This window comes from Passer domesticus, chromosome 12 (assembly GCF_036417665.1).
Source record: "Passer domesticus isolate bPasDom1 chromosome 12, bPasDom1.hap1, whole genome shotgun sequence".
Taxonomy (NCBI): Eukaryota; Metazoa; Chordata; class Aves; order Passeriformes; family Passeridae; genus Passer; species Passer domesticus.
Window position 1 is genome coordinate 20,562,525 of NC_087485.1, and position 144,179 is coordinate 20,706,703.

The following is a 144,179-nucleotide window of genomic DNA, read 5'->3' on the forward strand; positions in this document are numbered from 1 at the left end:
TTGTACTGTTAAAACACTAATTTCTCTTACTGTATTAAACACAATCTTTTAATTAGACCAAGACCTTCAAGTATAAGAAACACTGCTGGTTATTTTATAATAACCAAGATGCTTGAATAGTTCTAATGATTTCCCAAGCATAATATCTGTGATGTCCTTATTGTAATTTGGGATAATTCTTTAAAAGAGTAAAATTATATCTTTTAAGAGACTGATATACGCTTGCTAGTCTGTATTGAACAATGCTTGTCACTTTGGGTTTTGAAATGCTTAAAGGTAATTATATGTATCTTGAGCTGTACTGAAAAAACACATAATTACAAGTTTGCTTCAGGGCCATACAACATTTGCGTTTTGTTTTTAAACTCTTCATGCTCCAAGATTTGTAATTGTCCGGCACCTCATGGGATTTGCCTGCCTTTGTTAGCTGAGTAATCCTTGGTGCTACATGAGCTTGGAAAAACATTCCCAGGTCTGTGACCAGAGCAAATCCAGACTGCTGGAGTTCAGGGCAGTGCCCCTCGTGTCAGTGATTTTAGAACATCTGATTCTATACTAGAACTGACTTTTCCTTATTCATATTTGATTCCGTAATTACTTGATATTTAACCTTCTTATACTATTTGGGAGAGGTTGAAAAATTACTATTTTCTGTGGGACAAAACCTGGAAATTCCAACCAGTTTGATGTTAACTTTCTGCACTTTCAGATGTGAAATAATGTGGTTTAATTATTCTGTCATTTAAAGTGGCCTTTCACTTCAGTCCAATGTAATTTCCATTCCCTATTGAATTCCTGGGGTACTTTTAATGTTCTGCTCCACATTCTTAAGGGAAGTCATATCAGGAAAAAAGAACCTGTGTGTTTCTAACCAGCAAGTTGCATGTGTAATTTGCATTCTTAATTCAATTTAAATACGAGCATGAAGGATTTGTAAGCAAACATAAAAACCTGGCCAGAGGAGATGGTGAAAAACATGTAAAAGTAATGGGCTTATATAACATTTCCAATTCAAGATTTGGTGTGAGACATGTGCCTGCTCTGACCAGGACTGGGGGGTGAGGTGGTGCCAGGTGCTCTTGTGTCTGCCCTGTGCCCATGATATTCTGTCTCCCTAAAAGAATATAAATTGGTCACTGTGTTCTTTTGCTCGTGGAGGATTTTTACAGGATTTGATATCTGAGGGTAGTTCTGATAAACACTGTAAGACAAAGATTTATGCTCTGAAAAATAGTGAAGGGAAATTTCTGCTCTGATTTTCATCTTCACTTTGAAGGGAGAGGGGATGTTGTCTGAGCACAGACAGCTTGGAGAGCTGCATCTTTCCTCCTCAAGCTGTGCATTTAAAGGGCCTTAGGAGATTATATAAAATATGTTGACAGTTTGTGAAACACAGCAATGCTGCAGATTCATCTGCCATGTAGACAAATCTTTATTTCCAACAATTATGAAGTCATTTTAGTCAGGCAAGCTTAAAAATCTGTGGAGTTCTCACTTATTGTGCCTGTTCAGCTGAAATTATTAATTGCAAATTGAAGTTTCTAGAATTCCCATCTCAGAGGACTGGAAGCAGCCCTTCAGACTCCTTGGTGAACCATGTTGGTCTAAATTCAGAGTGATAATATGTTGCAACTGTAATGTTATTGATTCTTTATTGCAGGTATTAATCTTTTCCTTTAGCAGTAAGTAGCAAACATAGAGGCAGGCAGAATAGGATATGCTTCCCAATGGAAAACTGAGTAATTAAATTTTGAACTGTAACTACTGGATGTGTATACTTCATATGACTGCCCTGCTTTTATCATGACTTTTTTTGTTTTGTTTTTTCAAATATCCAAGCTGTATTTTAGGTAGAAAAGAGTGAACTCCTCTAGTGTAGTTACAGATTTTTACTCAACTTATGACTTTGGGAGGCTGACTAATATTGGTGTTCAGTTTCCACTTGAAAAATAATTGGTAAAAAGCGGATGGAGGCAGGAAACAGAAGACTTTTTTCTGTGTATGGGTGTAAAACCAGATGAGAAGTGAAAAACAAATATAGGGCAGTAGGATTTTCAGAGAACTGCAGCCTCTGCTTAGATTTTTCTCACATTTAGGCTGAAAAAATGTTTGTCTTCATTTTCAAAATTGCTCAGCACTTTCCAAATTCACTCTGAGTGATCTGAGCTCTGTGCTTCTGGAAATCCAGGCACTTATTTTACCTTAAATATGGACAAGAGACCAATTATAGCTCTTTTATTTTAGTCTGGGCCTAAGTGCACTATATACCATGATAGCATATTCAGTGAATCTCTAGTTCATGGAATATATTTTTCTGTCCCTTAAGCCTTTTAGAGAAGCGCTACGGGGCCTCAGCCTGGCGGAATGGTTTGGATTTCCAAGCTGTCTGCGGCAGGTGTGTTCTGGGAGCCTCAGGAGGGATGGCGGGTGCCCCATGGCCTGCCCGGCACAGGGTGCAGCAGCCTGGGCTCCTGCATTTCCATGGCACTGAGGGTGTCGTGTCCTGGCTGCTCTAGCTGGGGCTGTAAATGGGCTCTGTATGTGTGGCGGCACCGAACGGCACCTAAAGTCTGTGTGGGGCAGCAGAGGAGGGTGCAACATTCTGAGGAAGTGCACCTGGGGAGGTTTTTTCTGTTCTGATTGACAGATTAAGGACATCTTTACCTTTCTGATAGTGCTGAACCAAGGCTTTGCACTGGGGATGTGACGCAAAGGTGATGACTGACAGCTGGATTTACCTGCCCGTTTAATGAGGCCTCATTGCCAAAGCCTTCTGTACATCAATCCCTGTGTCACTGCTGCTCCTTGTGCCCGGGAACAGGTGGTGTCTTTAAGGAAATTCCAAACTATTTACTTTTTTTAAATTTTATTCTCATTTCTGTTAGAAATGTGGAGGTTCAGGACAGATATTTGTCTGAAAACTTGGGTCAGGCTCTTCTGGAGCCATTTGTAGTTTCTTCTCTGTGCTGCTTCCTTGCCATGGCCTGAGGTTTTCCACTCTCTCAGCTGGGCAAGATGGAATCCCATGACACATCTCGCTAAAGAAATGTGCAAGACACTATCTACAAAGGCCTGGAGTGACAGACAAAGGGGAACGGCTTCCCCTGCCAGAGGGCAGGGCTGGATGGGATCTTGGGAATGAGGAATTGTTCCCTGGCAGGGTGGGCAGGCCCTGGCACAGGGTGCCCAGAGCAGCTGTGGCTGCCCCTGGATCCCTGGCAGTGCCCAAGGCCAGGTTGGACACTGGGGCTGGGAGTAGCCTGGGACAGTAGAATGTGTCCCTGCCATGGCAGGGGTGGAACTGGATGATCTTTAAGGTCCCTTCCCACCCAAACAATTCCATGATTCTATGATTATGATTCTGTAAAATCTAGAACTACCACTCTGGAAGTACCCTGAAATAAATTTTTTTCTTAGTTTTCCATCCTAAGAAATTTACATCTTGCAGTGGAAGAAAAATAAATAGTGATCTTCACCTGGTTGCATTTCAATACAGACTCGTGGTTTCAGTGTGAATAGTTGGGTTTATTTGATGAATACAGTGTGACATGGGAGTTTCCTGCTCATAAATTTGTTCTGAGATCAGAATAGACATTTGAGACAGAAGGGGATGCAATCTGCAAATCATATCTTTAATGATTAAGACAAATCCCAGGTTGCCCAGAGGACAGCCATAGGGAAAGGGAAAAGGTGAGTTTATGACAAAACCCCAAGCCATGCCCACAAAACACTCATCTGTATCTTTCTGGTATGAAATTTGCTGAGTTTCTGCTTTCAGATACATGCCAGTGTTTTGCACCCATTCCTGTGCTTTCTCTCTGAAGGAAATAAAGGCATGTTAAGGTATTTAGAAACCCAGAATTCTCTGCAGAAGAAATTTCTGCATTCCTCTACAGCTCACTTTTAATCCCTAAGTCAAGAAATCTTTAACACAATGCCCTGCCTGCACGCAATACAAATGAGGGAAGGCTGTGTTTGAAGCTCTTTGTACAGACAAAGCATAATAGCACTAACTGTGATGGTAGAACACATAATTTATTTTGCAGGTTATGCAGCATGTTAATGTTCACTGGAGCTGGGATTGACTCCTCAGTTTGAGCAAATGCACAATTTTCTGGCTCACAGTCAGTGACTGTCCAGCCCACACCTGAGGGATTAGTTAATGTTAATTGTGGGGGCAAAATACAAGGGTTGCTCCTGGACTGGGTTTTCTTCTCATCTGCTCTAAACAGTGCTGTGCATGAGGATTTCTGGCTCCCATGGCATAGGGAAAGAGGGTAGGGTGAGATGGGATATTGGAAGGAATTGTCCCCTGGCAGGGTGGGCAGGCCCTGGCACAGGGTGCCCAGAGCAGCTGGGGCTGCCCTGGATCCCTGGCAGTGCCCAAGGCCAGGCTGGACACTGGGGCTGGGAGCAGCCTGGGATGGTGGAAGGTGTCCCTGCCATGGCAGGGGTGGAATGAGAAGATCTTTAAGGTCCCTCCCAAACAAAATCATTCTGTGATTTTCAATAATTCCGTGTTTGCAAACATTATTTTGAAGCTTGACATAAATCAAAGTACAATATGAGTGAATTTAGCAGAAACTTTGCTGATTTATATATTGTTTTCATTCTAGCTTGGCACCTTTTCTTCCTCTCCATACTTTCCATTTTTAGGCTGAAATTCTGTCACATGTCAATATGTGGGAGTTCCCTTAAAGCCTCCTCCTCACGGGAGTCTTGGTTATTCATGTGGAGGTGGGGAGCCGGTGCAGGGAACTGGTACCAGGAATGAGGGCAGGCTGTGCCTCTGCTGCCCTGCATCTGCACAGGACGGCAGCTCACACCTGGGTTTTCCTCCAGTGCCAGGAAATGTTCCCAAAGCTTCCCTGACCTGTGATGGATGAGCAGAATGGGGGTTCCACCCTTGGCTCTACCAGCCTGCAGAGCTATAAATCAAACTGTGAGCCTAAAAAAAGCCCAGGAGTTTTAGATTTACTCTACAGCACCCAAAGTAGAGCTTGATTATTTGCAAACAGCTATGTAGAAATAATGAGCAGCTTTCAGAGTTAGACAAAGTGCATCTGAGATATTTTTAAAATATATTTTAAAAATATATTAGCCACAGGGGAAACTGGCTAATACCTACAGTGCTGTATTTCGTCATCAAAGCAAATGGGCTTGAAGTCAAATTAGTCAACGTATTTTGTTGTCATCTCTGCTCATTCATGGGAAAAAACATAGAAATGAAGAAAAATTATGCTAAAAGGTAATGCTTATTTGAATAAATGTGTGCTGGTGTATACTTTAGGCTATGCCAATAAGAACTTTGCCATGTTTGTGCAAAAATATAATCAAGATGTTTCCTTCAAATTAATTTCTCTTCATTGAACAGAATATAATGTGTGAGGTATTGGAGGCCTCATGTTCCTGCTTCTGGTGTCACCAGACCTTGTGTACCTCTTGTGGCTTGGCATGGCTTTGTTTGACCTGGAACTCACTGACCCTTTGAGAAAACATTGGGTTCTTATTTTTCCAGCATGGGATGAGCTTAGTGTAATTGTACTAAATTTTATCTTCAGTTTCAAAATGAGCTGTTATTACTGTGGTGGAGGAAGAAAAGGAGCAGGATCAGGAAATGACTATGGTTTCAGTGGCCTTCAGGAGTGATATAAGCATCATGAGTTACATCTGTCCCATGTGTTTTCTGTCCCTGAGGGAGGGGTGTGCAGTGGAGTGTTTTGCTTTGGTGGGGGTTGCTTTCTACCCAAACAGTCTCTGTTTCTGTGGGAGGAGCATGCCTGGAGTTTGGAGCACCAGGACTGGAATTCCTGCTGCCTCTCCAGGCCTGGCAGAGCCACTAAAGGGAATGGCTCGGTGCCAGCATAGTGACACCACTTTGGAGAGAGTCCTAACAGGGCAATTCTTGTTCAACATTCTGAAACTCATTCACAGCATTCTGTGGGGACTTCTCTTGGGTTTGATTTGTGTGTTTCATTTTTCTAGGCTGCAATTCCTACATCTACGTGGAAGAATTCTGTATCCAGAGAGGACACTGAGTTGGGTGATCACCTGAAACATGATTTCAGTTGAGGGAGGGAGGGAGGGAGGGAGGGAGGGAGGGAGGGAAGGAAGGAAGGAAGGAAGGAAGGAAGGAAGGAAGGAAGGAAGGAAGGAAGGAAGGAAGGAAGGAAGGAAGGAAGGAAGGAAGGAAGGAAGGAAGGAAGGAAGGAAGGAAGGAAGGAAGGAAGGAAGGAAGGAACTTTACCAGCCAAAATTTTTTTTTCTTTTCTTGGTGAAGGGCACAAGAAATAAACAGTAGGAGTAAAGGCTGATGAGAATAAGTATGGTTTGCCATTATTGCTATTCTTTATTGAGTCAGGTGGTGTCCAAAGAGACCAGTTAGAATTAGACCTCTCCTGTTTTAGACCCTATAAAAACCAGGATGAATTTCCCAGCTTTTTTCTCAGCTGTGCATGCTTTGTCAGTGCACTGCAGCAGAGGGGCTGTGTACAAACAGAGACAAAGCAGGAAATGTGTTTGTGGTTCTGCTCTGGAATCTGTGTGGCTGTGTTACTCTCTGCTGCTGGGTTCACCTCTGCCCAGCACAGAGGCACAGAGGCAGAGCTGCTCTGGCACTTCTCTGTGTTGGGCATTATCTGCTCAACAGCAACAGTAATTAGACTAAATTTAGAATGTACAGAGTGGTGAATTTAAGTTTTCAAAACAGACTTGTGCTCGAGTTATGCACACAAGAATGCCTTAAATTGAGTATTGAAAGAAAAGAGAAATGGACTAAATCACTTCTAATTTTCTGGTGGGAAAAGACTGTAAAATATGCTAAAGAATACAAATAGGCAGAAAAATCCTATTGTAAGATGGGATTCAGACTTGATCTCATTTCTGGTCCAGCTGTAAGACAGGGAAGAATAGAATTTTTATCAGATTTGATACAGTCTTGACTATATCACTGTGATGCTCCTGCTGTAATAAGTAAACAGTTCCCTTTAGTCATCCAGCAGATGCAGAAAAGTTGTGTATTCTTCTCAAAAGAGTCTAAAATATTTTTCTGGGAAGTGAATAGAGAATCCCAGTCTCATTCAAAGACACTCATCATATGGGACACCACTTTTTTGGCTGTTTGTAGTGTTTATTGCACTCATATTTTTAAAATATTATCATTATTATATTGCTAATTTAATTTTCTGTAAGGGCTTACAATAGATAAAGATGTAGATCAGGCATTGTCATCTCAGTACCATTTTTATTTTGTTCATAATTTTTCCACCTTTTCATGCAATAAATTCAGACAGTCACTTGAACGGAACAGAAAGTATGGATTGCTCCACTGCTCTCTAATACAGAAAAAGTTAAGAAGAATAAGGAAAACTCACCCTTAAATGCCTCTTTGAAGCATTTAAGATGCTTCAAATTATAACTGAATTGGTGGGAAAGGCCCATCTTCTGGGAGAATCTGTGACTGCAGAATTCCTCAGGGGCAGTGTTTCCACATACAGAGGTCTGTGTGCATTTTTCTACCCTTCCAAAATAACCTCTATAAATCATGTCATTAAGAAACTCTCTCAGACTAATAAAAATAGCTTCCATTCTTAAATCACTGTTAGTTTGGAAATCAGAAGAAGTAATGGTCTCGTGTTTCCTGCAGTAGGTAAAGCTGCAAAGCAAACACTGAACAAATGAGGCTCGTGGCTCCTGTTGGCAAAGCCGTGCCAGAGGCTTGGAGCTGGGCAGTGGCAGATCCATCTTCCCTGAAAGGCAATTCCTCGCTGCTTTTTAGGGTGGCAGATATTAAATATTCTTTGTTTTGCCACTCACATGTTTTAGAAGTCATAAATTGCTTTATCCTGAGTAATTAGGGTAGCTTCAGATAATAAGGATCTAAATTATGGATCCTTTTATTCTGCTTTTATTTTTGGAGGCAGAGGAGAAGGATGATTTTATTTTACCTTTTCAGAGAAGTAAGGCTTGCCTTACTTGGGGAAGCTGGGGCTGTGAGAAAAACATGCACTATGTCAAAATTTGCAATAACATAATGAGCTCTCATTAACACTGCATTCCACCCAAAAGTTTCCTCCTCTTCCTAATAGCTTTTCATACCAGCACAGTTTCCCCCAATACCATTAGGGACTATGAATAGTACCTAACTTTAAAATGACAGATCCATTCAAAGACGTGATCCTGAGAGTTTTACTTACCCATTAGCTAAAATAAATACACATTTCCTTCTCATTTCCATGGCCAGCAAAGTAAAGACCCACAATTGCATCTTGCTAAAAAGCTACGGGTTTTTTTTTATTGGAGGGGAAACTTTTTCTAATATACAGATTCCTCAGAATGTGTGTGATATTTAAAGAGAAAATGTTAACTAGATTCCTGTAAGAGCTTTCAACAGGATTTCTGTGAGAAAAAAAGAAGCCAAAGCCCCAATAATTTAAAAGGGTATTTCAATAAAGATGGGGGTTATCAATTTTTTTTAAAGTAGCGTCATTCTAGTTATTTTCTCCCAAACCATCACCAAAACCCCACCAAAGCAGAGGAGTTAAAAGTGTATTAATCTCCATGAAGACACAGGGACTGCATGCACATTTGGGTGGCTGTTGTCTGTTTATTCAGGTCTTAAGAACCACAGAAAATTGAGTTTGCAATGGGGCAGGCAGCGTGTGTGGGTGGAGAGTGGATGGGAGTGAAAGGCGAAGTGGGAGAGCACTGGTTGCATTATAAATGTTTCAGCAGGAGGTATTTGGAATGGCTCCCTCACTCCCATGTTGTGAAGTCAGGAGGGAGTTCTGCTGCATCCCAAATGAGTGCTAATGAAACCTTTATTCCCAGCACCATCGTGGATTCTGCATATGCTATATAGGAGGTGGGAAAAACTCAAATTAAAATTGAGGGAGAGGAGGAACATGCAGGAGAGAGGCAGAAAGCGTTTATCGACATGGGGTTGGGAGGGGGTGCCTTACTCTCAAAAGCAAAGCTGAATTTATTAGTTCACATTTTTTTCTCTCCTTCTGAGCCCTCAGTCTTGGCAGTCACTGGAGAACAGGGGCTTGTGGGCACAGGCTGCAAAAATAGTCTCAAAAATCTATTTTAAAACTCCTTTTCATATTTCAATAATTTTTTTTTTTTTTTACAATATATGAGATGGTTCAGGGTACAAAAGTCTTGCCAGCACTTGTTTGGAATTTTCTACATTTCTCACCCTTAATTTTACAGTCTTTCGAGCATTTTTGAACTCTCGTATCTGAGCCTTGGCCTTTAATCAAGCCAATGGAAATAAAACCCTCCTTCTAAGAAGGAATTCTTCTTTCTCCACCTTCCCTTCTTCACCACTAAACACTTCTTCCCTTTCCCTGGATGTACCATTTGCTCCTCCTTCCCCAAAGCCCAGCACCTGGACACTGTGCAGTTCTGGGATGGTGAGTTTGGGGTTGTATTCCGGGGGTGATCCAAGGCTGCAGGGGCTCTCCCAGGTTCATGGAATGCTCCTGGAGCTATTGCAGCTCATTTGGTAAAAACACAAAGATTTCTGCCTTTCCAAGGTCGGCACAATTTCCAGTCATGCTGCCTTACAAATCAATAAGTATTTAAATACTTTCAAAAGCAGGCTAAAATCCATAGTTATGAATCATTTGCCTGGTTTAATGATAGAGCCACATGCACTGTGAGGTACCCGTGCCATGCTGATGTACCTGCCTGTCTTCACCTCTGCTTTGGGAGATATTAGTGCACCCCTCTCCCTCTGTCTGTGTCATTCTGTTTGACCTGTCTGTGGCTGTAGGAGCAGAACAAACAGCAGCAGTGGGAGCTTTTAATGCAGTGGCTGAATTCTGATTTTCCAACTAGAAATAGGCAGAAACAGTCTTTAATAAAGGTGACCTTAGTTACTCTTCAAGATAGGCAGTTCCAGAGGGAGGGAGAGGACACCAAAGCATGAAGGGTTTGTGGTATTAGTGACAGCAAAAACAGTGCAAGTGTTCTATTGCTCATTAAGGTCATGTGGTCATTTTGTTCTTGCATGTATTGACTTGGAGCCTTGGAAGAAGAAAATCTTTCCGATTCCACAAGGAGGGGTCAGGTGGCATGGAGGAGGATTTTTCCTCCCATGCCTTTTCCTGTTCCTGACCTGCTGCTTTCTCTCAGCAGGAGAAATTCCTCACCTCGCTTACTCCTGTGTGCCCAAAATGAGTGCTCTAATTACACACCCGCCCCCCCCCACACCATTCTTTATCTACAAAGGAAAAATAAAAAGCAGATAGGAGGTCCAGATGATTTGTGCCTATACCCAAAAACGCTTCACCTTCTTTTTTTCTATTATGGTTGTTTTTCTTGAATATATTTTCTCTGATACATGGATAACAGGGAGGAAAAAAATTTCAAATAATGGAAAAAGAAATGGAAACTATTCTTGCCATAAATCTTCCCTTTTTCTCTGTTTACTGGAACAGAAAATTGGCTGGGACTTGAAATGTAGTGTGTATGTGTGTATTTGTGTGCCTCTGAACCTCCCTTTCCAATGTAAGATGTGACATTTTCCTAATTTCAGTTTATATAAAAAAGGCTTTGCATGACTTTGATTTTCATAACATGAAGGTCAAACAATTCAGAATAGAAACAATAATATTCTTTAGAAATTGACCCATGAAAATGTATTTAAGTTGGGTCTGGAAAACTGCCCTTCAAAGCTCCTTCCCAAGTAAACTTGCAATGACATTTCAAAAACAGAACATGGATGTTGGTAGCTGTGGGGAATTTTTGGATTGTTTCTGCTAATTTGGACACCACACACAAAATACCTGTTACACAAATCAAAGTCCAGTAATTTACTATCCAGGTACCTAATCTTTTAACAGTCAACATGCTGAGAAACGTTTGAGGATATTCAGCTCAGCTTTATATACATTCTGTATTGCTTTTTTTCTATTACTTTGATTGCTGATCTTACTTCCCAAGGCCTTTAACAATGAGAGAGATAAAGCTGCTGCCCTGTTAAGGCCCATGACATTGAAATATCAGAGTAATTTGATGTCAAAAGGGTCATTCCATTAAGAATTAAGGTTTCATGATGGTTTTATATCATTTTTTATTATTATTTGTCATAAAGAAGCAAAGTGTGGTGTTGCCTAGCTGGACTCAAGTGTTTGGGAAGATAAATGTCCTGCCTGTGTGGATAGACCCGAGTCTGCAGCAATGGCATGGACAGGAAGGATGGTGGCACTGGAAAGTCACGGGGCTGCAGTGTGGGGGGCTCAGCTTCTTCTCTATCTCTGCCAGGCCCCAGAAATGAGGGTGAGCACAGCTCATTCTCATGCTGCAGAGCAGCTCAGGGTGCTCAGGAGCCACAGCACAGCTGGGAAGCTGCCCCCAGAGCCCTCCTGAGGTCTGGCAAGGGCCTCAGGACAAGTAGGGCAAGTTCATCCTCAGTTTGAATGTTTAAAATCATTGGTTATATGTTATAGGCATAGGTGAGGGCAGAATGGGGATGGATAGAAAATGGGAAATCAATAAGTCTTTAATTAATCTTCTTTGGATGTTCTTTGGCCTTTGTCTTGAGCTCTCTTCTCTTTTGTAGAGTATTACCTGAGTATATAAATATAAAGAATACTTTCTGAATACGTTAAGTAATGTGTAGGGAACATGCAAATCCCCACAGTGATGGAGATCTGGTGAGGGATAATGATCCCTATTTCTGACGGGCTGTGCAGGGATGAGGATGGGCTCACATGCAGAGAAAGCTCTGTGCTGACAGCACAGGGAACCCAGAACACCCATTCCTGGGGGAATTTTGCTTCATGGCAAAGTGATTTTGCCTAGTACTGGCCTAGTGATTCTGTGTGTGCAGTGCCTGAATCCTGGGGAGGAATTACCTGGCATCAGCTCTCATTAGTGATTACCTTTCTGATGGTAGATAAAAATTGAAGAAGCTCTGTCAAATTGAAGAATCTCTGTGGATTGTTATTTAATATCTATGTATATATATTTAAAGGCACAGTGTAGCTGTGGGTGAAGCCGTGAGCCCACTGGCCCTACAAAGACATCCATGTCCATACCACCCCACAGCTGTCCATGTTTAATTTTTAGTGTTTTGGGAGTGATTTCACCATTAATCTATTCTACTTTTTGCCCTCTGGATTGGGTTCTTTAGATACAGTTCTTACTAAATTTCCTTTTTATTTTTCCCCCTCTGCATTTCTAAATGTTTTCAGGCTGAAACCATTTTGCCATGATTTCTAGAGGAAATACCATGTATTGATCCGGAGTCATGTGGTCTGTTGTAGCTGACATTGTTTTATTGCCTGGGTTTAATGGTATTTATTGGTTAAAGCTTTTAGTCTCAAGGCCCAGCAGTTACAAGGGAGCCATGAGTGTCTTGTGGCTGTAGGAAGGGTATTAACCTGTCTGCTTTAACTGCCAGCTCATTCCTCTGGAGGCATCATGTTTGTCAGATCATTTTTCAGCTGTGCCACACAGGCCTGGGTGTGATTTTCATTCTCCCTTTAACAAGTTCTTTAATTAATGTATAGATGGGACACTGAGGTGTTCCATGTTGCTGCTTACTTAATTGTTATTACTTTTAAAATAATTTTGGTTAGATCTTCATTTTGCCAATGTTTGTTTTTTTTATGGGAGGATTTGTTCTGCACTGGGTAAAATCTTGTTATGATGGAGCTCTGAGGGTTACAGGGCTCTGGCCTGGTTTAGGTGTGAGCACAGCAGGACTGGAGGGATGGTAGGAGCCAGTGGAATTTCTGTCATTGTTACTGACTACCAGCTCAGCTTCCAGTTGCTTTCAAGACTTCTTGGAGCCAAGGCAATCCCAGAGTTATCCCGTGGTTTGTGTGAAGGTGGCTTGTGAGGAGACCTCTAACTTTCCAAGGTTCCAGTTCCCCCCAGTTTGGGGCTGTTCAGCCTGGAGAAGAGAAGGTTGCATGGAGACCTCTCGGCACCTTCCAGAAGGAAGTTGGAGAGGGACTTCTCACCAGGAAGTGGAGTGACAGCACAAGGGGGAATGGGTTCACACTGAGGGCAAGGCTGGATGGGATATTGGGAATGAGGAATTGTTCCCTGGCAGGGTGGGCAGGCCCTGGCACAGGGTGCCCAGAGCAGCTGTGGCTGCCCCTGGATCCCTGGCAGTGCCCAAGGCCAGGTTGGACACTGGGGCTGGGAGCAGCCTGGGACAGTGGAAGGTGTCCCTGCCATGGCAGGGGATGGGATGATGTTTAAGGTCCCTTCCAACCCAAACCACTCTGTGATCCTGTCCTCAGGTAATTTTTCCTCTCCTCCAGAGCTGAAGTTCCTCGTTGCTGGCTCTGCCCCTCAGAGTTGGGTCCCCATTGCACAGAAGGAAACCCCTGGAGCCCCAGCTGTGATGAAACCACATGAAGATCCAGCCCTGGCAGGAGATAAGGGCAGCTCCTGTGCCTGGAAAACATTGCTGAAGTGGAGAGTAGGGAAAGATGTTTTCATCTTTAGTTTTCTGCCTCCTTGTAGCTCCTGTCAGTCACCTTTATCAGCCCAGGGTGTTTATAAGGTGGCTATCACCTCAGGATCTAAACCACACAGGCCTCCTATGGAAGACAGGCTAGATAAAATAACTTTGTGGAATAATGAACTGACAACTGCAGGGTGTCCTCCAATGGGAATTCACTTGGGACAACGAATACATCCCACAGCATTTAACTGCTAATATATAAACCCAATTGTAAATATTTATACTCTATAGCACAGAGTTTTGTCACATTGTCTATAAAATCTTGATATTTTGAGACAAGTAGAATTTAATTTTCAGATATTTCATGCAACTATATTTTTAATCAGCTTTCTACTGAATTGTTTGCTGAACTGCAGCAGGAGTAAATATTAATGAAAATACACTTGAAATAGTATTTTAATTATTAAGATGTGCTCAAATATTATATATATAGAAATATTCATGGCTAAATCCTAAACTAATACTGCAAGATAAATTTCTCAGTTAGCAGATGACCAGTGGAAGAATGATAGGTTTAGGAGAGTAAATGTTTTCCTGTAGGTATGAGGTGTGATGGGTAGAAGCATTTTTGAGAATGTTGCTGGGGTATCACTGAAATGTTACTTTCTGCAGCACTAAAATTCATCACCAGGATTCTATTGCTCTTTTACACTTAACTTGAATTACAGGGAGAAGTATTTCAATTTATCTCTAATAAAATACCTGGCAATAATTTTAGTGGAAACCGGAATTATTCAGGAGATGGAGGTTGCTTTAAGAGCAATATGGTATGGGTAAATTAAAGAATTTTTATCACATTCTAGTGAAAATGCTTTAAAACCCCTTACATGCTTTAACCAGAGGTTGTGGCTGATAGGCCTTAATTGTGCTCAAAGCTGTTCCCAGAAGTGCTGAACTCTGGATTGATATATCTGTAGTGAATATACAAATAAGAAATTAGTGCAATTTATTCAGTTAGAATCTAGAAATTAAGAGAAGTGAAAACAAGTTAGAGATTTCCTGGGGTTGCTCTTATTAGAAAAGCAAAAAACTGTGGGGCTTGGAGGAGGTTTTTAGTTGCTTACATTGAGTCCATTTCATATATTTGGGTGTTCTGCAGGTAAAAATACTGCCAGTCTCTGAGAGAGCTTCAATTTATCCCATCTCATGAGCTCTAAATCTGAAAAGGTGACAAAATGGCTCTTTCAATGAGTTCTTTCACAGTGTCATGCCAGCCCGAAAGCATCGATTACACATGCACAATACTCTGAGCAAATAGGAAACGTGTTGTGATTCCAAAGAAAAGTTCAATATTTTTCATCTGGAGTTGGTTTACTGTCAGCAAAAAAAAACCAAAACAAACCAAAAACCCAACCATGGATGCAGTTGTGTATTTATGAGCAAGTTTATCTCTAAACAGATTTGTAACTAAAAACAGAAATATCTTTTTATGGGAGACAGCTGGTTGGGAGATTAAAGAAACCCAGCAAGGGAGGGGAGTTCAAATTAACAAGCATTCCTAGACAAGGAATGCCTGTAAGCATTAGCAAGCTTTTAGCTTGCGACCTAAAAACATATCTAATCTCATCCACGGGGCTGTACTGATGGCTTCCACTTGGTCATGTGCTGATAAAGAAACCTTTGAAAAGCCTAGGGTGGAGCCATAACTCTTGGACATCTTTAAGTATCATCCAGACCTCAAAAATCTGTGTCAGCCTAAAAATTTCCAATTATGCCATGGGTGTCAAGGGGTTAAACTTCAGAGAGCTTTGCTGGTAGTTTTTGTTGGGACACACTGCTCTGAGTCTTTAGCAGCTTCCCTGAAAACTTCCAGATCCTGGAGCAGAGGATTGTCACCAGAGATGGTTTTTTTCCTAGGGAAAGCAAAATTGTCTCCCTGAAGAGCCAAATATCTGAAGATAGGCTGGCAGGAAGCAGCTTGTCCACAGTGTGTAAATCAGAAGGTCACATCAGTAACTGAACCCCCTTTTTGTCACAGGAAACTAGGCAGGACAATGTGTGTGATGTTCCTGTTGGTACCCAGGTGCCACCTGGGACTGGAGCTCCTCAGCACATTTTAGAAGGGATGCAGAAAGGCAGCTCTGCAAAATGAGGCCATTGTTCTGTGCAGAGAGGTTTGAATAGCCAGACCTTGAGTGATTTGACAAATCTTGTTGAACTTTTCTCAGAAAGTATACAGCAATGTGTCAGTTAAAAATAGTTAGAGTATGCCTGTGCATATTGTATTCTGTCTTTGCTTGTTTAAATATTATTATTGGGAATGCTGCCAGTTTCTAACAGAACTATTGCTTGTTTTTAAATCAGTATCGTTACATTTGGAATTGTGTTCTTCCTTCAGTCTGGGTTGGTTTTTATATGATTTTTCAAGTTTGTCTTATAAGGTCACGTCTTCTGCTGGAGGAATCCAGCTCAGATTTACTGTCTTGCAATGGCACCAGAGCAGTCTTATCTATGCTAAGAAAATTCCCAGAAATATTTGGGCCAAGGAGAGAACCAAAGTACCAGCTTACTTAATGCCAACTGCTTTGAAGCCTTTTTTTTTTAATTCTTTTTTAAGCTTTACCCAATGCATGACTGTGTTTTTGTGCTGTATCTCATAAATATCCCCTAAAAATTGAAGGGTGGAAAATCCTGTTCTCAGTGCAGTTAATTAAATCCAAGTTTCCCAGTATCCGTATTTTCATCTCTTCTGCTTGACTTGTTACAAACCCCGAGTTTGTTGAAAAAGAATGAAGAGAATAAGGAAGATTATAATTAACTATGATCATTAATATGTGTATAAAAGGAGAAAAATGGCCCAGATGGGGCTTTTTATGTCACAGGGAAGAACTTGGAGAAAAATTTTAAGGAAATTTGTATTTGTGCTTGGCCCCAGCTCCCTCAAAGAGCTTCTGAGTACTGATATTTGGCCACAAAATGTGGCTCAATGCAGGGGGTGCAGGTAGAGATGAACAGAAATGAGTTGAGCTACTCAGTTCCGTGATTTCCTGTCTGTGTTTTACTTCTGTGATGTCATTTCACCTGCTCCACTCAGATTCCAGGTGCTACATGGGGGATAATTTATGTCTGACATCCATATTTCTCAGCAGAGATCTCTTTGAATACTTGCAAAATCAAATTTTCCTAAAAAATATTCGAACTAATTTGGGTGTTGTCCTCACCACAAGTAGGCTCTGGGCCATTTCTGGTTATTGCCTTTTAGATAGAACAATAAACTGTGTGAATGATGAAAAACACACAAATTAAATTTTAAAGGGGAAGAGTTGTAAAATCCTTAAACTGTGTTTTAGAGAATCAGAGATCCAGTGGAGATTTTTTTTTTGTTTTGTTTCCATTGGGGTTTTTTAAGTGAGTTATTATGGAATATTTAGCTACTTAGATATATTTTAGAGATATTTTGTTCCCTGAAGGATTGGGACTCAAACATTTTAGGGGTTAAATATGGAATTTTAGAGCTCTTTTATTTGCTTTTCAAAGTGGATTGAGTGCAGGTGCCTGTAGCAATTTATGCTTTCACCTTCCTAGTTGCAATTATGTACATATATTACCAAATCAGAATCCTGCCTCTGAAAATGTGTTTCTTTCAGTGCTTTGTGAGAGTATCATCAGTTTAGATCTTTCTCACACATGTTCCTGATTATATCCTAAAGAGGAAACACTTTTCAAATTCATAAGTTTAAAAAAAAGGGAAACTGTATCTGATTCTTGAACCCAAGAAAGTAACATGAGAATCTTTCTATTTTGACTGGAATTCTTCCTTCATTATGTGCAATTCTAATCTAGAACACATTTTTATTGCCCTCATAGTGACATTCTTTCAGCATGTGCTTGGGTGGAGAGCTACAAAAAGACTCAAATACATTCTGATGGGACAAACTTTTTATACATAAAAATAGTATTGGTGATTATCTATTCCATATATTTATGCTGGGAATATAGCCCTTTCCCTACTCCTTTTTGTCAATTTTCCAGCCATAAAAATTGGGGTGGAAGGGATCCATGCATTGTTTGATGCATTTTTCTTCTGTACAAAAATATTCACTGGATGTTTAGAAATTTGGTTTGTTGGTATAGTCGTTTTTTTTCTGGGTTTTATTTTGTTGATTTGATTTTTCATTTGTATTTATGCCACATTAGGTAATCTTGGCAAGTCACATCTTAGAGATTCCTGTAGCCAACACATAAATCCTGGTTTTATTAATTCTAAGAACTCACCTTGAATGCATTCTGGTGCATTCTTTTGTCCAGAAATAAAGTGATTTTGGGTTGAAAAGAAGTCAAAATGGGTTATTTTTCATAAAAGTACATAAACTAAACCTTTCCTCTGAGCAGCATTCACTTCTGCAGTGTGAATGGCCTCTGACTGACTACTCCAGACCACTCACCCCTCCCTTTGCTGGAATATTCATATTGAAAATATCAGCCATAAAGCCATAAGGGACCCTAGGTAATATGTTTGGTTTTTTTTAATATATAGATCTCTTTTGCAATCCATTTTTTTCTCCATTAAAAAAAAAGAAAAAAAATCAATTGGAGACCGATAAGAAAGGTGACCACATGAAGGAAATTCCTCCTGCAGCACAGCCATTTATGAAGATGTGCATGTGTATAATGCTCAGAAAGCAAGTAAATAAAAGTGTTTTTAATTTCAGGATTGGCTGGAACCATTATATTATCTGTTTGACCTTTTATGTGCAATAATTCTTGCTCTTTTCCTTTTCTGCACTGGGCCCATGATGTGAGAGAGGCAACAGCACTTGAACAAGAGCAGCACCTTGATGGGAGAAGATGAAGGTTCCTTTCCTTAATTACTGCTGTGTTCAATTAGCCAGCACAAACCCATGCCTGGTTGGGATTTGTCTGATTTCAACATGGTTTGTGCCAGGTATGTTTAGGATTTTCCCAGGAAAGTTTTATGTCTGTGAGTTCACCATGTTTGCCAGGGAATTTACACTGTAAAAAAAAGCATTTGTCCTGTCACATCCTCCAGTTGTCACTGGAAGTCCCCGTTGTCACTGTGACATGAAGAACAGTTGGTTGGTGCAGTTCTAGTTACAAACCAACCCCTAAATTCCAGTGTTTCCCTGTCTTTGTGCAGGGGCTGCTCAGGATAAAGCTTCCCAAGTCACCTCTTTGTGCTGTCTCATCTTCTGGGGCTCACACCATTTTCAGCAAGCACAATCAGTTTAATTTAATTTCTTAATAGTATTCCTGTGAGTGAATTTCATGGATTTCGTTAAAATGAAGAGCCAGCAGAAAGATTCTTATTTAATTTCATCTTGATTTCTACACAACTTGTTTTAAATGGGAATGTTAATATCTTTAATGCTTTCTGGCATTTTTGCTGGTACTTTCTTAGTGGCCATAATACTTAGAGTTATTAATTCTGTTAAGGTGATGTTTATGCTCCGCAGAACTGAAATCATAAAAGTCCCTGGTAATAGGTAATATAATAGGATAGCCAGAATTACAACAAAACTGAACAGTAGGTGTGTTATTTTTTAATTTAAGCTTGTGCTTTTTTCCCCTCTTTGGCAGGGCTACATCAGCACCAGTTTTCAGGTATATTTGTGTCACCCATCAGTGAGAAGCCCAAGGACTTTTATGAAATTCTTATTTATTTGTTGAAGGATACAGTGGACTGAAGGGTTGCTGTCATGCAACCAGGTCTAGAGTTCTGCAGAAATCCAAAATAAGTCTTTGTCAGGAAGATGTAATTAAGTTGGAGGTCTCACTTCCTGGCACTGAAATGTTTTTCAAATTCTGGGAAATAATTAGCACCAATATAAAGCAACCCAAATAGCAGAGAATATATCCTTATCATGTATCATGCTGGAAATATTAAGAGGTGATGTTAAAAAGAAGAAAATCTCCTGAGATTAATACCAAAAGCAAGAAGATTATAGAGTACACTATAAAATTATTGCTGCTGCTCAATGGTTACTTTAATGATGAGCTGAAGGTTAAATAAGAGTAGTAGTAAAGTGGAAAGAAGAAAGAAGGAAAAGAAGCTGAGACAAAGATGAAAAGATACAGTGGAATTATTTTATTGATAGCCTGGATCAATTTTATTCCCCAGGAGACTTTCTGAGATATCCTGTCATTGTCCATAATTATCTCCTGCTACTGAAACAGCTTTTTCTCTCCTCTCACAGCCAGCTCTGCATCTACAACATACAATACAACTTATTTCTCTGCCATAGTCTTCATTCAAGGCATAACAACATGGAAATATTTCATTTTTCCACAGCATTTCCATTGGTGTTATTCCCAGTGAATTTTCCCTGATAGAAGCAGTGTCCTGTCCAGCAGAAGTCCTGGGTGTGTAACGTGTGGATGGTTTGGGGTTGGGTTGGTCCATGCTGCTGCATTGAGGTGAGCAAGCCAACACCAACGCGTCACAGATGGAGTCAGACTGACAGGAGATTTTAATCAGAATGTCTAAACCAAACATTCCTTCACTGGATGTTTGAGTGTGTTCTGGTGGATATTTTAGTCCTTATAAATCCCGTAGTGCTGTTAAAGTTTGGGAGGTTTTTGGCTTCCTCTGGGGAATCTGTGCTAAGACTTTAACAAGTACAAACCCTCAAGATGCTGTAGAAGGCTTGAATTGTGACTTGTGGGACTGTTTATTTGCATAAACGAGTTCTTTTATACAAGAGAATTCAGAGGAGGAAAGTGGACATGGCACAGCTTTTCCAGCTCCATAGGCTATGTGTGTAATTCAGGTCCCAGCACGGCCTGGCGAAAAGGATGGAGGAAAAATGGAATTCTGTAACCCTGGATAAGTGACTTCAACTTATCTGGTTTGGAATAAGTAATTCAGCTGAAATGGGATTGACATTTTAAGGTGAAGATCGTTTCCTTCAGTATTCTTAAAGCAGGAAGATCAGGTGGAAAAGCCAAAACAGAGCCCAGTATCCCCACCTTTTGTGCTATGGAGAGCTCAGTAAAGGTTAAAACAAAAGGAGTAATGGCTGTGTAAGAATTTATCCCAAAATCCTGTGAAACATTGACAGAAAAAAAAATGCTAGAAGGATCTGGTGTTTATTTCTGCATTCTACACCCCATTACCTTTATTGTCCACATAGAGAAAACCAGTACAGATATGATTGTGTGATTTACTAATGTAGATCATTAATTCTGCTGGCCTTAACCTATTGGATTGTTTGACTTCAAACATTATCCAAATGTACTCTTGCCATGTTCAAAGAATCTCTTTCTGCTGCCACAAGAGGTTGGTGTGTGTGACCACTGGGAAGAGCCTGGTGGGATGGAGTTACTCCTGCTCCAGAGGCCCCCAAAACCTTCTCCAATGAGCTACCAAGAGTGAACTCTATCCAGTGTTTTGTGAGACAAAGGAGCAATTTCAGCCACTCAATTAGGGCTCTAAAGGTAGAAGAAGAGCTCCAAATCTTCCACATGCTCCGTATTTCCATGGCTGCAATGTGTACAGCTGGGAATAGATATTCCTGACAAATTTCTGTTGGCTAAGTGAGGATGATACCTAGTAATCAAGCAGAAAGTGCATTCTGATGTGTTTACTTTAACAGTAAATAAAACCCCTAGTTTAAAAGCAAACTTTTCTGTTTCAAAGTGATAGTGTCAGGTGAACCAGAACAGGACAGGCCCTGGGAGTCCTTAAACAATATTCTCTGTATCTCCAGAGAGTTGTGCTAAATGGTACAAATAATCACGTTAACCTGCTCACTAAGTCATTAGTGACAGGATGCTGCAATGATTAAACACTGAATTGGGCTCTCATGTTTTGCTTTTACAAATCCAGTGAGTTTTGGTGCAATTTATGCAGAATATTCTGGGGGAATTTTTTTCTTACTTGGAGTTTGAGTTGGGTGATTTTGCTTTGTATTTGAAGTGTTCTACCTGAAATATTATTCTTTCATCTAACAGGAAGATGAGGGCTAGTTACAGTGCCTTGGAAAATTGCCTACTTTTAAGATGAATGGCAATTAGCACCTATTTGTTTCAGGATTTTTGTAATATCTCTCTTCTTTCACCTTTGTGCAGTGCCTTGTAGCTATTATTCTCTGCTGTTTTTTACGGTATTTGATGTCTTACCTAGGTTTCTTCTCTTTTGTGAATCAAACATCAAGTGTTTATGGTTTCTGTAGGTCACTTCAATGTTATATGCACACTGGATTCTTGCAGGCAGTCTGGGCTTTGAACAGAAGCAGCAGTATGCAGCTTCCCCCTCTACCTTTCCTTTCACTTCATATTGTTTTCTTGGTCTTCCTTTCTTGGGACATTGTTTCAGATGAAGTTTTATTGGAGGATCAACACTTATTTACACTGATGTTTTATAATCACGTTGTGAACTGGAGACAGAAAAGGATCAACATAGAAAAAAAACAGAACATTTCTCTTTGCCAGGGGCAAAAATGCAAATGAATTAAGTGGTGACTTGAACAACAGCACAGGAAGAGAAATTGTTTTCTGAACCAGGGGAATGATCCAAATGAGTAGTCAGGGAGAGCAAATGGTGCTCTAAATCACATTATTTTCCCTGTGAACCCTGTGGCCCTTCCATAGAGAGCTGGCTGTCTGCAAGCCAAGAAGCCACTGCTGGTCCTTACTCCCAGGTACAAGGATGGGAATTACAAGCAGTTGGCACCTCTGGCAGAGCTTCCCAACGGTGGAGGTGTGGTGTCCTCTGATCCTGAGCCACTGAATGTGTCTCAGGGGTTGTGCCCTGGTCTCGTGGGAGGGGAGCAGAGTTTGCGCTGCAGGGCTGGAGATGGATCTGTTCCCTGATTTGCCCTCATTTGAGGTAGGCAGGGCACAGATAGATTTGAGGCATGTTTAAGTTTTGCATTGTCTTTGGGAATAATGTTTAGAAAGCTTCTAGCCTCTGCTTTCCTGTCAGCAGACCCTTCAGCAGACCAGCAGACCGTGGCAGACAGATGCACATCGGCGGTGTGGAAGTGTGGAACTGAATGACCCCAGGAGCACAATCCTTGATTTCCTCCATCTGAGGGGTTTAGCACTGTGATCACCACTTAGCAGACAGGATTAGCAGCATGCTGATCATCCCTCAGGATGACGAGAAGCTCTGGCCACTTGGCTCTGCTGGCCAGGCAGGGTCAGGAGGAAGAGCAGCCCCCCACCCTTTGTTCGTGGCTCATATGTCCTTTGATTTCCCCAAACCATCCTCTGCTAAGACATGAGAATGCTGATCTTTATTTACCAAGCCATCAGAAAAAAAAGAAAAAAGGAAAGAAACTGCTCCCAAACTACTCTGCTAGTCTATTAAAAGTAATAAACGTTTGTTTCCAGTGTACTCTTATGGAAAGCTTCTCTGTATATCTGATATGAGATTTCCACAAAGAATTACTGACACCTTGAATGTTATCAAGGCAAAATGAACCCATCATTCCTTAGAGGAATTTACATCAAAATTAAGCTCTTCCACCCTCCTATTGTAAATAATACAGTGATCTACTCTTTCTACTCCCTTGGCTTTTTAAGCCTTTTATAAAGAGTTGTATAATAAATACACTTGATTTAAATAAACTGTTTCTTGATAAAAACAAGGAGCCTGGCAGAGCTGCTCTGTAATTGTGTGGTGTCAGAAATAATGGGCAGAATATTCTGCACATGAAAACTGGCACAGTTCCATTAACTTCAAAACTGTTCTGTGAGTTAACAGCAGAATGAACAGCCAGAATTTGGGCCAGACCCAATATGTGACTGGTCAGCTGCAGAAGTTTGCAGACTGGTTTGGGTTTAACTGGAGAAAACAAGGACAGCTTGATCCTTTCCAAGCAGGAACAAATTCCTTCAGCAGCAATCAATAAAAGTTACTTTTTTTTCCAGGAGACTTCCAAAATCTTTAATAGACATATTTTCTCTCTGCCCCAAAACTGTAACAAACAAATGCAAAGCAATTCAAGAGAGAAACAAAACAGAAAGGAGAGGTTAATTATGATTATAAATGTATTCACTTGTTGAATATTCTAATGAACCAAAGCAGAAATTTAATTTCAGGGCAATTCTGATAAGGCGTCCTGCCAAAAACAGCACCTATGGAAAGAAAGTAACATCTGTCAGATTGTGGCTTAAGATCAGTAAAAAATGTAACCTTTCAACCATTGATGTCATTTGCTTACTTACAGATAAGTGGGTAAAAGTGACAGATTACCAGCATGGCATAGCTGAACCTTGCAAAGAATCATTAATATTTCATCAGCAGAAACAGCAGTGGCAAAAGGCAGAGCTTGGGCTTGTGGGGACGCCTGCAAAGCTTCCCTCAAATTCCTCTGCCTGGGCAGATGCTGGCTGTGGAAATCCTGCTGCTGTGTCACAGGGGATGAGTTGGTGTTGATGTAGGGAGCCACAATCTCTCCTTCAATAGCAGCACAGCCCTGTTATTTTAATGACACAGATGTCAAAGTAAGCCTGTGTTGCTGCCTGGAATGGCAAAAAAAATCCCCAATCCTCAGCTCATACTGAAGAAATTTTGAAGGTATTCAGTGCAACTGTGAAGTTAAACTATTGCTGTATTCAGGGGGATGTTAAAATAAAAATGATAATATAATAATAACAAATTTAAAATAAATTAACTTTCCCTTTTGCGTATTATGCATTTGCACATATTTTTATTTTGGCAGTCTTTGTGCAGTATTCTTTAGAACAGCATTTGCATGAACTCAAAAGAGGCAGACGATTTGCCCAGTGTCCTGCAGGAGAGGAGCTCTGGAATGTCTGCCCAGGGTCCTGCAGGAGAGGAGCTCTGGAATGTCTGCCCAGGGTCCTGCAGGAGAGGAGCTCTGGAATGTCTGCCCAGGGTCCTGCAGGAGAGGAGCTCTGGAATTGTCTGCCCAGGGTCTTGCAGGAGAGGAGCTCCAGAGCTGGAGCTGCTGCCCATGGAGGTGCTGAATTGATGCTGCGCCCTGCTAAGCTCTAATTCAGATCCAATGCTCTGTTTAGCAGTCTTGGGGCTGGGAGTGAAGGGTTTCCCTCCCTGGAGGCGGGTTTGGATCTGATGGCAGCAGCAGCTTCCCACAGGACTAAGTGAGGATTAAAATCCCGAATGAATTGCTGTGGAAGGTGCCCTTTCCTGAGGCACCGTGTCCCATGGCAATGATGACACCCCTCTGGATCATCATGGTGGAGCTTTGGCACCTTTCATCTCAGGGTGTCAAAGTTTCCTTTGAAACAGGGATTCCTGTTTTACAAATGTGATGAATCACACCTCGTGTGAAGGGGATGAATGACAAGTCTCATTAGAACTGCCTTGGTTTTGAGGCCAATTTTTAGCATTTTTGTTTAATGGAGTTATGGCATTTTGTTTGTTGACGTGGCACTGCATAAGTTTTTAATACATTGGCAAGCCTGTAGATTCATTAGATGAAATTTAATTTAAATTAGTCATTCTTCCCTTTCCTTGGTGTCCATCATCATTCTGCAAATTAAAATGGCTGGGAATCTGATTAGACTTGCAAGGTTTCTTTCCACTGGCTGCTGCTAGTATTCCAAAATATTTCAAAAAATACTTTGGAAACATTTCTTTCTCTGGACAAAAAGTCTTCATCTTTAGAAAAAAGATGTCTGACTCTTAGAGTCATAGAACCACAGAGTGGTTTGGGTTGGAAGGGACCTTAAAGCCCATCCAGTGCCACCCCTGCCATGGCAGGGACACCTTGCACTGTCCCAGGCTGCTCCCAGCCCCAGTGTCCAGCCTGGCCTTGGGCACTGCCAGGGATCCAGGGGCAGCCACAGCTGCTCTGGGCACCCTGTGCCAGGGCCTGCCCACCCTGCCGGGGAGCAATTCCTTCCCAATATCCCATCTAAACTTTCTCTCTTTCAGCCTGTCTTCCATGCACTGAGATATTGTCTCTTCCCAGATCTCAGCCATCATCAGCACACTCAGGTCAGCCCTGTCTTTCATGGCTGTCCAGGGTTTTGCCAGGAAATTTCTAATTCTATCATTGGGGAAAGCTCTATTTTTAACAAATGAATCAGTTCTTTTTTTTTTTTCTGAGTGCAGCTCATGGATATTACAAACCAATGCAGTGGTTTTGCTTTCTGTGGAAGAACCATTCTGTGTAGCTGGGAACAACACTTAATACTCAAATTTTCCTCTTATTTTTATGCATTTTTCTACTTTGCTTGTTATATAGCATTTTATAAACATGGATTATCTAACCCCCCTCTTTGCCATTTGGATGCACAGGTTCTCAAAGAGCTGCTTTCAAGGACTTGAGTGGCAATACAGCATTTTGACCCTCAGTGAGTTTTTCTGTTAATTCCATCCCAAAAATGCACAATGAAGTGATGACCTCATTGTCTTGAACATGGAACTGCTATTGATAGAACTTCACTTTGCAATCTTCATCAGTCCTCAGATGCCTTGGAATCTGCACCATGAATAGGGTGACATTGGTGCTCAGTCTTGATATGTCCTTATAAATGTTTGGTTTTACACATTTTAGCTGCTGCCTTTTCACATTTCATTGCCTTTTAGTTGTTTAATATGTATAGAGATAGGTAAAAATAGGCTGTTCTTTTTTATTTCTGGGAGTATGCAAATTATAAAAATATATTTATACTGGGTACATTAACATGAGAACCTATCCATAAGATCCTGGGGAACAAAGGTCATGGTAATACTTTTTTATCAGACCAGTGAGTTTCATAATTTACAAGTTCAGTGGAATATTTCTGTGCATGTCATTATCATATTACTTGTTACCAACATTTATAGGTGTTCCCATAAACCTTATTTAAACTGAGAACTTTTTTTTTCCACTTTGGTCACTCAATGAAACAATTTAAACATTTTTTTTTTCTGTTTGAAATGAAACTCTCAAAAATGAATTTACAGTTGAACTAAATGTTCTAATGTGCTCAAAAACAATTTTAAACATTTAGGTTTGAAAAATTTAGTTACATTTCGTTTTGGCTTACCTTTATAAATAACATTTTCACACATTTTGTTTAAAATATATTAAAACAATGCTTTGACTTGTCTAAAACGTTTCCTTTCTCTGTTTGTCTCAATCCCATTTGCACACTGGATTTAATGTCAATTTATCAATAATTTGTTGCTAAAATTTCAGTTTAATATTTTGACTAGCAACAAAGAAAACAAGTAAATCCATTATGAAAATGAACAATTTAAACAGAGGCTGAGAAAAGCACATGCGAATTCAGGCCCAAATTGCACAAGGCACTGAATATTTTGTGCTGAAAAGAAACACCCCTGTTGTTAATTGGGGTTTTAATTGGAAAAGCTGAAGTGCAGAATGCTTTGAGAGGTGAAACATTGGGTGCCACAAGGGCTGTTTGATTTGGGACAGGGAGCTGAAATGCATGGAGGTCATGGACATAACTGGAAGTAATGCAGAAATAATGACATTTAATGGATTACTCAGGAATATCATGTGGGACATGCTCCAGTACCTGCCATACTCTTGTTGGGATTTTTATTATAACAAATGAAAATTTCCTTTTTCTATTTCCTAGTGGCAGATTTGTTTCTAGAGAATTAAGTTATATTGGCATCTGAATACTTTCTTTGACCTTTTACAGCAGGGTCTGCCCCCTTTTTGTCTGATTTCATGCTCTGGGCAATAAAATTAAGCTATTTTACTTGTATGTGTATTTCAGTTCCATTTTATTCCCAAAAAAGCCCTACATAATTGTATAAAATTTGAACTAGGTCACTGTTGCATCATAAAACACAAACAGTAAAAAAATAACTTGTAAATTAGAGAAAATACTTTCTTTAAGGATTTTCCTCCACCAAATTTAAGGCCAGTAGGATTCAGGGACTTCTTCAAATTAGCCCATTATATAATGTTTCATGTTTAATGTATCCACGTTTAATGTCTGTAATGTAGTTTAGATTATTTTGAATTATTCTCATGGTATCTTAAAAATCTGCATAGTTTAGTTACTACAGCACATCTCTGAAGAGGATGATTTACAGTGCTTGATTTTCAGGGTTAAAGGTACAAAAAATTTTGTATGCCTGCTTTGTTTGTGTTTTATTCAATTCTTTGGTGTACAGAACCATTACAGTTGGACTCAAAAAGCATCTGTAGATGTGTTCAACTTGATTTCCAGGCAGTTTGTACATGGGTGTATAAGGAAATTTAAAGGACACATGATGCTCAGAACTGCACACATATTTTGAGAGTGGATCATTAATTTCTTCTTATATCTCTTACCGAAAGACCAGCACCAAACCAGGCTTCATTCTTTGTTTTTCAGTTCTTTGAGGTTCTCATTTATTCAGGAAAATTTATCAACCGAGCCTATGACTTTCAAAGTATGAGAAGATGGATATGGTGTCCTCATGGCAGATGAGAAATTAATTTGAGTGAAATGAAACTCATCCTCTGTTTCAAGAATTACAGATTGGATTGTTGCACTCCTCTCGCTGATGCTCTGAGAGCTCCATGCAAATTGCACCTGGAGAGACCCAAGAGCACAGGTTCCAGACAAAAATTAGTTTTTCCATTAAATTTTGTAGAAATCCTGTTTAATGAATGAAGGAAAAGCTAGATGAGGCATCAAGGTTGAAATCAACACTGCTGAATATTAGTCTTGTGCCTGGGAAAAAGCAAAACAACCCAGACCAAAGTATTTAAAAGTTTTCTGAGTTCTTTCAGCATGAGTCTGTCTTAAACAGAAGACAGGCAGCTGAATGATATCAAAATCTGATATCTGTGCTTTAAACCTAGAGTCAAAGTTTTACTGAATAAGTGACCAGAGCATAAACTCATCCAATACCTGAGTAGAATTAATGCAGGAATGCCCCTGTGCACCCAGAAATGCTCTCGAATCTCCCTTTCCTCACAGCCTCCCTTGTTCTGTTATACTCTCCCAGGATGTTCAGCTCCCCTGCCAACTTCCAGATCCTTAAAGCAGGTTCCTTTGGCAGCTGCAAATGCTCTTATCAACAACTGCATTTGAAATTTATCCAACTCTCAGGCAGTTGTAAAATCTTGCAAATTGAAAATCCTTGGATCTCCTGGGAAATCACTGTTTAAGATCATGTTTAATCTCCTTTTAATATCCTCTCAGCAGTTTGATCCTGATCCTACAGTGATGTAAATTCAAAGTAACTCTCCTGAAGTCAATGTAAAATCTAAGTAAGCCAATAGTGTTAGTTTGGATTTATGGCATGTGAACAGAATCTGGTATGGCTTCCTTATGTTTTAGCTCCTTGAGGAAGCAAGTGGGAAAGTTTCTGAATCCTGTTCTCTTGTTTCTTCATCTTTATCTGCCAAAAGGTTTGTTTTCTTTTTTTTTAGCTTGACCTGAAGATTTGTGACATCAATAAGTAATGAATCATATTCTCTAATGTGGTGGTTTCAGTTCAAAACTGGGCAGAAGCACCAATTTCATGTAGTTGGCTTTGGACCCTCTGTAACTTCAGCTGCAAAATCCCAGTGGTCGGCCTCGAGTCTCCCTAGGCATCTTCTGCCAAAGGCTCCAGGACAGACCATGGTTCTCAGCCACAGAGTAGAGCACCTTCTTCACCTCTGGTCCCATCCTGACTGGGCCAAGGGCTACCGCATGAGCAATCTCCTGCTTGAACTTGAAGGCTTGTTGCTGTTCAGGGTCCCACTGGAAATGGTTCTTCTTATGGGTGACCAGGTAGAGAGGGCTCACAATCTGCTGTACTCGGGAATGTGCATTCTCCAAAAACCTATGGCACCTAGGAAAGCTTGTGTTTCCTTCTTGCTGGTTGGTGGGGACATAGCGGTGATCTTGTTGATTACCTCTGTCAGGATCTGACGCCATCCGTCTTGCCACTTTACTCCCAGGAACTGGATCTCTCGGGCAGGTCCCTTGACTTTGCTCTTCTTGATGGCAAAGACGGCTTCCAGCGGCATTTGGATGATTTTCTCTCCTTTCTCAAACACTTCTGCTGCCATGTTCCCCCACACAAGGATGTCATTGATGTACTGCAGGTGTTCTGGAGCCTCACCCTTTTCTAGTGCAGTCTGGATCAGTCCATGGCAGATAGTGGGACTGTGTTTCCACCCCTGGGGCAGTCGGTTCCAGGGGTACTGCATATCCCTCCAGGTGAAAGCAAACTGAGGCCTGCATTCTGCTTCCAGAGGAATGGAGGAAATGCATTGGCAATATCAATAGTGGCATATCACTTTGCTGCCTTGGACTCAAGCTCATACTGGAGCTATAATATGTCTGGCACAGCAGCGCTCAGTGGTGGAGTCACTTCATTCAAGGCACGATAGTCCACAGTCAGTCACCATTCTCCTCCAGATTTATGCACAGGCCAGATGGGGCTGTTGAAAGGTGAGTGGGTTTTGCTGACCACCCCTTGGCTCTCCAGCTCACAGGTCATTTTGTGGATGGGGATCACAGCATCTCGATTTGTTTGGTGTTGTCAGTGGTGCACCATTGATGTGCAAATCAGTGCTCATTGCTCTTCCACCTTCAGGAGTTCTACTGCAGATCAGGGTTTTCTGACAGTCCAGACAAGGTGTTCAATTGCTCGACACCCTCTGTCTCCACAGCAGCTATCCCAAACACCCACCTGAATTTCTTTGGGTCTTTGAAATATCTGCTTTGGAGGAAGGCTATGCCTAGTCCGCATGGGGCCTCTGGGCCAGTCACAATAGGGTGTTTTTTCCACTCTTTTCCAGTCAGGCTCACCTCAGCTTCTAACAGGGTCAATTGCTGAGATCCCACTGTCACCCCAGCAATAGAAACAGGTTCTGCCCGCACATGTCTCCATGGGATTAGTGTGCACGGCACACCAGTGTCGACCAAGGCCTTGTGTTTTTGTGGATGTGCCAGGCCAACGAATCCACACAGTCTAGAAAACACGATTTCCCCTAGCCTCTACCTGGCTAGAAGCAGGGCCCCTCTAAGCCTGGTTATCCTTTCCTTGGACATGTCTTGGAGGTTCCTTCAAAGGAATCGGACATGATATCATCATCATCATCATACCTGGCAGATCAGCTATGAGCAACTGGAGCTGCTTCCCTTTTGGTGTAACTTCCTCTCTGAGCCCTGTCTTCCTTCAATTCATGCACCCGTTGGGCCAGAGCAGCAGTAGATTTTCCATCCCATCTCCTCATGTTTTCTCCACAATCACCCAGGAAGAACCAGGGCTCAGCTCATGGGGTGTGCCTTCTTGTCCCCCCTTTGCTCTCAGAACCAGTCTTAAAGGAGCAAAACTTATTTCTGGGCTAAACAGACGAATGGGGATACAAGCATCACAAAGTCATCCTAGGACATCTCACTTCTTTGCCTCATTTCTTTTGCCTCTTTATTTAGCAATTCTTCTATAGAGTCTTTTTCAGTTACCTTTTCAACAGAACAGATGTTGAAATGGTATGGGGACAGTATTAATTTAATTGCATTAATCACTGCAATGAAAGAAAACTAATCTCTCTTTACACTGCATGATCAGGAGCTTCAAACACTCAGGTATATTTTTCTAACCTTGGTTTGTTGGACAATTGTAACGATCATTATTACTAATTTCAATATTACAATTAAAAGTCAAAAAGATCCCTAGATCCAGGCTTTAAATGTATAAACATGTGTAACTCCTGGGGACACAGGGGTGCTATTTATCAATATTGTATTTAAATTCTCTGCTTCTGATATTCTTGAGTCCAACTTTCAAATACTATGTTCTATCACAAATAGTGCAGTCCAATTAGATCTTAAAAAAATTGCCAAGCTGTATTATCAAATCAAAAAGGAAAACTATAATATAGTTCTGTGTACTTTATCATGACACCATAAAAACATAGAGTGGTAAAATGGTTTGGGCTGGAATGGATCTTAAAGCCCATCCAGTGCCACCCCTGTCATGGCAGGGACACCTCCCACTGTCCCAGGCTGCTCCCAGCCCCAGTGTCCAACCTGGCCTTGGGCACTGCCAGGGATCCAGGGGCAGCCACAGCTGCTCTGGGCACCCTGTGCCAGGGCCTGCCCACCCTGCCAGGGAACAATTCCTCATTCCCAAGATCCCATCCAGCCCTGCCCTCTGGCACTGGGAGCCATTCCCCTTTGTCCTGTCCCTCCAGCCCCTGGCAATTGTCTCTCTCCATCTTTCCTGCAGCTCCTTCAGGCCCTGCAAGGCCACCCTGAGCTCAGCCCAAAGCTTCTCCTGTGCAGGTGAACAATCCCAGCTGTGCCAGCCTTTGCTCCCAGCAGAGCTGCTCCATCCTCTGCTCATCCTGGTGCCTCCTCTGGGCTCTCTGCAGCAGCTCCAGGTCCTGGCTGTGCTGGTCCCAGGGCTGGGGCAGCTCTGCAGGTGGGGTCTCACCTGAGGGGCAGAGGGGCAGAATCCCCTCCCCTGCTGCCCACGCTGGGCTCAGCCCAGGGCATGCTGCCAGGTCCATGACTTCATTGCACAAGTCCAGACAGGACTACATTGAAATAACCGACTTTTAAAAGCTTAGGAAAGTAGGCACTGGCTCATTTTAACATCTTGTGGGTATGATCTTAAAATTGGGTCAGTATCTGGGTCCCTTCAGGGGAGGTCTCAGTGTCTGCTGTGGAACATTGAGCAGGCAGCAATGGCAGAGAATATCCACTTGATCCTGAAAAGCTGCAGGAGGCCACCTCTCTCCAAGATGCTTGGGAAAGCTAGGGAGAGTCACAGTAATCAATACATCCCTAAAGCTGAAGCAACTGCAGAGAACCTCTTAGAGGTTTCTGCATGGGAGAGCATTGCAGGTGCTGCTTTCCATGGAAATGAGTTCATCTAGATGCTAAACAGTTTAGTGAGGGCTCCTTGCACATTCCTACACGGCAGCGGTGGAAAATGGAGAAAGATGAGGCTTTCTCTGAGTAGGTCTTATGGAAATGAAAGCATTTTCCATGGATTAAGGGCTCTGCAGATCCAGAACATATGTAATTTTCTCCAATACTCCTAGGAAAGAGCCATTCAGCTGTGTTAAATCATATGAAATGCTTCTGTGAAGCATTGCTTTGTGTTGTATAACCTGAATAGAGGCCGAAGAGGCCTAGTCCAGGTGGAAATTCCCATTTGTTTTTTAAATAGGTTTGCTTCCTTTGTTGATTAAATTAGTAGGCAGGGCGCATTGGATTCTCAGATGGAATGTGTTTGTCTCCTGGTTACATTTGACAGTGTGGCAGAACAGTTTGGGCATGTTTTCCATGATTTCTTAGCACCCGCAATATTTCACTAGGAAAAAACCCTGACATTGTTTGATGCATTAAGCATCTGCGTTAATCTACCTCCTGATTTTGAAAAATGGAAGGCAAACAGCAACACATCTCCTCTGTGGAATCGACAGAAGATTTGTAGGTTGTTTTTTTGGGTTTTCTTTTCTTAAAAACTAAAAAACATCACCACATATAGGGAAAAGATAACCAAAATGAGCAAATGACCAAGCAACAGAAAGGCATTCTCACAATTTCTTATACATGCCCAAAAGACACCATATTTTGCCACAGTAGCTTGTTGGATGATCTATCTAGGTGAGAATTAAAGGCAAATAGATGGTGAACTTCCTGCCTGTCATTTTCAGGCAGCTCTTCTCTGAGTGGGATTTATGACCCCTGACTTGCTTGTACATGGAACTAAAAATGCTCTTCAATATTTCATTTATATTATTGGAAAATATTAAAAAAAAAACCCAGCAGACTCTTCAAATAATTATCTGGGCTCAAGCAAAATGATACCATATTATACACAGGATTTTTTAAAGATTGCACTGTGTGATCAATGAGATTTTAAACCCTGTGGCAGATTTATAGTAAAGAGGTGCCATTTCACTTTTTTTAACAAGTTTAATAGTCAAGATTGTTTTCTTCCTTTATGATTGATTATTGTGTGAATCATCTGATGTTTTCAGTTGTGACTCATCTGACAAACTCCAAAGTCTGTTATATTTTTATCTCCTGATAAAATCAATAATAAAGAATTATAATCTTGGGGACTTTAAATAGTGAAGCGAACATATTTCTTTTTGTAACTTTTTTACTCCATTAAAGCCACCGTGTTTTTTCCAGTAGCAGATAGATGTGAAAGGAGTGACAGCATGTGATTTATGGATAAAACTTCATAATTTTGCCATTATTTTGCTACTCTATGCACAATTTATAGCTGTTTACTGCACTCGAGAGTGGTTAGTCTCTTGGATCATGGCTATTCATATAGAGACTTGAAAATGCCTTTGATTATGGCCTTGTGTGGAGAGATAAGTAGCTCCCAGCTCCTGGTGCCTGGAATAGTGAGGGGACATGGACAGAAATCACCAGGAACAATCTAAAATTCTCGAGGCAGTCGCTGGGCGAGATTGACTATCTCAAGCTGTGGGCATTCAATGAAGAAAGATCTTTGTGCTAGATAAACATGGTTGCCTGGTGTCCATCAGCACAGGGGGCTGAGCAGGGAGATTACAGGGACAGCACTCTCCTTTAAATCTTCCTGAGCGCAGCCAGGGCTGTTCACAAAGTGATGGTTGGTGTGCTCAGTACACACAGAAAGAATATTCCCAGTAGAAGTACACGCTAAACAAATCAAATGTGATTTCTCCAGACAAAACAGGAAAATGGACAAAAATGAAACATTGTGAAGATTATATATTTTTTCTTAGATTTTGGAAGAAATAATCAATCATTAATTGTACAGCACATCCTGCACCAAATAACTGGCATTCAGACCTGGAATGAAAAGACACGATTTTTAGCAGCTATTTAGCTGTGCTATGTCTTACTGTCAGATGTGTATACAAGCTGTGCATGCTCTCTAGGAGAATGCAGTGATTTTTTTTAAACTTGTTTTCTAACAAGATAAATTAATAAGCTATCAGTTGACTACATTAGAGGAATATATTCAGAGGTGTTATCCTGCTTGGCAGCCTGTGCAGACAGTGCTTTACACATGGTTGGAACCATGGAATTTTGGTATATCCTGGGTTGGAAAGGACTCACAAGGATCAGTTGTCCCTCCATTGCTGACTCAGATCCACCTGGCCATCCACCAGAACCCCCAGGCCCCTTCTCATTCCCAGCCTGTACCTTATTGTGTGTTCATACACATAAAAAAATTCATTTCTTTCTTTTAATGCACAGTGTCAGAAATAAATGAGCCTCAAGTTCCTAACTAAATAATGCCTTGTCTAAATGAGAATTTAATTTTAGTATCTGCATTTCTAAAGAACTTATTAGCAGAAGACATTTATACATTAAAAAGTTTATGAGGTCGGTCTGACTCACCCATTAAGGCCGTTTTTCCCCTTGGATTCTTTGTGCTGTAATTTTTGGATACTGGGTTGAAGCTATAAATAGTTCACAGTTGTGAATCTACATTGGTCAGCAGACCCTTTGTATGGAGCATTTTTGTATTACTGTCCTTACAAATAATGTTCTCTGTGATAACCTACTTCAGTGTGGTCAAAATCACCCAGCTGGGGCTTGATCCCTGCGTGGGCCAAGTGTGTAACTCAAGGCAACCAAAAGTGTCCCAGTGCTTCTGGAAACCTCCCAGGCTTGAGAGACCCTCAGGACAGAAGAGCTGACCAGCCCAGTCCTGCCTGGCCTTCAATGCCTGCCAGCAGAGCTGAAGAAATGGGATGATGGCCAGAATGCTGCTGCATTCACAACAGTCACTTACCACATCATAAAACTGAATAAAATGGGGTCAAAAGATTCAGAGGATTGTATGAGGGTAAGATGATTTCAAAGCTGCGACAGCAATGTTTCAGTGTCAATACATTGCCAAACATTCTCAGATTTTATGAAACAAAGCCATGAGGGAAGCTCTCCCACCAAAGCCTTAACCAAACAGACCCAGCTTTATAAGGTCTCTGAACACTGGAGGAAAATAAGCTGTTTTCTACTGCAGCCTAAATGAAACTGGACTCCATTCTGCTGTCTTCTGTGGGCAGGAAGGTGCTGGTTCTGTGGCCTGCATGCCTGGGTTTTCCTGACAAGAGGGAATTTCATCTCCATGGAATAACTGTTCCACCTGGGATAGGTGTTTCCAGCTGATGGTTTATCAGAGTAGCACGTGGCCTTGCAAGATGCTCCCTGTGCACATCTGAAATTTAAAACCACCTCCAAGTCCTCTGTCTATGATTGTACTGTTTCCATAGTTCAGTTTTTTTTTTACTGTGATCCTCTTCCCACTTCAAAATTTCCTTTTCTCTCTCGATTTCAAGGCTTCAAGTCTAACCCCCGGAAAATGTTTGCATTGCTAACTTTGTGGAGATTCTGTATCAGTTGTTTTGTGTATATTTGTTTTAACCTCAATAGTTTTGCCTTTGTTTTAACCTTTTTCAAGTAAACAAGGAAGACATTTGTTATTGGAAGAAATGGCTTTAGGTAAGAGCTGCTTTGAGCAGTTCATTATTTATAGTGCAAAAGCTTTGCTTCCTCGCCACAAGAAAAACACTTTTATTAGTTATACTCTTTTTACACGCTTGTCTTCTCACTGGGCTGGCATTGTGGCTTTAACTACTTTTTCCTTTTTTCGGCATTATTAAGAACAAGGTTTTTTTCTCTCCTTCAATCCTGGCCATCTTTCATATTTCCACATAGGATTCAAATTGTACTTTGATTCATTAGCAAAATGACACTGAAATTGAAGGGCATTTTGAACAAAAAACATTGTTCTGGTTTTGTGGAATATCCTTTCCTATAGACCTCTGCCTCTCCTTCTCCTTCCTGTGCACCTAGCTCCTGCAGATAGCAATATGCTCCTCATGTGCCTCTTAAATCTCTAATATTTTCCAGGTGAGAAGAAAAGTGAAGGAAATTGCAGGTCTGTTAAAGGGAGCTGAGAGGGAAGAGCATGTGTTGGCAAAGCTAAACAGGGCTGGGGCTGCAGAAAACAGGGTCAAAAAGATGGAAAGAAGTTTCTCCTTTCCTACTCCCTGTGCAAATGTGCTCAAGCTGGTGAGTAAATGGGGTACTGATAAATTCTTTTGAGTGGCTAAAGGCTTTTTGCAGTTCAGTTCCTGAAGTTCACAGTTCAAGCTTTTCCATGCGCCCCAATGCAAATGTCCAACTTGAACTTGCAGCTTTCTTACCCTTATTTATAAACTTAAAATTTCCTAGAACAATAATTCAATTAGCAGAAGTGCATGTATCCCTTCAGATGCTTAGAAAACAAAGCAGCCATCTTACCTTCAAACAAAAAATGGGTTAACTTACCCAGCAATAAGCAGAATTTTAAAAAAAATCAGTTTCTGTAAACCCACAGTAGAAAATAAACTTTTTTTTTTTGGTTTCACAGATTTGTTATTACAGATGTTCTTAACCTAAATATATGGATATGCAAAAACAAATACTGTTTAAGATATGTATAAACTTCCTTTATTTATGTCTGACACTGATTTTATTCAGACTCCAGGTTTCAAGCAGCTGGAAATGCTAACTGCAGGGCTCGGTGTGCTCCCCTGCTGCTCCCCATGCCTTCCTAGGCAGCAGGAGAGCTCAGCCTGGTTTTTGGGGGTGCATCTAACATTTTGTGAAGAGAGCTGACAATTGTATTTAGAAAGATTTCCCAGCAGTGAATGTGACCTGGGTTTAGCTTGATTCGATGTGCCATTCTTAGAGGGACCACCAGCCTAGGGCTGTGGAGGTGGGGACTCACCGAAGGCAGAAATGGGGAGTGGCAAATCCACTTTTCCCTGGCTCCGTGTGTGCTGGGAATATCAAGGTGTGGCCTGGGCAGGCTGTGAACTCACAAACACTGGCAGAAATCCGTAGGGCAGCTCTGCAGCCGCTCCAGGCTGCCCTTCCTGCCTGCCCACGCCTCCTTTGTGTGACCTGCTGTCATTCCCTGTGCAACGCTCTCCTGGAAAGATGGCACGGTGCTTTGGAGCTGCTGGAATGGGAACTGCAGTGGCTGAAGGGAATTCCAAATGTCGCCATTTATCAGCATCACGGGCTGATTTTGGTTTGAGCACTTCTTCTTTTTTTGTGTCCAACAGAAAATGCAGGTCCTGCCTCTTCTCCTCAGGCTGGCAGAAGGCTGTAGGTAGGATTTTACCCCATTTTATACCCCATTGTCTTTGGGGTATAAAGAGGCATATCCAGCTAAAGGCCTGTCCCAGTTCGAGGGACTGTTTATTGACATTGACTGGACTTTTTTACAGACAGCCTGTTAGAGATTCCATTTTAAAATGGTTTAAGGTAGGTGAAATTAATTCCACAGTGGTTATTCAGGTAATCAGCCTTGGGACTTAGCCGGAGGTGCAAACACAGATTCCAGCAGGAGTTTTCCTTCAATTTTGTTTGCAGATAAGGACCATCCATCCATAGATCCTAAGGGAAGATGAACAAATGAGAAAAATAATAGCAGAATCTGATTAGTTTATGTTGAGATTTCAATGCACAAGGAAGGGAAGATACAAGGCTCTCTCCAGATCAGATGTTACTGCATTCATTTGTTAACATGCGTCCTTGAATGGAATTAATGAAACCTTTCATTATAGATCAATATGCTCTTTGACTAGAGAATATTATGGGTACCTATTGTATATGCCTAATTAGATTGAAATTGCTTTCACATTTCCTTTATATTCAAAAAAATCTGATCTCAGCAGTTTAAAAAAGGGAATTACAAAAGTCATCCCCTCTGCCATGGTGCTGGAGTCAGCAAGAGAAGGGGAAAAGGGAAAAGCTCCTGCACCAGCTCTCAGGTCTCAGCTTGGTGTCAGTTATGGCAGAGCTCACTTGTACTGCCATATATCCATAACAAAACCAAATGGTAATTCTTTCACCATCACAGGAGATTGACTGGTGTCCATTGAAGGCAACATGTTTGGACTGAGTCTCTATAATCAATTTTGGGACATACTTGTATTTTCTGTCCAAAACAAATTTCTTGATGAAATTGTTGTCAAATTAATGTGCACCACCCTCCTTCCTTATCCACACCTCCCTAAAGACATTTTCAAACAATCCTTTGCATGTCTCATTTCTTGATGGCCTTTATTACTCCTTGAATTCTCTCTCAAAACCCAGTCTTAAAATGTGTTGTCTTAGTCCCACAGCCCTATTCCCACAAAAATTAAGCCCTTAGACCTTCAGTACTAATCACTCTGCTGTGCTGTTACCTCATGCTTTCAGCTCGGTCCCTGGGGTGTTTCTGGGTTTGCTCAGGGCTGTCCCAACCGCTTGTTTCTCACCCTGTTCAGCCACCCAGGTCCCAGGCACGGCCCTGGGGCTGTGTCTGTGCTCCAGTCCCATCCTCTCCTCTCATGGCACACCCAGTCCTGTCCCTGGGCTTTTCTGAGCTCAAATGGCAGCTCTCAACCACACTCTGAAGCAGTTTGTGTACTTAATTCTGTAAGCCCCAACTCTGCAGCCAGAAGGCTCTTGCCTTTGCTCTTTGCCATGGGCCAGGTTGGATTGTTTAGCCTGGAGAAAAGGAGGCTCCCTCTCCTTAGACCTCTCTACAATTCCCTGACAGGAGGTCCTAGCCAGGCAAGGGTCAGACTCTGCTCCCAAGTACCAAGAAACAGGACAAGGGAGAATGGCGTCAGGATGCACCAAGGGAGGTTTAGACTGGCTATTACAGAAATTTTCTTCACTGAAAGTGTTGTCAAGGGCCTGTCCAGGGACGTGGTGACTCAAGCACTCAAAGACTTGTGGATGTGGCACTTGGGGACAGGGTTTAGTAGTAGATTTGGCAGTGCTGGGAGAGCAGTTGGACTTGATCTTACAGGGCTTTTCCAACCTAAACAATTTTATGACTTAGTGTTCCACTGTGCTATGTTCAGTGTCCCTCAGCCTCCTAAGGATGCATTGTTTATCAGCTTTCCTCCTTCCAAATTCTTTGTTTGTACAGTGGCAGCTTTTGTGCCAATTTTCCCCCTGCATTTGCCTGGAGTTATTGGCAGAACTAATTAACCACAGAATATAAAAGCCTTGTTCTCCAGGCCGGGTGGTGCTGTCCCAGAGCAGCACCAGTGCTGCCTTGGGGAACAAGCAGAGCATGGGCTGCCTGAGGATGGGCAGAATGTCTTCACAAAGAGGTACCAGGTTCATTCCAGCAGCGAACTGCAACTCTTATTGTGGAGGAGCCACGTGTTGCATCCTTCTTTGCCCTGCTCCACAGCCACATGGATGGCACAGGCTGTGCTCACAGGCTGGCACAGGTGGGGCATGGTGGATGCTGGGGGATCAGAGGGGATTTGCAGGCTCACCTGTGCCTGTCTGGGTGTGGGAGAGACTGTGAGCTGCTTCTGGGTGTGGATGGGTGCACGGGCTCCGAGTCTGCTCCCTGCTTTCACGGAGCTCAGCCACACCTGGGAACCACCCAGGAGAGGAGAACGGGAGAGGGGCAGGTGTAGTTGAGAAGGAAAGGGTCTCCCCTCCAGATCCAGCCCTGTCCTCAGCCTCTGGCTGAGCTGTAAGAGACGATTTTTCCACATGCAGAAATGCTTAAGGAACTTTTTTTTTCCTTTTTTTTTTTTTTTTTTTTTTTTTTTTTTATTCCTGGACAAATGTCTTCTCCTGACAGGAAACACGACTGGATTGAGTATAAAATGCTGGCGCTGTCCCTGCCGCCCAGCCGAGCCCCGTGTCCGTGTCCCCACGCACGGAGCTCCGGCGGCCGTGGGGTGGCCCTGGGCAGCTGCAGAGAGGCGACAGCGAGGGGACACACAGGGACAGGGCACCAGCGCCGCGGCATGGGCGGGGGTCCCCGGCCCCCTCGCAGCCCTGCCCGTGGGTACCTGCGTGACCGCGAGGGTGCGGAACGACCGTGGGGAAGGGATACCCGCCCCTGCCCGGGCACGGGGCCAGGGCCCGGCTGCCCTGGGCTCCGTCCCCGCTCGTTCGGCGCCTCCAGCCCCAGCTGGAGCCCAGGAGCGGGGCCTGCGGGAGGGCAGGGCCGGGGGCTGCGCTCCCCCTGGGCTGGGGGAAGGGACAGGAAAATCGAGACGAAGCAACAGCCTCCAGCTTTTCCCTTCCTCTAATCTTGCTTCACTCCCCTTGCTCCCTCTCCCTCCCTCTCCCCTTTCCCCTCCCTCCCTCCCTCTTTCTAATTCCTGCCACTAGCTCGGAGCCTCATTCAGCAGCCGCTGCCGCTGGAGTGTAATAGGCTGAAGATGCTGCCGAGCCCTGTCCGCGGCCACTTGTGAATGGGACTTGCCTGGTGTCCCCGCTCCGCAGGCGGCCGAGGGACGCGGCCAGCCCCGCGGGACGCGCAGGTGAGCGGGGAGCCCGCGGGAGGGCAGGGAAGCGGCGGGGGCTGAGCGTGCGGCAGCTCGGAAAGGAAGGGAAGGGAAGGGAAGGGACCGGGGGGATGCTCGCGGGCCCCCCGAAGTTGGCGGGGCCGGGCCGGTGTGCGGAGCCGAGCAGAGCCGAGCGGGGCCGAGCGGAGCCGAGCGGGGCTGGGCGCTGCGGCGGCCGCGGGGCCCCGGGGCGCGCTCGGCTCTCCGGAGCGAGAAGGAAAACGCTCTGGCAGACGCTGCTTTATTTCTTTTTTTTTTTCCTTTCTTTTTTTTTTTTTTTTTTTTCCTCCCTTCAGTTCTTGCTCGGGGGCGGGGAGGGGGAGGGCGAGCGTTTGGCCGTTTTAAAATGTTCCTCCGGAGAAGCAGATGCCGAAAGCCCCGAACTGAAAATCTTTTACTTGCGCCGTAGCTCGCAGGCACGAAATGGATATGCAGGAATTAGGAGTGCATAAAATGAAGGATATTCTAGCCAGAATTAAAAAGGCAAAGACTTTGATTTACACCCTTTCCCCCCCTCTCCTCTTCACCCTTTATTTATTTAATTAATTATTTTGCTGGCTTTCAAACACATTACTATTCACAAGGTACCAAAATGGTCTGTCTCTAGCATGGGCTAGTCCAAAAAGCATTAGACTCCTGGGTGATGCATGCATAAGCACATCCCCAAGGAAGGTAAAATAGATCAGGCTGCGGGTCCCCATAAATACCATTAAGTTCAGAATAAAAGTGCTTCCTGTGCAGCCCTTCGGGAGCACATACAGCAGTCTGACATCATGATACAAGTGCCTTCACCTCCTATAGAAGTCCCCCTTTATTGTCTACTTTTTAAATATTCATTTGGTGAGGAGAGAACCAGTATATGCTGGGAGAGCTTCTTTGTACCACTGCTACAAAGGACAGAGTGGCTGTGTAACACAGTATTTACCTACCCAGATATCTGTGACAAAGGAACCTCTTTAGCAAATGAGGTCACTAATTCAGAAATTGGCCCTTTATGAGGAGAATGCTCATTTCTTTTTCACATTCCAATTACTAGCAAGTCTCTAGGAAAGACTTTCTTCCTGTTGATTTGTGATGGTGATACGATAAGGTTTTCACAGACTCCGTGCCTCTCTATTAAGAAATTCAATGTTTTGAATTATTTAATAATGGAACTGTTGAACAAGAGAGGCACGGCCGGGCTCAGGAGCAGGGAAGCATAAGCATGCGTTCAGGAGATGTCCGTCTCCTTTCCCCCCCTTGCTCTTCCATCTGCCTCAGTGTTTCCAAAGTCTGTGTGATTCTCCAGGTAAACACTTTGTTCTCCTTTTCCGTGCTGGCTAAGGGGTCCCAATGAATAAATTGCCTTTCAGTGCAGAAGTCCTGCAATAATTAACGCGACATCTGCCTCAGCAGGTCTGTCCGCCGAGCTTTGGAACACAGATCGATGCTTGTGCTCGGCCCTTGGGCTGGCTTTATAAGCAGAGATGTGTGTGAGTCCGTGGCAGGGGAGCTGCAGATGTTTGCTTGGGAGCAGCAGATCCCTGCCAGGGCTGCACGGTTCCTGTGGCCAGGAGAGGGGCAGGCAGAGCAGGGGAAATGGGCAGCAGGAGGTCTGGTCTGAGCGTCATGCCTCAACACACCAGGCATTCTTGGAGCAGGTTTCTGAGTCTAGAAAAGTCTGTGCTCTAGAAAACAGAAGTTCCTGGCTGCAGTTCAAAAGCAGTTCTCCTGCCTCTTGCAGAAGAACAAAACAAAGTTGTAGAACTAAGAACAAGATATTCAGTAAAAGAATTGGAAATCCTCTAGGAAAATTTTACCTAAAGGACATCTTTCTTTGGCAGGCTCTTGTTTTTAGGCCCTGAAATAGGATTTTCTTTTTCACCTCAGCCTTGCACATCAGAGAATGAGCATGGACAGAGAATGCTATTTATAGGCTTCTCCACATTAACTTTAACTTTACTACAATTATAAGTGTTGCCTGTCCGAAGAAATCAGTAGGAAGTAGATTACTTCATTAGCAGAAACGCTGCTACAATAGGACACACCAGGGGATAAGTCATTGCAATTTATCAGCAGCAGTTTCAGAGGAAAATATGTATAGAAATGGTTGATTGAGAGATAGAGCAGTTAAATTAATTTTTCTTCTGCATAAAAATATGGGGAAACTGCGAAGATTGGAGTGATTTCTGTGATTTATCTGATAAAATGCTTTAAAGTGTATAATGTGATTTCAGCTTCAATTAATATGCTATTCTGACAACATCTGACATATTTAATTTAGTGTAAGGAACATATGTGAAGTTCAGAGTTACAGTAGACTGAGACCAGCATTCTTATTTTCTGCAACTGCTCTAACATAACAGCATAACTTGACAAACAAACCTTTGAGTGATGAGAATTCCACAATAGAAGCTCAGACATCATAAAAATTTCAAATAATCTCACTTAAAATTGGCATATCTTCTTTTTGGTGAACCCCCTAACTGAATTTTGAAACCATTTTGTGAGCTGGATGTTTAGCAAAATATCTTCAGTATGTGAGAAGCGGAGGTCTCATCTGGAATCAATTAATTTGAAGCAGTTTAGCAACATACTTCCTGGACTTTGTGTGTGTGTGAGTTTTTCTACCAGCATTTTAAGCTAAAATCTCTGTACAATTTCCTATGCCATAACCATTTTTATGTTTTTAATGGCACTTCAGCTTTCATTGTTTCTTTGTTGGGACCAACGCAAGGCTTGGGGACAGAAATGACATAGTGGCCATTGATTTAAATGGAGATTGGGTTGGGCGCTTTGTCGGGGTGAACTAAGAGGACTTTATGGTCATTTTAGGCCATCTGTATGTCTGTACGTCAGATGCGTTATCCTTTACCGGTCGGGGAGCACTGTACCCCCCTGCTTTGATACAAGCTGGACATGGAGTAAAACCCTTTCATAGTATTTTAGGGGGGAATGTAGCAGCCCCGTGTCGGGGTTTGACGCTGAGGACTCAGACTGTGAGGCAGGCGGTCCGCGGTGCGTTGTCCCCGAGGAAGGAGGGCTCGGATCGCTCGGGAGGCTCGGGAGGCTCGCATCGCTCGGGAGGCTCGGGAGGCTCGCATCGCTCGGGAGGCTCGGGGGGCTCGCATCGCTCGGGAGGCTCGGGAGGCTCGCATCGCTCGGGAGGCTCGGGAGGCTCGCATCGCTCGGGAGGCTCGGGGGGCTCGCATCGCTCGGGAGGCTCGGGGGGCTCGCATCGCTCGGGAGGCTCGGGGGGCTCGCATCGCTCGCATCGCTCGCACCGCTGCGGCTGCTCCGCGGGGCTGGCGCGGCCGCGCTGCGGCGGGCGGCCGGCAGGGGGCAGTGCTGCCCCGCGCCTTCCCGGAGCGCTCCCGGTTCTGTTCCCGCGCCGGGAGCATCCCGCGGGATGCGGGATAGACCCTCCGCCTGTTCCCGGAACTGTTCCCAGTTCTGTTCCCGCGCCGGGAGCATCCCGCGGGATCACGCCCGCTCCCCCCGGGGTTTTGCAGCCCTCCAGCCGCTGACCGCCTCACCTGCGGCCGCGCGGCCCCGTCTTGGCTCTGGCGGAGGAGTTTTGGGGCGCTGGAAGTGCGGATTGTCTGCAGACAAGCTGACTCTACAGCTGGAGGTTGGGCGTGGAATAAGAGCGCGGGCCCCTCTCGGGAGGTTTTTGCTCGCTCTCGTCCCTTTTCAAAAGCAGAGTCGGTTCACGCCATGCCAAGAGTTCAAAGGTGGAAAAAATGATACAGCGAAACAAAATGTATTTCTTTCAGAGATGTTATCGAGTTTGAGAGGTCTTAGAAAGACATCCTTGATAGGAGGGGAAAAAAAAAAAAAAAGGAAAGGAAAAAAAGAGACATATTAAGCCAAATTGGACAAGTTTTATCTGTTCACATTCAGGTCAGTGGAGCTTACAGTTGAAGGACTGAGAAAAGCAAATTGGACCAAATCACTTCCGTATATCCTGCAGCACCTTAGAATACAAAATATGTTGTTACTACCCACAGAATCACGGAATGGTTTGGGTTGGAAGGGGAATTAGAGTTCATTTCCTTTTACCCTCTGCCATAGGCAGGGACACCTTCCATTATCCCAGGCTGCTCCAGAGCCCATCCATGCTGGATGCTAACCAGCAAGGACATATATGATTATCTACATTTGGAATAGTTGCAGGCATGGAAGGAGGCTTATTCCAGCTGCCTTCTTCTGATGTTCTTCTAGTCATCCCCTTTGAGGTGTTCCTACAAACTGGACCTTTGATTTTACTCAGACCAACCACATTGCTTTGTTTAAGAAGGATATACCATAATAACAGTACAGAACTCCACAAAATTGCAGAACATCCAGTGGGTGCAGCCACAGAAGTTCATTAATGCGCCTAATCCAAGTTCTTGCCTACAACAAAGCCAGGCAGCACAGTGCCATGACAGCTGTACAGTTTTCTGTCAATGGCCTGAGAGAGACTATTCATTATCTTGGAGAAACAACCCTTGGTGAGAGTGTCAGTGGCTCCTGCAGAGGAGGGCACATTTCCTGCGCAGGAGTCCTGTCAGTGCCCATCCTCTGTGCTGCACGGCAGGGAACAGCTGCTCCCTGTGCTCAGGCTGGGAAGGAAATCTCGAGCTGCCAGGGCTGCTCAAGGCCCTCCCGAGGAGATCCTGCATGGCAGGGGCAGCAGCAGGAATATCAGCAGGGACTGCACAGGGGCAGCAGCAGGAATATCAGCAGGGACAGCAGCAGGAATATCAGCAGGGGCAGCAGCAGGGACAGCACAGGGGCAGCAGCAGGAATATCAGCAGGGACTGCACAGGGGCAGCAGCAGGAATATCAGCAGGGACAGCACAGGGGCAGCAGCAGGAGCAGCAGAGGTGCTTCCCTAGCCAACAGGAATTCAGAGATGAGTGTGTGGAGCCAGCAGCCGTGCTGCTGAGCAGTGCCCGGGGGAAGGTGACATTCAGGCTCTTTCTGCCTGCCAAAGGCATCGGGGCTCCTTCCCTCATGGCTTGGGTGGTGTGATGGCTCCCAGGCATCCCTGTCCCACCAAGCTCTGCTGGCTCCACAAGCCATAATTTAGCTCCTCGGTTTTGAAGTGCTGGGTTAAGCAAATTCTAAGGGGGTTTTGTGTGTGTGGTTGGTTGTTTTTTTCCCTCCAAAGTTTGGCAGTGAGTGAGAGCCCTCTCCCTTCTGAATCAGCAAGAGTTCATCAGAATTCTTAACTGGAGTGCAATGGCAGGCAGAGTTGGAGTAGTAGAAATCAATGTAAATGGATTAAAAGAAAAGGACCAAGTAACCAAATGTAAAAAAGGAGCCACAATTTTCCAGAGTGATTGGTGAACAGTTCAGCAAGAGGTTTCCAAATATAATTCATTATTATAATGATGTTTGATTGTTCATCAACAGGTAGACTTTAGCCACATTATAGATAAACTAACAGAAATTGTGGATCATGGAGCATAATAATGCAGACAAAACTAGACAGAACTTTGCTATGTGAATGTCAGCTGTAGGAAATGCCTGTCTAGACAGTAATTGCAATTAAGGTTTCATGAAATGGTGTTGGTGTAGACTGACACTGTTGCCGTGAGCCCCCAGTGATACTGTGAGGACACCAGCCCCTGCTGGGAAACACTGGAGAGATGAGCAGGAGGAATTTTATTCAAAAATCCTTGAAAACAGAGTTCTTGTGTTTGTGAGCTGCACAGCACTGAGCATTTAACTCCCCTGTCTTTGTGTGGTGCACCTGGTGCAGGTTTTTGTGCCCTATGAGCAAGCTCAGCCTGGCTGGATCAGGTTTGTCCCTGGATCCTGTCCTCCAAACCCAGACAGGCAGAAAGTCAGTGCTGTGCCCTCTCACAGCCCCACTCCCTCCCACATGACCCCCTAATCACACAGTCTGTGCTAGCCTGGGAAGCCAAATCCCATTGAAGGGCTGCTTCTTCTGCCCCACATTTTAGTGTTCCTCCTTTCACATGAGGTATTCCAAGGGAGAGAGTCACGCTTAAGGTTAAACTGCTGCCATATAAACTCTGGTTCAACATAATTTTGATCCCAGTGAGGTTGCTGATATATACTTTTAAATAAAATCAAACTTCAGAAACACATTAATTGGTCTCAGTGGTTAAGTTAAATAGTTAAATACATGCATACATATCATTCTGCCAAGGCAAAGTCATTAGTTCAGTGGAAAGCAGAAATGATGGCTCTATTGGAATCAGGAGACTAAACCCTATTTCCATTAATGCTAACTGTTTTATTAATACATGCATGTGTCAGCATTAAGTTATAAATTTAAATTGTCTGCCCCTTCTTGATTTAAAGTAATTATCTCACTGATCTTGGCTGCTGAATGAATAACTCTGTTACTCTTTTCATCTTTTATCAACTAAGGTTTTTTTGGTTTTGTTTTTGGTGTTTTTTGGGTTGGGTTGGTTTTTTTGTGTGTTTGTGTATGTAGACATTGCATGGCAAATAAAAGAAATAGAGCTTGTGCAAAGTTGGCTAGCATTTGACACATTTATAGAAGTGACTGGAAAACTTTGATGGAGGTAACAGGTAAAAATTGCCATTTTCATATTGCGCAAGGAAAATGCCATTCAAAAAGTTTATCCCTAATTTTTGACACAGTTTAATTTGATAAAGAGAATCCTGAGGCAAATACAGGACTTTGAATGGCATTTAGAAATTAAGAAATGTCTCATTAGAATAGAAAACACAGTTGAAATGTTGGATTCAATCTCACCCTCCTCAGAGCAGTGCTCCCTTCAGAGACCTGACCACACACTGGTACAGTTAAAAATTTCTCAGCATCACTCAGCTCATGGTAGACCACTCAAGACAAGGTTTTAGTGCATTTTTTGCTTTCAGGGCACTTCCTGTTCAGGCAGGAATGGCTGTGAGCTGTTTTCCAGGAAGGAGCAACATTTGAGCAGCTGAATGCTGCCAGGTTAATTCAGCACATCTAGAGCACTGATCAAACCCTCCCGTCCCATATTGCATGAGCCACAGGGATCAGCAGCTTGGTGGAATTGAGAATCACTCCAACATTTACCAGTGCACACAGATAACAGACATTTTTTTATGATAATGGCCCCTTCCCATTCTCTTTCAGGATATTTTTCTTGCAATTGAAATTCCAGAGATCTTCAATATTTCACATTAGTGAAAAGTCACTGTTCATTCACAGTTTCAAACCAATTTCTCCAGATGTAAGAGGTTCCAAAATTTTGAAAAGCAGACGAATAATAATTTTACTTGGGGCTCTGAGTCAAATAGAAAATTTTGTCCAGTGCTGATTGTTGCCTTTTTATTTGTTACTGTTCAATTATAGCTGGAATAGCTGGGAGAATATGGCTGATTAGTATGCATTTCAATTCTTTTTAGCACGATGGCAATTTCCATAGCATTTCTCTTTCTAAAGGAAGAAAAAAACAGAGCAGGCAGTGGCATTTGCATGCAAACAATTTGTCATTTACATACAAAAGGGCTGATTAGGTAGCAATACATGTGGCTGTAGGTCAGACAGCCTGTAGGTCATAATTGCTTTTTCTGTCCTTAAAATTATTAATTTTGTAATATTTATATGAAAAAATTATAAATTCATTATGTTCATGTTTCAAGTATTGAGTTACAAATCCTCTTGGAGATCTCTCGTGTTCTGTGGTGCTTTGGCTGCAGCCCTGTAAGTGAAACTGGTTTTAGCTGATCCCTTGCTCAGTGCTTCCCAATCCAGTGCTGCAGGTCACAGTCCACTGCCCTGGACAAACAAAGCTGATTTGGAGCATTCAAAGCTAATTGGGGCATCTGCCTGCCCTGGCTCACAACAACCACGCACAGCAGCTGAGGCTGATGTCTCTGTGCCTTTGGAGTCCTGCCTGTGCTCCTGGCCTTGGCTTGGGGTCTCTCAGGTTCCTGCACCTTCAGCTGGAGTTCGCTCACCTTGCTGAGGTGTGCATGAGGTTCCTTACCCCTCAGTTTGTCAGATCCTGCTCTCCCTGTGCAGTTCCAAATCTAATATTCAGTGAACATTTCACCCCCAGACTTTCCCACTTTGCATTGCAAACTTTGCTCTGTCCTGCCATAACCTCACCTTTAGCAGGTACAGCAGCCTCTTCTGACCTTTCTTTTTTTAATTTTCATATTTTTCCTTGACTCAGCCCGCTCCACTTCTGTTCAAAAGTGGAGACATTCTTCTCAGCTTCCTTAGGTCAGGCTTATTCAGGCTTATTTGCCTTCTCTGACTCTTCCTACTACCTGAATTAAGCAAGGTTTCCACGTCCAGCCTGCAGGACAGTCACACCCTCAGTACGAGCTTGGAGCTGATGTCCAGTGACCTTCTGCTGACATTATTTCCCTTTTTGGATCCAACAACAAAAGCTTATTTGTCTGTGTATTTATCTCAGCAGATGTCAAAGTGCTGGGGGCAGCTAAAATTAAGTCTTGCTACATTCAATGACTTCAATAATTATTTACTTAATGACAAAGAAAACTCCACATTGAAATGAGGCAAGAGTGTGATCGGAGAAATACCTGAGCACTCTCCTGAGAGGAAGTGGGAACCAGCCCTGCTGCCTCACTGGAGAAGTGCAATATGCAGCTGTCACATGGAACTAGGACATGATGAACTCATTGGAAAAGGTAGCACAAGGATTCACTCCAGGCTGCAGTGAAGGGTGTCATTCTGGAGCATCACAAATTACCAAGTGGCTGCTGGCTTGGGCTTTAAAGGAGCAGTCAAAACACGTGAGGAAAACTGAAAGTCAAAAGTCAAATTGCTGATTTTTTTCTTCATGGCATGGACTTGACATTGAGTTACACCTTATTGTGTCCTTCAGTGTGGATTTGTACTTTTGGAAGGCACTGGGAATATCCACCTTGGTTAATACATGCTCAGAACTTTGTAATTGTGGCAAGTAGCCTTTTAAAATTATTTTAACGAGCGGTTGAGTTTAAGCTGTTTATCAGATGTCTGCCCCTCCCGTTAAATTCAGATGGGTGAATCTGTTCTAAAGCAGGAAAGTGGTGCTGGAGTCCATGGGGTTAATCACTGACAGTGGGATTATTGAGCAGCATCCCTTAATGTGGCATTTCAGGGACTTTTGGTGGTTACACTGAGTTTGTGTTTGAGTTTAGATGGAGCTGTGCATCCCAGGGCTCAGCCAGGTTTTGGTCCTACCAGTGTTAGGAATGCTCTCAATACTCCATCAAATGGATGAAATTGCACTAGTACATGTTTAATTATCCAATCAAGTTGAAATGAGTTGGGCTGAAATAATCAATTCTGCAGAGGAAGTGCCAGCTCTCAGATTTACCAAGATTTGCAGTTGCTCTTTGTAATGACCTTGGCTTTTTCAGGATGAGCTGCAGGTCAGGGAGGGTGCTCCTGGAATTTCTGCCTTCCAGACATCCTGAGGGCTCCTACCAGACTGTGCAGTGTCCCCCATCACTGAGGGGCTGGGTGCAATTCTGTATTTTGATCACAGAGCTGTGAAACCCTGCTTGTAACTATCCCCACAAACAGTCTGGGGAGCAGCTCAGCCTTTATGGTATTTCCCTTCAGAAATGAGTAACCAGAAGTAATTTCTTGGAAGCTGTGCATTATAGGAGAGCTACCAAAACTCAGGACTTTTAACTTCTATTTACTTTTTTCTGCCCAAAATTTACAGAAGGTCATTGATACTTTATTAAGAAAACAAAGTAAATTAAATTAATTATGTCTACAAAAGACTGTTCCATTGCTATTTAATAATTTTGCCTACTGGAGGGGAGAAGGAGAATGTTTTTGCTGAGAGGCATCTCCCATCTGGAAATCACATCAATTTTTACTAGAAATGAAATAATTCAAAATAAACTGGAGTAAAGTTGTGTTTTAACTGTTTACATGTTCTTTAAAGCATACTATATTTAACCCATAATTGCCTTGGGCATTTTATTACTCTGAGCTAATGAATGCTAATTGCCTGTTGAACTGGAGATCAGCAGCTCCTCCTTTAACGCTTTTCACGGGTGTTACCAGGAGTGTTGGCTCAAAGAAGAAGGTTTCCCATTTCTCATGTTAGTTATATGTGCAGCTCCTTTGGCTTTGTGGACAATGTATAAAATTGTGCGTGCATTGACTCCTTTTCTCATTCTTACTAATTCATTATACACATTTCCCCTCCGGGCTTTACAGAAGGCCCCAAGTTTTAGTTTCCAACAAATCAGAAACTTCCCAAGAAATTTTTAAGAACTTATTAAGCATTTTAATGTAAATACATGAATTTCCATCTACATCCTCATGCCCCAAAATAATTTGCCTGCTATCTAGGGGAAGGCAGGCATGCTCGTTATGCTTTTCACAGCCTGTATCCTGTGAATTGAGATGTCACTCTGCATGACAGGGATCCTTTCCCTAGCTGTGCTGTAAAGGACAGATGCCTTTCTGCCGTGAAAGACCAGAAAAGTCCTGTTGCAGAACTGTTTTTGCCACATCTCAGTAGTCTGGTGGGGTCATTTCCATCATCCATGCAACTGCTGCTAAAATTAGGGATGTATCCATGGCTGTTTTGTTGGAGCTGTGTAGGAAACTGAGTGAGAGATTGCTATATATTAATTATGCCTTCTAATTATGTCCTTTTAGTAACCTCCTCATGTCCCGAAAGAATCTTAGAATGAATGAAGGGGAGCCTAATTCCTCATTTATGTGGAGGAATTATCTCAGTAATCATATTCAGAATGGCAAATCAGCTGAGAGCACAGTGTCTGCATTGACTAGTTTCTGTTTTTCTGCAGGCAGCACGACCAGGGCTTTGACTTGGTCATGGAACAGATTAATTCATCCAGGTACTTGATTTTCCTGTTTGAGGAGTGTTCTTTTACCTGACTAGAGGGGTCTGTGCCCACTCCCATTTCTTTTGGGGGGAATTGTTGGGAAGCATGGACGTGATGAAATCTCTTGTACAACCAAGGCAAACCCCTTTGCTTCTCAGCAGCATTTCTATGTCTCAGTGCCATGCCATCCAAAGAGCAGCTCCCAAAAAATGCTTTTAAGAGAGGTTGATTTGACTGGGAAATAATTTCAGCTTGTCTAGAAGAAAGAGGTTCAGCCTTTCCATGAACATCCCATCCAGTCTGGTACAGGGAGCCTCCTGACCTGCCATGCCTCCTGTGCTCCTTCTGGAGCAGCATTCCCAATGATGCTGTGGGGCTCACTCGGCAATGCCAGAAGGCTGCCTGCAGTCTGCTGCTGGTGCCAAAGGGGTTAAACCCGTGTGGGCCAGTTGTCTGTGCGGAGCTGCAAACAGCCTCAGCCGACATCAAAAAGGGAGTGCAGCGACTCCTTGATCAAAGCTCAGGTAATTGAATTATTTGCCTTCATGAATCAAGGGGTCCTTGAACAAGCTCGGGATGCCTGGATATTAGAATATGGGAAATTTATTGTTGCACTCCTTCTAATGTTCCAACATCAAAGAGAGCCCGTTCCTATAAACAAAGCAGTGGGGAGCCAAAAAATTCAAGTAAAAGCTAATGTGGAGAGGCTCAGTTTTCTAAGGTCTTTGTAAGCTGGAAATTAAGATGATTCCTGTGGGGTGAGATATTTACCACTGTGCTTCTTTGTGTCTGTTTTATGTAAGAAAACATCTGTCCCACGCTGGAATGCTCAGCTCCCCGCTCCTCAGTTGCCGCCGTTTTCCCTGTTCCTCAGTTTTGGGCGATGTTTCGCATTTTGGGTTGCAAATCTCTCTGTGCCAAGCTCTAAGCGGCTCTCTGACCACGTCACGCTTTGAGATTCTAATTAGCACGTCGCAATTAGCCCGGGCACCCCTGTGCGGGGGCGGCTCCCGCGGCACGCCGGCCAAAAGCCGGGATAAATAAATTCGGGAGGGAGCGGAGCCCAGCCCGGGCTCCCGCAGCCTCTCGGGGCGGCAGCGATGGCTCGCAATCCGTGAGGAGAAAGGGGACCGGCATTTTTAAACCCCAGCCGCGGCAGGGAAGCCTGTGCTGCCACCAGAATGGATCCTCCGCCCGCAAAACTAAATGTCGCTTTATTTCTGGGGGAGAGGAACTCCTTTGTATCTTTCCCTTCTCTTTTCATTTTAGCATTCTCTTTTCTCGGTCTGCCACATCTTTTTTCGCAGCTGGGGCCTGACCCCTGTTGTTTCCTTGTTCATGGAGCAAACATAAAATGCTAGAATTTCTTCTGGTAAGTGCCAGCCTCGGTGTGTGTGTTGTGTTGATGTGCTACGTCATTTCTGCATAAAAACTCTCTCCTTGCCTGTGCTGCCCTGGGTTTGGGTGTGCTTTATTCACAACCTGCACCAGTCCTCTGTGTGAAGCTGCTGCTGAAGGCAGTGAGATGTGTCTGTGCTTCCTCATGTCTCAGCAGGAGCCAAAATAAATTAGTGGGAGACAAATCAGCAGAGAGAGGAAACAAATGCAGTCACTATGTGCAGTGACAAACGTTTCTGAGAATGATATAAAAGTTATCTAAATAGAAAATAAAACAGTGGTTCATTCTACCTGTTTGTATTTACCTGTGAGATAACAGACACAAATTTCTAATGATGCAGATCCTTTTGCAAATGAAATTTTTTTTCTTTAAAAATGCAATGGAAATATTTTAGAGGAAGGACTGCAAAATGCAACATATTATAAATAAACTGCTTAATTATTTTATTCAACACAGTGAATAATTAAGATAGCAATGCAGTATCCTGCAGCTCAGTGGTGAGGAGCTCTACAGAGAATTTTGTACGAAATGGTGAGAGGATGCTTGGAGAGATGTTCCTCTACTTGGTGTAAAGGTGTAACCTTCATCTATTGATTAACTGTAGAACAGCTTTATCAGCTCTGTGCATATGAGTTCCCTACAGATCACAGAGTTTAATCAACTGAGCTCTATTTTAGTGACATTCCAAATTCCTACAACAAAACCCAGGAAACTGTTATTGGAATAATGTTTAATTTGAAACTTTTAAAACCATTGGGTCCCATTTTTCAGTTTCTTTAATTTGGACAGGGAACTTTTAAGCCTAAAATACCTTGCTTTTCATTTCCATGAAGTAAACATGATCAGTTTATTACCAGGTGAAAATCCTATTCCTTATTTTCTGACAAGTCAACCACAGAAAGGTGGTTATTTCGCTCAAAGGGAATTTGCTTCCTTAGGATTTCCAGTAGCATTCAAGACAGCCAGGCAGGATTGCCAAAAAGTTTTCCAGGCCAGGTTGGATGGGGTTTGGCGCAACCTGATCTTGTGGAAGGTGTCCCTGCCCGTGGCAGGGGGTGATTTTTAGGATCCTTTCCACCCCAAAGCATTCCATGATCGTGTTTGAGAACACGCACCCCTCCTGGGTGTCAGTTACAGAGCTCCTGTGAGCTCCAGAGCTCAGGGGTTCCCTGGGCAGTGGGTGAGGCAGTGGCAGAGCAGAGCTCATGGTCGTGCCATTACCAGAGGAGGAGGAATTGATTAGCAATAACACACTTCATTAACATTGCACTTTCTCAATCATTGTAATTGAGGTTCTTCCCCTAAAACATCAAGTGGATCAGGTTTTGTTTCAACCAAATCAATCTAATGTGTTAGAATTTACATAATTTCCTCTCATTTCGTTTATGGAGCAGCAGGAATTTTAATTTGCATTGTCTGTATAGTCTATAATCAAAGTGTTAAGAGCACAAGGTTTATTCATTACGTATGGCATGTGGTGACAAATTTACATAATGGGCTACATCTTGCTGAAATGTTCCTTCTTTCCCCACACCCACCTTGGCAATTTTGTCTATAAGTGATTTTCTATAAACCTGGTAATTCAATTACACAAGACTTTGAGTCCCTTGGAATATTTGGTGGGGATGAGTACCCCTATAAAAATTAAAAAGTGGATAAAATATCGTACTGAAAGATGACAAGGGCTAAGGGAAATCCTTGAAAACTGGGTTGTGTTTCCTGATTTAGGGAGAAAGCTGATATAAACCCATTGTTACTGTAGAATGAAGATGAATATTTAGAGGATGAATAGAAAGGTGCCTTTTATGTTTGCTTAGTGGCAACTCCTACACAGACTCCTTCCTATGAAAATTTCAGGTCTAAGTTAGGGACTAAAAAGCCATTAAGCTATTAAGGTGTTGTAAATGAAAGCTTCCATCATAGACTACTCTCTGCCAAGGCCAACATTTGCTTTATGAAAATGAAGTGCTTAGCACAATTTAATTTTTTTAAATAGAAGATTATTATATTTCAGTACTAGAGAAAAAAAAATGTAGGAGCTAAAAATATTATCTAAATGAGGGATGTAATGCATCCTTTGGTTTGGATACCCAGGCCCTTCACGGAGCATCTCAGAGCACAAGAGCTCTCATTTACATCTTCAGTTGGTGAGATTTGGATGTGGCACATTTTCATTCTCTCTTTTGCTGCCTGGGGATAGTCAGACTAAAATGTAGGAATTTACACTGATTTCTATTTTATCCAGCTATCTTACAATCCAACAGTATAAGCAATATCTTCTATGTACTAACATGTGCAGAAATTCAGGTAGTACAAGATTTATCTACCTTTGATCAAAGCAAAGCTCCTGACAGAAATGCAGAACATCTTTAGATGTTGACAGCCACACTCTTTGTAAGAGAGTACATGGACAGGTGTTTCAGTCTTTTTAGGAAGCATTCATACAGATAATTTTGTTAACACATCCTTAAATCCCTCATCTGAGGTGAAGAGTTTAAAACTCTCAAAGTGCATTGTATTATTTTAGCTAAGAAAAGGGGCTGTGGGTGTAATACATGCATGATGACTTGTGTTTGCAAGTTATGTAAGGAGAGGAGCAGACACAGATCTGACATTTGAATCATGAATCTTTCAATCTCTGCTTGAAACTGGAGTGAAACTTTGACAAGACTGTTGGCACCCAAAGTCTGCCAAAAGGCTTTTAAACAGAGTTCTGTCACTGTGGATGCAACAACTGCAGACAGGAAAAAGGAAAGGGAGCACTCTGAGTTCACATTACCAAAGTTTTAAGAATAATGCCTAGAGAGAGGTTCCTCAGTTGGTTAAGAGAGGTGCAAAAGACAAACGGAAAACCACTTAGCCTTTGAGAGAAAGAAAATCCCTGGAAAGGGGAGGCTCATTTTGCACTGGGTTCATCACTAAAAGGTCCTATTAAGGTGATTAAACTGTAATACTTTCAAGCCCTAACAGTGGTCACTTTTTTTCCTAGCTTTTCACAGAAGTTGCTGCATGTCCTGCACAGTCTTTGAAAATACCATCTCTGCTCTCCAGCTCCTCTGGCAAGACCTCTCTTGCCTACTTTTTACTTGCTTGCTTATTTTCCTACCATATCTCCACGTCTATTAAATGCTGTTGAAAAATCTGAAAGGTTCTTCCAAGGTTTACAGAGAGAGATACATAGAAAGGGCAAGTCAGTCTTGGGCGTTTCTTTGCCCCGTTCATTGTCAGGGATAAACGATGGATGCTTAGGATTCACATCCTTAGAGTGCTGCTGGATGAGTTTCAGAGGTGGCAGTGAGGGAATGTGTACAGTTTTTTTAATTGCTCCCCCTGCCCCCCCACCCATTGTGTGCAGCTGCAGGGACCCCAGACTGATCTTGAGAGCCTTGCAGAATATTCTTGTCAAATTGAAATCTCTCTTGAACCACACCAGGTTCTGGAATCTGCTCAAGCGTCAGCAAATATTGCTGGTGATTAAGCACCAGCTGAAAAAACACCCAAAAATGGGAATGTCCCCAGAGCTCCTGCTGGCCACCGGCAGGGAGCCAGCCTGTCCAGGTGACAATTGCTGTTCCCAAAAGGCCAAGGAAAACCAGGGAAAAGTTGAAATATGGGAAGGGGCATATATTAGGGACAATACCAGTTCATCCCATCTGAGGACATGCCCTCTCTGGGGAGCGGTAGCTGGAGGCTGGGGGAACCAGGAGCAGCTCTGTATTTGTATTAAGACAGGGAATTAAACCTGGGGGAACCACGAGCAGCCCTGCATTTGTATTAACACAGTGAATTAAACCAGGTGGGTCCGTTTGGGTAATCTCAGTCTGCAGCAGCATCTCTGAACTGGCTCTGTCCTCTTTCTAGGGGAATCAGAGCTGCTGAAGTCTGAACAGTGCACTCAGCCTGCTCCTGCCATGAGAATAAAATGCAATAGTCAGGGCAATATATCTTAACCCAGCTCAGCAGCTCCTGGCTGCTGCAGGTGCTATCGCTCCCAGCCCGCTCCCTGCAATTTCAGATACAGTTTTTCTTGTCCATGGCTTCAGCAGCTGTCATGTAGATCAGGCTTCAACCCAAATCTCTGTCTGTGGCACTATTAGTGAATAAGAAAAATGTGTTTTACAACTCAGTGTGAGAGATGAAAGCCAAATCAGATAAAGTGTTTTACAAGTTTAGCGAGTTGTCTCTTGAAATGGCTACAGAACTTGGGCAGCCACTAAAACAAAATGTACATGAATCAGTTGAAATAGCAGCTGTTTGTTGCAAATGCTGCTATGTGCAATTAAACAGGACCACTTTTATTTTTGTAAAAGGCTATAGCTAATCCAATCAGAAAAGTGTCTAGATTCGGGTAATTAAAACACCAACTGCACCTCCTTTCTAACCCAGGGGCACAGTTTGGCAGCCAGGCAGGAGAGCAAGGGGATGCTTCACCTTTGACTCGGATGTTGTCTTTTGGACAAGACTTAGGCAGGCTTGGGTCACTCACTGGGGTTTGTACTCTTCTTCTTTTGGAACATGGAATGGGATGGTAGTTTTTTTTAATAGTATCATCCAGGGCTTTTACATTGCAAATATGTTCCTCTTCCAGAATCTGTGCTTGATTTCTCAAGCTCTATTCTTATGGCACTTTAGGTTTTCCATCTTTTAGTGAACATCTGGAGCTTCCTATACTCAAACCTGTATGCTGCTTACCTGTGATGGTGTTTCAGGAACTGCACCTTTTCAATGTCCTTCTTTGCCTACCTGAGTCAAAGTCTAGAAATTCCTGGTGTTCCTTTTTTATTCACTAGTGCATAGAGGCAATTTCTTTGATAATTTACATGATAATATAGAAGTGAAAGTAGAAACCCCTTGTCTTAAGTGCCATTATTTATAGGGTACTTTGAAACTCTTAAAAATATTGGCGTTGATAGCTTTCAAAGGAAATAGATCTGGTGGAAATAGACAAAATATTCCACTAATGGTTCTTTCTCTCCTTGATCCTGTTTAAATCCAGGGACTATACAAAAAACCCAGTGGGCTTAGACCTATTAAAACCTATTTAATAGGTTTTTGGAAACTTAGTTTTAAATCAGGAAAAGATCAGCAATATGACACTGCCCGCTCGAGAGGAAAAATGACATGTCTTGTACCTGAAATAAGTGCTACAAGTCTTTGTGAGGAAATGGCTGTATTTTTTCCCCTGCCTGATTAGATTTTATAAATATCCTGCCGTGTTCAGGTGTGTTCTCATCTGCCCATCAGCAGCACAGGGCTGTGCTCCCCTCGCAGCTGACAAGCAGCCAGCAGCTGTTAATGACAGCATTGGGATTTTTGGCACCTTTTTTACACTGCTCTGACTCGTGCCCAGGGTAATTATCTCTGGGCTCTGCTCTGTGGCACTGAGCACAGCGTGTGCATCACTGCTCCTTCCAGAAATTTCCCAAGAATTTCTTGTGATTTGAGGGGAAAAGGACCCTTCACTCCATATATGATTCATGCAGGGGTATTACCAATACCAGTTTCTTTTTTTCTGAAATGCTTTCAATGAATTTTGGGAAGGTTAGAGCACTGGGATAGGGGATCATAAGCAACTTTGTATATTATTGGCTATCAAAGGAATCCCAGCACATATTTGTGTGGAAGGCATCAGAACTTTTGAGGATGGTTAATATGGCTAAATGCAGGCAAAGGCAGAGATCATGGAGGTGTTGTACCTAACGTCTTTGTTTCATGTGAAGTTTGACTCTGCAGGAAGCTCTTTATGGGCTCCATCATAAGAGTTGAAATGTAAAATAGACTGAGCAGCGCCAGAGGCAAGAAGAAGATGGGTCCTTTTTGCTCCATATGCCCTGTCTCAGATGAAAGACAAATATAAAATTCATTCTTGCTTATAAATTTTCATCCCAATGTTGCTTCATCTTTCACCTTTTCAGTGCCTGGATCTTTTATCCTATGTCTCTACTGCCTGTTTTTCAATATCCTCATACCACGGATTTCCCTTTCACATTCTTGATCTCCTTCAGCTCCATGAGATTCTTCCTGCTGAGCTGGCTGAGGTCTGAGTGTTCACAGTGCCACATACAGTGGATTCCCAACCTCAGTTCAGGGTTTCCAGCACACTTACTGCAGGGATCCACACGGATCCTCCTTTTGTTGTTGGGTATGCATTTCTTTTCTTTACTTTTTTTTTTAAACTGTAATTCTAATTATTTCAAGCATGTTTACATGCTTCAACATTTTGAGAGTACTAAATGTTGTGCAAAACACTAAACCAGCCAGTTTAAATCCTCAGAACCAACACGGCCAGCAGGCTTTTGAAGAGGCCGTGGATTGTCCAAGGCAGTGAGTGAGGAGTGCTGGATTTCTGCTGCCCCACGAGCCCAAGTGCTCCTCAGAGGAGTTTCTCCTGAGAAATGATCAAAATATAGCTGCCACAGCTGCACAAGCTTTCATTGCCTGAACCTGCACTGACCCCTCCAAACCAGGTTGTCCTGAGCCCCATCCCAAACAACATCCTGAGTCAGTAGTTCCTTGTAAAGTCACTTGGAAGAAACACCACTGGAATGGGGACCTTTGAGTGAAGGAATACCAAAACTTGTCTTAAAAGATTCTGATCAATGAAAATAAAGAGTGGAATTTGTTTTTTATAATCAACCTGTTCAGATTTATTTGCCATCTTTCAGATCAGAGAAGGCAAATTCTATTTGCAGTGTTTTTTCTGTAAAAAATACCTGTTGTGTTCTTTCAAATTAAATATTACATGTTTGTTAAATTCCCACAGAGCCTGGGAAAACCAAGGTGTGTATATCGGATTAATGGACCTCTACCGAAATCCATAGTCTTGTCCTTACAGTTTAAGGATAAAAGTTGTAAAAATTCCTCAAAGTGTATCAGTTCACAAGATGTTCTCTGTATTTCATTTGTTTTTTTCTGACTACTTCAATACGACTATTTCAGTTCTGATTACTTGTTTCTTCATTTTAAATAGAGGAAATGTAACAATTTGATTCCCATAGTAAAATGTTCCTTAAGGAGATGTGAGAGTAACATGGAATGAGACAAAATTCAGATAAAACTCTGTAATAACATCTCAAGGAACTGTTAAGGTTTTCAAAAGAAAGAACATTAATACAGGGTAGTAATTTCTTTCAAGTATTTTCTTCAGATACTATAGAATTGCAATATTTATTTTCTTATTCCTGAGCTGTTATTATTTTCTCCAGGTTCTTTTAGGATAATGTTGTCAGGTATGTATTTTGCTCATAAATCCATTAGTTGCATCCTTTATGCAGAAAAGAAAGGACATTTACTACCTCAAAGTGATGGTTCCTCAGATGCTAAAACAGGCAAAAATCATAAAGCGACAGACTTGCTGTAATTTTAGCTACTTATTTCCTGGAAAAAAAAACCTTGAATTTTTAATTCAGAAGAAAATTAATTCCATCCCTTAGTATTCTTAGTAAATGACTCATGTAACAGTTTTCAGGCACCAGCAAATCTGTCTTCGGGTAAGACACAAGACTGAACTTCAGAGGAACTGCTGACGCCCACATGGTGTCAGCTGGACTCAGTTGACACTACTTGCCAAATTTATTTCTTTGTCTGCCTCTTGTTTCTCTGTAGGAGAATATGTGGATATCTTGGAAGGCGCACGGAGCATGGAAATGTGCGTGCAGTTGGTGGGAGAGTCTTTGCTTTGTGTAACAGCAGTAGTAGCTCTCTTCAGTGGTATGGGAACAGGGAAAATCCACTAGCACAGAGTCATGGAGCTGTGGAATAGAGGTGGACTTCACAGGTCAGAGGTGTGAGATGATTCCTGGTTTTAACATTACTATTTGTAATTAGTTTTAGGTCAGGACAGTAGCAGGAATCAGAATTTTCTTCAAATGGAACTGTTATTTCTTAAACTCTCACCAAATAGTCTCCTCCAAGTCTGGAGTTTTTTTTAAAAAGAAAAAAAAATCTCATGAAGAAGATATGTTTTGGGTCCTGTACTGCAGCAGAAAGTGTTTGCTGATAGAGTTCTGCCAGGATAGCTATATCAACAACACTCCTTATTTTAAGCACAGCGTGTGCTGGCAAAGAAATGCTTTTATCTGCTCATGGATAAAACTCATATGGCAGAAAGGACTCGGGTTCTGCCAGATGAAAAACTTCTCAGGTTTTTGTCTTACACTGTCAGGAGGGGCTGAGGCATCTCGGATGTAGGCTGAACCCAAATTTTCAGAGAGCCAGAGAAAGTGAGACATTGCTAATTTAGACATGTCTAAAGTTTCTGCTATTTTTTAGATATTATTTCTAGAGTCACAATTTTAAAGAAACACTGTTATCACCAACTCAGAGAGGTGTCAGTGAAAAGGGATTTAAGGTCTTGTAAAAACTGACAGAAAAGATTGATAGACTATATGGTTAATGTCACATTTGCTAATCTAGAGACATCTGAGTAAAAAACGTGTTCTTTTCCTACCACTGTGGATTCTTTTAGTGACTTGTTTTATGGCCTTTATCCAGACCATTCATCTCTTCACACCATCCCAGGTGGCTGTGCCCATCTCTTGGAATAGGTTTGCACATGGTTTTAGAAATCAAGAGGCTTTAGGGAGATAGGTCCTTCTGTCAAGGCAGGAAGTTTCCAATCTAAGTAATCAAAAATAGATGAAGATTTTCTTACATAAAAGCTGTGTGCTTACCCAAAAACCTGTGGATGGAACAGTGACCAGCAGTGTCCTTCAGTTCAGAACCTTCACGAGGTGTAGCTCACTAGCTCCATCATTATTAAATTAGCAAAATTAAGCACTTAGTGGCTTGGAAATGCTGCTAATTGCTGGTGAACAGTGTGTCATTCATGCACAATGTGATACAATCCTCAGTGCAAAGCACCATTTCCATTTTCCTCTGTATAAGCTCATAAGTGCAGAAGGTATTTTCTCCAGGCCCGTTTTTCTGAAAACAGGGCTGTTTATGGAAAGGTAGGACAAAAATAACTACAGAAAGCTCTCAAACCTTTCTGTAGTTTCTTTCTCTCACACCTTGTCTCCCAGGTGTGTGTCTAGGTCTGCCCACAGCAATTACATGAGGACACTGCTACACCCTCTTTCTTCTTGCCCACCAAGAAATTTCCCAGCAGCAAACATGGCTCTAGAGCCTCTCTCAGCTGTGCAGAATGCTCTTCATTATTGCTGATAGCTGAGGGATCTGCCAGGCTTCTTTCAGACTCAGCTGTCCGGCTTTTCTTTAGGTCAGCGCTGTGACTGTTGCTGAAGGTTAGGACAGGTTCAAGCTGCTGAGCAGAGATGAGACACCAAGGCAGAGTTCAAGGGGAGAAAAGATACAAGGGATGGGAGATACAAATGTCAGGAGCATTCCTTTCCATGGGAGCCTTTGTGGGGCTATTTCCCTTTCAGCATTTTTGGTTTATAAGCAATGAAATTGTGAGTTTATACTGGGGGGAAGGAGTACAAATACAGGGTGAGGATCAGCTGGCACCTGATCATTTCTTTGCTGGTAGGTTGAGAAAAGTGCTTGACAAACACAGAATTTATATCCTAATATACTGTATATTTTACTGTATAGTATACATAGTAATATATACTCTTTTGGCAATATTGCCTTTACCATGATTTTCTGTTCTGTTTGTTTGTTCTTCTTTCTCTAAAAGTTACATTTATTGAAAATGGGCTGCAGTTTTGGTTTCTGCTTTGTGTATATAGGAGAGAGTTCGGACTCAATGTTTTATATTCCATTTTCTTTACTGCCCTGTGAATTAAGCAAAACATGTTCTTTGGTTTTGGGATTTAGGACTTAGGAAGTGAGTTAGGCCAACGCAAAAGAGTTACTAGTGCGGATGCACTGAAGATACTTAAGGCTGTGAAAATTAAAAAATTAAAAGAACATGAAAATTTTAAGGCATTTAAAACTTGCTGAGTTTGGGATGAAAGGCAGGTGATGCCTTGGCACAGCAGGTGTACTAATGAGATCCTGGCAATGGCATTCTGGCCATCCAGAAAAAGCTGTGCTCTTCCTAAAGACACTGAGCCCCATTCTGCCTTCCCTCCAGCTGGATCTGGTTCATCCTGAGCCTTGCTTAAACAGGGTGTTTTATCTCCAGCTAAAAATCTGACCTGAAACTGGTACTGAAAACATATTTAAGGAAGAAAGTTAACATCAAGTTATTGAATTGCAGTTCTTCCTTCCCAAGAACAGGAAGAATCTACTCTTTAGCTGTGTGCTGTTTATTTGGAGAGGTACTAAATGGTGATGAAGGAGGATGGAGTGCTTGCTAAATACTGCTGAGATGCTCCAATAGGAGCCTGAGCTTCTGCTCACATCTTACCAGGAGTGCAGAATAATATACCAGCATGGCTTCAGCTCTTAATAATTCTTCTAATGAGCTAAACTTGTGCTCAGCTTGTCTCCTTTTCCCTAATTTTGTGGATCTAAAATCTGAGTATAAATCAGAAGTCACCTGGTTGCCTCTCATAATGTTCATATTGTTTCAGTGCAGCAAAGCCATTTATATTGTTGAATAATAAAAGTAATGCTAGAGCTGATATATCTTATTAAGCTTCATATCAATGGAAGTAATCTTGACCAAACCTGCATTTCAACCCAAGTGGGGGGAATTACAAAATCTGTTTGTCATTGAGGCAGCCATCGTGTTTGCTAATTGGAGCTAATTCTTGCTGTAAATTGGGATACAATTAGTTTGGATTTGACAGCAGAACTGTTGGGTGTTCAACTGGATGGAGCTAATGAGAAATTCTAACTGTGATTATTATGGTTTATCCAAACAGATGATCCTACCTTGCCATAAAATCATGGTCATGCATTCTGCTTTCCTCAGAATTTATGTGTTAAAATTAAACAGGTGGATGTAACAAGACACAGGGAATGGCTCCCAGTGCCAGAGGGCAGGGCTGGATGGGATCTTGGGAATTAGGAATTGTTCCCTGGCAGGGTGGGCAGCCCTGGCACAGGGTGCCCAGAGCAGCTGTGGCTGCCCCTGGATCCCTGGCAGTGCCCAAGGCCAGGTTGGACACTGGGGCTGGAGCAGCCTGGGACAGTGGAAGGTGTCCCTGCCATGGCAGGGGTGGCACTGGATGGGCTTTAAGGTCCCTTCCAACCCAAACCATTCAGTGATTCTATGACTCTTAAGAAAAATATGCTGATTTGATGTAATTAAGAACATACAGTAATTTTTTTTAGATTATTTTAATAGCATTACTTATTTATTACAAGAATTCATTTCGTAAAGGTCATCCTGCTTTTCCATTTGCAGTATGTTCATGCAATAATTACATACTAACATAGTAATAGAAAATTAGTTAATCTCAGCAAAGACTCGTGTATGTGATCAACTTTTCTCACCTCACTTGACTATTTGCACAAGGTCATTGACATACCTTGTTGGTGGAATTGTGTTTATTTGGGTTTTTTTGTGGGCTGTTTGGTGCATTTTGAGCTGGATTGATGTGATGTGCAAGTGATGTGTGATAACCTTCAGTTTCCTAAATGGATATGTAGTTCTTGGAGTTTGAATCCTGACAGGAATATTAGCAATGGCAATTTGAAAGACTGCTGTGAATAGTTACACAAAATATGTTGTTTCAGCAAATGCACTTGATAATCTGGATTCAGGGAAGCATTTGCAGATATAGGACCTGAAAGTGTGTGAATTTGATCAAAGTGTTTTAATCTGAAATGAATATTTATAGTGCTTTGGCAATATTTCCACAGCTTTTATAATGGCTCATGGGTGTATCAGACTACTTTCATTTTCTTACTGTGGAAAAATAATTAATTACTTGGGGCAAGCAGCTAAATAGAGACAAACTTTGCTCTCAGGGTGTTGGAGTGAGGTTCTCATCACAGCTGATGGCTGAAGTGATATCCAGAAGCCCAAGCCACAGCTGCTCATCTCTGTAAGGCAGAGCAGCGAAATCCACAGCCCTGCTTTAGGTCATAAAATCATAGAATCGTTAAGTTTGGAAAAGTCCTTTAAGATTATCAAGCTCAACCAGGACCACCACCATGTTCACCACTCTGAGAAAACCCTCAGTGCCCCACCAGAAACTGCCACTCCTGTAGGGTCCCCCACTCAGCCTCGCTGTTCCCTGCTCACAGTTATTTTTACATTTGTTTATGTTGTCTTCAGATCCAGAAATGAATCTTTTTTTCCCCTACTTAAAAAATGTCAATGGACTCAAGAATCTAACAAGCTTTTTTTCCATAACACCGGGGAACTTAAAATGCTTACATTGTTTCCCTCGCCCAAAGATGAAAACAAACTTGTAGGTCTTGCCTTCTGTCATGAAGTTGAGAACATGTGGATTTAACACCAAGTGCTTGTAGAAAAAAAAGCATTATAAAAATTTCCTAACAATTCCCAGCTTTTGATTAAAGCTGTCCACCCTTGCCATTAAGGCATAAGAAAGTTTGCAGCTAAGCCTTCCTGATGGTTTTTTTAATGCACAAAACTTATTTTTAACCTTTTATTTATTTGTTGCAAGCTGATGCTTCTAGGTCTCTGATGCCATTTTCTCCCTGACATCTGAATGAGTCATAAGGTGCCTTTTATTCATTGTTTTGTTATTTTTCCTGTGTTGCTGATATGTCTTTTGATCTACCTGGCTCACAAATTCTTAAGCTTGGAATTCAACTGCAAGATTAAGCACTGCAGCCTTAGACTGTTTCCACCTTCATCCTTTCATCATTGTCCAATTCAGCTTTTAAGTACAAATCTCTCCTAAGTTTTAATATTTGTTATGTGGTAACCAAAAATCAGTGGGTTTCTGATTTTCTTTTCTCTGGAGTTACTGGAACTTTCTTGGAGTAACTTTAATTTTCCTGGTTGTGATCACTGCTGATAACTGGATTCTGAAATTCAGCTTTTACCTTCCCTTAATGCCTCATGCATTTTATTATTGAAGAGTTTAGAATAAAAGGTAATTTTGGATAAAGGTTAAAAGTAAGAGGGTAACTTTCAGGAAATGTCAACTTAATTTTAGCAAGATTATAAAAACTTTTTTTTGCAAAGCTTTAGAAGATGGGATGTGCTCTGTTTCTTAAGGGCTGTCCAATCTCCAGCATTTTGGACAGTGATCCCTCTAACTAAATTTGGGTGATAATTTGATTGAGACTATGGAAGTTGGATAAAAGTAACTAGCCCTTGAAGTTTTATTCACATCATTTTTATGTCCACACAAATTTGTAATGATGGAAGTTTGTCCTCTGACTTATTTTAAATTCCAGAATGTTTGATGATTTTCCAGCCTATAATTGAGTTAAAATAAGACCTATAAGGAACTTCCCTTCATCTGACTGACATCACAGATGATGCACCTAGACCCTGCCTGCTGCCGGCTGATGAACCTTCAAGGAAATTCTGCCTCTCTTTTGAACTTCCTCATCCAGAGGTTTCATTTATTTGTGCAATTTACTTGTTAAAATTAGAAAATTTTGCTGTTCTCTCATAATTCCTATAAAATTTCTGTATCCATCTCAGTCATTCACACATGATTTTCTTACAAATGTTTCTAGCAAAGTAATCTTGGATTCCTTCTGAGGCTCCAAAATGTTGTTCAAAACCAGAGGCATTGGTCTCCTCCTGGTTCATGTTAGTTCAAGTGCTAGAGTAGATGTTAATTAACAGAATATTTTATAAGAGCATAATTTCTGGATTCACTCTTCATTTTAAAAACCATGTCTGCTCTACAACTGGGGGAAAAAAAAAAATCAGAGATTGGCTCTTGCATCCTTATTTCCCGTGCAAGATCTTCCATTTCAGCTGCTTAAAGTACTCATTTTAAATATTGTGCTATACAATTAACAGACAAGACTGTGGAAGGGAAAAGAATGGCAGGAGCTCTTTTGGCTGTAAGCTGCAATCACAGAATACCAGAACGGGTTGGGTTGGGATCATAAAGCCCATCCAGTGCCACCCCTGCCATGGCAGGGACACCTTGCACTGTCCCAGGCTGCTCCAGCCCCAGTGTCCAGCCTGGCCTTGGGCACTGCCAGGGATCCAGGGGCAGCCACAGCTGCTCTGGGCACCCTGTGCCAGGGCCTGCCCACCCTGCCAGGGAGGAAGGGAAGAATTCCTCTTTCATATCTGCTCTAACCCTGCCCTCCTTGAGTTTTGTGTTGCAGGAAACCAGCAGTGAAGGAAAAAGAGGCTGCACCTTGCCTTGGTCCTTCCCTGCCCTGCAGCTGGGTCAGATGTGCTCCCAGTGTGGTTTTGATGAAGTTTAATATTGCGCTGCCCTTTTTACATTATTTGAGACAAGCCTCATCTTAGCTCCTGATGTGCAATGTATTTCTTTTACCAGCAAGACCTAACGAGTGTCAGCCAGGGAGCGGCTGGGCCTTTGCTAGCAGCTGACTGACAGCAATGGGAGCTGAAGAATAACACAAAGCCTTGCAAATCCCATTTTTCTGCCTTGCAAATGCATATGTACTGCCACTGAAACATGCTAAAAACACAGTTAATTTCATCATGTGGTTCAAAATACAAAGGTTCCGTGTCCTTTCAGTGTGGGCAATTGCCTTTATTTCAGTGCCCAAATTATCTCTTCTTTTCTCCCCCTCTTTAAATCTAAACACATATGAAATCTGTTTGATCTGCAACGCTGGATCAAGATATTATTTGTGTGGAAGGCGGTAAAAAACATTGTGAAGTATCTTAGTATTTCTCAATACCAACACAGTGGGTAAGCTACTGTTGCTTTAAAAATATAATGTGAAAACTATAATGAGAAAAAGTTTGGATTTGGGCCAAAAAATTTAAAACCTTTATGGTGGATTAAACTGTTTTGCAACTAAATACTGCTTTTCTCTGAAACAACCTATTCCCTCACGCAGCTAAATACTGCCATATGTTTAAATTCTTGCAGGCCTCCTAAGGCTGACCCAGAAGAAATGTCAACAAATGTTTGTGAGTCCTTGTGGCCTTGTAACATTTCCTTTAAAAAGTGAAGAATGGAACAGCAGGAGCTGTAACACTCCCCCAGAACAGACATATGAAGGCATATGGCTGACATGGGAGCCTGCTGGCTCTTCCAAGATTGCTGGCTTCATTTTTAAGGATCCTTTTTTTTTTTTTTTAATTCCTCAAGACAGCTAAACTTGTCTCTCTGTTTGGTGAGTTGCTCTGTTCTGCTCAGAGCTGAGTTTGGGATGCCTGGGGTCTGTGCAGCCCCTGCTGTGCCATGGGAGAGCCCACAGGTTGTTCCTAAAAGTGGCAGATGGGGAAATCCAGGGAGGGTGAGATGTGGTGGCTCCGAGCTGGGGATGTCCCAAAGGATATTCAGGCAGCTCTGTACACACAGGAGTTTGGGTAGCTGGGAAGGTTTTCTCTGTAGAGCATTAACCCAGTGCTGGCTCTGCTTTTGACAATTAAAATAAATTACATTTGCTGAACAGCGCTGAATAGTTGCACTTAACTTTCATTGCAGATGTGGTTTTATTGCTACTTAACTGTAGGGTTTGAGTTCGCTGATATGGGGGAAGATTTATCAAATGTACAGGATCTCAAGTTTTTTCCAAGTCAAAATGATTTAATTGTACAAAGGCATTAGACTTCCAATAGAATTTGTGCTCAAAAAAATCTTTGATGCCTTAGATCACTTTTCTTCTTCCCTATACATGTCCTTTCTTCCAATTATTATTTTTAATTAATTGAAATATTCCTGTGCTGTACTGAAGTAACTCCAATCCTGGAAATCTCCACGGCATAAAGCAACCAGAAGGGTAAAAACCAGCTCCACAGCTCAACTTCCAGCTGCCTGTGCTTCATCTTCCTGATAATGTACATTTCACTCCCTATTCCTAAGGCATGTGGGAACATCTGTGTCCATAAGTCCAGCTCTGCAGGTTTTTGTGTCTCAGAGGCTGCTCCAGGCCAGCTGGGTGAAATTTGTGGATTATCACATAGAGAAGGAAGGGCAGTGACTGTGCCTTGGGTACTCATCCAGATTTCTTTCTCTCATGAAACATCAGATCTTGCTCTGCAAGTTGTGACTTTTGGTCACTTTTGTATTAGTCCATTGAACCGGATTTGTGGCTGTGCAGTACTTTAAACCCTGAAACCTTGACCTTTTGAGTTACAGCAGTGGGTGTCTCAATACCACAAGATATTTCTTCAAAAAGTATTTTGGAAGGTAATTTATGTAATTGCTCATAAAATTATACTGTCTTGATGTGCGGGACTGGTAAGGTTGGTTTTCTCCATCGTGGCTGGGGCAGTTTCTGTGCCCTGAAAAATTAGAACATAAACCCAGCCTTTGAATAAAATGCAAACTATAAATGGAAAAAATCCAACATTTAGTGGAGTTTCTGTGGTTTATTCCTCATGCCTTTTTTTTTTTTTTTTTCCTCTGGGCTCTGCCATTACAGTAATAGGAAAACAATTATGTAAAAACAATGAACATCTTGCATGTGATTGACAGAATGAATAACTAGATTTCTTTTTTTGAAAGGGAGTGGGAAAGCTTATTATTGGCATTTGAAACCTCTCAAATTAATTGTGTGAAGTGTTCAGCCACAATTTAACATGCAGAATGCTGTCTGCTAGAAAGGACTGCAATGTAATTATAATTTCTGTGACTGGAGAACCAGCAAGGTGTTGAAGCTGAGTTCTCCACACTCTCAGGTAAACTCCTTAGGGGGTTTGTTTCCCTATAACTCAGGCTGACACTATCTGAAAATGAAATAACAGATTTGTTTGGCCATGTTGAGCTGTCAGGTACTCATAAGTCTCACGAACTCGAAGCTGATAGCACAGACACGAGTGTGTGTTTATGTTCTCCAAGTGGAGAGCTCACCAAATTGAACATTAAGTGTGCAGACAGCCTCAGTTTGGCTCAGTTCCACAGCACACATATGGAAAAAGGTTGGCTCCCATAAGAAATAATTATATGGCCATCTCATTCTGGGTTTAGAGCATCTCAGCATTGGTTGTGAGAGTAAATCCGCTCCCCTTCCCGGCGTTCCCAGATCCAGGCGTTAATTGCTGTCTCCAGCTCCTGGGGCTGAGGCGCAGAGCCCGTGCTGACCCCAGCCCAGCCCAGCCCTGTGCTTGTCCCGTGCCAGGGCTGCAGGAGCAGCTCTGATCACCAGCCCTGTGCCCTGCTCGCCCAGGCCCCTGTGGGCTGGGCACACTGGTGCAGCCTCAGCTCAGCCTGCAGCTCGGGCAGGGAGATCTCACATCTGCCAGCAAGGCTGCCCAAGGCCACCCAGAAGGCTTCAGTTGTGGCCTGGAACATTCTTCCACCCCTGTCCAATTCAATTGAAAAGGAAAAAATGTTACTGCTGTGTGAGAATTATTGCAGTTATCTGTTTTAGACAAGCCTTTGGCAAACAGGCTTTTCTGTGCTTTTGGGGAGAGTCACATTTCTGCACAGCTGGTAAAGTGACTCCATTATTATGAAGTTATCTTTGACTTTTATTAGTAATTAGAATCATGGAATCATAAAATATTTAGGCTGGAGAAGCTCTTCCAGCCCATGGAGTCCCAGTCGTGCCCAATGCCCACCCTGTCCCCAGCCCAGAGCACTCAGTGCCACCTCCAGCCCTTCCTGGGACACCTCTAGGGATGGGCATTGCAAAGCTCCCTGGGCAGCCCCTGCCAAGGCCTTAGCAGCCTTTCCATGGGGAAATTCCTGCTGGTGCCCACCCTGAGCTGCCCTGGCCCAGCCTGAGGCTGTTCCCTCTGCTCCTGTGCCTGTTCCTGGGAGCACAGCCCGACCCCTGGCTGTCCCCTCCTGTCAGGAGCTGTGCAGAGCCACAAGGGCCCCCCTGAACCTCCTTTTCTCCAGGCGGAGCCCCTTCCCAGCTCCCAGGGAGGTTATTTCCATGCAGTTTTCCTTTTTCTCTAAGGATGTTAACACTGGGCACTCCTTGCTCAGTCCCAAAAAAAAGCCACTGAAACTTAGGGAGAGCTGTGCTTCTGAAATCTGGTCAATCAGCGGAGACAGGTTCTCAGTATTTGGCCAGCAAGGGTTTGTTGCTTTATTAGTGTTGTTTTCTGTTGGTTTTGTTTTGGGTTTTGTTGTTGTTTTTTTTTTGGTTTTGTTTTGGTTTGGTTTTTTATGATCCTTTTATTTTCCTAAATATATCCTCTTGTTGGTTGAATATAAGTTTACCACATGATTGCCAGTGGTACCCTGGAGCTCATTTATTGTTATTTAAAGAACTGCCTACAGCACCTAGGACTATCTCTACCAGGTAATATCACTGACAGATACCAGCAGGAATTTTTGCCTAATTGTGCAGTTTCTCTGGAATATGCAGAGCACTTGCTCTGTTATTGTTTGGTTGTGTGTTTCTACTTCACAACAATTGTTTGGAAGAAACCTCCTAATGCACTTGCTTGTAGCATGTTATAATTACACCACAGAAAATTAATGCCTCGGTGCTTTTTGGGCAGCATAATGAAGAGCAGACAAATGTTAAATATTAATATTGTCAACTATTCTGGTTCATTGTGGCTGTGAGCTTTGGTGTTATGAACACGTCATTACCTGCTGCAGCTGACATACAGATATGTGCTCAAGTTCCAGCTCCATGAACAGATGGGAAGGCAGGTTAGCAAATGACAAAGTAACTCCATAAAAAAATATTAGTGTATTGTAATTTCTGGAGTGATATCCTGAAATTATAGGTGGTGGAAAATCGTGTCATCCTTGCTATAAATATTGCTGAAATTCTGCAAAACTCTATTAGTTGTGAGTATGAACTGCACAGCAAGTATCAAGAAATACTCCTAGTCCTTTCTCATCTCCCAAGTTCTTACTCACTGATATTTAGCTCTGTTTTAATGGATATTTCTTAAAAATTACATATATCTATATAATATACATAAAAATATATGTGTGTGTATATATTATATATACACAAATATATTATATTATGACAGTCTCAAAATATCAGTTGCTCAGTATTGTTCAGTCCTGAAAAATGAAATTACCAGTTAAAGAGGATTTGGGATTGTTTTCCTTTTTGAATCAGTAATGATTATCTTGTCTATCTGCACTTCTTTAGGCTATCTTTTGTCCACATTTAAAGACTGCTTCATGGACAAATTAATGTGTTTGACATTGCCTTGTCCTTGATTGAGAAGCCAAGTGTGTAATGTCCTTTGAGGAAACACAAAAGGAAATGAGGAAAAGCCAGTGAGGAAGGACAGAGACAGAATGGCTTCTGGGTGACCTAAAATGAATTTACAATCCATTTTCCCTTCCTGTCACCCTCCCTAGATCTAGACAAGCTGTGACCTCTGGGAGGAGAATGGAATAGGAATAGGCAAAGGGATATATTTGGTCCAGAAATAAAACTGAATGAAACTTTTTTAAAAGCCTTACAAATGTTTGAAGAGTCATTGTAGGGTTTGCAATAGGGTCCCCAGAATGAATAATGGATCTTCCTGGGCTGACAGAGATATTCAGTGAGTTGAATGAGGCTCACAGAAATTCAGAAACATCAAATCTCTGGGGTGGCTTTGAACAACTCCTCTTTTCTTTATTTATTAATAAAAGGAAGAAGGTAGGAAAAAATGTCCCTGAGACCAAAGAATTCTGTCTCTCTTGAGTCTCTTGGACAGACTCTGAGCTATTCTCCTTTATGGTATCTCTGATGTCCCAGAATTATTCTTCCTTGGGTGTCTCCAGTGGACCTGGAACCAGCAGGATGATTTTGTAGAACATTTATATAAAGATTTTTCCAAAGGTTAGTTGAATTTATTTTCTGTGCTGAGTGTCCCCTACAGCTTGACTAATGGAGACATTCAGCATATACTTCAGTGGCTCTCAATTTTTAGGGTTTTTTTTCAGGTCACTAGAAGAGATTGATAAAAGAGAGCAGAAGAAAGCCAGAGGAAAGAAATATAGAACAGCCTCCTGAAAGATAATAAAAATAGAGCACCAAATGCTAGTGCGCATCAAATCCACAGCCTCTGCTATGGATTTGCTCTAGAGGAAGGATCTGGCCATTCATGTTTAGTGGAAGAAAAGCACCAAAGAATAGGAAAATGGCAAGTGGAGGATGCAAACCAGAAAAAAAAAAAATCCCAAACTGTAGGGAAAATTTGCCATAAAAATCTTTCAGTGCTGACAAGCTCCCAATCCGTGGTGTCTGACATCTGCTGCCAGTGGAAGCTGAGCTCCAGTGTGACTCAGAAGGCTTCAGAGCAGCTCTGTGTGCCTGCTGCACTGGCAGGAACTGATTTGGTATGCTCTGCATGTAGAAATTGCTTTTCCAAGAGAGAACATATACGAGCCTTTTACTGGTAGCGGCTCAAGAACAAGGTTTGAGATAATCTGCTAGACGACAAAAATGAAAAGTCAAGTTTTAGAGTACAAATGAAGTGCTTTTCCTACATGTAGGTAATTTGAATTATATAGAGTGTGGTACATAGAAATACTTGTTTAAGCATGAAAAACTTGTATAATTTTTAATTCACATAGATTTATTTGCATCTGTATACATGTGTATGCACAAAAAGCCAGTAGCTGCTTGATGTGGATCCAAATTTAGATTTTAGAGGAAGCTCAGGGAAGTTGGAAACATTGAAATAGGGGGCTTGATTTGGGATATTTAAAATGACAGAACACACCTGCCTGCAGGCCTCCCAATCCACTCATATTTCTGGTACCTGGGTAGGATGGGGCTGCAGCAGCGTGAGGATAATTAATACAGACTTCACCCTCCAGGGCCCATCGTTTGCCTCCAGGCCCTTGTGACCCAAAAGCAAAAAAAGCTGATAAAGTCATATGGTACGGGTGAGCACAGGACTGGGCACTTATGTGATTCACAGAGGGCTTTTGGAGGGAGGTTAATTTCTTCCTTGTGAGCCCACATGAGCCTTTTCTGTCCTGCTGGGTAATTTGGCCTCAGATGGGTGAGATTTGGGCTTTAGTCTGCAGACTGTTAACATCCTGCAAAGCACTGAGATGTGATTTTGTCTCCCACGAGGGCACACAGCTACCCTGCTCCGAGCTTCCTTTGTGCCTGGTTTGTGCTCTCCCAGCTGGGTGTTGGGGTGGTGGGTTTGGCAGAGCTGCTCTGCTCTCCTGGCTGCCTGCCTGTGCCACAGCAGTGTGGGTGCACAAGGGATGGGAGCAACAGGGGAAATGTTTGGCAGAGTACAAAGTCAGAATAGTTCATAAGAAAGTGAAACAGGCTGTTAACCTGCTTAGAACAGAACCTTGTTTGTGTGAAACCTTCTCTGCAGCGCTTGCGTTTTGTCCTTCTCCCGTGAGGCCTGCACAAGGCATCCCCCTTGTGTGGAGAGGAGCTTTCCTCCTGGACAAAGGTACAGGACTGTACAACTTTTTGAGTCAAATGCTGGTTTTGATCCTCATTTCATGTCAGTCTTCTTGGGTTGAGAACAGCTCCTCCAGGACTGAGCCCTGTGTGTGGACACAGGCATTAACTCTTCCGTGCCTCGGAAGCAGAAGGCAGCAGGACTCTCTCAGGTGCTGCAGGTGGTGCTCCTGTCCCTGCTGCTCGGGAGTGCACAGGGCAGGGAAAACTCCCCCAGCTCTGAAATCAGAGTTATTTACCCTGGCCTGCCAACAGACCTGTCACTGGGTGTGTGTGGGGAAGGCAGATTATCCGAATTGCTCTTCTGTCCTTTCTGCTGCAGTTCTTGACTTTTGCTTTGTTCCATACCTTTGTACCTGACCATCTTTCAACCCTTACGTGTCCATGTCCACACAGAGACATTGATCATGCTGCTGGTGTCAGCTGTGGATATTAATTAAGTGACAGCCTTAATAACCTAAGTGAACATTGAATTTGGAGCTGCTTTCAGTGGTGCAGTCAGACCAGGTGTCTTCCAGAGCCCCTTCCCACCTGAATTATCCTGGGCTGCTCTGTTAGTTGCTGACTGTGAGATTCCCATTGCTTGGCTCAGCTGCTTGGAATCAGAAGGAAAACCATTTTCTCCTGCAAGCAGAGCATGAGTTTATTTACTTGCTAAGACAATGGCTAGCACAGGAGCAATTTTTACACGGCCAAGGACACTCACCCTGGTCAAGGCCCCCAGATCCGAGTTCTCTAGAAGTGTTAAATAATCCCTGTTGTACACTGAGATTTAAACCCCAGTGCAGATCCATTTTTTTTTTACACCTAAACAGAGATTACTGTATATAAAAATATGGTGCGGTGCTGTGTTATGTAGTAGGGCCTAGAATAAAACTCTGACAGGAAGCAGATTTTGTTGAAGCTGTGTTCCTGAAATGCAAATTGCAAAAATGATCATAATAACTTCATGCAAATTGTATTTATACAGATGATCCAGCTTCAGGAGAAAGGGGAGTTTGGGCAGTGCATAGCACAGAGCAGCAAACACCAAAAATAGCATTGGGGAAGTCAAGTGTAAACTTTATTTTAAGACAGAACTTATACCTACATCTTTAGAACAGTTAATTATTCAGTGAGGAGAGAAGTGAGAGAAAAAATGGGGAAGCTCTGCACCCAAACAGCAGAGATCCTCAGCTGGCATGTGGGAGCTCTGAGTTCCAGCCTCTTTCCTCTGTGTTTTATATGGATTAGTGCATTTTTCAGAGGTGAAATGTTTTATAGTGTGCCTTTGCTCACTTTCAGCAATGGCTCCAAGGTTAAGTGATGTGTGGCAGGGCCAGACTGCAAATTCATGATAGTACCATAGAAAGCTCACAAATTCCTAAACCTTTGTGATTGTGAGCTCAAACCTGCATAATTGTTATTTTAAATTACATTAGGTTCCTTTTTCTTTTTTTTTTTAATTTTACCATTATTGTTGTTGTTTATTGCATACATTCTGAGTATTTAATAGAGTAATCTGTTTCATAGGTTATGAATACCTGCATTTTTTGTAGGCTAGTAATAATTAATCACAGGGGGAGAAAAACCCTTCAGCCACTCAGTCCATTGGCCTGTGCTGTGTAAAAACCTTGTTCCTGTATAGGATTTCAATAAGTAGTTTATGATCAATAATTCAGCCAAGAAGTTTTGACTTCTCCAGGTTTTAATTCAGCCATGCAGATGTCTCTGGCACTTTTAATATGATCAGCACTCTTTACTTAAGCAATAATTTAGATTATTAGGGTTTTTCTTTAATCATTGTGTGTGGTGTCAGTTGTGTTTCCATAGGCACTTCTCCAGCAAATTGTAATCAAATAACCATTTATGTGGAAACCTGAGGCAATGGAGTTCTGACTGTGCTGGAAATGCTTTTTGAAGTGTCATATTTATGGAATATTTTAGTCTCTTTCAGTCATTTCTGTGATATTTACCAGAATTTTCATTGGGCTTGAAAAGAGTTGCAAAAATCTGGCACCGTTTCATTTCAGAAACTCATCCCTGATGCTTTTGGATTTCTCAGTTAGAAATCCACAGTTTAAATCCTTTTATGATTGTGAGCAATTTGTTTCTATTTCATTAAACTCTCAAATATGCTCCCAAGTTTATTTCTGGAACTGCTCTTCTGGAAATATTTAATTTTAGGGGCACAATGGATGCAATTTTTCTCCAATTTGAGATCTTTGTGGATTTCTAATATTTTTCATCTCTCTTGATAAGAGTAATGTACCTGGGTGTTTTTTAGAGGGACAAATGTGTGTGTGGTGCATCAGAAAAAGGGAAAATGAAAATAAACAGAGGTTTGGGGTTGTTTTGGGTTTCCTCAGCATAAATCTCGTATTTTGCACTCACCTCGATTGTGTTGGTTTATTCACTTTGCCAAATGGCCCACAGAGCTGTGAATATTTATTTAGTGTTGTTCCTAATCGTTTTTCTAATAGGGAATTATTTGGGTACAATGAAAGACATTTGTAAATGAAGCAGATAAGCGCTTTGGCAGACAAGGAGTGTTTTGTCCAGCACAAGAATTCTATTGTCCACTGCTTTAGTTGTCAAGTGCCTGGGGAGCCCAGGATTTATGATGATGTTACAATGGCCCTTTCAGAGGGGACTCTAAGAAGCTGTGAGATTCCGTTCCTCTGCTTTTCAGACTCCCAAATCTTTTTATGGTGCGAGGACAATGCCGGATTCAGCTGCTGCCGGGGCCCGTCTCCCATCGGGCGCTGTGCAATCATGACCACGGTGACAATGGGCCGGGCTCCTGCCCCGCTCCTCTTGGCACCTCGCATCGCCCAGCCCTCAAGCGCGGCTTCTTTCGCCCCAAAAACTCTTGTTAGGCCGTGTGGTTTAAAGAGCCACTGTGGCAAATCTCTTTGGAGCGTTGGAACTGTTTAATGGATTTTTTTTAAAGTTTTCTTGTAATTGTAGTTGGACTTTGAAACAGCCTTCTGTAAATACAGCAGTTGGGGGGCCTTGGCTTTTCGCCCTTTTGTAAGCGTTATAAAGTTATTAGAAATCCTGAAGGCATATTCAGAGAAATAGGAAAATAAAAGGCATGCAGAGAAAATAGGAAAATTAAAATGTTATACAGTAAAGTAATAGGCATCTGATAAATGAAATGGTAATAGGAAGTAAATAGGTATCTGACACCTAAATATCAATTACTCAAACTGTTCTGTCTACAGTCACAAGGATGGAAATAGTCTCAAACTATGTTTTTTATGAAAATTGATATCTGGAAGGGTTTCTCCTTGCTTGATATTAATATGAAGATTTATTTACTGCTAATAATGGTCAATGCTACAAAAAGTATCATTTTGTAACCCCTGATATTTGTTGAAATGCAGTGTGACTGCAGAATAGAGGCTGCAATTGGCAGTGAAATGATCATTTGCCATTTATCATCTATTGTTCTTTAAGATGCTTCCAGCCCAGCCCACTGTGTGGTTCCATGATTGGTGCCTTTGCTGGTGGCCAGGTGGATGCACAGGGAGAAGTTAATGGAGCTGCAGGTCAGGTGGGGACTGGCAGTGTCTGATCAAATCTCTGAGGCTTTTAAAAACAAAAGAAGAGCTTAAAAAATTGGATGGTAGGGATATTTAAGAGGATATTTTGAGAAGTCCTTATCCAAGCAAATTCAAATGTCTCGGGCATAAAGGAGTCTTGAGCTGCAAAGTCATCCATAAAGATGTTGTTTTCTGTAAAGATATTGAACAAATTCTCAAAATGAGGGAGTTTATTTCAGTTTCAGTCATTCATATGAATTGTGAATTAGTTCAAAAGGGTCCTTTGAAAAAAAAACCAAAAAACCAAAAACTTGCAAAATGAATATATTTCCAAGTGCCATAGGTACTTCATAGCATGAATGTGTGTACTTTTACTAACCAAGTGCTTTTACATTAGTGGCTAGGTCATCACACAAATCATCGCTCCACAGAGCTTAACCTTAGCAAAACTCACTGTCTAGGAATGTGCTTTTATGGCATGTGTATACCAATTTTTGAAAAGGACTCAATGTATTTGCAGTTGTGAAGGGCTACAGAAGCCATAAGACTTTATTTCTTCCTTCGATGGAGCAAGAGTGAAATATCTTTGTGCAATACTGAATATAAAATAGCTAGTCAATGCTTGTTTCCTTTTCAACACTTGTGCTGGGAACTCTGAAATTCAACCTGTGCTGCTGAACTGGGTTTTTTTGCAATTAAAACTTGATTGCTTTAACAGGGGTGAAAAGTGGGTATAAAATGAAGGATTGATACAGAAGACGTATCTTTAACAATTAAGCACTGCAGAAAATTACTGACTTGGATCTATCAGCCCAAATTACACAGCTATTTTTTAATAATTAAATAATTAGTTCTAGAAATTTTCAGTTAATACATTTGGAGGTACTAGGGAATCTAGCCCAGTTTCCTTGGCTGGAATGAATCTTAGTTCTAGAATTCAGTTAGGGCTGTTTAAGTGTCTATCAAGGTCTCAAATGAACCTCAGGAATGCAGTGTCTGCACCTGCAGGTAACAACAGATCACACTGAGTATTTCCTTTGCATTCAGTCACATTAATTATATTTTATCTATATTTTACTTGTGTGGGGACATTGTCAGAAACACCTGGGATGATGAGGTGCAAAATGATGAGGTGTGAGGATGACTGCTCTGGGAAATTGTGACCATCTTTAATTTACCAATTTAAATTCAAGACTTGTCATGAGAAATGATTCAGCAGGTTTCTTTCTGTTTCTGCTCCCTTTGTCCAGACTGTCTCAACTTCCTGCCCCATTTATGAAAGAATTGTAGCCACTGAAACTGCTGTAGATGCACTTCTTACAGGCAGAGGCACCTCTTAGTTGTTTGGGGAATTTTTGGGTTTGTGGTTTTCTTGGTTTTTTTGTTTTGTTTGGTTGGTTGTTTTTTGGGTTTTTTTGCTTCAGATGTTTTCTCTTATGTATTTTTTTCACTACTGTAGTGGCAGTTCCACTTCCTAAAATAATCTTCTTCCTTTTCCATCATAATGATAAACCCACTAATTTTCTAATACGCCTTTAGAGCACTTAGAAATGTTCAAAGCATATCTTGCTGGTTAATAGCATCTGCAGCTGTTCTCTTTTTCACTACAGTGTGTCTTGTCTTGGATAACGTTGCCAGAACAGATTTTTTGTAAAAAATTTTGTGAAAGAATTTTTTTTTTTGTGAAAGAATTTTGATATGGCCTCAAGCATTTTAGTTATGGGAACAGTGTAGCAAAAGTGAGTCTTAAATATTCCAGCTTGGATGGGGCTGGGATGGTGGGAGGTCTCCCTGCCCATGACAGGGGTGGCACTGGGTTATCTTTACGGTCCTCTCCAAACCTGGCCTTCTGTGATTCTAGGAAAAGGCTATTCATTAATTATAAGTAGTATTTAATTGCTTGTCTTCAGACTCTCTTTAGGCTGCTGTGGTAGTTTATAGACTATGCTTCTGTTTCCTTTTTTATGGTCCCACCAAGAGTTTGGATTTCAAAAGTCCTTTTTCCTTCTTTGCAGGCAGAGCTGAAGTAGTGGCTGAGAGGCAGCAGAGAGCTGACAGGTGTCACAGCTCCTGAAGTGGCATTTCAGATGTGTGGAATATGCTACATCAACTGGCAGCAGGTTTCCAGTGGGTGAAGGTAAGTCCTGCATCCAGCCCTGTGATCTTCTGGGGGATGTCAGGGATCCGTGGCTGGGACCTTGTTTCTGCAGTGTCTATAATGTTTGTGCAGTATAGGGAACATTTCTGCAGGCACTGATCCCTCAGAGAGTTTAACCAGAGCTCCTGATAGCTGTCAGCCCTAGGACACAGACCATCCTTCTACCTCTGTGCAGCACAGTTTGATAAGGGACATGTTTTGAAGCCCATTTGTTGAATTTCTTGTTTTAAACATCACTTGAAAATTCACAGCAGCAGAGCACTGAAGAACAGAAATGTAATAATATTTCTGATATTTAGGTTTACAGCTGAATGTGATCAGTCAAACAGGTTCATGCTTTGCTTATTCTAGTGAGTGATTAATTCCAAATTTGGACTCTCTCTCTGATATTTTGTGCAATACTATTGAGCTCAGTATAACTGCTCAGAGTTGGGTTGGGAAAGTAACTTCATGGTGATCCTTAGGCTTCAGAGAAGGTGGAAAGTGTGGAAGTACAGAGTTTGGGAAACTCTAGACGTAAAAATAGTTGGATCTGCTGCTCTGATGCCTTTAATTTTTCAAATCCTTTTCAGTTGTGCTGTTGCTGCGATTCCACAGAGGTGGGAATCGCTCACTTACAGGAGTGTCCATTGTTTGTTTCTAAGTTTAACACAGAAACAGATAAGGTGCAATAGATAATAAATATCTAAACAATGTCATTTTTACAGAATCAAAGGCATGAGCCCACCTGAATTTTGTGGGATAAAAAGTTCAGTGCCAGCTCTTTGTCTTGCTGATTCATGCACAGTTTGTACATTCACTTCGCTCAGGTCTGGCTTGACAGGTGCTTCATTTCTGTGAAAATTCCTTAAATGACATGTATCTTATTTCTGGCAGCCAAATGGACCAACCCTTCAACATCCTTCTGAGCAGCTCTAGGGGATGTGTGTGTGGTGTCCTCAGATTTGGGGAGGGGACAGCAGCAGCCAGGCTGGGTAACACCAGCAGCACTGGGTTGAATTAACTCCTCAGCCATGGCAGAGCTCAGCATGGCAGATTCTGGTCCTGTCTGAACACAAAAGCCATATTTTGCAAACAGTGCTCAGCTCTTGTTTAGATCCAGTTTCTTAACAGAATGATTCTAAAGAGGGTTTGAAGACTTCCTCACTAGGTTTCAAATTCATTCCTGGGTATCAAGAAGACATAGAGAAAATATCTGAAATTAGTTCTGCATGTCTCTGTTCCATGCACAGTTACATGAATTTTCTCACCACAGTTTTGTATCTTTTGGCATTTTCCAATATCTCAGTTCATGGTTTCGTTCAGGCCCCTTTCTACTCCACTTGTTCCTGACTTCAGAGCTACTTCCAAACAGACTTAATTTTTCGAAATTAAAGGATTGTGAGGAATAAGCTTAAAGGAAAACAGCCCATCACTCTCACTAGTGTGTGAGATAAGTGAATTTTAACTGGGTCCCTACCGCAATTTTATCTGACAAAGTGTTGTCTTTTTTTCATAGACTTCTTTGCATTTCAGAGTTAAAGTAAATAATTTGTGAAAGAAAGCTTCCTGCAGAGAGACTGTGGGATGTTCCCTCTGCTTGGAGTGTGAAGTGTCTCCCTGCAAAAGAGGAGGAACAAGAGCTGCTTTTGTTGATTATCATGTAAACCTGTGACTCCATATGCTTCCTAAATTCTCTTCCCTTCTTTTGAAGGATCTTTCTTAAATTACTTCCAGCTGTGCCTATTCAGGAATGCAAATTTCCTGTTACAGTATCTGGATAATGACAAGAGTTGAGAAGGTAAAATATTCATGTTTAACTATTGTTCATGGAACAAAGAGCAGCGGGGCAGACAGCAAGGCCCTGCTGAGCTGCTGGGGGCTGTGACACAGCCTTGGCTCAGTCACTACAGAAGGTGACCAGGGAGCTACAGGAATATCCTGACAGGACATTTTCTTCCTGTGCTGCTTGGATTTTCTATACTGAATTTCAAGAGAGACTGAGGGTAAGCACTACAGATTATACACTTTCCTATGATTATATATTATTCTGTAAAGCATCCCACAGGAATAAAGGGTCCTCAGGACCCCTAAAAAGAATACTCTTATAGAATCATAAAGTCAGGGAATCTCAGAATGTGTGGGGCTGGAAGGGACCTTAAAGCCCATCCAGTGCCACCCCTGCCATGGCAGGGACACCTTGCACTGTCCCAGGCTGCTCCCAGCCCCAGTGTCCAACCTGGCCTTGGGCACTGCCAGGGATCCAGGGGCAGCCACAGCTGCTCTGGGCACCCTGTGCCAGGGCCTGCCCAGCCTCCTAGGGAGCAATTCCTTCCCAATACCTGACTGAATTTCTCCTCTGTCAGTGTGAAGCCCTTGCCCCTGTCACTCCAGCTTCTGGTGCAGAGTCCCTGTCCACGCTCCCTGCAGCCCTCCAGATCCTGGAAGGTTATGATGGGTTCATCAGATGGGGTGAGAAACTGAAGTTCACTTCCTGAATATAGAAATTAGTGCTTATAATGCATACTTTGCCTCTTTCATATGTAATATTTCATTCTTATGTAGAAAGACCATAATGGGAAAACCATACTGTTCACAATGCACAGAGCAGGTCTTGAAATAAAATTCCTCTATAGTTTTGTTTTTGCACAGATGGCACATGAAAGAAAATTAATTTTCTCTTGGAATCCCTGTCCTGCATGTTGAGCCCAGCTACAAGTCAGAGCACAGTGTTCCCCCACCAGCTGCCTGTTTTACCCTATCTCACATCTTCACTTCTCTACAAATATCTGCTTCTGTAGGTTTCTAAAACCTGAACTATGAATGCTCAGTGTCAGCCCACAGAACAGACACTCAGTGTACCTGCAGGATTAGCTCATTAAATGTATTTTAGGATGGATATCAGTAATCTCAATGAAATAGGCTCACATGTGAGGGCAAAAGCTTTGATTTTAGTAGGATGACACTCCAAAGTACACGGAATCTCCAGGTGGCTCTTAAAGAAATGCCTGAGAGTGAACTGTTAAGTTCACTTACTATGTGCACTCACATAGTCTGTGCAATGAGATGGAGTCTGAATGTATTACTTCTGCCTTTTTGGTTCTCTTCAAGACCTTGCTTGAGCTGAAAAACCTTTGGAAACATTGTTAGGATAATTACAAGACATATTCTGGTCAAACAGATACCAAAGAAGAATGATTATTTTGTTAGAAATTGCAATGGCTTCAAAGACATCAAGTGGGGAAACACATTGACACTGTCCTGTTTCTTATGGTCTCAGTACTTACTAACATGGACATTTCAGGTTTTCCTATCTGCTTTTTAACAGAAAACTATTTCCATGTTGCCTTGAAAGAATCCTCAATGTAAAAGAGTGCTGAAACGAATTACTTGTTTTTGGAAACAATGAACATGTACCTGAGCTGAAATTCAGTTTTTGTGGCAAAAAAGTTTGTTTCATGAAACAACTGAGTCATCAGAGACTCATCCCAGCATTTTCCAGCTTGCTGGGGATTTCCAGCCATGTCTGGCCTGCAGGGTGAAGCTCTTGAGCAGGATCTGGAGCAGTCTGGCTGGGTTAAGGAAAAGGAAACTCCTGAAATCCCCGCCCCCAGGATGAGATTCCCTAAGGAATTTGCACTGCACAGGCTGCAGAGATTGGCCAGCAGAGGAGAAAGGGCATTAAAAGATTGATCCATTGACTGAAAAACTCCCCAAAACTCCAATAATTTCAGGGTCAAAATAACCTCAAGTACTTGGAAATTGTGCTCTGATAAAATGAACTGGCAAAAGTTCCACAGTTACTTCAAAGGTGAAAAGTGGGAATTAAAAGCTAAAAGATCAGAGCCTTTCTGAAACAATTTTAATGGGCATTTGTAAATAAAACTGTTGTCAACTTTAACAACAAATACATAAATATATAGTGTATATATACACAAATATGTATACCTATATACATATATCTCTGTGTATATACATAGTTGCTCACTTTGTGTTTTAATTGTGATGGTGAGGAGGAGAATAATAGCATATTTAAAATTCATACTATAGTGTCTCCAAGAAAAAATATACATAGCCAGGGCTAGAAAAATAAACCCAAGAGAAAACTAAATAGTGTGCCTTTCACATATATATTACATATGAAAAGAGGGCTGTGCACTCAGCCTTTCAAGGTTTCAGATGCAATAAAAACTATTTGAATTCTGCTCAGATGTCAGTTTGCTGTCTCAAAAATTGACATATTCTGTATGCCATAAAATGAATCAAAATTTAGTGTATTTAATTCTTTTGAGCCAATTACTACATTGTTAGTTACAGTTGAAGAAAAACTTCTTAAAAATTTATCTTGCAGGAACACTTGCTGATATAAACATGAAGCAGATGCAGTTTCTGTGGCTTCCTCATCTGTATAAACACTAATAAAGATGTTTATTTTTAAACAAGTAGTGATTGGTAAAATCTAATGTAATTCAAAGGTTTTTCCCTCTCCATTCCTGACAACCTGCATTTGCAAGCACTCAGTTACTTTTATTTTAAAATGGCTTTTCACTTACATTCTGCTGCTGTAGGGGAAAGGTTTTTGACAAAGGCATGACATAAACCATTTCTATTGCAGCTCCATCATAGCTTCCACAGCCAAACTAGACTGGACAGTTCATTAAAAAGAAAAATTAATAGTACAAGGTTGTAGGGAAATAATAACAGATTATGACTGGCCTGTGGCAGCCCACTGAATTCATGTAGTGGAATAAAAATGATTCCCTTCTCTCATAAATGCAGGTTTGTTCCAAGGTTTTAGGTGAAGTCTCTCCTGTTCCTTTACAGGAGAAAGCTGTCCAGTTTCTGGTCTATAAAAGCAATACTTGTAATTACCGCAGGAGAATAATGTGGATTTTTTGGGATAAAAAGCACCCATTTGATAATCATTGAATACATAATAATAAACGTAACATCATAGAATGGCATAGAATATAACACACTAAACAGATACCTTAAAGCAAAAAAGTAACCCTCTCATGGCTGGTCATGGTCAGGAGGGACAAAATGAGAATGGAGTCAGGACTTGATCCTATTTGTTTCTTATCTAATGTAGTAACTGCTCTAGATCAGGCTAAATCTGCTAAATTCAGTGTGTCAAAGCCAAAGTGTTTGTTATTCCATAGCAGTTCTTTCAGGTCTGCTGCTGCTACCTGTGTAGCATCACATGTGATTTCTCTCTTGCTTGAAGCTGTTCTTAAACTTGGTTTAATTTATTCTCTGACTTGGTGCAACCAAGTCCTAAAGCCTCCCTATATAGATGGGAGTGCACATTTTCCCCAGTTTCCTCAGGGTTCCGTGGCTCACATTTTCTGCATAATTCTGGTATGTGTGGCAAGCAGACAGACTCAGACTTTAATGCTGTAATCTGAGTTTCATTATATTGATGCTATAAATTCCTGTCTCAGAAGATATTTCAAAGAATATGGGCTCTGGGATGTATTACCCGTTTCTTTTGGCCAGTAGCCACAGCCTCCTAATGAATTCAATGGGATAATGGGAGAGGCCAGGAAAGGGGAAGTCTGAGCCAGCATAACATTTGGAATCAAAAGCAGGACTGACCCTGAAGGGTATTTTCTGGTTCTGTTTATGAACACGATCTTCTTTTAGAAACAACAGCCTAAAATACTGAATATTCATGGTCATGGGGTCTGACCCCTGTACTTTTGCAGCTTTATCCCTTCTTTTACAGGAGAACTTTGACCTCCAACTCTTCCATCTCTCCCTCCAAAACAGAAAAGCAGATTACATAACCTGCACAGCCTGGCCACTGTCAGAGGCGTCCTGGCTGGGGTTTGTGCCATCAGCTATATTTTGTGAACCAGGGCAGCACTGAAGCAAAAATAACCAACCAAAGTCTCTGCCTTAACCTCCTGAGCTGTTCTCATGCTTTCTTATTGCAGGCAGCATGTGTGACTTGCAGCACGCTGGGTAGAAGATATTCCCTATTTATTCCAGGAAACATGCTCACACAAACATTTAGCACTCACTAATGAGCTGTTCATCCCAAGGCTGGGAGCCAGCTGCAGCCTTCACTGCTCTGCTGTCCTGTTCATGAGCCCAAAGGTGCCATCTGTGTCTCCTGTCCCCCTCTGCTGTGTGTGAGGCCCAGGAGAGAACAGGCTCACCCCAAGGACAGCTCAACAAAGACTGTGCTGTGCTCTCTCCCAGTAAAGCCACTGACACACTGGTTATCATCCCTCTGCTGCTCCCAGTATCAGCAGAATGACACCAAAGTTGTATGCCCAACAAATGGAATGACCACTTTTCTCCTTGTAGGTTTGTAGTCATTTGATTTGTTTTATAATTACAAATACAGAGATAATTAATTGTTTAAGTGGGAAAACTTGCCAGCAAAGAATAGAATGGTAATGACTTTTTAACAGCTGTCAAAACCACTCTCCCAAGCAGGGGCTGGTGCTCTGTTGGGTTAGGGTTATCCAGCTTACCTCTGCTCCCCACGTGCTGTTCCCTCTGTTTCCTCTGCACAGCTCACACAAGGCTGACACATTGCCCTTTGTCCCGCTGAGTGCTTTGCCTCTGAGCAGTTGTGGAATTACAAGCAGGTCTCAGTGCAGGGTCCTTGAAGTCTCCACCAGTTTAATCTGCTGCAGCTTGTTGAGCTCATCCAAAAGAACCGAAATTAAAAGCCAAGAATGTTCTGTTGGCCTAAATTCTAATGAGTCAAACCAGAGAATGCTCAGTTCTGCCACACTGAGCTCTTATACAAGTTATGTATAGTTAAAAGTGGTGCACAGGAGCCTCCCAGTCCCTGCCTTTTCCTGATGGAAAGGAACCATCAGCTGCCTCAGGCAGAGGTCTTGAGGCAGGATGGGGATGGGACCTTATCCCAGAGAACTCAGGGATGGACCTTCTCCCTGGACCCAGAGCCATTGTTCTGTTTCAAACATGTTATTTTTTCAGAGTCAATGTTAAGTTTGCAAACCTGCTCCTCAGGCTGCACTTTCCCCTCGGCTCTGTAGGGCACACGGCAGCCTGTGTTGCTGTGAAAGGTGATTTTTCTGGGTGTTGAATAGCATCTTCTGCTCCCTATGCTGTCTCTGAGCATTGTGTACCTCCCAGGCTGCAGTGGTTCCATGGCTGAGCCCTGGGGAGCAGTTTCCAGCCTCACCATCCTCCAATTTTCAGACCTCCTCTTTCCTCCTGTACTGTTTCCTGGCTGCACAGGTAGTTCACTGTGTATGGACCACTGCATTATTACATTATTATTTTTACCCTTTCATTTCAAACATACACATAAACCCACTGTGTTACAGCACAGAGTCATCCTGAGTGAAGCAAAAAGCCCAAGCAAATCAGGAAATGGCCCTTTGGTCCTTAGAAAGCTTCTTAACAGCCAAATAAATTAACCAGACCCAAGGCCTGGGCAGGCCAAAGGTGGTGCTGATGCTGCCTGAGAATCCAGCTGGGTCCTGCGTCCTGTGCTGGCAGCTCACTCCAGCTTGGGCATTTCACAAGCAATGGTGACACTGTCCTAAGGGCTTACCAGGCACTGAAATTTTAACAAGTTCACATTAACATGTGGAAAATTATGTTTTACACTATTTATTTAAGTCCCATTATTAAATAAGCATTTAGCAAACAGTCCTATTGGCAATCTCATTCTTACACCATCATTCGTGTCACGTATCATGGTTGGGTTTCATTCAAGCTGTGTTTACAAACATAATACAAGTGCCTGTGCATGTCCTTCATAATTATTCTTCCTGCTTATAATATGGATTTGCCATTCCTTGGGTTTGATTCTAAGCTCACTTGCTGAAGCTTAAGCCAGAAGGGGTTCACAAAATTTGCACGAAGAGTTAGGAAAAAAAAAAGATCATGTTAAGTTTTTTATAGCTATGTTTACCCTGTCAGCCATCCATTGGAACAAGAAATATGTCTGTCTGCTCGGAAAGATGTTCCCTGTTCTTGGATGAATCCCCAGATCCAGTTTCTCCAGCTGGTGCCTGTCTGGTGCTTTATTCCCTTTGACCACTGGATTTCCAGGCAGCTATTTTTTATTGTCCTTTTGCTCACCCTTGTGAGTTTTGAAGTTGAAAACGCTGTCTTTGGGTTTTCAAAGTGGTGAGAAAGCAGAGGTTTAGCTTGCAGACAAGCACTGTGTCACTGTCCTTGGGTGGGATATGGTAAAGGCTCCATGATGAAATTCAGATACTAATCCACATGGGTTATTCTTATGCAACATTATCTCATATACCAGAGAGATTTAAAGGAGAAGGAGGATGGGCGTTTCAGCATCACACATAAAGAAAAACATAGCCAAGAAATTAAAAGAAAATCTTTAAATTGAAAGCTTCATGTTCTTTGCAATGTGAACAATACTAGCAAGCACCAGAATTTAAAATCCATTAAGTCTGAGGTACCAGACTAAGCTAGAGAACACGGTGAGGGTTACCTAAGTTTGTTCTGAAATCAGTGCTGCTTGTCAGGTGAATGTCAAATCCCCACAAATAAAAGGGAAGCCCTAGCAAAGGTAAAAGACCTTATTCTGGGGGGGGAAAAAAATAAAATTTAAAAAAAAAAAAAAAAAAACAAAAAAAAAAAAAACCCCCAACAACACAAACCCAAAAACTCATGAGATTCTCAACATTCTTCACCTAGCAATTTTAGCCTGACTTGGAGCCAAACACAAAGTACAGCTGGAACATAAAGTTACACATTTGGAACTGTGGAGCTGTGAAAGCCTCGTTTGCCTCTATCAGGGCTGATCAAATTCGCAGAGCAGAGAGGGGAGGCATTGGAACTGATGGATGGCCACACACAGAACCTCCCCAACTGCAGCAGCCCGGTCTCCAAGGGCTCCAACATGATGAATTTAGGGACTGTTCCATTTTGTGCCCTCCACTGGATCATCAGTCCTGGGCTCTCCATCCCCTTCATCTTGTTCACCATGCACTTGCTTTAACACTGCAATTTGGCCTTCCAGTTCTCACCAGCCCTCTTGGGCTTAATACATAGAATTTAAAAGCTTTCTATTGACACAACTTCCGTTTTCTTTCTCTCTGCACTCCCAGGACTGTCAGCAGTCATTTTAGCTTGGTGCTTACTTCAGCTGGGAAGTTGACATTTCGTTTAAAAAAGGTAAAAAGGTCCAAAGTTTTAAAGTATTCCATCCTTCTTCCAATAATTGTAGCAAGCACCAATGTTTCTAGAAAGATTATGTTTGGTGACAGACTCTCTCATCTCTCTTTAACCTAACAGTTCCTTTTCCAGAAAAAAAAATAACCCATAATTACTCTAAGAGCAATTTATTTAATTACTGTTATGGGAGACTTCAAAGGAAATTGGTTGGATTGAAATAGTGATATCACCCTGGCAACATTTGAAAAAAAAATTTTTGGTAGAAAATCTGCTGAATGTAAGGGCATGTTTAATGTGGAGAAAAAAAAAGCCTAATCCTGTTCTGGTGAATGAAGCTTTCAGTATTTTTATGTGTATATTTGCACATGCATGGCATTTTTTTAATTATAGGTTTTTTTAATTTACTTCACTTCTAGAAATGTAAATTTTTCCCTTCTACTTGCCTCATATTGAGGTAATTTCACCAAAAAATAAAACTGTTCTTGATCCAGCAGTTCTATCAAACGTTAGGTTTCTTTTCCCTAAATGCATTTTGAAGGGCACTTCAGGGATTTTCATTAATGAGAAAATTGTTATTGATGTGGAAGGTGAAGCTTTACCTGACTGGACATAGGTTCATTCCCACTCCAGTATTTTCATAATCTCCTGTTGGTTAAAGAAGACATTGTTGGTGCAAGGTGCAGAAATGAGGTTGGTGTTCCAGGATCTGCAGATACACCCCACCAGACCTGGTTATTGCACTCTTAAGGCCAAGGCTCACCCTTGGCACCAGAGTAAAGGTGGCAAAAGGTATTTATAGCTTCAAAACCCCTAATGCACTTCCAAAATACATCTAATAAAGTTGATTCATAGATTTAGCTATGAATATCACTAATCTAATTTTTTAAATGCCCATTTTTGGCCAATTTCCCATGACAAACTCTGTAAAATATCAGTTCAGGTATTTAAAATTTGCCTTTTCTGCATGGTAACAATGACCTCAAATATCATTCCAGCTAAACCAGGGCACTGCCTTAAATCTGTCGTTGTTGCTGCTTCTGTCACAGGAACAGAAATAAAATGGTTTTCCACTATCATCTGTAATTACAGGTCAGAAACAGTGCCAAGCCAGGTCCGGGATGTGTTTGTGCTTTATGTGATCAGTTAGAAAGATGTGATGAATAGGATTAACTCAAAATGAGTTATGCTTATGAAAAATATGCTGAATCATTTGCCCTTTTTAAAAAATGGATCAGTTGAATGAAAACCAAATTTTAATTGCAAGCTGACACCAGTCTGTCATTTTTGTGCTATTTTTTGTGCCTGTCTTTCTTGTGCTATTATTGTGTTTATTTGTGTGCTTAGCATCTCATTGCATGAGATGGGGCCACCCAGGACAATCCTAGCACCTGTTGCTGGATTTTTGGGTTTGCAATGAAAAGTTGGGAATTATGCCTTAGTCCTTACAGCCTATGAACACTAAAAATCCGTATAATTCCTCTGACTTGTGCTCAGAGCGGATCAGGAAGCCAAAAAGAAGTTGTTTTAATGAAGATGGTGTTTTCTTTGTGTTTGTGTACTTGGGTTTTTTTAGGTTAAATGAAAATATTCAATGGTGACTAATTACAGAAAGGCATCTCAGAAAAGACTCATGCAAACATTGTTTTAGTTATAATCTTGTGATTTAATAGGTTGCAAATAATAATAGAAATGTGAATATTTGGTCTTTTCAGCTGTAGCCTCCCATTAGGTATTTAAACAATGATGGTCTCCTTTATTAGTGCCACTGACGCTGCTTTGGGAATGTGTTTGAATATTCTGAGGTTGTTATCTCATACTTTTGAGCCAAAATTGGTCTCCTCACAGACAATCTCTGCCTAGGCAAAAATTAATTATTGATTCAATTTTTCATTCACAAATCTCAAAGTGGCTTTTATGCTCTTTATGGAAGAAATCTGCACTAAACTGGAACAGTTTAGCAAGCTCTCAAAAGAAGAACCTTCCATGGGCATGACTAAAGGATCTGAGCTCTTCCTTCTACAGCTCCAAGAAAGCTGGGGAAAGGAGAAGGCTTTTGATTGGTAATTTCGCTCTCACCTTTCTCTTTTTAGCAAATGTATTTATAAAGGGAACTCTCAGTAACTCCCTAACTTGTCGAGTTTTATAAAGATAAATGTTCCAGGGCCTGTAATGTGAACCTTTCTAAATGAGTCACCATGGGGAAGTCTTTCATCAGGAACTTTCCTGCATGAGGGAGACCAAACTGAAGGGGCCAAGGGGATTGAGGAGTCCGGTAGGATCAAATTAAAAGTGGAAGAATGTTTTGTAGAGGAACACACTGGCCACACAAAGACCACCCAGGATGCTTTAGTAGTCTGGCTTTTGGGCAGCACTGCTGAAGCTGCCTCTGGAAATGAAGCTCTAAGTGCAGAACCACAGACTGAATTTAGATTTCTGCTCCTGAGGGGGCAGCCAGCCCTTCAGCAAAAGGCTATGGATCTGAGCAGAAATGGATTGCTGGCTGGATTTCTGTCTGCCTTGGTTTGGGAGCTCAATAGACCTGCCTGAAATCATTAGTTTTTGATAGGTTTTCACCCTTTAGTCTTGACTTTCTGTCTCATTTCTGGCACAAACCAAAGAGACTATCAGTCACAGCACAAATGTTATTCAGATATGCATACATAACAATTCTTAGGGGGAAAAATATTCAGGGTTGGCTTAGCATGTAAATACAGCATTAGTAGTTGCAAGTAAGTTGACTTTAGCTGTCATTTGTGTCCTCCTCAGGCTGTCATTGATAGCCACTTACATAATAACAACATGCCTGAGACTAGCATGGGCTTGGCTGCAGCCTCGCTGGCCTTGGAGCATCCAGGGAATTATGAGAATTCTAGTTTGTCTGAGAAGCACAAGAACACAATTACTATTTAAAATAAACTCTACCAAAAGCTTAGTCATTACTTGAAATGACTCTATCAATCACCATGTTCTTTAATAAGACTGCCTTTCTTATGCTGGTTGTGTTCCTGTAGAGTTTATGCTTAAAACCAGACAGCCTCTGTCACATTTATCTTAAGTGGATCTCCCCAGGGCAGCAAGTAAATGTAAAACTCTGTTTACAGCCATTTTTCATTTCCCAAGCCTTTTAATATCACTCTCAGGCTTATTTCTGTGTCATTCACTCCATAATGTACTAAGTTGTCTTCCTGCTTTCCCCTGTTTTATATGAGGTGCAGCGAGAGGCAATCTCACCCTTCCCCAACAAGCACAAATTAAATCAAAGCTTGGGGAAAATGCCCTCCTTCCATGATGAATTCAGAGGTGGATGCTGACAGATAGCACATCACACTGTTCAGGGGGTTATTTCTCTTCCTCTTCCCTGCACAATGACTTCTGTTTTCAAAGGGCCATCATTTTCTGGCTTTGTCTATGGTTTTGTAATGCTGAGTCTCAATGCTGCTACAGGAAAATGTGGCTACATTTCAAAAACTCTTCTTTGGAGCAGCTGGGGATTATTGGCTTTAAACATCTCAGTAATCCAATACAGTGCGATAAAACATAATTTAAAAATACAAAGGATTAAGATTTCCTTTCATAGGATTCTACAAAACTCAGAATAGGAGTCTACAAAATTTGCTTAGCATTTTTGAAGCAACTTCTATTGTCAAGATGCAAATCACCAGTCCTGTAAAGATTTCACTTCTGTATCTAGTACATACAAATCTTGCCATGGCCTAGAATTCCTCTGTAGTGGAATACCTCTAGAATCTTGGCTGTTTGCTCACCAAATATAAAGTTGTATATACACTTATCTGTGTAGAACTGCAGCGTTAAATTCTAATCCTTTACATTGCAGTGTAAAGTCCTCCCATGCAAAACACAGAACATGAACAGTGGGGGAGGGTGAGGTTCTCATTATTCCGTGCAATAACGAAGAAAATTTTTTTCCCCCAAGTATCTTTAAATATGAAGAATTTCCTTTTCTGGACTAAATACTTTTGTCTCATAAGACTAATTATGTTTTGTGAATGGCACAGAAAACTTCATATTAATTTGCATTCAGTTGAGGGGTTTTTGCTGTTCATTCCAGTGAGGCCTGGAATATGCTCCAGCAAGAGGGACCCAGAGGGGCTCACAGGGAGTTATTGCCTGCTGGTCTGCTTTGGAATTGCACACTGGGAAAAATTAAATTTACCAGCTACATATACAGCAGGAATGTATAGAGATCAGAGCTCTTGTCATCTGAACAAAATATTTTACATGAGACCAGTGCACATTGGCTTTTATTAAAAAATTCCAGGATTGTTTCAGCTGAAAGGGACCTTAAATCCCATCCAGTGCCACCCCTGCCATGGCAGGGACACCTTCCACTGTCCCAGGCTGCTCCAAGCCCCAGTGTCCAGCCTGGCCTTGGGCACTGCCAGGGATCCAGGGGCAGCCACAGCTGCTCTGGGCACCCTGTGCCAGGGCCTGCCCACCCTGCCAGGGAACAGGTTTTTTTCCCCTAATATCTGCTCTAAATCTTCTCTCTATCAGTGTCCTGTCATTCCATGCTCCTTGTGCCTGATTCCCAGCACACACAGATATACATGACCAGACCCTGGGGCTGCTCACAGGCATGGAGTCTGTTTGATGCAGAGGGAGTCCTTCAGTTTTTAATTCTCCTATTTCACACATGATGAGTGAGGCCCATGGTGCTGGCACTGAGAGGCAACTGTGCTGGTGCTGTGTCCCAGTGCTGCCCTGGAGAAGGGGTTCATTTGAGGAAGCAAAACTCCATCTCCCAATGGGATGATTTCCTGACTGGAAATACACAGGAAGCCCTAAACTGCTGGGGTACAGCTAAAAGCTGATGTTGTCTCATTTCCCAGTTCAGCTATCCTTTTAAAGGAGGCCTTACAAATTTTGACACAGCAGTGTTGCACCTCCCTTAATTCTGCTTAAGGGTAAATTCAGCCTGGTTTCTAGTTGCAGTGGAAAAATTCAATAATCCTCATTTGAGTCTTGTCCAAATTTAGCACCTAGAATTTTAAATTTCAGCTGTTTTCAGGACTAAAGGGTTTATTTGAAGAACTGGCTTTGCCATATGTGTTATGCAACTAAAGGTACTGCAAAGCAGATCTTGATATCATAACATTATTTTGTGTAAATAAAATAAGAGGCTCTCTTTTACACAAGTTTGTCATGAAGTCCAAGCTAAAAACTATTCAAAGATTGGTCTGATAATGCAGATCAGTTTAAAATCAAAAATTAATGGAGAGAATTAAGTTAAATATGCAAGGTACTGATTCCTGGTGGTTTTTCTTGTTCCACAAACAATAAGGAATAGGCTATCAATTTACTTTATCGTGTCATTTTCTTGAAATGACTCAAGGAAGAGAACAACATTTTGTTAAAGAGGAAAAAAATCAAATTAAATGTTAAATATGAGACACTGACTGATTAGGGCTGAATACCTTTCTGCAACAATAACTTTTATCCTTCAAAAATCTTTTCTTATTAATATGCACCAAATTTCTTGAAAATTGGTAGGCATCAAGAGCTTGCTTGGAGCAGTCTGCAGGAGGATAAAGACCTGTGGCAGGCTGGACTCCTCACACACTCATCAATGCACAGGAGGAATGAAACCCTTGTGCACAGAACTCTTCCACATCCCTCACCTCCTGTGTTTCATTAAAAACTCCCAAAGTTACCTTTGTGATATGCCCTAAAGATTAATCAGTGTGACTCGACTGATTATTGGATGTGGAGATCTGTATACAGACGAGCAGTTCCCACCTGCTTTCCATGGGAGCTGCTCGTTTTCCATGGGCCCAGGGAAATGGCAGTGTCCAGGGCAGGGACACGCTCCATGCAGGGCACTGAGGTTAAACCGTGCAGTGAGAGCCCTGGGGCTGCTCAGAACGGCCCCACTGCCAGAGGCAGGAATCTGCAAAGCTTCTGGGGAGCTTTGCAGTGCCTGACACCATGGGGAGAGGTCCCTGCCCAGCTGGGGACACCACTTGGACACTGCAGGCCCCTCCCTACCTCCCAGGGCTCCTCCAGCTCAGCCCCACCTCTCTGCCCAAAACTCAGGCACTCTTAACTCCAGAACTAATATGATCCAATATTTATTCTGTCATTAAAAAGCTATTCATTTCCTTGTCTGATGATAAAATTATGGTAGAATAAATCCTTCATCATTTCAGCTAATTCTAATTACAGCTAAAATCTCATTTAGACTGGGAGTTTGCTATATTTACTTGATACTTTTGCAAAACATTTCAGAACATAATCATCCATTATTATATTGCAACACTGTGATCTTGGCTGCCTTCTGCAAAGTGTATTCCTGAGAACAATTGCTATTTTAATGCATCATCCAGAAGTTATGGCCTAGACAAATCAGAAAAAATTGTTTAGTCTATTATAATTTGGCATATGGTCATTTAATAGCACACAGGAAATCATCATGAACGCTGGGGATTATTGTTGCTATAAAAATAATGAAAGGAATTTAAAGTTGGCTAGACTTCACTTCCGCCACTGCTCTTGTCATTGAAATATCTCTGCTGCCTCTTCATTTTTCACTGTTGGTATCTTGGAGCAGTCATTCAGATCTGTGTGAAGCTGTGTGGAGCACACTGACTTTGCAGAGTGGCTGCTTGCAATATGGTTTCCACGTGGACATGGATATATTATTTTTCAGGTGTTGTGTTCTTGATTGAATTCTTAAATGAACAGCATATTTCCATTAGGAATATTGATGGGTGTTATTTTCTAACAGTCAAAAAACAGACTTTTCTTATGTTAATATTGAAACTGGTGAGGTTTGCATTAACAACTACAAGCACACAGCACAGCCATGCTGTCTGTGCAGCTAGAAATGCCCAGCAGGCCTGTTCTCACAATTGTTTAGGGACACATTTTATTTCCATGCAGACATTTCGGTATACACCTCCCCATGCAGGTTGTTTTTCAGAGTGTGGACTAGACTTTTAAAATATTTCTCTGTCCTGCATGCATCCAATGATATTCAGGGATTTCACGGCACTCATGTGCATTGCTACTGAGATCAGACCTTGTGTGGTGGCTGACTAACTCTTGTTTAGTTCTGATAACACTGTTATTCAATACCAAAATTGCCAACATTTGTCTGTGTACAGTTAAAAAATATTAATGGAATTCATGCTTTTGAGTACAAGTCCATCTTGGTTCAGCCAGAGCAGTCTGAGTCTTCCTCCCCTGGGGCAGCTCCGAGCTCTGCTCTGGGCCAGGGACAGCACCCAGGAGTGGCTGGAGCCGGGCCAGGGCAGGCTCAGGCTGCAGAGCAGGGAAAGGTTCTGCTTCCCCCAGAGGTGCTGGCACTGCCCAGGCTCCCCAGGGAATGGGCACAGCCCCGAGGCTGACGGAGCTCCAGGAGCCTTTGGACACCAGGGATGGACAGGGGGGATTGTTGGGGGGTCTGGGCAGGGCCAGGGGCTGGATCCATGATCCCTGTGGGTCCCTTCCCACTCAGGGTATTCTATGTTTCTATGAAGCTTGGGATCCAGTATGCTCAAGGAAGTGGGAAACAACTTTTCTGACAGATTTGTTAGGAAAATTTGTGATTTCAAAATGATACCTTGTGCAGTTCTAAACAATAATGTAAAAAAAAAAAAAATCAGGATGTTTGTCGACTAACCTCAGCCAGCAATTGAGCACCACAGAGGCACTGCTCTCCTGGGATGGGACGGAGATTTGGGAGAGTAAAAGTGAGAACACTCATGAGTTGAGATAAAGACACTTTAATAGGACAGAAAAGGAAGGAAATCGTGATAACATCAAGGAAATAATTTGAATATACAGTGCAAGTGATGCATGTTGCAGTTGCCCACCACTCACAGACTTCTGCCCAGCCAGCTCCTGAGAGAGACCTGGCCAGCTCCCCCCAGTTTATGTGCTGAGCACAGTGGAATGGTCTGGTGCAGTGTGGAGGATCAGGAATGGGACATCATGCCATGATCAATATGATCTAATGAAGCTAAATTTATTACCCCCAAAAAGGCTATATTTATAATAAGTTTCTACTGTTCACACATCTGTAGCTAATACATGATTGGTTAATCCTAGCTGTTCACGCATCTAAATTAGAATGCTGATTGGATAGTCTGATTTTTCATGCACTTTACTGTGGTTGTCTGGCTCACCCTTTGCTTCTTTTTTCTCACTTTCTGAAACTTGCTGACAAACTTGCTGAAACTTGATGGCTCTTCTTGTATCTTTTTCAAGGATATACAGACCCCATTTCTGAATATGTCCATTATTGATTGTCCATTATCCATTATTACCAGCAGGCTGGATCGTGCATTGGCTGAATATGCCCATTGTTTTGCAAAAACTCCTCAACCTGCAAAAAATCCTCAACAGTCTGGAATATCCCTCTGGCCAGGCTGGGTCAGTTATGCCAGCTGTGTCCACTCCCTGCTCTTGGTGCCTCCCATGCAGCCTGCTGAAAGCTGAAATGTCCTTGACTCAGTGTAGAGCACTGCTCAGCACCAACTCCAACTTCAGTGTGTCATCAGCATCGTTCTCCTCCTAAATCCAAAACACACCACTGGAGCAGCTACCAGGAGGAAGGTTAACTCTATCCCAGCTAAAAGCAGAGGTGTTGCAGTTTGGTCAACTTCCCACGGAGACTGGCTTTGCTGCAGTTCAGGATAATAAACCTATGGGCAGAGATACCCAAAGGCCTCAAAGATTGTGACTTTTAAAAAAGGCTGCAACCATTCATGGAAAATCTGTCTGATAAATCTGTGCAATGCCTGAATCAAAGTGCTGCACACAGAACTTTTAGATGCCCAGCAGCTGCAACAATTGCCCTCCTCACATCTGTATTCCAAAGTCTCGGGATTATGAGGTATTTTTCCTCAAGAGAAAAAAGAATTGCTTTACAAATTGTTTAGCTGTTTTTCCATGTTGTCTGCTTGAAGTAGAAGGAAACTGTAGGCTTTCAGCAGCTGAGTTAATGTTGAAATGTTTGAAATGTTTTAAGTAGATTGTTTGGAAAATAAAGGAAGGAAAAAAGAGATTTGGGGTTGGGTTTTTTTGGTTTTTTGTTTTTTGGGTTTTTTTTGGTAAAAACTACTGCTAAATTTTTGAATTAAGTTTATTTTAGCTTTAACTTAAGAGCATCTTGTGCACCTCGTCTCTAAGAATACAAGTAGTTTATGAAAATCCAGACTGAATCCAGACTGCAGCTGGTTTGAATGTCAGTAATTTCACAGCCTTCAGTGGGAGCCTGTTGATTTATGCTATTTTAGGTTTTCTGATGATAGGTGTCAGAGGTTTTAGTGCTGCAGTGAACACGATGTGAGTGAGCAGAGCATGAACTCCAGGAGGGGAGAAGGGGCATGAGGAGGCCAGGGACACGTTATTGCAGCTCCAGCTGCCCTGGCAGCCTGTCTTACCTGGGGTCACTGCCTACAGAGCCAGCCTGGAACTGCTACTAACAGAGGGCCCTTTGCCTTTATAACCCAAAACAGAAGCAATTGCTACAAACAGCATAAGGGACTTGTTTTTAGCCCAAGAGGGACCTGGCCCAGCCAGAACCCCCCTGCCCTGGGCTGAGCCCAGCGTGGGCAGCAGGGGAGGGGATTCTGCCCCTCTGCCCCTCAGGTGAGACCCCACCTGCAGAGCTGCCCCAGCCCTGGGACCAGCACAGCCAGGACCTGGAGCTGCTGCAGAGAGCCCAGAGGAGGCACCAGGATGAGCAGAGGATGGAGCAGCTCTGCTGGGAGCAAAGGCTGGCACAGCTGGGATTGTTCACCTGCACAGGAGAAGCTTTGGGCTGAGCTCAGGGTGACCTTGCAGGGCCTGAAGGAGCTGCAGGAAAGATGGAGAGAGACAATTGCCAGGGGCTGGAGGGACAGGCCACAGGGAATGGCTCCCATTGCCAGAGGGCAAGGCTGGATGGGATACCTGGAATGAGGAATTGTTCCCTGTGAGGGTGGGCAGCCCTGGCACAGGGTGCCCAGAGCAGCTGTGGCTGCCCCTGGATCCCTGGCAGTGCCCAAGGACAGGTTGGACACTGGGGCTGGGAGCAGCCTGGGACAGTGGAAGGTGTCCCATCCATGGCAGGGGTGGCACTGGATGGGGTTTAAGGTCTATTCCAGCCCAAACCATGCTGAGATTCTGGGATTCTCTGAAATGGTGGGTGAGAGAGAATAGTTTTCCTTAACTGGAAGACATGGAGCCTTACTGCTTCATCTGTGTACATGCAGAGGATAAAACAAAATATAATAAAGAATTTTTGCTTTAAATCCTTGTTAGTAAGTAAGTATGGATCTGTGATTAACATTTTGTTTCCAGCACTTCACACTTGAATAGCTGATAATAAACAGTATGTATGTCAGTTTGGCTCTACCAATCTGGTTAAGCAGCTTTAAAAAGTGTTTATTGGTTTACATAACAGTATTGAGGAGTTGGGGAAGAGTGGGAGGATTTGTTTACTTATCTCTGTAGCTGACATAATTCTGTGATTCTAATGATAAAAGACTATCAGTGAGTTTAATTTTCAAATGCACCACAGGTCTATTAACATAAGAAGTTTATTTACAGCTTTTAGGTTGGATTTTTGTTTTTTTGGGTTGTTTTTTTCCACAGCAGGTTTAGAAATGCACAGCTGTCCAGGAATATCTTCCTGTTCCATGTTTGGAGCATATAGGTTCTTTATAACATTTCAGGAACCCAATCCCCTCTAACTACTGCACACGAGTGATCCCTACAGCACAAATCCCATCCGTTTCTTTATCCTAGGCAAAGCTGGGTGCAAAACAAGTGTCCAAATTAGATGAAATCTCAATTTTCACTCCATTTAAGCCTTTTGTTGTTTTTACCCCTCAGCAAGATGGAGACATGAAATAGAAACCCCAGATCTAATGCTCCACACTTCACACACATACATTGTGTCAAAATGGAAGCATTTTCCTGAACAAAATCATAGGGATTGTTTTCCTTTTTATGTCTTCCATGCTGGTGTGAGTAATCTGTAATGTGTCATCACATAATAGGAAAAATTCAAATGGAGACACCAAGTCTTTTTAATAAATATGCTTGGGAAAGCCAGACTATATTTGTATCTATGTGTGAGAATGTAATTTCACTCATTATGCTGGACCTAGTAATTGAGGTGATTTCAGTTTTCAGTAAAATAAAACTGAAAGCTGATCTTTTTTGAGCAAATAAACCAATATATTTCATTCCTTATTCAAGAGCCCTTGTCAGCCAATATATTTTTATGTAACTGTAAAAGGAATGTGGAAGGAGAACATGACTGCTTAGGATGTGAGAAAGACAACTCCAAATGAGTGGGTTTGGGACTAGTGAGATGTTTGTCTGTGGCTGGAGTTACAGAATGCACTTAGCTTCAAGCTTTTGTCTATATTCACATTTTCTCTGCTGAAAATGCCATTAAGATCTCCGTACTTCACATTTAAAAATCATTCTGTTTTACAGTTGATGGTGGCACATATTTATACAATTGCCTGTAAAAATATAACATCAAGATTTTTATCAGTATCTTGCAGAAGAATAAAGTGAATCACACCAAAAACTAAACCAAGCATTTTAGGGACCTTGTAAAATTTGTTGCTGTGTAAATATTTGTGGATAATATGTTGGAAACCCCAGGGATAAGTGAAAGTGGCCTTTGTTTTGGGGGCTGCTTAGTTCAGGTTTCACTGTATAATGCAATTTCTCCCTCAAATATTACATCTAACCTAGTGTTTTAAGACATATTAGAAAGTAGGAGATCAATGTAATCCTGGTAATTTGACATGCAGGGAAAGTAAAAATAAATAGTTAAGTCAGTTGTTATACTATCAAAAATATCTGAATGTATCACACAGCAATCAGTGCTGATAGTGCCTTGATCCTCAGAGGTGCTTCCAGGATCTAAATCCAGACTGGAGTATCTTGGAGGTCAGCCAGCCCCTGCTCCTGCCCAGAAAAAAACAGGGGTGGTTATGTTCAGCAAAAGGATGTGTTGATCATGCAAGGGCTGGTGGAATTATTGCAGTCCTGATAAGTCTTGGCATCTCCCTTATATCTGGACCTCTGCCTTAGCAGCTTATATCTAAGACTTATATCTAAGCTCCAAAGAGAGATTAGGTCTAAATTAGGTATTTCTACAGTTACCTTGCATCTTGGGCTAAATATATTTGAAAAGATCATGAGAAAATATGATTCCCTATCTATCTTTTGACTTCCAGCCACTGAGTGGCCAAACCAGCCAGCCAAGAGATTCTGCAAGGTGGCAGCTGCATGTAGCAAAACATCAAATCTGCTCATTACTCAGGACTTCATCAGCATGGATGTATTTATTTTAATCTTCTTATCTTGATATTTACCAAGGAAGTCCTAGTTTTGTTTTGCTAAATAAAAAACCCTACTAGATCCTCAAAGAATTGATGATTTTTTCAATTTTTCCTTCTTCCAGGAACTGAGTTGGGAAGCTGCAGAGCATTAAGGTGATGTGTTTAATGCGTGGTGGCATCCTATGTGCACAAGGGTTGGTCTGAAACTCCTCAGTGACGCCAGACTTTCTGAGTTCCAAGGTGGAAGGGGTAGAATCTCGGATACTCCTGTGCCTACACACTAACCAAAAATGAAGGAGGAGCATTGTTTACACGCCGCTCTGCTCTGCCTGGGGGTGCTGTGCTACAGCCACGGGCTGACCACGGAGCGCCTCAGCCACGCCCGGCCCTCGCTGCACGCGCACCACGAGAAGGGCAAGGAGGGACAAGTCCTGCACCGCTCCAAAAGAGGCTGGGTGTGGAACCAGTTCTTTGTTATAGAGGAGTACACGGGACCAGATCCTGTGCTTGTAGGACGGGTAAGAAAGAATTCCTTTTTCAGCCATTGATTAATATTCTTAATTTTTATTATTTTTGAGGTCGTTTTGTGGGGGTTTTTGGTGGGTTTTGGGCTTTTCTTTTCTTTTTTCTTTTTTCTTTTTTCTTTTTTTTTTTCTGCTGTTGCCTTTGTGCTGTACAAGCTGCCTCTTCATTTTCTGGTAGCTCAGTTTAGATGCTAAGGCTAAGCAAAATACTACCTAAGTCAATACAAATATTTCCCTTGACCTCAGCAGTCCTTGAATGAAGGTATGCAGGCTGTTACTCAGCAAAACAGCAAAAACCACACCAACAACTTAAGCAAAAATATGCCTCAAGAATATAATTCTCAGGTCTTTAAAAACAGCAATTCAAAATTGAATATCTAACCCGGCAGCTCAGTAAAATAGGTATCTTTTTATCCTCTCATCTTCAAATTATCAGTAAAATTAAATATATTGAGGGCCATGTATAGAGGAAGGCAAATATCTGTGTGCACATGTGTATGTATACCCATCTTGGACTGGTTTTTAATTCTGCTGCTGTCTAACACTAGTAAAATATAAACAGGTAAATAAACCAGTATATTTGCCAGTTTCTAAATAAGCACCAGAATGGTGTTGACTTAACCCCAGCACAAAAGGAGTGGAGAAACGGGATCAATGTCAACAAATACCATGCTGGGTATTCTGGTTTAAAATGGTGCAATTTGTAGCTGTCAATATGAAACCAATAAATCTGTAATTTGGCTCAATGTTTCCCTCATTCATCAAACTAAAATGTTCACTAGTTTTTGCATTAAGTAAGCCTTTGTTACCTCTTTTATATTAGAGACGGTGTAATTAAAAACTAGGTGGCAATCACAGAATCCCACAGAATCACAGAATCTTTTAGGCTGGAAAAGCTCTCCCAGCCCATGGAGTCCCAGTCGTGCCCAATGCCCACCCTGTCCCCAGCCCAGAGCCCTGAGTGCCACCTCCAGCCCTTCCTGGGACACCTCCAGGGATGGGCACTGCAAAGCTCCCTGGGCAATCCCTGCCAAGGCCTGAGCAGCCTTTCCATGGGGAAATTCCTGCTGGTGCCCACCCTGAGGCTGCCCTGGCCCAGCCTGAGGCCGTTCCCTCTGCTCCTGTGCCTGTTCCTGGGAGCACAGCCCGACCCCCGGCTGTCCCCTCCTGTCAGGAGCTGTGCAGAGCCACAAGGGCCCCCTGAGCCTCCTTTTCTCCAGGCTGAGCCCTTTCCCAGCTCCCTCAGCCCCTCCTGGGGCTCCCAGCTCTGTTCCCTTCTCTGGACATGCCAGCCCTTCCTGAACGGGGAGGCCCAGAACTGGACACAGCCCCGAGGTGTGGCCTCAGCAGTGTCCCCAGCACAGGGGACAGTCACTGCCCTGGTTCTGCTGGCCACATTGTACTGGCTACAAGCCAGAGTGTCCTTGCTCTTCTTGCACACCTGGGTGCAGCTGGACTCATTTATTTAACTCAACCCGTTTTTTATTTAACACCATTTTACGTGAAACCCAGTAGAACATGGTTCACTGAAGTGTACAAAATCTTTGTGGAAATTACTCTTCCTACCAACTTCATGTGAATAAAGAACCTACTATAAGCATCTTTTGTGTATTTTCTTCCTTAAATCTGAAATTTTGGGTTTAGCAGAGCCCTGCATGTGGCAGGAGGCATGTCTAGGCTGGCACTGCCCTGGATGCCAGGTACCTGTGGTCACAGCATGTCCCTGAGTGTGGATTATTGCCTGATGGGAAGCCACAATTGTTGAAAACTGTGAAATGATAGCAATTCTGGATTTCTTTTTTTTTTTTTATAAACACATTCAGGAAATGTGTGTCCCCTTGTTAAGGTGTGTTTGTTTCTCCTTTTGTAGCTTCATTCAGATATTGATTCTGGAGATGGAAACATTAAATACATTCTCTCAGGTGAAGGAGCAGGAATCATTTTTGTTATTGATGACAAATCAGGGAACATCCATGCAACCAAGACACTGGATCGGGAGGAGAGAGCTCAGTACACCCTGACAGCTCAGGCTGTGGACAGGAACACAAACAGACCTTTGGAACCCCCTTCTGAATTCATTGTCAAAGTTCAAGACATAAATGACAACCCGCCCGAGTTTCTCCATGAAAACTACCATGCCAATGTGCCCGAGAGATCAAATGTAGGTGAGTACTCAGAAGGGCACTGCCCTTTGCAAGGTGCTTCACTGTCAGGACATCTTGGCTTTATTTCATTCTTATTGTCAAGAATTTGGGGAAGTAAAATTTACTTTTGAGTTCAGCCAGTGATTCACTTGATGTATTTAATCTGCAGCCCAAATCAAACCCTGCACAGCTCCTAACTGGGCGACATTCCTAGAATGGAACTATTTTTCCTCCTAGGAAGGAGCAGAAGAGTCCCCTGGAATTTATGGAGTGCGAATCCTCTGGGGTAAACACAGAGATCGTTCCTTTGGCAGAGCTGTGTAATAAAACTGGAAAGTTACTGCCTCACCAGCTATTCCATTTTCATCTCCTGTTTGAGCTTGTGTCTGTCTCAGAGATTTCTACAGGAATGATTTGTCTGAAACTTACTGAGAAAAATGTAAAGGAAAACTCTATTGTTTGGCTGTCTAACAACAAAAGCAATATAAGGCTTAAACTACTGAGGGGAAAAATCATTACGGTGCAGGGTGACTGCTGACTTTTATATCTTCACTGGTTAGAATATTAATCCACATCACAGCTGGTGACAGATCTTTTTGGATCATACAAGTGTATTTTGTCATATAGAAATTTTCAAGTAATTTTGATTTTCATTTACCAAACATGGAAATAAAAAATTTTAGGAATAGCTCTGCTGTGTGACTGAAAGCATCTTTGCATGGTCCTCCCAGACGTGTTTGCCTCTGAGTCTCCCTCCTGTGTTTGTTCTCCATTTTTAGGTACATCAGTTATTCAGGTAACAGCTTCAGATGCTGATGACCCTACCTATGGGAACAGTGCCAAACTGGTTTACAGTATCCTTGAAGGTCAGCCCTACTTCTCGGTGGAGGCTCAAACAGGTATTGTTAAACAGTTTCTTTGATTGGCACCTCATGACCAGAGTGCATCAAAGTGAACTGAATGTACTGACTGGCTCAGCTGCTGCTGTGTCTGAGCAAACTTCCTGCTCTGCTGCAGGTTGGTCTGGCATTTGCTGGAGCTTCTGCACCAGAAAGCTGATGCTGTTGCTGTGTGTTCTGTATGCTGTGGTGATTGAAAGGCTGTTTCTGTGCTCAGCTGTAATTCTGCAGGCCTGTCCTCTGTGTGGAATATTAGGGCTGCTTTCCTCACAGCAATGCTCAGGGAAAGCAGAACCTCCACCATCACTGCAAATATTGCTGTGTTTAATGCACTCCAAATGCAGCAGCCAGGTTTTCATTAAATCTGTGTTTGCCACCTTCCCTGGTGCCTGCAGGAATCATCCGAACTGCCCTTCCCAACATGGACAGAGAAGCCAAGGAGGAGTACCATGTGGTGATACAGGCCAAGGACATGGGAGGACACATGGGAGGCCTCTCAGGGACAACCAAAGTGACAATTACACTTACAGATGTCAATGACAACCCACCAAAGTTCCCACAGAGTGAGTACCAACAAAATCTTTTCCCATCTCCTACTAGGACCCATGTTTGTGAAGTATCAGACACACCCAAGGCTTGAAGAGGCAATAACGGATGGATTATTGCACCACATGTCAATATAGATGTCGTGGCTGGTAACATACAGAACTTCAGTGTCTGGATTATTTGCTTTGTGTTGCAAAGTGAGACATTTTTAGGCATTAAATTGCAAAGATTCCTGACAGTACACTTCATTTTTTATGCTACTGGGCCATGCTGTATAGCTCATATGAGCAGAGAGACATATGTATATATTCTTCAAATAGCAAAACAAACTAAATTTAGCACAATTGCACTTTTTAATTGTTATAGTGTATTAATGGAGGTCAAATACAGCAATTTTTTTATACCTGAGCAATTTACTTTTCACATATAAAATTAATCAGGGCTGACATTACCAGACTCAGCCTTCACAGCTGGGTGGAAGTACATTAATGGGCCCACACATCTGTTCTGCAGCTCATCTCTGCATGGGTTTTGGGTTTTTTGAGTGCAGTGCAGAGCCACTCAAAGCTGTCTCAGCCCACCATGTTTCTCCTCTGAGCAGCACTTCTGACCCTGATGTGTCCTGGTCGTGGCCATCCCTCTAACAGCTCTTCTTCCAGTGCTGCAGTTCCCTGTCTTCTCATGCAAGAGCTGAATGCAAAAATTTGTGTCAGCATTATTTACTCTTCAAAAAGAAAAGGATTAAATCATAAAAAATAAAGTTTTATGTACCTTACAAACAAGCCTTTTCCCTCCACATCATAACCTGGGACAGCAGGATACAGTATTTTGTTAATTCATCAAATTATGGATTTTTTCTGTGAATCCAAGCTCCTTCACGGAGTATTTTGCAGGAACATGTTAAATTAGGAGAAATACCCAAAAGCAGTTCCTTTACTTAATCATTCACTCCCAGGTTAAATCTGATTTGGGAATGCTTTGTAACTCAAAACCAGAGTTTAGCTGTCTGTATAAACAGCCAAATGACTGATATTTTCATTCTTATTTTCCTTTTTTTTAATTTCTTTTTTTGTTTTGTTTTCAATGTTCATTGCTCAAGCTTTTAATGAGTTATATGCTTAAATTCTTAGATTTTGCTTACATTTTATATGCTCAAGTTTTGGGTTTGTGACTGAAGTTAATGACCTATTTCAATGACATGTGGCAATTGTTTTTATGGGTAATGAGCCAAGTCTCTGCCTGGTGTAAGTCTCCTAATGTTCCTAGGCTGCCCATGGAGCAAAAAAGAGCAATTACAAAGAGGAATAAATTAGATTATTTTATTTTATCAACCCCATTTTTTTCCCTCCCCAATTTATTACTGCTGATGATGCGGCAGAAAAAGCTGACATAGATTTATCTATTTAGGATCAGGTTATGTTATCTGAACTCTGGAAGTGGATAGCAAAGTTCTGGAATCAGTAGTGCCTAAAGGACAACTGTTGGAGAGATGTTTATCCAGGAACAATGTTGCTGTCCTCTGAAGTCCCTGAATACCCAGGGAAACACCTGTGGGATGTTTGGGGATGGTTTTCCTACTGGAGCTTGCCATGGGAAAGCCATTTCTTGTTTTGCATGAAATCACACAGAAATTGGTACATACTCTCTGTGGTGTGAAATTTTAATAATCATTGTTGCTCTACATTCACACTCCAAATTCAAGCCATAGAAAGCAGGAGATTTATACTTTCGCCAGCAGAGTAGACAGGATTTATCCAGTCATTGTATTTAATTTATGGCTTTTGAATGAATGGGCAGAAATGAGAAACAGAGGTGAAGGTTTTACCATGAGTCATGTGAGAGAGAGTTTTCCTTCCATTTTTGTAATAACATCTCTGCTATCAATGGTAACCTTGATGCCACAACAATTGCTGCATACTGGATGGTTGGTTGTCCTTTTAAGTCCCTCCCTGAGCAGAGGGGTAACAGGGAAGAGGTCATGATCTACACATTATCCATGTGGGTTAAGCTTTCACAGCTGACTCGATGCTCAAAGCTCTTCAGAACAGAACAGAACACACTATTCCTTCAGGGGGGTGAAAATGCCAAAAATTGCTGTTTATTGGAACTCCCAAGTTCAAAGAGGAAACACACAAGTGGGGAGCAGCTTGCTGACTTGGGGCACACGCCTGTTCTCCCTGGCCCAGGTGTGTACCAGATGTCGGTGTCGGAAGCAGCTGTCCCAGGAGAGGAAGTGGGGAGAGTGAAGGCCAAAGATCCTGACATTGGGGAGAACGGCTTGGTGGCTTACAGCATCATCGATGGAGATGGCATGGACATGTTTGAAATCACCACAGATTACGAGACTCAGGAAGGGGTTGTGAAGCTTAAGAAGGTAAGTGATGCCTACTGCTATGTTGTGCTTTTTGTTGCTGACAGAATATTTGGTAATAATGGATTACCACCTAAGCTAAAATATTAGTAAATGCAAATTTCACTTAATTAATTTCTCAAGGTGTGATTAACTCTTAATATTCCATTTCCCCATTAGCTGAATTGGAATGGAAGAAAATAACCAAGAAGAGTTACATAAATACTGTACAGTGGATTAATTGCACAAACTAAATGAATTCATAATAAAAAGTCACGGTAAAATACGATGCCATCAGCTTCATTGTTAATGAAGTTTTGCCTAGTGCTGATAAGTAGCAGACATTCACTGTTGCTTTATGTTCAGTCTGAAAAGCCTCATGCCCTATAGTTTGAATTCTTCAGCTGTGCATTGTCCACAATAGTGTTCTGAAGGAGTTACAAGCTATGGAAAAAGCAGCAGAGGGGATTTCACACACAGCCCATCAGCAGGAGCTTTGAAAGTGTTATCAAATTAATTTTGAATTGCAAATTAAAGAACATAAATCTTATTATTATGGAAGCATTATCATTTTGCTCTTTGTATCTTTGAGCTATTTATCTCTCTAGAAGATAATCAGAACTCAAAGGAGAAGGCCTGGTCAACTACTGGTCAACCCTGCCCTGCCCTATGGGGCAGACCAGCAGGAAGGGACCCAGAGGTGTCCTCTGCTCAAAACTATCCTGATTTGATTTATGTCTCTGTTCTAGAGGTGGGGGTGGATTTTTTGTATGTTTTGAAATGTGGGTGAGCTGTCACTCCATTCCACTGGTGTTAAGATACTTTGGGAATTGTGGTTGGCACCTGAGTGATCATTTTGAGGTGCAACCCCACAGCCACTTCATGCCAATGCAGGTACAGAGGTGCTGTGGCTTTGATCAGGCTCCCAAAAGGACTCGTCCCATGGGGCATTATTCCATTTCCCCTTTGGAAAGCGTTATGAGTTCTGTGGTTGGAAAGAACTGCAGGAATGAAAGCACTCCAAACCATCTTTATATATTCCCTACCTAAATAATTTAACTTATCAGTGTGCTATCTCATGGTGCACCCAGGAGCATTTCAAACCACATCCATGTGGGAATGCCTGCCAACGTGGATAAAGCCAGGCCTCTTGTGAGAGCCCCTTTCCCATCCCTTGCACTTTTGGGCTGCCTGGAAGGCTGGATGGAGACAAAATTTGTATTTCCAGTACATATGATTTCCTCAGTGATACAGCAAGCAAACAACAAGACCAGGACTCTGTGGTGATATTTTGAGTGCCTTCCTATGCTGCTCCATACATAGAATGTAGCTCCTTCAATTTGAGTCTTTATGTTTTTAAATACACACATTTCAATCCAAGCTCGTTGACAGACGCTCACCTTTGTTTGATGTCATTGAACACTAGGGCACTGCCTGCTGCTCTTACAGCCTGGTTTCCCTGACTCTGGAACGCACTGTCCTCTTGTTTCTCACAGACCTTAGACTATGAAACCAAAAAGTCCTACAGCCTGAAGGTGGAGGCAGCCAATGTCCACATTGACCCCAAGTTCATCAGCAACGGGCCCTTCAAGGACACGGTGACAGTGAAAATAGCGGTGGAAGATGCTGATGAGCCACCAGTGTTTTTGAAGCCAAGTTACATTTTTGAAGTACAGGAAAATGCAGCATCTGGTACTGTGGTTGGAAAAGTACATGCCAAAGACCCGGATGCTGCCAACAGTGCTATAAGGTTTGCTGGATTTCCTATTTCCTTTTGAGCATTAGCTTGTGGAATTGTTAGGCAAGTTCTGAAGACAGTGTGACAGATCTACAGAAACCCAGATTATTGAAAGTTTAACCATCCAGCATTGTTTTTGTGCCTGTTCCACAAGCTGCCAGATTCTCAAAGCCTGTATCATACATACTATAGTTATGTCTAATTAAAATATACTTAAGTGCATCTTTGGTAGACTCTATTCCAAATTAAATTTTTCACAAATGTCTTGTGCTTTTATCACAGCATGGATTTTTCTCAACGTATCAAAGTCTAAGATGTAAATTGGGGATTGGGCTGGGTAATTGTTAAGTGTTAATTGTTAAAGAGAAGCCCACACTGCCCCCCTGCTTTCTGCAGTTATGTAGGATGGTCTTGGAATCACAGACTTATTTAATGGTTTGGGCTGGAAGGACCTTAAGGTTCACCCATTCCCACCCCCTGCCATGGGCAGGGACACCTTCCACTGTCCCAGGCTGCTCCAAGCCCCAGTGTTCATCTTGGCCTTGGACACTGTCAGGAGCAGCCACAACTTCTCAAGGCACCCTGTGACAGGGCCTCCCCACCCTCATAGTAAAGAATTCTTATATTATGATAGCCTTCTATTAGTTTAATGTTATTGGTTATGTTCTCAGTATAACTTAAATTATGAAGACCTCTTTTGTGTGTATACTTAACATTTCAAAGAATTTCAATGTGCAGTTATGAAAGTCAGAGCTGTATAAATCTGTATAAATGTGCAGAGTGGATAATAGCTGATAAATTGGTATGATCAATTAATATTCCAAGTAAACCAAAGACTGGAAGACTTAAAAGATCACCAAGATTAATATGAAACAGAAGAGAAAAAAATATTTCAGTAGATATTTTTATCATGTTTTATAAGAGTAGAAAATAAAGAATATATTATGGCTTTGATATAGAGACTTCAAAGACCAGTATTTTCACTTATTACAAACATTCTGATGTACTGTTTTTCTAAATGTAGAAACCAACCAGGTGATTCTCCTTTTAAAAAAAACACATATCGTCCTTTTGATAATGATGTTGAGGACAACAATAGGTGTACTACTTACAATTATTTAGAAATAATAATTATATAGAACAAATCTGGATGCATGAAACTCCTAAGTCCTTCTTTTCTCTAATTACTGACTTTCAATCTTCTTTAGATATTCAATTGATCGACACACCGACCTTGAAAGATATTTTGTTATTAATGCAGAAGATGGCAATATCAAGACAATAAAGGCTTTGGATAGGGAAGAAATGGCTTGGCATAATATCTCTGTCTTTGCAGTTGAAGTCCGTGAGTATTTCACTGAGGTGTTTGAGAATCAGTGGTACGAATCCTGTAATCCTCCAATTGTCTCAGTTTGATAAACTGCAAGAAATCTCAGCAGAAATACATCAGCATATTTGATCTTTTCTTGGATGCAGCTGGGAATTTGTTTGTTTTGAGGGGTTTTCCTGCTTCTGTCTTATCTGAGTGTTGCCTCTCCCGCAGACAAACAGCACCAGGAAGCCAAAGTTCCCGTTGCAATCAAGGTCGTTGACGTCAATGACAACCCTCCCAGGTTTGCAGCTGCCTATGAAGCCTTCGTGTGTGAGAATGCCCGAAGCAACCAGGTATGGCCTGCCCAGCACCTTCCTTGTTCTCACCACCTCCCTCTGCCCATCACCTCCCCCTGCCCCACCTTCCCTGTGCCCACCATCTTCCCTGTGCCCACCACCATCCTCTGTCCACCACTTTGTGCCCACCATCTTCCTGTTCCAACTACCTTCCTGTTCCTACCACCTTCCTTGTTCCCAGCACATCCCTGTTCCCACCACTTCCTCCATACCTACCACCTTCCCTTTTTCCACCACCTTCCCTGTTCCCCCCACCTGCCTACACACACAGCTCTTCCCTCAGGGCATTACCTGAGGTTTGTCCTGTCAGCTCCAATGAGAGGGAAAAAAAGAACATTTGTTTTGAGGTCTTCACCAGAAAGCCTTGAGCACGCAGAAAGGCACCTTATTTCTGACCTGCTATCAGCAGTTATCCAGTGCTTTGTGCATGGAGTGGGATTGGTGTTGGCTGGGAGTACCCACCAGCACAGGGACAATGGAGCTAGGGGCAGCTTTCCCAGTTGTGAAACTGGTTTGGATATTACAGAAATACTCAGTGTCTTATGGGAAGAATCCCAGTGCAGTGCTTGTAGAGTCTAGCTAACAGATTTATTCCTGGCAATCTGTGAGGAAGAGGAATTAGGAGCATAGAGAAATACAGTTCTGCACATGATCTGTGCCTTTGCAGTCAGCACATCAGTTTAAAAGAGACTTTCTCAGCTGCTGAGTTTTCTGCAGAATTTTATTTAATTTGTTATGTTATCATTAACACATATTTGTGTATAAGAATGTTGAAGATGTGTGCTTTTACAGCTGTAATTCTGGGATGGTTAATGCAATAGTAATTAAAGATTGCCTGTTGTAGTTTGGAGTCGGCTCTGTGTTTCTAATTGTTTATATTTGTATTTGAGGGGGTTTCTGCTATTTTACAATTCTTACTCAAGGGCTGTCTCAGAATGCTGCCTGTATGTGATTTACCCAGAGAAGAAGCTGTTTGTTTACAGAGTGCTTTTCTTTTACAGCAATTTATTACAATTAGTGCTGATGACAAGGATGACTCGGCCAATGGACCAAGATTTATCTTCAGTTTACCACCTGAAATTATTCATAATCCAAATTTTACACTCAGAGACAACAGAGGTTTGTGTGAAGATTCCCACTCTACCAGAATCCAAAGAAATGACAAAGTAGAACTAATGGCCAATGTAATGTCATGCCACAGCATTGTCATTAACTTTGGCAGAATGTCTTTCTCCAAGATATAGTGGAGGAAGGCAAAAGCATACAGCTGAGATGCAAGGATGTTCTTGGGAAAGTGGGATGTTTGTTAACTCACTTGAATTTTCTTGAATGCATATTTTAAATTACATAATAATACCCAACAGGAAGACTATACTGCCATTTTATCTCCCAGGAAGGGGATAAAACCACTGCCAAACATTCAGTAAATGGAATTGGCAGATCTCCTTGAATTAGACAAACCTAAAATTAGCTGAGACAGCATAAATTATTAGGCTGCTTGTATTTGTTCACCACTGTGCCTGCCAGCTTTTGTAAATTATGGATCACAAAAGACGTGGGCTAGATTCCCAATGGAATCAAATCACTGCCCAGTGCAGGAAATGAAATGGGGATTTGTGCTGTGGAACTTACCTGCGCTGGCTGTCTCAGGATCTGAATATCCTGATCCCTTTGCCAGCTTTGTATTCACAAAATAAAGTAGAGCTTTGCATTCAGATTGATGGCAAGATGTAAAAAAATTGCAAGCAAAAATCCTCAGGCCTGGGTGAGTGTCAAAATTCAATTGATCACAACATAATAAGATCAGTGATCTGAACTTGCCAGAGGCTGAGGGAGTCAGATAAGTGGGCAAACTGAAAGAAAAAAAAAGACCGATTTGGCCATTACACATATTTATTCAATTTATTAATTATATTCTGATTCAGTGTTCATTTTTTATTTCCCTTCACAGGGCAAAAACTGTTTCAGCTTTTAAGGGATTAGTTTTGATTAGCAAGCTTTAATGTTTGAAGGAAACTTGACTGTTTTCTGAAAAGTAAAACTTGGTTGAACTGGCTTAAATAATGAATCCAAGAGTGCCAGAAGTACAAAAGGCAACACAATCCAGATACATGATTTCTGTAAAAACTGTTCTGTTGAGGCACACTTTATATCTCTCTCCACATCTGAAGGGAGGGTAATTATTATCAAAGTTCCCAAACAAAATCTCTGTTATTCCTGACTGATCAAAGTAATGCTGTTGCCTGGTGCTTGACACTTGTACATACATAAGCAATTCATAAAGGAGCCAGTGCAGGGCATATATTTATTCTCTTTAAAGTAGTAAAACACAAGTTTTGAAAAATTCATGGGTGTATTTTTAGAAAGAAGTAAATAAGCATGTATTCTTTGCTTGAGACCCGGAGGCCAAGTTTTGCTATAAAATACATTTTATGGTCACCACATCACATTGAAAATAGATTAGCTTTTACAATCTAGCAGAGGAAGCCCAGCTCAGACTGAAGATACTCCGAGTGCCATTATGGTTCCTGACTCCAGCCAATCCCACTCATCCTTCATTTCCACATGCAGCAAATTTGTTACTTACAAAAGTAACCCAGATAAAAATGTGTTGTAGTTGAAATTATGATGTCAGTTTAATGTAACGTTTCTACCTGACAATAATGCAAAAGGTTATATCAAGAAGATAGTACTAAGGGATTGAATCTTCCCATATAATATTCTTTCTGGGTAATAATAGTCTGAGGAAATTCATTCATTTCCATCCTTTCTTTCCCTCATTTTGTTCAATCCTCAGTGTAATTATGTTATTAATTTACATATTCTTGTGAGTTTTTTAAAGTAAGTTATACTAGAACAAATTTAAAAACTTAAAATTCTGTGTGCTCCCATATAAAAAAAAACTTAGGGAGAGTGTGTTACCATTTGCAAGTCAAATAATGTCCATAGTCATTCAAAGTTGGGTTTTTTTCAGTTGTAATTCTGAGTATTCTATAAAGCCATGCCACAACTTTCAGAGGGAATTGCTACTTTCAGAGAAAAATGGCTTTATTAACTGTGGAGAACAGTTAATGAAAACTCCAGTGTTCGGGCCTATTACAGAACTTTAAAGTGAATACAGTCCCATAATTATCATTTAATAGAGTTTCTTTTTACCAGATCCTGAAAGTAATCACATATTGCAGTAATCCAGAAAAGCATAATCACATTCTACATCCTATTAATAGCCCACTGTGTTGCCAAGTCTTCAGCTGAGCCCATCTCCCATAGAAAACATGAGATAATGGCTTAGCCCACGCTGGGATAAAACACGGAATTACTTTTGCACTGTTTCCCTATATTATAACTCATAAACAAACAGCACTGTCTGCCCAGGCTCTGCTCAGTTCCACTCCCACTGAAGTCAGGCCTTCAAAACAGCAGCAGAAGCTTGTGGCACTTCACAGCAGAGAGGCAGATTTTGAGTAAATGGATTTCCTGCTTTTAACCCTGCTGGGTCCTGTGCTGAGATGCCCTTTCCTTGGGCTCCCTCAGCACGGCATTACTGGAACGGTTGCAGTCCCAAATTCACAAGATAGAGCTTTACAGAGCTTGAAATTAAACTTGTGAGCCCCCAAAAATTAGTGACTAAAGTCTACTTTTTAAATTCAAACATGTGCTTTACACTTTTTCAACGAGAAAATTTTGAAACACACAAACAATCAAGTTACAGGATTTTGCCATGGATTATCCACGATTGTCACTCCTGGTAAGGTAAGGATTTTAGACAGCTGGGCCCCTGAAATGGCTTCATTTTCTGGCTGAATCAGCATTCACACCTGATATAGGTGATAAAGTTCACACTGCAGTCAGCTCCTATAATCTAGAATCCTCCTTACACAATCTATGTGCTAACAAGCCCCCAAAAACTCAGTTACGTTTGCCTATGCACACAGGAGAAATTGGAAATCATCAATAAGATCACCAGAGAAAAGGACAAAAATCAAAGGTCCCAGAGATCAGTATAAGTATCACCAAGAAATAATGCAATTTTAGTTTCTAATTGAGAATATTTCATGGAGAGCACAGGGAATCTTCACTTGCAACATCTTTGGATATTGGATAGCCAAGGCAATAATAGCTGGAAAAATGTGATATTTTGGGAATGGCCTTGAGATGACTGTTCTTTTCCTTTTTGTGTTAACCCCCATTGTGTTCATTAGGACTGACAGTCAAGTAGCTCCCATATGTGTTAAGTAATAGTTTTAAGCTGGTATTGACATTTAACTTCTGTTGGCTTAAAAAATGCCATTTTACCAGGATTATAGTTCTACTCCTGGGCCTTGAAAATAATAAAAAAGCAAGGATGAGAATATTAGCTAGGATTAGATGTTATCTTTTATCTAGGTAAAAAAGCGTTTTTTTTCCTCTTATGGATATTATGTTTCTTCTAAATGTGAGAAGTGAACATAAACAGTAAAAGGAAAAGTTTAAAAAATGACCTTTTAGGTTTGATGCATTGTAGTCCTTTATAAACTTTAGCCAGGCATGTTGATTGGATTTTTCTTTTTAAAAATCTATGTTAAATAAAAAATCATTTCCCATTAATACAGATAAATCAGCCATTGGATCAAAATCAGTTTTGTTTCGTGTAAGTGACTGCAGTGGACCAGGCCAATCTCTATAACAGCTGAATAATTTTCCATCCTTTTCTTATTTTAAATTAGGAATGCTATTTCAGCTGACAAAAGGCAAAAAAAAAAGAGAAAAGATAAAAAATGCATAGCCAAAGACTATATATACTAATATATGGTATTGTCATTCCTTACATATTGACTTTACAGCCTCAAGGCAGCTGTAGCTTAGTCCCCTGTTAATGTTCATATTTTTTGCCACAAGAATAATCTGCCCTGTTGTGGTTTTTTATTTAATGGAGCTGGTCTTGGTTCTCCCATTGAGGAAATGAATTATTTAGTGCATTTTAGAAGACTCTGGAGAATATTTTATTCTGGATCAATATATTTGTTAGCTGATAGGTTAATAGATATTAGATGTTGCATTCCTACGTGTACCAAATTGTTACAAGCCCATTAAAGTCCTAAAATAAGGCTTCTGTCATGTAGACATTGATATCACCAAGGTCCTGTAAAAAATTGTGCATCAAAGTTTAGATGGTACATGTAAACATTCATGGAGATTTGGAGGACTCTAAGGGAGACAAAAGACACCTCCAAGAGCCACAAGTAATAAGCAATCCGATCTTTATCAGTGTCTCTGTCCTTAGTAAATGTGACATTGTGCAAAGGAGAAGTTAACAAGCTCCTTTCTACCCTGTTGTTGTTTTTGTGAGACTCAACGCTAAAAAGCAGCAGTTGTGCCAAGCCCAGGTGGCCATTCAGGGCACCAGGGGTGTGGGCTGGCAGGACAGGAGCAGAAATGGGGGATGGATTCATTTGGTGTGTAACAAACAGCTCCTGCCTTAAATAGTCATCCTTTCTGGTGAAGTTCCTGGGAGAGTCAAGTGGTGCAAGCATCCTCCTCATCCCATAGATTGTCAAAATTTGAGGGCAGTTTCAGACCTTGTCCTACATCAGGGGCACTGCCTGCAAGGGTGGTTAATTCAAGGCAAGAACACTTCTCTTTGCATATAATTTATTCACAGATTTCCATGGAAAACACAGTGATTAGATCATTAGGAGAGGTTTTGTGGTTTGCATTATTAAATTCTGGGAATTATGCTGACTCTTCAACAGGAAAACGATTAGTCTGCAGAAGCCTGAGGCAGCAGTACAGTGGGTACCTTTGGAGGTGAACAGCCCTCCCTCAACAGATAAAAGAACTGCTCTTCCCACCGCTCCCCCCCCCGCCACCTTTCTGTTATACAATGAAAAATAAAGAACATAGCAAGCCGCGAATGGTTGTATAGAATAAATCTTCAATATAAACTGGCTTTTAAAGGTCTGAAAACCATGAATATGATTGCTTCACTTTATTTACTTTGGGATGTTTACAACTGTTAAAAACTTTGGTTTAGGCTGAGCTGAGAGAGAGAGGAGGGACACAACAAGGGACCCCTGTTGGCGTTCACCTGAGAGCAGGAAGCATGGGCTGCCTCAGCCCAGGGTGTCATCTCACACTGTCCCCTTTCCAAGGCTCTACCCCGAGGAAGTATCCAAACTGCAGGACCATCCAAAATGTCCTGTGCTGAGATGGTAGCTCATTTTTTGTCCCCTGCACCATGGCAGGTCACCTCTCATGAGGACAATGGGAACAGAGTTACAGAAATACTGCCAGGACTTGGAGTCAGGTGTCCCTGTGGGTCCCTTCTAACTCAGGGCATTTTTGATTCCGTGATTTAATTCTTCCTCACATCCACATGATTCAAAATGTGCCCAGACATACTGTGCATATATGATCAAGCTCTCTAATTCTGGCTTTGGAAGTTTGTGTGAAAACCAGATTCTGATAAAACGCTGTTACCTTCAGCATTTCTTACTGAAACAGCAAGGCTCAAATTTGCTCATACATGGCAAATATTGGCTTTTGTTATAGTGGGAGTCATTATCAGAGCCCATTTGGGAACAGCATCTACCATGCTTTTAGATGTGACTCCAAGAAGGACGATATGGGTTTTACCCCTCCATTGAAAGCTTTAATTCTGGAGAGACACTAAAACCAGATCAGACAGCAGTAAGAAGGTCCAGCCATTTGGGTAGTTGAAAAAATATTTTTAATTTCTTCAGAAAGTTACAGATACTAAAAGGTGCTATCAGACAGAGATTATCTGTGTTGCTTGAGTTAATTAAAGAATTAAAACTGAGTGTGGTGCTATATGAGTTAAATACAAATCTATAATTGCTCTTAGGTTGTTACAAAGGCGGCTCTTTCTACTGGTTTATTGTAGAAATAACTCTAAAGCCCCAGAAAATTGAGAGCCTTTGCAGAGAGATAATTTCCTTTTCAATATTGGCTAAGAGGACAGTTCTGTGGAAGAATTAACGATGATTCTCTCTCTTCTTCAACCAGATAATACAGCGAGTGTGCTGGTCAGACGGGAAGGGTTTAGTCGCCAGAAGCAGGATTTGTACCTCCTCCCCATCGTCATCAGTGACGGCGGCGTGCCCCCGCTGAGCAGCACCAACACGCTGACCATCCGCGTGTGCGGCTGCGACGGCAGCGGCTCCCTGCTGTCCTGCAATGCCGAGGCCTACGTCCTCAACGCGGGGCTCAGCACCGGCGCCCTCATCGCCATCCTGGCCTGCATCGTCATTCTCTTAGGTGAAAAATGCTCCTTCCTTGCTGCTCCTCTGGGCTTGTGTTAGAAAAGTAATCCTGCCCTCAGCTCCAAGATGGAGAAATGAATCTGAATTTTTTAGCTTTTATTTTTATAGGGAGTGCTAGCCTGCTTGGCTGTGAAAGGCTTTGGGGTGAGCTCAGTGTGATCTTGCAGGGCCTGAAGGAGCTGCAGGAAAGATGGAGAGAGACAAGGGCTGGAGGGACAGGACACAGGGAATGGCTCCCAGTGCCAGAAGGCAGGGCTGGATGGGGTCTTGGGAAGGAATTGTTCCCTGTGAGGGTGGGCAGGCCCTGGCACAGGGTGCCCAGAGCAGCTGTGGCTGCCCCTGGATCCCTGGCAGTGCCCAAGGCCAGGCTGGACACTGGGGCTGGGAGCAGCCTGGGACAGTGGAAGGCCCTTGGCAGAGGGTGGCACTAGATGAACTTTATGGTCTCTTCCATCCTAAATCATTCTGGGCTTCTGTGATATCTTCAATAGCAAACAACAGAGAATTTGTGTAGATGTGCTTGGAGAATGTCTTCCTGCAGCCTAATGCCAGCTAATCAGGGACACTGTTTAAAGGAGGTAATGACATACAGTTCTAAGTTTTGTGATCTTCCTTGGATAACAAGTTCCTTATTGAGGTCAACCAGGATTAATGGCCACTGCCAGCTATTTCTCTCAAACCTATCTTGTGTTGAAACCAGAGGAGTGGCTCAGGTGGCAGGAAGACCTACTTTTAAGAAAGTGCTGCAAAATGTTTCCTGATTATTTGGGAAAAAAATACACAATATTTTCTAATTTCCCTGTAATATTTTATAGTGTTTCTTTGTTAATATACTTTATTTTATAGAAATTTGAAGTGAGAATGCAGAACAAATACATCTTTGGAAGTGTTGCTTAAAAAAAATTCCATTTTAATGGAAATGACACTCTGGAATTAGAGTTAAGCTTAGGGCATACAGGAGAGGATAAAGATTCATCTTTGTTTTGTTGCAGATATTCATGTGCTTGGGCTGCTCAAAGGCAGCGTCACAGTGTTCTGCAGCACTTGGGGCCCCACAAACACTTTCCTTGAATTAGTCTTGCAGTAATGAGCAATTAGTAAGAGCACTGGCATGCAGCTCAGACAGAAAGCCTCAGATCAGTGTGTTTGGTTCTGTGTACAAACATCTCTGATTTTACCTAGCAAGGAGCACTAAAAATGCAGAAGTTTGCAACAATCCAGCAGAAAAGCTGAGAGCTTGGGTATGCAATCATTACTTAAAAAGGCTCTGCTGTTTGACAGTGCAGTCTAAACTGTGTTTTGTTTTCCCCAGTCATTGTGGTGCTGTTTGTAACCCTGAAGAGGCAGAAGAAAGAGCCCCTGATCGTGTTTGAGGAGGAAGACGTGCGGGAGAACATCATCACGTACGATGACGAGGGCGGAGGCGAGGAGGACACGGAGGCGTTTGACATCGCCACGCTGCAGAACCCCGACGGCATCAACGGCTTCATGCCCCGCAAGGACATCAAGCCCGAGTACCAGTACCTGCCCAGGCCGGGGCTGCGGCCCGCGCCCAACAGCGTGGACGTGGATGATTTCATCAACACTAGGATACAGGAGGCTGACAATGACCCCACTGCCCCTCCCTATGACTCCATCCAGATCTATGGCTATGAGGGCAGGGGCTCCGTGGCTGGGTCCCTCAGCTCCTTGGAGTCAGCAACAACAGATTCTGACTTGGACTACGACTATCTACAAAACTGGGGACCTCGATTTAAGAAACTTGCAGACTTGTATGGCTCCAAAGACACTTTTGATGATGATTCTTAACAATAAAGTTTAAGATTTGGCCTTAAGAACTGTGTCTGAAGTTCTGAAGAATCCAGAGGAAATGTAAGCAGGTATTTTTTTAAAAATCAAGAAAAATCTCATTTAAACATTTAAGTTTGACAGAGAGGATTCCTTTGATTAAAAAAGGACATGAAAGTGGTAAATACTGTGAAGTACCTTTTCCTACAAAAGGCAAATCTGGAAGTTGGCTGCCAGCTTCACTGAAGGAAAAAACCCACTTAAGAAATGCAAAATATTTAAATGAAGGAAAATGCTAAAAGCAAACCTACAAATAAGGGAAATCTTTTATGTGTTATGAACATCTAAATCTTTTATTTCAAAGAAGCTTCCACAAATTAGAAAAGATAACAGTTCTGAGCTGTAATTTCGCCTTAAACTATGGACACTCTATATGGTAGTGCATTTTTAAACTTGAAATATATAATATTCAGCCAGCTTAAATCCATATGATGTATGTACAGTACAATGTACAATTATTATGTCTCTTGAGCATCAAACTTGTTACTGCTGATTCTTGTAAATCTTTTTGCTTATTCTTTCATCTTAAACTAATACGTGCCAGATATAAAAACTCTGTCTTGTTCGGTGGGAGGCGCCCTATTTCTATGTCATTTTTAATGTATCTATTTGTACAATTTAAAAATTCTTATTTTAGTATACATACAAATATCAGTATTCTGACATGTAAGAAATGTTACAGCATCACACTTATATTTTATGAACATTGTACTGTTGCTTTAATATGTGCTTCAATATAAGAAGCAGACTTTGAAATAAACTGATTCTTTTTTAATTCTTGTTCTGGTTATTAAGCATATAAGGAAAAACATAGTGTTTCTAATGTCCCATTTATAGTTCTGACTAATTTACTACAATTGTGACCTTTTAATAACCTTATTTATTATGTGTTTGTAGTTGGTTTGTTGCCTTGTTAAGTGATTATTTAAAAATCAAGTACATTTTACAAATGTTTTTTAGATTAAAACAAATGTAATGTCTGGTGAACATTTTGTACCCTCTCTATCTACAGCTTGTGGCTGCTCCCAGAACACAGTAAGAATCATCATATAGTCCTACTGTGTTTTCTGAATTAAATTAAGTGTAATACTTTTCAATATTTCCCATGTAATATGCATTTATCTTATATCTTAGAGATTCCCGAGGCTTCAGGAGTGACTTTGTGGGTGGACAGAAGTACATGGTGCTTACACTTTACTCCAGCCTTGTGAGTTTCTGTATCTGTGCTGAGCTTCTGCAGGTTCTAGAGACTGAAATCTGACCCAGTTTAGCTGTGACTTCCCTAAGGACTGTTTTACCTGACAATTACCTTTACCTGAGTAGTAATTAAGATTCTGGTACTTAACTCCTATTTTTCTTTTTTTTCTTTTTTTTTTTTCTTTTTTTTTTTTTTTTCTTTTTTTGAGTGGGGGGATTGTTTGGGATTTCTTTTTTTTTTAATCTTCTAATTTCCAATAGAGTAGCATCATCTGCAGATAGGAAGACATTTTAATTTGTGACTACAGAAATACAGAGTGCTTTCAGAATTGTTCTTTGTAATGCATGTTTCTAATCCAAAAAGGGATCTATAACTTTTTTTTTTTTTTTTTGCTTTTAAGCATTAGTTCAGAAGGAGGAAGGGATTTGGATATGTTCTGCACATCAACATTTCCTGCATCTGTGTACAGCTGTACCTCTGCTGAATTTAATATAGTTGGCTGTTTGGGGTCAGAGATCAGCAGCTGCAATATGGGAAGAGGCAATAAATAAAAATTATCTACATTTTCCTACATTCATTTACAGACCCTGTCCTTCATTTGCAGTCAGGTACCAAACTGAGAGGAAATCTGATTTGTTGGTGTGTTGCTTTTCTGAAGACCCCCCATATATGTAGTTAGATTAAAATTTAACTCCTTAAAATGATGACTGATGTTTCAGCTCTATATCCGTAACATATTCATTTGTCCCATGATATCCCTATGTTTTATAAGGCAGAGTTTGCTAAATTAGCAGTTTTGCTCTACAATGTTAATTGTAATATTTCACTTTATTATAGCTGTATGCATTCTATAGTTTATTATTAACTTGGTTTAAATTTCTTTGGTTGTTGATTTTTCTCTGTTTATAATCCAAAGAATATTTTGCTAGATTTGCACATTTCACCATTATAAATTTACATAAACATTAAAAAAAAGAGAAAAGAAATGAGTATCGCTTTGAAAATTAACAGATTGAAATAAAGTAAAAAAACAAAAAGGTAATTTGTAGGACTCCATCCTCATTGATGCTATCTGGATTTATTTCACTTTTGAGCAAGTTTTAGAATTAATAACTGCATTTTCTACATTTTTATGTTTAATTTTTAAGAAGGACATTGTCAACTACATTTTTAATAGTTTCAAATGCTTTGAGTTTTAGTCTCTATTGTAGCACTCTCGTAGATTATTTGAAATAAATTTTCTTTCCCTGCTGGTTTTGTCCTTTTTCATTTGATTATTTTTCCCCTTCCCAGTGAACATGCAATTATGATAGTGTTTTTTAAAGTTAGGCTTGCTAATCTCAGCCAAGGCCATCCTTGAAATATGCTGGGAATTACCTTCACTCCGGACTGTCAGCAGCACCTTGGACAAGCAGCACGTTCTGGAACCACAACAGGACATTGCTTTGTGCTGAACTTCACCGCAGCACTCACGGGAGCCTCAGGTCTTTAATCTGAGCTTGGCAAAACCCAGCCCAGCACGGCAGCTCTGGGTTAGTCCCGACACCCAAGAGTGCTGTGGGCCCTAGGTTGTTGCAGCATTCCCAAAGATCTGAGCCACCTGGGAAGGAATTCACCTGCTCCAGCTACTTTAGCACAGTGGCACTGCCTTCCCCAAGGACAGAGCCTCACATCCATGGAAGACAACGGAAAGGTTAACTACAACCTCAGTGGGTCTGGAGAAAACCCTAACCACAAGGAGGATCACCACGGCTGAGCCAGGTAAGGCAGGGGATGGTGGCAAGTGAAGGTGGTGCTTTGGCCAGTTTTGCCTCTTGCAAGTCTCACCTGAGGATCATTTGAGGGGCTACAACAGCGCCCCTCCAAACACCATCAGTAACAGACAACCTGACCTTACCAGAGAGATTTTTTAGTGAGCTGAGCGAATCCTGAGCTGCAGCTGGCAGAACTGCTCATCTCCTGGTCTAGCTGGGTGTCAACAGGCAAGCAGGAGGCCAAGGTGCCACGGTGTCTCCGCAGTGCTTTGGAACACTGCTCCTCCTCCTAGCAAGAAGCAATTAGGGAAGCAAGTGCAGGGCTGGTTGCTAAGGGAACTCTCCTAACTTGCACTGATAGGGAAGAGGAGGGTTTCTTTTGGAATTCTCAGATCTCCTCTGCCGTGTTCCTGCCATGATGTCAAGCAGTCTTTAATACCATGTTAAGGGGTACAAGCTTGGAGGCTCACCAACAGCATTTCTGTGATCGCAGGCAAGATACCACCTCAGAGACTGCTACAACTCAGATCAGAAAAGCCTTTTAAAGATCTTGCAGGTTCTTGCAGGAGCAGGTTGGCTCCATGTTGTTGACTGTCTGGCAAAATAAAATGCTGAAGTTTACTGTGTTGCTGGTGGTAAGCTCAGAGGTAAAGAGAACAGTAGGACTTTAAATAAGGCTCACAAAGGGACAATCTTAGGGACCCAAAAGCATCGAATCCTTGTATGTCTTCCCCATCTAGCTGCATTGTTAGAATTACTTTTGTAAAAGAAGGGTCAGTAAGCAAAAATCCAGGCAGGACTTGTGCAAGTTTTCCCTTTGGCCTTTGCTCTAAACACTGAGCTACTGTAACCAAAACTGATTAATCGCCATCAGAATCATGTTCTGTATCAAAGGGAAAAAAGAAAAAGAAGAAAAAGAAGAAAAAGAAAAAGGAAAAAAAAAAGAAAAAAAAGAAAAAGAAAAAGAAAAAGAAAAAGAAAAAGAAAAAGAAAAAGAAAAAGAAAAAGAAAAAGAAAAAGAAAAAGAAAAAGAAAAAGAAAAAGAAAAAAGGACTGAGTGAGCTTTTCAGGGAGTGAGCTGCAGGTCTCTGGAGCTTTATTATTGTTTCACTCTTATAGCCTGAGACTGGGTATCAACCATCAACCATGACCCTATACCATTCCCTGTGTGCAAGTGCCCAAGTTTTCCATTATTTATTATCACTGATCTCTGTGTTTGATAAGAGAGACCCTTTCAAACCTGACTGAGCTGGACTGGCTACAATTACCCAAGCCATAGAAAAATTTTAGCCCACTCAAATTCATAGATTCATAGTAATTTGAAAAACTTTTTTCTTGTATTTCTGCATGAAATCTTGGGCCTTGCCTGCTCACCAACTCTAGATCTCTGTTACTCTCTCCCTTAATGAGCTGCAAATCCCACATCCCCAGTGGCTGTCCTGCCCTGTCCCGCAGAACAGAGGCAGAAGCTGCAGTAGCTCTGCCAAGGGAACTTCATGTGTGTGCACACACAGGGGACTCTGCTGATACTCCAGATCTCCTTCTCCTGCTGGGGGGATGTGCATCTTAGGGACAACTCCTGATCCATGGCTGGGGCAGTGGTCTGCAGAGGGTGTGGACCACTTCATGCTTCCGTGTGGAAAAAAAACAAGAAAGAGAGAGAGAAAGAGGAGAGAAAGAGGGAGAGACTTGCTTGGACTGTGAGTGACTGTCAGAACTCCTCCCAGGTCAGGCAAAGGTCTTTCTCAAGAGTCTTTCAGACTTCCCAGGGAAGCTGGTGTGTGCTTTATAAATAAATATTATCTGGGGCAGGGAATTGAACCTGCAATTTTCAAAGTCCTTGTGAGTTCTCTTAACTGCCAAACTCAAAACCTGATACTTCCCCCCCCCCCCCCCCCCCCGCATCACATTTGTTTTCTGTACTTGTTTAGTGCATTTGCAGTAGTTCATAACTGCATCAAGTAGTTCATAACATCTCAAACAACAGCTGAGACACCAACCAGGTTTGTGGGTAAAGCATTTCATGGCTGGGGGAAAACTGCTCTGGAGTGGCAAATTTATAGCTGATGGTGATGGGGAAACAATTATTGTCTTCTACCCCGTGCTGCCAGGAGATGGAATAGCCCGCCACATCTCTTGTTTTCTGCATTTCTTCTTCCTTTTGTGTTTTTAAAATCAGGACCAATACCTGATTGCTCACCTATTTAAGCTAGGAGAGGACTTGTCTTGAGTCCTCTTTGCTACGGCTGTTTGGCAGACTCTTGTTCAAAGGGGTGCACTTTTAAAAGAAAAGAAAATAAAAGCTCAAAAGTTTGGCCTTTAGCAACTTTAAAACTAGAAAGTTAAAAATAATCCCAAAAAAACTTACCCTGTATTTTTTTAAGAATTCAATTTTAATTGAATTTTAGGGCATACCATGCATTTTTGGTGGTTAGTGAAAGAGTCTTGGACTTTGTGACTCCTTTGGACTGAGGTTGCTGATTGCTTTCCCTTTTTGTTCTACTTCCAAATAAGAGGAAAAAAACATGTTTATTTTAACTGAACAAATCCATATGCTGTTGTCCAGACCTAGCTGCAAGTGAAGGCTTTGTTTTGTTGTTGTCCTCTTTTCCAACCTAAATCATTCCATGAGTCTGCGACTCACTGCGTTGGCTGCCAAGGCAAATTTCCTGCAGTTCTGTCTCCAGCAGAAGTTGCAGACACACCACTCCTCTCTCTTGCTGAATATGAAGCTCTTCTGTATTGTTCTGTGTGATATATGAGGGGTGGGGTTTTGGTTGTCCTTTGTGATGTATGGAGGGCTTTAGGGGCTGAGGTTGGGGTTCTTTGTGATATATGAGTGCTTTAGGGGGCTGGGAGGTGGATTTTTCCACCAGTGTTTTGGACCTATGATGCTTTTACTTCCACAATTGCAAAATTGGCTTTCATGCTGTGCTCAGTGCCCTGTCTCTGGGTGGTAAGGAGCTGTTTTTCAGGGAGTAATAAACTCCCTCCTGCTTGGCAGGGTATCTCTAGAAAGCCCTATTGTTCTCCTGCTGTCAACCCTGCCCTTCCTTGCAGGAGCCCATTCTCCCTGCTGCAGCCCCAGCTCCAACATTTTCCTCCTTATTAGCGCACTGGAGAAAGTCATCATTAATCAAATGCAAGCACATTTAGCAAAGTTCAATGTGTATGAAAAATTTATGTCAACCTTTAGGTTCTATGACAGTCCCAAGGCTTCACTTAATAAGTTCCATAATGACTTACTGTTAATGGACAATTCACATTATCTCTTTGAGGTCTGCTGGGCCTTTCAGGAACATTTTCTGTTATTGATTCTAGAGCTGCTGTATGTTGGCCAGACATAGAAACAAAACCATTGTTTACATTCTTTGCTTTCTAAAATGGAAAGTTGGATGCCTTAAAGTGTAAACCCCAGAGAACATTATTTGCTCTCCTGTTATGTGTCTCTAACACAGAATGAATGAAAGAATAGCTGTTTGTGAGGGCTGGCAGAAGCTATGGGAAATGACTGGAAATTTGATCTTGTCCATTGATTTAGCAGAAATCTACGCTTCAAAAGCTGTCCTCATCCAGCCATCCTTCACCCTTCCTAAGAGTCTTAGCTGAGCTCAGGTACCAAATGGCCCCCAAGTTCTGCAGTTTTGTTCACTAATGAATCATAGTAATTTCAGACATTTAATTTCTGTTATAGGTAAAAATGAAATATGTCCAATTCTAATAGAAAACAAAAAGAATTTATTCGCGACCGTGATACAGTCCCGATAGCCAACAATCAAACTGACAGCGCAACACCCCCGGGAGATAGGCTGGGTGAATGTAGATCTGGCCTCTATCGCACCAAATCCCCCTTCGTTCACACTGGCTGCTCCAAGGGGACAGGTTTTATACTCTTTATTTCACCCGCGGCAGAGTCCCTTTGTCTCTTTTTAGAGTTCTTCATGTTTAAGTTAGTTCTTTTCTTCAGTCCGGGCTGCACAAAGCCTTTGTCCGGGAATTGATTAATGCTTCTCCCCGATTCCCTGGAATCCTGTATTCAGGTGGCAGGTGTTGATGGCTCTGGTTATCTCAGATGGGTATATTTGCGGGCCATCATCTTTTGGGCGTCGCTGGACACATGTTTCTATGAACGCCCATCTCCTGTGCAGCCGAGGTTTCCTCCATATGTAAATGTCATGGTATACCCTTGCCAGTCTGCCACGGTTTCACCATCCTGAGAATGAAATCCCTATCCCCCCCTTTGTACAGCCAGTTTGATTCATATACTTTATAGAAGTCTATATTTTATCGACACAAATTACTAACTATATCCCTAACAATTTCTATCAGAGTTTCATCTGGGTAAAAAAACTTTTGGAAAGTCTCCTGACATCCAAGAACTGCCCATTTCTGTGGCTTTACACAATGCTCCAGCAAATGTTTTTCACTAAGCACAGCCTCTCAGGATTGTTCAGTTCTCAAAATTGTATAATTTTGTAGAGCCTGGATCCTGTGTACGTGCTCTAGCACAGTGTTTACTACTGTGAGTAAATGGTAGCGCTCAGGACAGTCAGTGTAGTGAGCTAGCACTGCTGGAATCCAAGTGCTCCCACACTCCTGGAGGCTGCTGTGTCACACTGTGTTTCAACTTCATAAACGGAAGCAATATGGACACTCTGTTTGCCCACCCAGGCTGCCACTGCACTACAGACTACTCTGGAGTGCCTGGTGTCACAAACCATTCCTTTCATGAGGAAAATTCTTCCAATAACACCTAAGTCCCCCACTAAGAACAGGTAGAAAGGCAAATTTTTTCTCATGGCCACCTAAGGAGAACTGTTTCAGTCAAGTAGAAATACACAACTGTAGTAAGAGTAAAAACAAAAAAAATAATAAAGACATAGGAGTTGCTTTTTGATATTTTGAAAAAGAAAGAAAAAACCAGCAGAAATTAGTTGTATTGAGAGACACTGTAAATCCCCAGCAAGTTCAGCATTGACTGTCCAGCCACTGTATCAAAGCATCACAGAATGATTTGTGTTGAAGGGGTCTTGATCTCATTTCCAGCCCATGTCGTGGCCAGGGACACATTTCACTAGGCCAGGGCTCATAGCCCCTGCCCAGCCTGGCATTGGGCACTTCCAGCACACAGATCAAAACAGGATCTCTTTTTCTTCCTTGCTGGCCTCGCCTCCCCTTTCCTATGCTGCCTCCAAGTGAGAGCAGCAAGGCCAGCACCCTCCCACAAGACACAGAGCCATCCTATAGAGCACAGAGATATCCTACAGAACACAGAGATATCCTACAGAGCATACAGCTGCAGCAGCACCACCAAAAGAATGGACACGGACATGGCTTGCGCTGTGACCAATGGTAAAATCCTATCAATTAAATCCATTATGTGCCTTTTGCATCAACAGCTTCAGGTTCCTGATGCTGGACCAGTGGCTGGGTGAGGGAGGATTGGACAAGCACGTTCAGAAGTCTGCTGGCTGCTTTTCAAGTGAGATCACAGTGTTCACAAGCTATTTACTGACAAACTCTTTAAAGAATTAAAAGCTGTGCATAACCCTGAATATTCCAAGGAGATTATTGCTGGCAAAGTGCTCTCAACCATAGCAGATAATCAGAAACTTTAGCAAAAAACCCCTTTGCTATTAACTCTGGCTCAAAATAAAAAGGGCATCTGTACTTGACTGTAATAAAAAACTAGTGCAAAACGTCTGCATGGTAATAACAGAGACCACAGTTTTAATGAGAGTTGGGGAAAAAGAAAGAGTAGAATTTCTGACTGTTTATTTGCCCTTGGTGGATTACGAGATGAAATGAAAGTCCCTGCTTTTTTTAGCATGGAGGTCAGCATGGAGTCGTGCTAATAAAAGAGCATTAGACTCCCAGTGTACCTATAAACTATAAAACTCAGAGCCTAAACCAACCCTTCCCATGCAATGTAGGAAGCCAATGCCAGTAATTCACTGCAGACATGGCCCCTTCCCACCACACGTTCCAGAGGTGAGCCAGACCCAGGAGCAGTGGCTGCTCTGTTTGTTGGTGCTGTGGGGGGTGTTGCAATCCCCAGCAGCCCAGGCGATTTACTTTCCTGTGATGTCCCTTACACCCTGCAGGTGTCATCATCCTCTGCTCCCAGTTTGTGCTGGCTGCACACTCTGAGGGCAACAGTTATGAAATATCCCTGGGAGTCGCAAGCTGGAATAGCCACTAATGGATGAGAGATGCAGGGCTCCCTGCCCAGTGGATGGGACCCCTGGGCTGCCCTGCGGCAGTGGAGGTGAGCCAATGCAGAGCTGCATCCTCCAAGAGAATGTGCTGTGACAACACCACCAAAACCACCACCCTGCAGCCGGAAAAAACATCTTTTCATCTGGAGAATCAAGAAACAGAGGGATAGAAGCATTTCTAAGGAAGGGAGCCTGCCTGGAAACACCAAGACAGCAGGGGAAGTAGGAGGAACTCACCTTCAACCATCCTGCTCTCCCTGAGATTTACTCCTTGTCTTGAAACCTCACAGAAGAGCGGGAGAAGAAAAGATTCAGGAAAAGTGCTTTTGGTCAAAGAAATTAAAGAAATCAAAGCCAACAAGGCACAGGAGATAATCCGAGTGTGTGAGGGAGTGAGAAGGGACTCAGGACTCAATGCTCACCTCAGCCACCACTTTGATTGCATGGCCATGATGGAGACCCTGCTCCAGAGCACAGCCCAGGGGACACACAACCATGAGTAACAGGTTGGTTTCTGTGCCACAGGGAAGGGCTGCTCTACACCCTGGTGAGTGGGACCAGCTCCATTGACAGGCCCTGCAGGTCTGTTGAGGGTGCAACATTTGAAAGAATCCAGATCCCTGCTGACTTCAAATGTTACTTTGCAGCTCTTAAAATCCCTTTCTCTCATGAGCCTATTGATCTTTAAGAGTGACAGACCCCTGAAAACTTTCATCCCCTCTCTGCTGTGTTCCTTCCCAACCCTCCCGTGCTCCGTGGCTCCCCATGGGCTCAGCACATCACTGCTGTCTGAGCAGAGTCAGGCAGGTCAGAAAACCAAAAGCAGGGTAAATCTTTCCAGTCCTTCCTTCAGGAAAGCTGTGCCCACAGTGGAATGGCAGGGAAAGCAGTGTCCAGCCAGAAGAAGGCTCTTGTTCCTAATTGGCCAAATTCAGAGTTATTTATCGGGCAAAGAGTTTCCATCTCTCTCAGAAACTTCAAAATTAGTCTGTCAGGTTGAATCCCATCATCACTTAAACTCAGAAGACTGCAACATTTGTGGTGTTTTCTTAGCTCTGAGTTCTGACACAAGAGCTCTTCCTCTCCTCCAGATTCTCCAAGCAAAACCCAATGTACTTTTGTTGCTCTACTCACACTAATCACAACAAAGGTTACAAGCTCAATTAGTCTGGGGGTTTTTTTGCTGTTGTTGTTTCACTGAAAGATGGTGTTTTCTTCCTTGATCTCTTTTAGATTCCATTTAAAATGTGTTCTGTCACCCTGAGCACTCTATTAATATCCCTGCCATAAACATCCACAACACAGTGTATTTTCTCCCTTAAGAAAGTTTAATTTGTTTCATTTAAAGATGAGTGTTGTCATAGAGGAGCAGAATATCACCCTCACCAGTTTAATGAATAAACAGGGGAAATGTGAAATCATTGCTCGCTTCTGCAGGTCCCTCTGGTTCACTTGCAGGAGCTGCAATGAGCATGGGGATTGTCTGTGAGGACACAGTTCCTGAAGTTTAGGGCCCTTACCCACCAGAAATATGGTCAGATGAACCACTGGCATTACTCTAGGGAGAAAGGTGGCCACATGCAAATTTAATGCAGAATGGTCTCACCCTGCCAAGGAAAAGAGAAAGAAAACCACAGAGGGTTTTAGGGGCTGCCAGTGCATATTATTCAACTTGCATTAACTCTCTTAACAACAAGCCAGAGAACTGAATTTGGATTCTAGCTGCAAAGCTAAACTGCAACCCATCTGTTTTCCATCCCAGACAATGAATAGGCCAAAATTTACACAACAAAATACTGCCTAGGATTTGAAGGTTTGGATAGCATTTACCTCAAAACCTGGTGCGCCTTCGCTGCATCAGGGCTATATTTTAGGGGAGATTTTGTGTTCAGGCTTCTCCTGGCTGTATTTGAACACTGCCTGAGATGATTCAGGAGTTCTACTCGACAAATGGGTGTTGTGATCCAAGGCCCATCTGGCTTGTTTTGCAGTGTGTAAAGGTCAGTGTTTCTGTTAATACAACTCGTACAAATACTTCCCTGCCATCTGACGACATTCCTCCTCATTCAGATTGGCAGCCATTTCCCCCCCACAATCTGGAATCTCCTCCCAACGTGGGCTGTTGAAGTGGGGATGATCACAGTTTTAAAATCAAAGGTTGAGTGCTTCTGTTGAGTTATACTTGGAAGCGACCATGTTCTGTACAGTGAGAACATCCCATATGGAAAGGACATATGTGTTGGAGACAATAATACATAAATAGTGAATGCAATTTTATATAACCCTTATATGCTTATGGCTCTTACATATAATTCTCTAATGAGACAGGTGAAATAGATGACTTCAATACTGATATTTAGGTCCATCTGTTGAAAGCTTACACAATAAATAGGGAGTTTTAAAGACAGATTTAGCTGTACATAATTTTTCAAACAATTGCACTGACATAACTTGCAAACCCTGTTGGGCTGTCCTTACAAAGGACAGTGTGAGGTGTGAAACCTCACACTAAGATCTGCCGTGGACAGACACACATACAAAAAAACATCCATAATTTGTCAAATATAAACTATTTAGACTATTTTTTCATGGTTTTGTTCAAAGAACATAAAGTTTTGGAGAAATAAAGCAGGTGAAAAATTTCAGTGAAGAAGTAGAGCTCAGATGAAGAGAACACTGGCAATAGTTTTGTTATGGAATGTCAGTATTGCTCAGGGGCTGACCTGTGGGGGCTGGCAGGATCCTGGATAACCATGTCCATTCATCACTGCCCTAAGAAAACCCATCCCAGTGTGGAAGATGCCTAAGCCTGGATGAGGAGGAGGGGAATAAAACTCATTTTACAGATAGTCAGTGAAGACCTGTTAGCACTTGGCAGCCAAATTCTCTCAGGAGTCTGGGCAGACAATTTTCCCATCCTGCCCCTGTCCTCCCCAGGCTCAGCATCAGCCCCCACAAAGGGCCTGAGCACTGAGCTGTCTGCTTAGAGCAGGACAGGGGCAACATAATGACATTTCTGCTTATTTGGAAGGAGATTAAATAGGGGTTTTGCCTAAGAAGTTATAGTCATTTTATGAACTTGCATTACCCAGTTTTAGAAGTCAGGGAACAGTGATGATGCATTTCATGCTCACATTAAGTTAGCTGCAATATTTTTTTTTTCTCATCACCACCATATTGCTTCACAGAGCTTTGGGAAATATTTTATTTTCCCTCATGACTAAAACTAGTTTTGCTGAAAAAAAAATTCTTCTGATTTTTCATCTCTCTGGGGTTTTTTTTCTTTTTTTCATTTTTGTGTCAATAAATACAAAACACTGACATTGCCTTGTGAGAACCTTTTGGGGAGGAAATCTGGGGATAGACTTTATTCTCTTAACATATGTTCCCTGGAAATTAATCACCTATGAGATGAAGAACCTAATGGTTTGTGGTCATGCAGTATTAAGGCACATTAAGCACAGAAATGGAGCTGCCTTTTTTCCAGCACTACTCTGATAACCAACAAGCCTCAGAAAAGAAATCCACATTCTTATTCTGTTTTTTCATATATCTGATCAAAAATTAACTGAGTGCTTTAACTGAGCTTGGTGCCAATGGCTTATGAAAAAACATTTAAAAGACTTCAAAGCTCTTTGGTGTCTAGTGGAGGCTTCAAAAGACCCTAAATATGGTGTCCTTTTTTCCCAAAGCACTTCACAAGATCCTCCCTCTACAAGGATCTGTGCTCCATGAACCTTTCTGAAAGTTTCCATCTTCTTGTGGAACAAAGCAATTTTGTATTTGTTTGGTTATTTGTTTTCTGTCAAAGTTATCCAAAATGCTGTGAAATAAACTGGGTGAAAAAAAATCCTACTGTGAATTCCAATCAATGGCCAAAGGCCAGGCTATTCTTTAATAGTAGTTTAACTATTAATAGTATTAATTTTATATATATATATATATATAAACTATATAATAGTATTTTAACACTGCAGCATGGGAACTTTTTAATGAGGATAACCAAACTGAACTGCACTCAGGAATGAGGGTGCTTCTCACACACCAAGTGATTCCTTAATCAACAATTCTGCAGCTTTACAGCCCTGAGAAACAAAAAAAAAAATCTGACTTCTTCCTAAGCTTACAGACTGACTTACCTAGAAGATGCTTCAGTGATTTTTTTTTTATTGCAGTCTTATTGCAACCATTATGAACACAGTCAGGCCTTTACACAAGTTTAGTGTAGATTTTCACACTGTTCAAGAATCAAAGAGCAAATTTCTATCGGTTCCCTCTACTAACCATTAGAAAAGCTATAGGGGAGGGCTGCAAAGAGCCTTCTTGCACCCTCCTCCTCAGCTCTCAATGTGCCAGTCCTTATCCAGCCTTCTTCTGCATCACCGAATATTTATCAATTAATTAATTTATTTGTAAATTGAGTTTCACACTGGCTGGTCTAATGAGCAGAAGTGGTAAAGCAATAAGCAAATGAACTAAATAAACGAATTTCCTGGATGCTGCCCAAGCTGGATCCAACATTTTACTCACTGTGATGATGACCCTTCATTCTTACCACGTCTTCTGAGCCCCACAGGGAGGAGCTGGCACTCAGAGATGCACAGAATTGCTGTGGCCCTCAGAGCAGGCATGGCTGGATCTGCAAGTCATCCTGTGCATTATCTGTTACGTCTTTCCCTTTAAAAATATTCAGAGATTTTCTGAGGCTGCTTCCACAAGTCATTTCCAAGTAAAAAAATTGCTTTTCTTTTTCTTTTATTTAATGTACATTGACTCACTCTGACACACGTGCACAGAACTTCAGTTTTCCAACAGATTACTGTATCTTTTGGCAACCTTCAACTATTAAACTGCTTGTGTTTTTATAGGATAGACTAATGGTATTGATAGCCCTTAAACATTGCTCCTATAGCAACTGCTGAATTTTTGGGGTACTCCAAGGAAAGATGAATTTAAACATCAACAGTGAGAATTAACCTGTTAAAGTTTGAATTTGTGTGGAGAGAAAGAGAGAGAAAAGGAGGGAGGGAGGGAGGGAGGGAGAGAAAAGGAGGGAGAGAAAAGGAGGGAGGGAAGGAGGGAGGAAGGGAGGGAGGGAGGGAGGGAGGGAGGGAGGAAGGAAGGAAGGAAGGAAGGAAGGAAGGAAGGAAGGAAGGAAGGAAGGAAGGAAGGAAGGAAGGAAGGAAGGAAGGAAGGAAGGAAGGAAGGAAGGAAGGAAGGAAGGAAGGAAGGAAGGAAGGAAGGAAGGAAGGAAGGAAGGAAGGAAGGAAGGAAGGAAGGAAGGAAGGAAGGAAGGAAGGAAGGAAGGAAGGAAGGAAGGAAGGAAGGAAGGAAGGAAGGAAGGAAGGAAGGAAGGAAGGAAGGAAGGAAGGAAGGAAGGAAGGAAGGAAGGAAGGAAGGAAGGAAGGAAGGAAGGAAGGAAGGAAGGAAGGAAGGAAGGAAGGAAGGAAGGAAGGAAGGAAGGAAGGAAGGAATAGAGCTTACAAAAAAACCTGGGAACTAAATCTTTCTTGATCATGACTGCCATAACAGAGTCTCCAAATACCAATTTTTCTTCCCAGCCCTCACATTCTGAAGCAGCTGCATAACTGGTTCTGGCCTCTCTTGAACACCACCAGACTGAACATCTTTGTGGATGTGTCTTCAGCTTTTTCTTTCTTTCTTTCTTTCTTTCTTTCTTTCTTTCTTTCTTTCTTTCTTTCTTTCTTTCTTTCTTTCTTTCTTTCTTTCTTTCTTTCTTTCTCCTTTCGAGGCTACAGAGAAAAGGAAAACTGACTCTAAAGGCTCTTTAAAAACCCCCTACATTTATAATTTTTTAAATCTTAGGGTTTTCAGCTCAGCATTTTAGTAGGTCTGACTCACTGCTTTTATCTCTTGGCAGTTTGGGAAGCAGATTTCATTACAATAAAAGAACAGGTGCCATTCATATTCTTAACTTTTTTTTTATATCACTGCATAACATACATCTGTCTCACTGCTAGCTACTACACAAAACAGAAGCCCCGAGGACTATTTACTGATCATTCCACACCATTTTTCATAAGAGAAGGACTGTTCCCCTGTTCTGGTCCAACTCTAATTAACAGAGTGATAGCATCATTGTAACATTGTGCAATTCCTATTTTAAATAATGTTCAGTGTGTACCGCTGCCCTTTTCTGTCAAAGTATTTCTGTGTGCTTTGGCACAGAGATATCTGCATTTCTATATCTTCTACCAATTTTACAAAGGTTTTATAAGGCTTAATGAATGGAAAATGCTTTGAAAAGATGTAGATAAAAGGCAATTTTGAAGGCAGTCATTAGTAGTAAATACCCTCATCAAAATTTCTCTTGCTAATCCTCTCTGCTCTGCTGTGCAGGCAGTGCTGACAGACCAATCCTCCAAGGTTATTCTGATGCCACCTCAAGGCAAGCATCCTGAAAGTCACTTATATTCACAACCCTGCTGGCACCAGTCTCATTCAGCTGAGTTTAAATTATGCCACCTTAACACCACAGAGCAATAGAAAAAATAAAAAAAATTCATGGACTTTCTGTGAGTCCCACCATTAAAACTAATATTGTGTAACTGGAAATCAACTGCTTCAATTAATGGGAATATATGGCTTCATTTTGTAGGCACAACCTTTCCATTTGAAAGCTTGCTGACATATGGGTTCCCACTGGTGTTGTAATTACACCGTGCCTAAATATATATATATATAATGAACATTCTTGATTACAAGCACTTTTCTTCTAGCACCAGTTCCAGTGTCTCTCTCTGCGTTCCCAGTTCCACTGTACCTGCTCCAAGGGCCATTTCCAGACTGACATAACCTGGGGGTTGCGGGGTACAACGCCCCTCTCTAAAACACTCTGTGGATGTAAGACAGTGCAGCATTATTGTTCCTGGGGTACTGGGTCATGCCAAAGCTCTGCATCCCACAGTCTTGCAGGAATGGGAATGTTGAACATATTGGATAACTGGAGTTTTGACAAATGAGGCACTGGTGTAGCCTGGGGAGAGCGACCATCAGAGAAGCAAGAGGGAAAACTGCCCTCTGAGCACCTAAGTTACCAAAATTTGCATTTCCAAGGTAATTTTTAAGAGTCACTCTTGTGAGAGATGCTCATACAGTGCTGTGGCACTGGGAGCTTCTGGCTGTTTGATCCAGAGGTTGTCCATGTCACCTCCAGATTAAGTTTTTGCCTTGCTTTCCATTAATTAAAAAAAAAAAAAGGAAAAAAAAAAAAAAAGAAAAAAAAGGTAGATTTGTAAGAAGAATATTTTTAAAGTTTGGGGGGTGGACAAGTATGTATTTGAAGCCTTTACTTTGATCTGCACTTAACACTTCATTTTGTATTTCAGTATTTTAACAACACTTTTGTACAGTTCAAAGAGAAAGTTTATCTGAGTTTGAAATAAACTTCCAAATGAAATCTTATGCAAATAGGAGCAGGGAGATATGTTTAAAATCTGACAAAAATAAATGTTTTAATTTTTGTAAAGCATTGTGCTTGGCTTTTTGGGGAGCCATGAATACTTCGATTAAAGCAATATGTGATGGGAAAATGGCCATCAATGTCAAGAGTCTGTCACACAGCTCCAGTAATCTGTGTTTTGGTTGTGTATCTGACAGGTGTGGGTCTTGCAGATCCTCTAAGCAATTTTGTTTCCTCAGACAGCCACTTCAACTCTGAGTACAGACCCCCACACCCAGCTACATTTCCAAAGGGGCATCAGAGAGGCACCAACATTATTCAGATCAGAGCAATGGACTTGAGACTATTTATTTTCCCTCATTATCCTACCAAATACCTATGAAAGACCTGGAGATCTTAAAACATTTGGACCTGAGGTCAGTAAAGATGGAAAATAATCTTTTTATTGAGCTACGCAAGACCTCATGAAGGTCTCTGTCTTGTCACCTAATATCTATGAAATTATTTGTACCCGTCATTTTTATGTCTTCTCTTCTCAGGCAACTTCTATTTGGTGAGCAAAGCACCAGAGTAAGTGTGTTCCTGTGCTACAATGAGGCCTGATGGTGTCACCAAAACTGTGGGAAAAATGAAAACTCTCCAACAACATTTTTAGAGTCAGAAAATCAAAACATTTTTAGTGTTAGGCATTACTTTATTCTGGCCAGGATGTTGTTCTGGCCAGGACATGCAACAGAAATAATTTCATCCACACATAGCCTGCATTATGCAGAAAAAATAATTCCATGATACATTATTTTTACCAGATTTTTCACATATTTTTTACAGTCAAAATCCATAGAAATTCATTGGCTCAATGTTCATTGGTCCCAAGTTGCACAGTTCTCTGTATTTGGTTTCCTATTGCATACGGATCCTCTGATGCTAATTAGGTCCTCTTTCTCCTCGCTGTTTCCCAGACCATTCTTCTCTCTCTTTTTCGACTGTGTCAGCGATGTATGGAGCTGATGGTCGTTGATGGTTGTTTTCTTTTGCTGCATGAGATGTTCAGGTCATCAGGCCTTGCCTGATGGAACAGTCCCCTGAAAAGAAACCTCAATTCCCTTCCCATGGCATACACATGAGCAAAACTGACTAAAGTTACTTAAGAAACTTTTAAACTTTGCATCAATTCCAGCAATGAGTTGACACTGTTTGTGAAGGCCTGGATGCAGCCTGGAGTTCTGAGGCAGTTTTGGATTTGGAAAGTTACATGGGGCCACACCAGGGTTTTTGCTCACGCTCTCTATCTTCCAAGGTGTGTATGATGCTCTCCTGAAGCGGCCTGGAAGCTGTTCAAACAACCTCTGGTTGTTTTCTATTCTCTTTGCTGTATTATCAATTCTTTCTGGAATGAACTTGGCTGTTGTTCAGACTAATTTTCAATGTTGTGGAGAGGACTGAAGCAGCCGGCCGAGGGAAGTGAGCACTCCTGCAGCAGGGAAGGCTGTGCTGTAGGATGTCACACACAGCCGCCAGCACAGCTCGCTGTACATCCCACAGAGCTCTCTGAGCCTCCCCTGCAAGTGGCTGTCGGACTGGGAATGTTCCTGGCTCATCCTGTCTGTGCAGGATTTAGCCTGGTTAGCTCAGTCTGGGATGCCCTCGGTTCCCTGAGCCGCAGGAACACTCCTCTGGTTTCCAGCGATCTCTTTTCAGTCGAGTGCTGCTGTTTGCTTTGGCGCACAGCTCTCTAAACCTTCACCCAGTCCCTTGCTGCTCGCTCGGAGTGTTGACCCAGCCCACCAACCCTCCCGGGAGCACCTTGCCCTCCAGCACAGTCACCCGCACCCATTTCCCTCAGCCACGCACTCCCTGCTCCCAGCCTGCCTGGGGATGGGGATGCTGTCACACCAGCACAGCCGAGATCCCTTTGACCAGATTTCACCCAGTACAGCCAAGTACAATCCCCTCGGCCAGTCATTAGGCTGTGTTAATTATGGCAATCAGCCTACTCAGTCTGACCTAATTATAAATAATTAGCTTATCCCTTTATTTCTAAACCTCTTCCCTAGTGAGATGGTACTTTTAAGATTTTTAAACTAGCAAAAGTCCCCTTACAGAGTTGCTTTTCTTTTTCTTTAATGTCAAGGTACAACAACCTTGACATTAAAGGCCCAAGTCATGAGAAAGGCATGGCCAGATCTCACAGACCTGGGGGTGAAGGAGGTGCCTTCTCTTCCCTGAGGAATTACAAACCTTCATTCTTAAGCTACTTCACTGTTGTAGGGCGTTTAGTGGGATTTTTAAAAATACGTATAGGCACCAAAATGCCCACTTGCCCAATAAAAATATCTCTTTGATGCCTCTTTCAAAATCATGTGCTTTTGGATTAGAATACTGCCTCTCAGAAGTGAGCACGGCACAAATTTTAGCACCCACTTATGCCCATCAGCATAAGTGGGCACTACCCTATGCACATAATTTGACACCAAAATGTTAAAAATTCTTTTCTTACAGTGAAAAAATGCAATATTTTTATTTTTGCTGCTTCAGGCAGCAAAGACTTCGCTTTGTTTGCCTCTTGTCTCCAAGTAGAAGTAACTAATCCTCAGCAGAAAGACCAACTCCATATGTAACTGTGCTGCTTCCCAAGTTTATGTTTTGCTGTTGTCATTTAGGAAATGAATACTGCACACAGGGGTGGTGTGAGATCTCTCAGGAATAACACACTTGTAAGAAGTGGATGGTGTGTCCTTGTAGCCTCAAAACATCACTCCGCATGACTCTTCCAATAAAAGCTCCTTAAGGACCTTTCTAAATCCTTCTTCTTGACCCAAAGGAATGATTTTTCCTTGAGTTCCTGAAGGTGACTATCACTTGTGGCCATACCTCCAGGATATTAAGCAGGAGATCTCTGACATTTTTGCCATTTTCCTGCAGTTCTCCCTCCATGGCCCTCAGTTAATAGAGGCTCCTATGGAAGAAAGCTCCCCTGGGATTTTAGGCATTGCCCACCCACATCTGGGAGATGTTGTAGGTATTCCCCTCTCCAGACTCCATGCCAAGCACAACTTTATACTGTAATGCCCTGAAGGACCTTTCCCCCTTACTTTTCCCACTAACAATGATGCAGTTAAACCCATTCAGTGATGTCAGCTTACGATCATTATGAAATAATTCCCATTCCAAGGATTTGGGCTCCTGGTTCATTCACACTAATGCAAAGTACTCCCAAACGTGTCAAAATTTCCTGCTTTGAATACTAAGTCGAAGCTCATTAAAGCCAATTTATTTTTCCCCTCCAATGACTCCCAGGTTCTGTGAATCAAGCCCTGTTTACAGAATTCTCCCAAGGCTGCCTCATGCCTTGCCTTGCAAACAAAGTAAAGCCACCTTTATTTCTATGCAGGGCTTTATAGATACTTAGATCTGTAAATAACAAAGCTCCCTACCTGCTCAGGAAGGCAACCTATGGGATGGCATTTTACTCCAGAAAAGTATTCCAATGACTTCAACTGGAAACTGACTGAAAAAAAACCAACAAGCCCTACTTGCTCTGTACCAGGAATTCCAAGCACAGTCTGTGGAAAAGATAAAGTTACTCTAAAATGCAATTTTTCAGTTTTGTGGAGCATGTGTTTCTGGACTCTTCACATGGCATGGCACTGGGATAAATGGATAAGTGAGCAATGCAAATTCCTGCACTCTGTTCTGCTTTACACGGTAGAAATGTCCCTGGGACATGGAAACTGCCTGGTTACAGTAGATGCCAGTTATCACAAGTAGCTCACATTTGCAGAACAAACTACTCTAACCAACCTGTCTAAATTTTCCTGTATCCCTGCTGTGTGAACATTTTTTTAACTAAATACTGTTAGATGTACTGGATGTATTGGTGACACTGCTGCGATAAAGAAATGAGCTTCGTTCAAATGAGCTTTGTTCAAATGACCTTTGAGAATGGCAAATTATAGAATCATAGAATGGGTTGGGTTGGAAGGGACTTAAAACTCACCTCATTCCACCACCTGCCATGGCAGGGACACCTTCCACTGTCCCAGGCTGCTCCCAGCCCCAGTGTCCAACCCGTCCTTGGGCACTGCCAGGGATCCAGGGGCAGCCACAGCTGCTCTGGGCACCCTGTGCCAGGGCCTGCCCACCCTCACAGGGAACAATTTCTTCCAAATATATGACCTAAATTTCCCCTCTTTCAGTTTGAAGCCATTCCCTGTCCTGTCACTGCAGTTCCTGAGGAATTGTCCCTCTCTGGGTTCCCTGCAGCCCCTCAGACCCTGGAAGGAGCTGTGAGCTCTCCTCACAACCTTCTCCTGTCCAGGCTGAGCAGCCCCAGCTCTCCCAGCCTGGCTCCACAGGGGAGGTGCTCCAGTTCCCTCAGCACCACCACGACCTCCTCTGGACACCCTCCAACAGTTTCATGTTCTTTTTATGTTGGGGCACCAGAACTGTTCACAGGTGGTACCACCCCAGCACAGGTGGAGTCTCAGGATAGCAGAGTAAAGAGGGAGGATCCCCTCCCTCACCTGCTGTCCAACGTACAGTGTATTTTAATAGCAAAAATAATAAATAAACAAACCTGAAACCTGTCCTGATACGAGCTCTCCATTATGGATGATAAATTAAATTATACTTTATAAAAAAACCCAGACCTTGACGCACTTTAAACTTAATTTCTCTGTGGATTCTTGTTATTGCTTTTTTTGTAACCCTTTCACATCACCTGTGTTGTCTCTTGTTTTTGCCTGAGTACTACAAAATGCTCCTTCACTCTCTGGCTCCCCTTTGCAGCCCATTATCCTGCCCCAGAGGGAGCTGCTGCCTTCCTCCTGCTCCTTGCAGGAATTTCTGCATGCTGCCAACCTTTGCCTGCCTTGCACAAAGTGCTGCTCTTGGGCTGTCTCTCATCTCTCTGATCCAGGCAGAGGTGTCAGAGGGCCCCAGGGAGCAATAATCAACACCCCCCCCCCCCATGTCAGCAGCTCCTCAGAAGCTCTCTGAGTAACTGGAGTGCTTTTGGAGGTCTGCATCAAACAGCACAAGAAGCTTTTACCACCAATATCTTTCATAGATCCTCTAAGCTGATTGATGGTAATACTGAGAATTAAATATTTATGGCTTAGGGGCATGGGGAAGTTTTGAAATACATATTTTAAACCTATATGAAAAGAGCAATGTCAAGGCATGTCAGAAGCTTCAAGCAGTGGTTGGAGAAGGAGTTCTGTCTCCATTCTCTGCTGTTTCCTTCCTTTTTCATTCCTTCCCCATTCTTTCATTATTTTAAATAAAGAACACCCTCAGGAAGCTGAAAACAATGGTAGATAAAAATCCAAAAAAGGAGAAATAGTAGACAGAACATGTCTTATGCATTTTGCCTATTTAATCATTAGAAATAAAGAAACAACCTGTCATGTTTCACATTGCTGAAGGTAACCCAGGGCAGGGACTATATATACATCACAATAATGAATTATTTACTTTGGCCATATTATCCAGGGCTATGATCTCATGCTCTCCTCATCTTCCCACAACAAATGAAAGTTCTCACCATGTCTGCTACCTTGTGGCTGGCAGATCCACAGATGTAAATGGACGAACATCCATTAGCAAATCAATCCTGCTCCCTTCCATCAGCAGGCATCCTTTACTCTGCAAGTGTTGAACATGCTGGAGGAAATTTTATTCTCATACCTTTAAAAACTCCCATCAGCTCCTTATGGCATTTGGGATGTCAATGCATTTTAGGATCTTCAGCTAAGTAGGCCGATTTCATTGTTCTGAACTGCATTTTGGTGCAGATACTGCCTTCCATCCTTAACAGGCCAAACTCTCCTATTAATATTCATTCTGTTTACCTTAATGACAGCAAAGAAGTACTTGAGCAAGGTTAAAGTGTGTTTCATTCACCCAGAAGATTAGTGGCATTTCTATAATCTAAAATGTGAAGTCCTCTATATCCCAGATATGAAACCTGACAGCATAATTTTTTATTCCCATTCTAAGCAACAATTTGCATGGGTGAGCATTCTCAGGATTAGTTGGACAGTTTAAAAATGTCCAGGAATTGTTTAGGATTAATAGAATGAAGAAACAAGATGTTTTTAAATTAAACTGCTGGGGCTTAAGGAATGTTTCCTTAATGGGTCATCACAATCTTTTTTCCTGGCTGAATAGATTTTTCTAAACAACACTGTATTGAGAAAGTCTTTTCATGTCAGCTAAAAATACAGAGTCTCTGGCTGCATGATCTACATAAATCAAACTAGAAAACACTATTGAAAATACAAATTTTCTTCTGTGCCGGCTAGCATAAAGCCTGTGCCCTATATGAGTGCTCCTGACAGCTTTTCAGAAAAGGCTCATTTCACCTACAATTATGAATTTAGACCCAAAATACTGAGCATATGAATTGATTGCTTCCATTGGTACTATCAATATTCTTGTCCACCCCTTTCTTGATCTGAGATTAAACTTCAAAAAGTGAACTCAAGAAACAAAACAGCAGTGTCTGAACTTAGGTCTGATGGCACCTGGGACCTGTGCAAAGACAATGTACAACTGAACCATTAATTATAAATTAAGAAGTCCAGAGTATGGTTGCTTTGAATGCAGCACACTCCCTTCTATCGGGTTCAAACTGCATTTCCCTCCACAGCCTGTGATCTTCCCATAAAAGAAATCTGAACAGGCTTTCTGCATAACCAAGAAATCATTTTGCAGTTCTGAGTTCTCCATCCCCAGTATCCCTGCAGGGCCTACTGGGTCTAATTCCTGGTCAGTGGAGCTCTCCTTTCCAGCATTTCAGACATTGTTTTGGAAGAAGGCTTCCAAAGCACTTGCTTATCTACAGAATGATCTGCCCATCAGGCACCAGCAGCAGCTCCTTGAGAGATCCCCATCTTTTCAGGAAGGATAAATAGTAGGACCAGCTTAACCATGACAAGTAAAGAGAGCATTATCTAAGCTATTCCTGGTTTGGGTGAGCTCTTTTTTTGACATCAACATTCCACCAGGGAAGTCTGGTTTTAATACAGGCAGATAGATAACATGATAAACATAACAACAATCAGGAAAGCAGCCCCAGATTTATCATCATGTGAACACAGTCAGGTTCCATGGTCAGACAGTCAGCATGGCATTTAAAACTGGAATTTGAGCATCGTATTTTATGGGCCTGGGCCTGGGACTAGAGAATTGTGACCCATCACCCTGGGAGCCCAGTATCAGGAGTCAGACCCCCCTCTTTGTGTCTGGTTGAGATCCACAATGGAGCCATCCTCCAGAGCTGGCAGAACCAGAGGGAAATGGAGACGAGAGAGAATGCAGGACTTTGGCT

The 144,179-nt window shown here is 42.0% G+C and overlaps 1 protein-coding gene and 1 long non-coding RNA gene across 4 annotated transcripts; both read left to right on the plus strand.

Moving 5' to 3' along the window:
- The first annotated feature begins 40,042 nt into the window (after positions 1–40,042).
- CDH11 (cadherin 11) lies at positions 40,043–121,028 on the plus strand. 3 transcript variants are annotated; one of them, XM_064387068.1, is made up of 14 exons: positions 40,043–40,159; positions 40,493–40,644; positions 79,698–79,819; positions 101,397–101,792; positions 103,669–103,963; positions 104,722–104,841; positions 105,237–105,404; positions 107,574–107,761; positions 109,234–109,487; positions 110,684–110,820; positions 111,019–111,140; positions 112,145–112,262; positions 118,149–118,400; positions 119,718–121,028. In XM_064387068.1, the coding sequence occupies exons 4-14, from the start codon at positions 101,565–101,567 to the stop codon at positions 120,212–120,214; spliced, it is 2,379 nt and encodes a 792-aa protein (XP_064243138.1). In that variant the 5' UTR covers positions 40,043–40,159; positions 40,493–40,644; positions 79,698–79,819; positions 101,397–101,564; the 3' UTR covers positions 120,215–121,028. The 3 variants fall into 3 exon arrangements, with proteins under 3 accessions (XP_064243138.1, XP_064243140.1, XP_064243141.1); XM_064387070.1 differs by lacking the exons at positions 40,043–40,159; positions 40,493–40,644 and adding an exon at positions 52,526–52,828; XM_064387071.1 differs by lacking the exons at positions 40,043–40,159; positions 40,493–40,644; positions 79,698–79,819 and adding an exon at positions 97,340–97,817.
- Positions 121,029–127,879: 6,851 nt separating this feature from the next.
- Positions 127,880–132,601, plus strand: LOC135279616 (uncharacterized). Its single transcript, XR_010346843.1, has 3 exons — positions 127,880–128,033; positions 128,605–128,687; positions 129,310–132,601. It is a non-coding gene; the product is annotated as an uncharacterized LOC135279616 (long non-coding RNA).
- The last annotated feature ends 11,578 nt before the right edge of the window (positions 132,602–144,179 follow it).

Bases quoted from the DNA above. Each gene is read 5' to 3' on its own strand.
- CDH11 (XM_064387068.1), top strand. From the start codon at position 101,565: ATGAAGGAGGAGCATTGTTTACACGCCGCTCTGCTCTGCCTGGGGGTG. The intron at 110,821-111,018 runs GTGAGTATTTCA...CCTCTCCCGCAG, and splicing joins TGTCTTTGCAGTTGAAGTCC to ACAAACAGCACCAGGAAGCC. The intron at 111,141-112,144 runs GTATGGCCTGCC...TTTCTTTTACAG, and splicing joins AGAATGCCCGAAGCAACCAG to CAATTTATTACAATTAGTGC.